The sequence below is a fragment of the Phocoena phocoena genome, chromosome 2 (genome assembly GCF_963924675.1).
Source record: "Phocoena phocoena chromosome 2, mPhoPho1.1, whole genome shotgun sequence".
Lineage (NCBI taxonomy): Eukaryota > Metazoa > Chordata > Mammalia > Artiodactyla > Phocoenidae > Phocoena > Phocoena phocoena.
This window is the reverse complement of record NC_089220.1, coordinates 51,257,951-51,402,129: the sequence shown is the minus strand read 5'-3', so window position 1 is coordinate 51,402,129 and position 144,179 is coordinate 51,257,951. Positions and strand designations below refer to the sequence as shown.

Sequence of the window (144,179 nt, the reverse complement as noted above, 5' to 3'; positions counted from 1 at the left end):
TCTTCTGTAAATGTTTGATAGAATTCGCCTGTGAAGCCATCTGGTCCTGATCTTTTGTTTGTTGTAATATTTTTAATCACAGTTTCAATTTCAGTGCTTGTGATAGGTCTTTTCATATTTTCTATTTCTTCCTGATTCAGTCTCGGCAGGTTGAGCATTTCTAAGAATTTGTCCATTTCTTCCAGGTTGTCCATTTTATTGGCATAGACTTGCTTGTAGTAATCTCTCATGATCCTTTGTATTTCTGCAATGTCATTTGTTAAATCTCCTTTTTCATTTCTCATTCTATTGATTTGAGTCTTCTCCCTTTTTTCCTTGATGAGTCTGGCTAATGGTTTATCAATTTTGTTTATCTTCTCAAAGAACCAGCTTTTAGTTTTATTGATCTTTGCTATCGTTCCCTTCATTTATTTCTGATCTGATCTTTATGATTTCTTTCCTTCTGCTAACTTTGGGGTTTTTTTGTTCTTTCTCTACTTCCTTTAGGTGTAAGGTTAGTTTGTTTATTCGTGATGTTTCCTGTTTCTTAAGGTAGGATTGTATTGCTATAAACTTCCCTCTTAGAACTGCTTTTGCTGCATCCCATACGTTTTGGGTCGTCATGTCTGCATTGTCATTCGTTTCTAGGTATTTTTTAATTTCCTCTTTGATTTCTTCAGTGATCTCTTCGTTATTAGGTAGTGTATTGTTTAGCCTCCATGTGTTTGTATATTTTACAGAACTTTTCCTGTAATTGATATCTAGTCTCATAGTGTTGTGGTCAGAAAAGATACTTGATAGAATTTCAATTTTCTTAAATTTACCAAGGCTTGATTTGTGACCCAAGATATGATCTATCCTGGAGAATGTTCCATGAGCACTTGAGAAAAATGTGTATTCTGTTGTTTTGGGATGGAATGTCCTATAACTATCAGTTAAGTCCATCTTGTTTAATGTATCATTTATAGCTTGTGTTTCCTTATTTATTTTCATTTTGGATGATCTGTCCATTGGTGAAAGTGGGTTGTTAAAGTCCCGTACTATGAATGTGTCACTGTCGATTTCCCCTTTTATGGCTGTCAGTATTTGCCTTATGTATTGAGGTGCTCCTATGTTGGGTGCATAAATATTTACAATTGTTACATCTTCTTCTTGCACAATCCCTTGATCATTATGTAGTGTCGTTCTTTGTCTCTTCTAATATTCTTTATTTTAAAGTCTATTTTTTCTGATATGAGAATTGCTACTCCAGCTTTCTTTTGGTTTCCATTTGCATGGAATATCTTTTTCCATCCCCTTACTTTCAGTCTGTATGTCTCTGTAGGTCTGAAGTGGGTCTCTTGTAGACAGCATATATATGGGTCCTGTTTTTGTATCCATTTAGCCAGTCCGTGTGTTTTGTTGGGAGCTTTTAATCCATTTACATTTAAGGTAATTATCGATATGTATATTCCTATTCCCACTTTCTTAATTGTGTTGGGTTTGTTATTACAGGTCTTTTCCTTCTCTTGTGTTTCTTCCCTAGAGAAGATCCTTTAGCAGTTGTTGTAAAGCTGGTTTGATGGTGCTGAACTCTCTCAGCTTTTGCTTGTCTGTAAAGTTTTTAATTTGTCCATCAAATCTGAATGAGATCCTTGCTGGGTAGAATAATCTTGGCTGTAGGTTTTTCTCCTTCATCACTTTAAATATGTCCTGCCAGTCCCTTCTTGCTTGAAGAGTTTCTGCTGAAAGATCAGCTGTTTACCTTATGGGCATTCCCTTGTGTGTTATTCATTGTTTTTCCCTTGCTGCTTTAAATATGTTTTCTTTGTATTTAATTTTTGACAGTTTGATTAATATGTGTGTTGGCATGTTTCTCCTTGGATTTATCCTGTATGGGACTCTCTGTGCTTTCTAGACTTGATTAACTATTTTCTTTCCCATATTAGAGAAGTTTTCAACTATAATCTCTTCAAATATTTTCTCAACCCCTTTCTTTTTCTCTTCTTCTTCTTGAGCCCCTATAATTCGAATGTTGGTGTGTTTCATATTTTCCCAGAGGTCTCTGAGACTGTCCTCAGTTCTTTCCATTCTTTTTTCTTTATTCTGCTCTGCAGTAGTTATTCCCACTATTTTATCTTCCAGGTCACTTATCCGTTCTTCTGCCTCACTTATTCTGCTATTGATCCCTTCTAGTGTATTTTTAATTTCATTTATTGTGTTGTTCATCATTGCTTGTTTCATCTTTAGTTCTTCTAGGTTCTTGTTAAATGTTTGTTGCATTTTGTCTATTCTATTTCCAATATTTTGGATCATCTTTACTGTCATTATCCTGAATTCTTTTTCAGGTAGACTGCCTATTTCCTCTTCATTTGTTAGGTCTGGTGGGTTTTTATCTTGCTCCTTCATCTGCTGTGTGTTTTTCTGTCTTTTCATTTTGCTTATCTTACTGTGTTTGGGGTCTCTTTTTTGCAGGCTGCAGGTTCGTATTTCCCGTTGTTTTCGGTGTCTGTCCACAGTGGCTAAAGTTGGTTCAGTGGGTTGTGTAGGTTTCCTGGTGGAGGGGACTAGTGCCTGTGTTCTGGTGGATGAGGCTAGATCTTGTCTTTCTGGTGGGCAGGTCCATGTCTGGTGGTGTGTTTTGGTGTGTCTGTGGACTTATTATGATTTTAGGCATCCTCTCTGCTACTGGGTGGTGTTGTGTTCCTGTCTTGCTAGTTGTTTGGCATAGGGTGTCCAGCACTGTAGCTTGCTGGTCATTGAATGAAGCTGGGTGTTGGTGTTGAGACGGAGATCTCTGGGAGATTTTTGCCGTTTGATATTACATGGAGCTGGGAGGTCTCTTGTGGACCAGTATCCTGAATTTGGCTCTCCCACCTCAGAGGCACAGCACTGACTCCTGGCTGCAGCACCAATAGCCTTTTGTTCACACAGCTCATAATAAAAGGGAGAAAAAGTAGAAAGAAAGAAAGAAAGAGAGAGAGACAGAGAGACAGAGAGAGAGAGGGAGAGAGAGAGAGAGGAAGAAAGAAAGAGCATAAAAGAAAATAAAATAAAGTAAGGTAAAATAAAATAAAATAATTATTAAGAAAAAAAAAATTTTTTAAGTAAAAAAACAAACGGACGGATAAAACCCTAGGACAAATGTTGGAAGCAAAGCTATACAGACAAAATCTCACACAGAAGCATACACATACACACTCACAAAAAGAGGAAAAGTGGAAAAAATCATAAATCTTGCTCTTAAAGTCCACCTCCTCAATTTGGGATGATTCGTTGTCTGTTCAGGTATTCCATGGATGCAGTGTTCATTGTGGAGATTTAATCCGTTGCTCCTGAGGTGCTGGGAGAGATTTCCCGTTTTCTTCTTTGTTCGCACAGTTCCTGGGGTTCAGCTTTGGATTTGGCCCCACCTCTGCATGTAGGTCGCCGCAGGAGATCTCCTCTTCGCTCAGACAGGACGGGGTTAAAGGAGCCACTGATTAGGGGGCTCTGGCTCACTCAGGCCGGGGGGAGGGAGGGGCATGGAGTGCGGGGTGAGCCTGCGGCGGCAGAGGCCAGCATGACGTTACACCAGCCTGAGGCGTGCCGTGCGTTCTCCTGGGGGAGTTGTCCCTGGATCCCAGGACCCTGGCAGTGGCGGGTTGCACAGGCTCCCCATAGGGGGGGTGTGGATAGTGACCTGTGCTCGCACACAGGCTTCTTGGTGGCGGCAGCAACAGCCTTAGCATCTCATGCCCGTCTCTGGGGTCCTCGCTGTTAGCCGCGGCTCGCGCCCGTCTCTGGAGCTCCTTTAAGCAGTGCTCTTAATCCCCTCTCCTCGAGCAAAGAGGGAAGAAAAAGTCTCTTGCCTCTTCAGCAGCTCCAGACATTTTCCCGGACTCCCTCCCGGCTAGCCGTGGTGCACTAACCCCCCTTAGCCTGTGTTTATGCCACCAACCCCAGTCCTCTCCCTGCGCTCCAACCAAAGCCCGAGCCTCTGCTCCCAGCTCCACCCACCCCAGCGGGGGAGCAGACAAGCCTCTCGGGCTGGTGAGTGCCGGTCGTCACCGATCCTCTGTGCGGGAATCTCTGCGCTTTGCCCTCCGCACCTCTGTTGCTGCGCTCTCCTCCACGGTTCTGAAGCTCCCCGGCTCTGCCACCCGCAGTCTCCGCCCACGAAGGGGCTTCTATTGTGTGGGAACCTTTCCTCCTTCACTGCTGGTGCAGGTCCCGTCCCTATTCTTTTGTCTCTGTTTTTTTATTTTTTCTTTTGCCCTACCCAGGTATGTGGGGAATTTCTTCCCTTTTGGGAGGTCTGAGGTCTTCTGCCAGCGTTCAGTAGGTGTTCTGTAGGAGCTGTTCCACATGTAGATGTATTTCTGATGTATCTGTGGGGAGGAAGGTGATCTCCGCGTCTTACTCTTCCGCCATCTTCCACCCCCCACATCTTCTTTATCCATTCCTCTGTTGATGCACATGTAGGTTTTTTAATAAGTACCAATGATTTTCTAACTTCTATTTTTAGTATAGATCTCGTTTTATTTCATAGCGTACAACTAATTACTGTAATTTTCAATTAGGTACGAAAACACTTTATGCCCTAATCTTTTTCCATTTCTTGTATTCCTTATCCTCAAACAGAAGTCTTGAAATATATTCTTGCATTTGTCTCTGTATCTCTGCCATCAACCTGTTATAATTCTTATGTTCTTTCTTCTAAATACATCCTGAAATTTTGTAATTCGCTCAATTTTTATGCCCATTACCACAGTTCATGCCAATGTTGTCTATCACCTGAATTATCTATAGAGCCTTCAGGTGAGTCTCCCTGCTTCAAATATGGCTTCCCTTCCAAGCTATGCTCTATAATGGAAGCAGAAGAATATTTTTAACACTCAAACGACCTTTTAGAATTCTCTTACTTAAAAGCTTTCATAGTTTCTTCTTAGTCTTAGATGGGACTAGCTTCATGGGCATGTGACATGAGCAATTCCACAGGGTCCTACTCTTAGAAGGTCCCCATCTTGATTTGGTGCTCACTCTACCGTGTTGAAATTCTTAATAATTTTTGAACACAAAGCCATACCATATAGTCTCATTTTTGCACTGTCCCCCACACATTATGGAGCCAGTCCTGCTCTTAGGTAAAATTTTCATATTTTACTATAGCTTTTAAGACTTTCAAAAGTAGGTCCATTTTCTCTGTCTTGTCAGCCACTCATATTGCTCTTTCTGTCTGAAGACACAGACACACACACACGCACACACATGCACGTGCACAACTCAAACATTTGCACTCCATCCCCAACCCTTTGTTAAAATTCCATTCAATCTGTAGATCTCTGTTTCAATATTATTTTCTCTGCCTTGCTACAATCTATTCCACAGCCAGTATTAATCACAGGGTATCTCTGCTGCTCCAGTATGTCACTCATCTCCCTCTATGGTAACTGTTATATGCTTTTCTGTATCTTTCAGAGATGCTAAGATCCATGCCACTGTTTACTATTTCATCCATCTTGTATTACATAGTTCCTATAGTATTATGGATATATGTACTTAATTGTGAATGGTTAACAAAGAGTAATTGTCTTTTTTACTTTTTTCAGAAGAAATAAACATGCAAATGCTAAAACTGTCTACTTGATATGAACCTGTGCCAGCAAATAAAACATAGTTATTATTTTTCTATTGATCAGATTTGTACATCTACCAAAATTCAGAGAGAGACTAGCATCGTGGGTTTTACCTCTTCAAGTATTGCAAGAAAAGGGAATATGTTTTCAAATCAGAGCACAAATCTTTAAAATTATAGCATCCATCATTGACTACTGTCTTTTTTGACTTTTACAGGAATGGTCTTTTATAGTTATACAAATACTGTTATTCTGAAAAAGCAATTCAGTTGCTAGCTAAACCCTATGATGAAGACCAAAAGTAGTGAAAAATTGGAGGTCAATTTTCCTGTCTTGCTATGATTGTCAAAACAACTCTTATTTGCTCCATGTAAATAAAAGACAATGGTGGAAATGGTATTAGCATAAAAGCCTAAGGGAAAGAGATATCCCATGGTCTATTTTTTGGTAAAAGAAATAGCCTGGTACACAATGCTAGAAAAACATTGAAAAATGAGCTTCTGCAAATGTCTAAAGTGGACCAGAGTGGGAAATAACTTTTCTACCACATAATTTTGTCCTAATATCTATTCTTATCAGGTTCTCATTGGGTAGTAGGATGGGCCTGAACAGGCTACAGCACTGCTTAATTATCTGGACTTTATTATCACCATTCACTGAATTATTATCATTATTCTCATGAAGCAAAATTTACACAGAATCTACTATCCTCAAGATGCTAAGGGAATTGCAATAGATAAGTATCTTAATTAGATTAATTTAAACATTTTAAAATTGTATTTTAAATTTTATTAAAGAAGAGCTCAGGACCCTCTTCCTTGTTATACAAATGAAAACATGATTTTGCTTTTCTAATAATCCTAACTTATCTTTCTGAAAAGTGGTTCTGCCCTATGTCCCTCTAGCTCCATTAACCTAAGAGCATTTCCCATATATTTAAAGAAGTGAACAGGAAGATTAAGTTAGATAAAAACTTACAGACACTTGAGCTTTAGGAAACATGCTAAATAATAAAACATAAAATCAATTGCAAAATAATGCAGTTGCAAGTCCAAGAAAATCATGTGATCACATGACTAGCACCCAGGAAAAAAGGATCTGTATGCTGGGCACAGATATGGCACCAGCACAAAAGACAGATGTTTTCCTAAGCACTATTGTATAACCTTATTTGGGTACAGCCGGGGGACATTGCCAGTCAGATCCAGGCCGTGTTCATTAGAGAAGCGGTGAAAAGTGTTAACAGAAACTGATTTTTCCCTTCCAAGAACTATCTGCTAAAGCAGAGTTGTCAGTCAGCCTTTGGGAATCTTTGCCCATGTGCAGATGTTGCTATTCTCTTGGTGCATAATCAGATCTGTCATTAACACCTCCACAGTCTTCTATATTTGGGCAGAGAAGAGAGTGTTTTTCTCTTATGCAGGAATCTAAGTGTTTTGCTATGCCCTAGTCAAAAATAAAATGGAAATTATTTCTGGGATCTCATTTATGCTTTATATGATCTTGCGTGAAAATTTAGGTTTCTTCTCAATGTTACGATAAGCTTTCCAAATTGACTGAATATTGTCCTGCCTTAGAAAATGGAAGGCTAGCTAGGCAGGCAGTAGACCTTTCCTCACCCTGTGCTCAATTTTACCACTTATTTTTAATGCTGTTTTATCCTTGACTATAAAAGCTCACTATTTGCTGAATGTTTTACCTCAAAGTTTCAAAAAAGAAAGGGAAAAAAACTCATCTTAAAGGCCTATTGATTTTTTAAGCATGTTTTGGTTTTGCAAGTTAGAGATGGAATGATTAACTTATGGTTAAATGTTGATTTCCTGTTCTCAAGAGCAAGGATAATGTGTTATACTTATTAATAATAAATAACTTATAAATTGTTAGCCATAAGAATAGGCACTCAGGATATACAGAATCTAACAGATTCTGGGCATGTCATGATAAATATGACACAATTTTTATTCCCTTGATGATATTAGCAATGATCACAAATGCTAGCCCTTCTTTTGGGCACCCTGTAGGAGAGCATTCCTAATCCCCCTGTTTGAGATAGGTATGTTCAGGTGACTTGCTTCAATTTATGAAAATTGGTACAGAGGTGTTGTTTCACCTTTTGAGTGGAAGCCTGAAGAATCAGTGCATGGTGTGCTGGTATTTCCTTCCCTGTTAATTGTCATAGCAATCCTGAAAAGATGAGATAGGGCCTCTGCTAGCCTTGAAGACCTGCAGTTAACAGAACCTCCTGCCAACCCACATCAAACATCTGGTATGAATGAAAAATAAACATTTAATATTTTTAGCCATGAGATATAGGGATTGTTTGCTACTGCAGTGTAACCTAGCTATCCTGACCTACATGAAATAAGATTAAAACAATCTAAAAGAATGCATAGGAGTTAATAATAAGAATGGAAGGGAGGAGTGTTCTAAACAAAGAGGGGTATCAAAAGCAAAGGAACAGAGAAATTTCAAAGTCCATTGCTGGGGGATAAAACACAAACTTAGTGACTCAGGTTTGATATAATCAGCAGAGAAATCTGCTCAAAGAATAGGTTTTTAACCACATATTGAAGACATGAGCAGAACTGGTGGAATTGTTGAGGGAATATGGACTGAAGGAAATGTCAAACATATGTTGGAAAGGGAATCAGATGCTACTTCTCCTAGAGAGCATATGCTCCTTGGAAATCTCTGCCTTACCCTTCTGACTCCTTTCCATAGCCTGTGGCAATTGTGGTCTGTGAGAATTCCTCAGATACAGCTTTTGACCTCTTAGAAAATCTGCAGAGTTTTGTCCTGGTGCCATTTATAGTCTACATGTATTTTAAAAAGTGGAGAGGGGCTTCCCTGGTGGCGCAGTGGTTGAGAATCTGCCTGCTAATGCAGGGGACGCAGGTTCGAGCCCTAGTCTGGGAAGATCCCACATGCCGTGGAGCGACTAGGCCCGTGAGCCACAACTACTGAGCCTGCGCGTCTGGAGCCTGTGCTCCGCAACAAGAGAGGCCGCGACAGTGAGAGGCCCGCGCACCGCGATGAAGAGTGACCCCCGCTTGCCACAACTAGAGAAAGCCCTCGCACAGAAACGAAGACCCAACACAGTCAAAAATAAAAATAAATAAATTAAAAAGAAGGCTCAACATTTAAAAAAAAAGAAAAAAGTGGAGAGGAAAATTAAGCCAGATAAAGTTTACAGATGTTAAGAGCTTTAGGGAAACTAATGGTCTAGTCCCAATTGCAAAGCAGTGTAAAGAAAGAATAAATTTGAAATTTAAGGGATTAAAAATTGTATCATATTACATTTATTTAATATAATCTATACGCTTTTGAATTGCAATATTTGACTAGTAAATATTGCATAGAGAAGTTGTTTTTTTTCAAGCTGAAGCTTTATTTAAAATGTAAAAGGAATGGTTCTTGAAAAATGCTGATGAATAAAGCAGAAGGATACAGTGCTCTCTTTCAGCTAGTCAATCCAAGTACAGGGTAACATACAATATTTAAGTGCTGGTAGGATTTTACAGTAGTTTAGTTAGAGGACTTGAGCCTAGATTATGTAGAAATTCTCAGGGTATAATCTGGGTTCTGAGTTTGCACCTTTACTGAGCGTGAACGAGGGCTTGTGCTCAAATCCTTTGGCTCAAAGTTCTTTGCATAGCATCTGTTGCAGTAGATTTCACCTTCCTTCCTAGTCAGGGTTGTTGATACAAGACTCTTCCCACACTTGGCACATAGAAACACATTTGTGCCTGGACTTTCCAGCTACAGTTAGCTTCTCTGCAGCATATATGAAATCCCCATATCTGGTACACTTCTCATCACCTCCCTATTTATGAGCATTTTTAGAAGTACTTGGATTTGTTGTAGCCCTGTAAGTTTGGATGCCTAGCCTCTCACCACCATCCATCTGGAACATGCCAGGGCCCCTGCTACACTTAAGCCTTTTGGCCCATTCTTCTTTCCATGGCAAGATTTACAGTGGGTCTTTTCATCAGGAAATGCTGCAGTCACGCTATCTAATTTTTTCCTGTCAATCATGAACAGAAAGCAACAGTGAAAGCTTCTCCCAACACACTGAAGCTCTTCCACAGGGTTCACGATGCTCCCACCAGCCCCAACTCATTTCCACTCCCCAGACCCCAGACCGGCTTTTGGAGATGGAGGTAGGACCGTGCAACTCCAGGCTGGGCAGAGAGGAGCAGTGCACTGGTGGAAGTCAGGGAGCCAGGAGAGTTTTTACAAGTTTGGTTGTATTTCCTTTAGAGCTGCTATGAAAACATTCTCTGACAGAGAATTTATATATTTTCTTAATATTTTTATATTATCTTAATAATGATGAATTTATATATTCAATGGCTAAGCACCTATTATTTTCAAATTCATTAATGTTATTTGAAATTGGTCTTCCTGAAGAACTGTATTTATTCTTAATACTGTGCATGTTCAATTCATTTTCTTTAGATTCTTAAAAAAAATAATAACGCTTGGGGAAAAAAACCAGTCCAAACAAAATGTACAAACTAATTTGGTTACCAGTCTTCAAAATAACAGTAAAATTTCATTGACTATTTTGTTGTTCTATAATTAGTATGGAAATAAATGGACTATAAATAATCAGGCTGGTGCTATAAATCTAAACTTGTCAGGCTTAGCTAGTTAGGAACTGATTTTGTGTGTGTGTGTGTTTTCATTAGTCATGAAATATATGCAGAATTGCTTCCATGTCAGTTTCAAGTAACTGAACACTTCTGTATATGCATATCCCCTGGGGATATTGGGAATAGGAATTCCCCCCAAAATTAAGTACCAGATTGTTTAGAAGCATAGATATAAGGCATAAAATTTTACCTATAGCTATGTTAATGCAAATCCAGTCACAGTCATGAATATATTATTTTTATTCTTCTGGATCTGAGATTGATATATCAGAAATGAATTTTAGCCCATTTATCCTGCTGATATAACACATTACATGTGTACCAGGTAGCTCATCTTTTTTTGCTTCTTTTTTCTGGTATTACAAAATATAACCAGTAGCTCATTTTCTTATAGAATCTGAGAACTCTCTCCAACTCTGAAATGGTTAGACTATCATATCAGTGTAAACCAGAGCAGCGCTTGATGCTACTGACCCTGGCAGGCTCCCTCTCCAGGGATTTCACAACAAACATGTTGATTGAATTGATCAGTGAACTCAGTGAATCACTGGCTGATTCCATGAAGCAACCCGATCTCCTATGATATTGTTGAGTAGTTTTTCAATCTTGATCAAATTGAAGAGTCATGTTGGTATTGTATAGGCAAAGTTCAAATTTACCAGACTTTACTCAGGGCCCTTTTTTATTTGGTCATATTTTCCATAAATATGTATTTGGATATGTGGTATTTGTGTGTGTCTGTGTGTGTGGAGGGGGGCAGGATTTTGTAGGCCTTAGTTATCATGTATTATATTGTACTACTCTATCCACTCAAAGTGAAAACTAAACATGATGTCAGGCACGAAAATGTAATGTTTTGGGGTTTCCATTTAATATATCACTTATATGTGGAATCTTAAAAAAAATGGGTACAAATGAACTTATTTACAAAGCAGAAATAGAGTCACGGATATAGAAAACACACTTATGGTTACCAGGGGATAAGAGGGGAAAGAGGGATAAAGTGGGAGATTGAAACTGACATATACACACTACTATATATCAAATAGATAACTAATAAGAACCTGCTGTATAGCACAGGGAACTCTACTCAATACTCTGTAATGGCCTAGATGGGAAAAGCATCTTAAAGAAAAAAAAGAGTGGATATATGTATATGTATAACCTGTAAGTTGTATTATAAATCAACTACACTGCAATAAAAATTTAAAAAAGGAATGACAAACTATGGTTATCTATAAGCAAAAAAAAACAAACTATGGAAACACATCAAAAGAATTTGAAAGTGTCTCCATTAATACTTTAGTTGATATTTACTTGGCTGATTTACCTATCAAAAGTATTATCTTTTCCTGTCATTTATTTTACCTGTTTTCATGGACTCCACAGCATAACTTCAGATGGGCCTCCTGGGATGGTGAGATGTCCCGTATATACACACTAGACAATCTATAAATGACAATGTACTTAACTTGTCTAGGAGTTGATCTTGAAGGAGAGAGATTATGAATCATAGTAATTGAAGTGTTGGGTCCCCATACATAAAGATAGCTAGTATTTACTGAGTAGTTACATAGGTCAGGCAGAATCCATGTTTTACATGAATTAATTTCATTCAATTGTCTCAGTAGCACTGTACACTGTTACTGCCCATTATTTGTACATGAGAAAAGTAAGTCTTAGAGAACTTAAGTCATTACTTTTAACTGTGTAACTTGGATTCTTTTTTCTCAGTTTTATTGAGAAATAACTGACATATATCTTTATGTAAGTTTATGGTGTACATCATGATAGTTTGATTTACATATATTGTGAAATGATCACCATAATAGGTTTAGTTAGCCTTTATTCATTTAAACACAATAAAAGAAAAAAATTCTCCTTGTGATGCCTAACTTGTGTTCTTAAACAACTTGCTATAACAATGTGGGATTTTTTTTTCAATGCATTATATGAGTTCCTTGAACTGCAAGACTATTGTTATGTAATTGCCCATGTAAAAATAAAAGCAAGCCTTTATTCTCTTTTTAACACTAACCACACATAAAAGTGAACACTGGACGTCTCAGAGTTATCAACTGTGCATTTTTGGTTGCAATACTCATGGAATGAATATAATGCCATGATCAAAAGGTAGAAGGGGAATGCTGTGGAGAGAGATTAAGAGGAATAGCAATATTTCCTATGACTGACTGCACTTGTAACATCAGATAATAGACTGTTAAAGAGTCAGAGCTAATGGACCAGTTCATTTTTTTACATAAGGTGTTCTTTATTTTTTTTGAATTTTATTTATTTTTTTATACAGCAGGTTCTTATTTGTTATCCATTTTATCCATAAGGTGTTCTTATTCTTTTCAGATATAAATTAGCCCAATCATATTAAATATCATGCACTATGTGTAAAGTTGGGTAATGATCTCCATCAAATAATGAGTGCAGAGGGTTCACTTCAAGCTGTCTCTCTGTTCCAGCTGTTTCTTCTTATCTTAATTTTCCTAATTGGGTTACAATTAGCCTGTGAATGAGACTTTAATGTGGGAATTGGAGCTTTTCAACGAAAAGGTTTACTTCTTTTATTGTTTTGTGGTTCTTAACTTCCAGAGGCCTATTTCTTGCTACACATTAACTAAAAAACATTACAAAGTATTTAAGACGAGCTTCTGGCATGCCAAGAATAACCTATTTACATCTCCACAGAGCTAACATTTTGGCTGTGAGAAAAACACTATTTGGGAAAATTTTTTCAATTTGTTTAGGGCATGAGATGTTTATTTAAAAACGATTATAATATCTCATATTTGTTTCTGACATTGTCTACAGGCCTGACTTCACTTACTAATTTGAAAGCTATCAGCTGGACAAGCTTTGAATAGGAATGGTAAAAGTCAAATCTAAGTCCTTGCTGTTCAGAGTATGATCCTTGGATCAACAGTATCAGCATCACCTGGGAGCTTGTTGCAAATGCAGAATCTCAGACCCAGTTTGGTTTTAATCCTATTGAAACATAATCTGCATTTTAACAATTCCCCAAGTAATTTATATGCATATCAATATTTGAGAAACCATTTTAGAGTCTGATTATAGTAACAAATCAAAGGCAATTCCAAATTTAAAAAAATTATTTGTCTCATCATCCATTCTGATCATATACAAGAAGATATGAAATCTCAACTGGGTCATCTAGTGACAATTAGATTTAACTTTTTAATAACATTGCTACTTTAGATTTTTAAAAACAGGTTAAACAACTTTGAAAACATTACATGAAAAAAGCACAGAGGCAGAGTTGAGTTGGAAAGTGTTGGTTCTTTAGGCTGTTGTTCTCTGAGGAATCTAGACAATCTAATTTTCTTCTCCCCTGTGGGTCAGTGGTGCTGAAGTTCGAAGACTGATATAAGGCTCTGGAATCAGTGGAAAGTATTTCATTACATTCATAAATTTCCCCACTATGTTTTCTTATTCATTTTAGTAATCGTAGACCTCTTATTTATTATTTAAGTTCACTTTATCCAATTAAATGTACTTTGCCACTTGAAACTTTAATTAATAATGCATTTTCAAAATTCCTGTTCTAGACGACCAGATTCCCGAGGAATGCTGTGCAACTATTTATTTATTGACAGAGTGTCATCTGTTGCCAGCCATTGATGTCAAGGTGACTTAGCGCTGAGATTTTTGTGGTTGTCCTATGACAAGCAGGACACCCTTGTGAAGTTTTTCATTCTGTCAGTGATCACTGTGTTATCTTTCTTCACCTATTTCTTTGGTGTCCTGAGATTTGAAAATGTTATCCACAAGTTTCATCTGTACTTTAATTATTGGACTACCCTTTTCCTGGTTGAGGAGGGGTTTTATCATTTCTGTAACTTGTTTGGTGGCCAGGACTGGTACTATTTGGAACAAGTCATTGGAGAGACAGTTTACCTAGGCTTAAATGATTATCTCTGCTGCAAGTTACCATGTACTTCATCTTATCCACATTATATATAATCAACATTCAGAATATCTGTATGTCCCTGGCCTCTCTTTTCTCTTCCTTCACTTTCATCATCAAGTATTAACCTCTTCAAAGAGCTTGAGAATGGTTCAAGCAGCTGGGCCCCTTTCTACTCCCATAATTACTATAATACCTGAATGTATCTCCTGATCTGTGGCTGTATTCTGAGATAATGAAGGGATGACTATCTTTTGCATTCTGCTCACCTACTACATGCTAATTAAGGCAGCAAACACTGGTTCCATGTATTGCTGGCCAAGTATGTCCTTCTTTACTCTACATGGTCTCTTTGTTGGAAGAAGTTTATATATTCTTGATCAGCTCAGTTGCTTTCCATGTACTCATGTAGGTGCTCACAGGACATTTCTCCCAGTGAATCTCTGCAGCCTTCTGTACTGTTTACTACCTGAGCACCATTTTTTGGATGAGGTTCTCCTTTGTGTGTTTGCGTCTCATTCTGCATCAGAGAACACAGCAAACTTTGTAGTCTTTGCTCCTTGCTAGATCTGTGCCTTTGTGGATTACCTGTGTAGCAAGTTGAATACCTAGCAATTCAAAACTCTTTTCCAGAGTACCCCCTCCCTGGTGGCTTTGTCCTTTTCACCGTGGAAACTCTCTTCTACTGACCCTGGAGTGGGTGTTTCTACTCAGTGATGGATCTTTTCTGTGCTAAGATCCACATTCTCATTCTTGGTGCTAGCGTCAGCCAACAGTCGGGTCATACTATCTTCTGTTACTTGCAACAATAAACCTTAAATAACACAGGTACACACATGTCTTCATTTTCTATCTGATGCTTAACTTCCTCAAAAGAATTTTGGAAAAAAAAATGGCAAAATGTAAGATTTTAAACCTAGGTGGTTAGTTTATGAATATTTGGCTTATTCTATTTATTTTAAGATTTGAATTGCTTCACAGTGATAATAGTTTTAAAATATAATTTTGTTTTTTTCCAAATAGTTTTAAAAGATTAAAAATTGAGAAAAATACAGAACTCCTATGAACAACTTTTCAAGCTTTTATATAGCTATGCTATTGCTGACTTAAGCAAAGCAACAATGCCAAGAAACTTTAAGCTTTGAGACAAGCCAAGTTGTCTTGGTGCTCCCTCTGTATGAATGTTCTTCTCGCCCCAAAACACAAACCTTGGTCCTCATGGACCAGATACTTTATTAATCGTGGTCTTCTCCAAAAGCCTTTCCTGTTCAATAACTAATAATCCTCCAACTTAATTCTTTCTAATTCTCTACTTTACTTTTCTCTACAATTATTCACACTATTTTTTTATTGGGGTATAGTTGCTTTTCCCCACCAGAATATAAGCTCCATGAGGACACAGTATATATCCAGTACCTAATAGTGACTGCCACATAGTGGGCACTAAATAAATATATGTTGAATGGATAGATGAACAAGAGAATTGATATCAGGTAATATGATCTTACACCCTTCAGATGTCTTGATGTGTGAGAGTTGGGCCCTTGGAGGGTCTCTTTTCTTAACATCTTTTGCTTCTGATGCTCTGAAGCTTCTTGACATCTGGATTTATACAGATGAGCCCGTGGTTAGCTGAAATACACAGGAGCGTCTATTTTAAGATTTACTACTAACAAGAATAGAAATTGTGAATTATCACAGTGATCCAAGATAATCTAATCTGTATATAGCAGACCCTGCGTCAATGTAAGTGAGCATTCTTAGGATTCTTCTTCTTCTTATTCCTAATAATAATAATGTTAATCTTATAATCTTACTAATAAAAAGATAATAAGATTAATAATATTAATCTTAATATTAATAGCCACGCTACTGTGAGTTAACCAGAAGAAACTGGGATTTCCTCAAGATCTATAATACCCAGGAGAAGAGTCAATAAGTTTGATGTTCTTTACCCTCCTCAGTGGTGAGAACTAATAAGAGAAGGGAAGGGAAAGAAATGATAAGCACTCAAAACACTCACAGAAGTAGTAAACTGGCCTTCAGATAGACAAAGAAAGAAGACTAGCATTGTGATAAGTATCCGCTTCAGAATGCCACATTTCTGATTCCTTTTCATACTTTGAATGTATCTTTTAAATAAGGATTTAAGGAAGATGTCTTTACTGAATAAATGATGGGAAAGCTACCTCTTCTCTGTAATGAGGTTCTTTTAATTAAGAGTGATACTTCACATGAGTTATTCCAACTCATTTTAAAATTACAAGATGGGAAGCATGTCAGGCCAGGCCATTTCCCAGAACAAATGTAAATGTTTACACCACTGCAATACCATCACGTGATGATGTATATATCTTAAAATGATAAGAAGGATATTTTAATCCAACTAACAGAACAACAAGTGGAAAAGTAAAAGACAACTTTGTATATTACCAGTTACATTTTTCTCAATCTTAGAGTAAAAATATATTTTCTTTTCAGTTTTTGCTCAAGGAATACTGTAGACCCTCAGTGACCCAGAAACCTGCCACAGAGAGTGCATTTCTTTGTCTGTAAAGTTGAGATCAAGAACAAAGAAGGCCTCCAATGTTTAAAAGCAAGGAACAAATGGCTTTATGGTGGAAGCACAATGTGTTATTTGGATAAGACAATGGAAAATGGAAAAGTAGAAGCTGTGGACAGGGTCTGGAAAGATATTTTCTCTACCTGGCTTACATAATTGCTATAGGGATTATTCATTTACCATTAGCAGATATTTTGTTTCCTTGATACCATGATTTGACCTGTTTTTTTTTTTTTTTTCCTTTGGTAAAATTTTTCCTTTGGTAAAATTAAGAATCCAGTTTTATGCCAGTGAGTTCAAGTTGTGCAGACTCCCCCTTCCCCCCGCCCCCCCAAACACAAGAACTGTCTGTTTGCTAAGTATCTATATGGACACTATACCCTCTTACCCTCTTAAAGTATAAGCTCCACACAGGCAAAGTTAAGTGCAATTGTAAATTGAGATTCCTACTATTGATTTAGCCCCAATGAAAACTATTGTGTTTTTTTTTTTATGATTCATATTCAACCTTTAGTAAATCATTCCTGGAATTTATGAGATTGTTTCCCATTTTGACATAAATGCACCTGGGGAGATTGCCAAAGGACAAACATTTTTATTGGACATTTACAATTTTGCATAAATTAGGTTCTTCTTCCTCTTCCCCTTCCTCTCCTCCTCTCTCTCTCTTCCTCATTCTGTTCTTCACTCTCTTTTTCTCCTCTGTTTCTTTCTTGTGTCTGTTTCTTTGCCTGTGTAGTGCTCTCAGAACGGAAAAAACACAAAGGGCCTCAACTTTTGCAAATATTTATTACTCTGGCCAAAAGAATGCTGAATCTAAAGGCTGTTTACTTTTAGCCAAATGTAAAATATAACACTTTGTTTTCCTAAGAGATTCTGTGTTCCCTTAGGAGATTCAGGTCTAGGTGTCAATTGATGGGTCCCAATTCTCTCAACAATAAACTTGATTGTTGGTTCTACCTCTTTGTTTTCTCTTTAATGAAATGAAGATACTACCAGTTGTGTGTAAGATATGGTTATCTTTCAGCTGCAGTTGGTCAGCTCTGTGCTTATCTCCAGGAATGTCTGGAAGTCTGGTGCTGACATCTGATAAGAATGAAGATGTGTTAGTTATTGATAAAGGGCAGTTTACAGTTTGAATCTCTCATACAGGTGCCCAGTGCCAAATTGTCTATATTGTTTGGAGATGGATTGATGGTTTATACTTGTTTCAACCTACAGAGGTATGTAACAAGTAAGGTGTAAAAAAAAACACTGCTGTAAACTTTTGAGTAACCCTGAAAACAAGATGCTTACACGTCTTGTTGGTTTATAATCTGAAGACAGAGAACATTTGCAATTGAAAGACAAATTGCAGATGTTCTGCAATGGGCTGCATCTGGAAATGTTAAACCCTCTATGATGGTACGTTCTTTCTCCTGCTGTACCGTACTCTACTTTCTTAAAAAGCTTTTTGTCAGTGCCTCCTGTGGAGGCTTTCAAGTTCTCTCAATTATTAGGACCTTTGTAATGGGTGTAATGACCTTTTTTTCAGATATAGTTGAGAGATCAATTTAGATAAGGTGTTATTACTTTAATTTTCTTCTTCCCTGTGCTAACTCTGACTAGAGTAAACATATTTGAAAAGTGGAACACAGAGAATAGTAATAAAAGATTTGTTCCTATCTCGAAAGTCTTTCAGGACGTGAACCATTTTAAAGAAATGTCAGACTATAACATATGCGGGTACATAATTTCCCAACGAATATTTTGGGAAAAAATTGCTGTGAAGTGGTGTTTGACATCTGTTTTGACTGAGCATAACAGATTTTTTTGGCCGTAATACATTGGGCATGTTGATGCTTACTTAGTGTCATATTATTGTCTTTCTTAAAAATCTGCAAATAAGACCTTTTCAAATGAATTATCCAGTAGATGTTTCCAAATTACAGACAATAATTCAAGTTCATATTTTAGGGATAGTGAATTTAAGAGTTTGTAAGTGCCTCCTTGGCATTGTTTCACTAAAATTTTACAATGAATTTAAGAAAAACATACCACTCAAGGAAGGCTTACTTAGTTTATAGTTATTTTATAATCATTGTTATTAAGGCATTTCAAAATAATGCTTTATTTTATTGTTTATTCTCCATGGTGTCCAAAATAATTATTGTTAGATGTCCCTACCACTTTTTAATAAAAGACATAATAATCCCTGAAGGATGCATCTGATAGCCTCAATAATATTCATAAAGATGAATATTAAACTATACTCTTTGAATTGGTGATTACCCTGAATAAAAGGGAACATTATGACTTTCATGTTAATTGTCAAATTTCACTTTAATAAAAAAACTATATATAATTATCCTAACACACACACACACACACACACACACACACACACACACACACACAACCACACTAGATTTTTAGTGCTGTATTTTCACACAGGACAACAAATAGAGAAATTCTAATTAGGTTATTTGCTACTTTACATTCTTCTCTATGTTTTAAATTATTATCATGGATGTCTTTTAAAAACTTATATACGCCCACATTAAAGCCAAATCAATATCATTTTGTTTAGGAGACAGATATCTTAGCCCCCAGCTTTTAGGACACAAAGATTTTAACAGATCTTTTTTCAGTTTACACTGCCTTCTCCCTCTCCTTCCCATTTTCTATTCCTAAGATTGCCAGAATAGAAATATTTGTATTTTTCTTTTGAAAGAACATTGTCATACCCTATTTTCTGAGATAATACTTGAGAATTTTCAAAGTGATATTCATCTATGCTTTCTTGATCTCTCCAGCTAAACTATATTTAAGGAGAGTTGATTTTTTTGTTTGTTTGTTTTGCCTTTGAAATCAACTTTACTTTTAAAAAATATCCCAAAGGAATTCAGGAACAGAGAAATTCAGCTGTGACAGCTCAGTTTCTGATAACAAACAGATTTTACTCCTTCTATAAATGAGCAACTCAGTTGTAGTTTGACTAGTTTTATCAGTAGAAAGAAAACAGAAAATTTTCTTTTTCTCATTTTCATTAGATCATTGTTTTTATTAGGCTTGGATGTCGAATGTCAAATGCATTCAGTGAGGACAAGATTGATTTATCATATTCATTGTAAAGTGGTGATATCTAATGAGAATACAAGCACATGTTTTGCCTTTAAAATAAATCAAGGATATTATAGTCAATATATTGTTTAGAAACTTGGAGTAAACTTAAAGACTGTGATGGGAAAGACCAGATGTTGGACACTGTAACATAAGGAACAAAGAATAAAAGTATTCCTCTTATCTAATTAAAAAAGGAACAGAGAAAGGCAAGCTTTAAAATATTCTTCAAGCCCATGACATTTTATTTGAAAAACGAAACAAGCCAACCTAGTATTTTTCACTTCAACCATAAATAGACAAACTAAAAGGGCTTATGTCATAGCACAAATATATGAGATCTCTAATATCCTGAACATGAAAAGTAATATAAATTTTACCAGTTTGTTCAATATATCGTCAAATTTTAGCTGAGTGTGTATGGATTTGATGACTTTCAAAATCCTTCCAGCTCCATGAGTTGCTGAGTCTCTCAAAGTATCACCTTTCACTGTTTGACATGCTTATAACTGCAAAACATCCTTCCATCATATACAATAAAAACAGGTTTCAAAAAACGAGATGAAGCTAGGAATGTTTAATCTAATTTCATTTTACAGAAGTAGAAAAAAAAACACTAAGATTTTGCAGTGCTTGGGTTTCTTTTTTTTCCTCTGTAAAATAGTAATTTCATTTTTAAAATAAAGCTGTCATTAGATAACTTTTTACATCTCAGTGGTTTTGTGTAGCTTTGAGCAGTGTACAATATGTTCTCCTTTCCTTGAGGTTGTCTGACATAAGTGAATTTGTGTTGGCATAAATACATTAAGGGGAACGATGTTTCACTGGTAAAAAAAAAAATTGCTAACATCAACGCTTCCATATAAGGAGAGGATAAATAAAAGAGAAGTTTATCTTATGTGGTACATTGTCCTCTTTACACAAACCATTGCATGAAAAAATAAGCAGTTTATTTTTCCCAATAGCCCTATTTAATACAAATATAACACAAATAAAGCAAACATTTGGTAAATTTTAAGTGTTCAGTACATGCAGACATATAGAAATATATAAAATCATTATATATTTGCAGAGAAAGAACAAGATCCTTGAGATGAGCTAATTTACCTGTAAAATGCTCACCACTAAACAGTTTAAAAATTATCGTTTCCCATATTTATTTCCGATATACAAAATTCATGCTGAAGATACTTATGTTAGTAAGTCAGACCATATAGGATGTCTGGGATAGTTCATGCTTCACCTATGATAATGAGACTGTTACAACTATCCCTGTTACAGCTGTTACAAACTATCCCTTTAAAAACCTCCCTCTAGAGCTTCTCTGGTGGCGCAGTGGTTGAGAGTCCGCCTGCCAATGCAGGGGAAACGGGTTCGTGCCCCGGTACGGGAAGATCCCACATACCGCAGAGCGGCTGGGCCCGTGAACCATGGCCGCTGAGCCTGCGCGTCCGGAGCCTGTGCTCCGCAACACGAGAGGCCACAACAGTGAGAGGCCCACGTACAGCACACACAAAAAAATCTCCCTCTATAGATCTATATAAATAATCAAGGGCTAAAACTTTATATCATTTTTTTGAGGTATAATACTGAATCCAAAATAATTATGATTATATAAGGTATAATACAAAAACTAAACTGTATGCTTCAGTGCTGTATCTCAGAATAATAATAATAGCACAAATAGCAAATAATAAATATAGTAAAAGTAATAGGAAAGATACATAGGGTTTACTCTGTGCTAGGTACTACTGATTATAATATCAGATGTATTTATTTAGTCTAATTTTTTTTTTTTTTTTTTTTACGGTATGTGGGCCTCTCACTGTTGTGACCTCTCCCGTTCGGAGCACAGGCTCCGGACGCGCAGGCTCAGTGGCCATGGCTCACGGGCCCAGCCACTCCGCGGCATGTGGGATCTTCCGGACCGGGGCACGAACCCGCGTCCCCTGCATCGGCAGGCGGGCTCTCAACCATTGCACCACCAGGGAAGCCCTAGTCTAATTTTTGAGGTAAAATTATTACTTCATCCACCATAAAGATGAGAAAATGGAGTCACAGATATTAAGCGACTGGCTAGGGTTACCAGCCTAGAACGTGATAGAGTTAGGATCTAAAATGAAGTAGGTTACTTTTAGAAACGGTCTGAACTACTTTACTGTACTGTGTCTCTATAGAAATAATGTTTTTGAAGTCATAAGCATAATTTCTGATTTTTTTTTTTTTTGGTATTTGCCCTTAGTAATACATTTCTAATCTTGAATATTTTACTTTATTGTATTAGTTTCCTATTTGGCTATAACTATATATATATATATTCTTACTTCTGGAGCCCAGAAGTCTGAAATACCCTCACCTGGCTAAAATCAAACTGGCCAGGCTGCGCTCCTTTCTGGAGGCTCTAGGAGAGAATTCACTTTCTTGCCTTTTCCAGGTTCTAGAGGCTGCCCTTTGTCCTTGGCTGGCTATAGCTTCTTTTCATCTTCAAAGCCAGCAGTGGCCAGTTGAGTCTTTCTCATGATGCTGTCTCTCAAATTCTAATTCTCCTATCTCCCTCTTCCCCATTTATGGACCCTTGTGATTACACTGGGACCACCAGATAATCCAGGGTAATCTCTTTATCTTAAGGTCAGTTGGTCAGCCACCTCAATTTCATCTGCAACCTATATTCCCCCTTGCTGTGTAACATAACATATTCACAGGTGCAGGGATTAGAACATACACATCTTTGGGAGACCATTATTCTGCCTACCACCGTCCTTATGTATTTATATTGGGTATTTTATACCTGCATGTGTGTAAGTATATGTGTGTGCAAAATAACATCACAATATAATGAGAAATGTAATTATCCATTTAATTGACTGTACCTTAGACATTTTTGTTTGTTAGTCTAAAATTTAGAAAATGTTACCTAACTAACCATTGATGAGTTAGTTTTTGTTGGAAATTGCCATTTGGTCAGTAAACTGAAGTGAGACAGTATGGGGACTGCAATTAAGGCTCCCTGCAGAATTGGGAAAGTGACAGTTGGCATGGATCATATTATTTAGTATCTGCAGGTTGCGGTTTGCAGCCAGTAGAGGCTTATCCACTCTCCCACACTCTTTGGAACCACACTGGTAATAATTTTCTAAGCCTTTGTGAAAAGTGATTAGCTTTTGATAACAAGTCTGTTATTATCCTGGGTCACTTGCTCACATTTACTTTGCTTTTTTGCTTTTTGATTTGTTTCCTGATAAGCAAAGGGAAATTAAAAGAAAAAAATTTTTGTGTTAAAATTATTTAAACAAGCATATATGCTTATTTTCTCTCCAAAATGTTGGATTTAAACATGAGAAAGAGCACTCATTGAACTGGTGTACTTTGTATATAATATTTAAAAATGGAAGAAACTACTCCTAAATATTTATTTATAGAGTAACTTGAATCATGCTCAACTTTTTGCTCTATTTTAAAATCATGCCTTATAATTCAGAGCTAACAGAGTCCAATAATTCTCAGCATAAAGAGAATATTTATTATGAGGCTAGAAATTTTTCTCTTCACTGTATAAACTTTTTCCTGAGGGGAATTTTCTTTAGGGTTCAAGTCCTTTCTTGGAAATAATAACTTACAAATATAGGCCTGAAAGATTGAAAGATACAAGCAATGTCTACATGCAAACAAACATCGGACAGAAAATAATCACTATGAACACCTGTGTTTATGACCCACATAATGATTCTATGGTATCAATGGAAAAGGACTAAAAGGAGTTGTAATAATGATTTAGGCTGAGCCCATGAATTGAGAAGTACATAAATACCAGAAGCAATGTTTCTCAACTCTTTTTTTCTTTAACTATTACCTCTTAAGGAACCTTTCTAGACATACTCTTCTTGATCACTCCTTTCCTTCCATGTAAACCATAGATTTACTGTGTGTCTGTTTACAAATGGTGGCCCCTTGGAGAACCACAAACTATTATAATATCTAAGATGCCAACTCCCAAAGACACAATTTTCACATCTTGTAGATTAAAATCATCTCCAGTGAGAATACATGATATAGAGTGACGGCAGTGGAAGGAATCTCAACAAACTGTTATTAAAAACACTTCACTTTACAGACAGTAAGCTGGGACACAGAAGGAACCTGATTTGTCTAAAAGGATGCATACTTAATCGGTGTTGTGGATAAAATAAAAGAAGTATAAGGCATAGAATTTGTCAATTTGCTTTTATATACACCTAATATTGACCAAACAAGAAACACCACTGGAAAGAAAAGAAAAAAAAAAAAAAATAGTACCCACAAGATGACTAAATGATGATGTAACAGTCTGGGCACTGGAGGTGTTACATCTTAGTCTGATACTTTGATATAAACAGAATGTAACATTATTTGAAAGTTCAAAAGCTAAGTATTACTTGTATGAAAATCTATAATAGAAAAAAATCCTTTGAGAAGAGCTCAGCAACAGAGACTTAAACATTCCAATACAAGGCAAGGCTTGTTTAAATGTCAGTCACTGGTATTCTCTTGGTATTTTCCCTGGGTTAGAGCTTGTTCAACAAAGTAAGGAGTTCACAACTGTCAGATGCTGGCATTTCAAAGGGTAAAAGACATCTTTATTAAACAATCAAGACAAAAATCTCTTCATGTACAATAATGTATTAAATATCACCTAGAAAATAGTATTAAAATTTCTCTTTCTATATATGAAAAAGTATCTGTTCTTAGAGATATAGAAATATAAATAATAGTCACAATCAGAAAATAAAACTGCCATTTGAAGTTAATATCTTCATATTCCTGATCTAAATGACTACAGAATAATTAGCAGAAGGTTATTGTTAAGATCAGAGCAATAAACAATGTACTATGATTAAATTCCAACATTTAGAGAGAGAAAAAACAAGCCAACTTTCTTGCTCATAGAGAGAGATGGTTTCTGGCAGGTAACTGCATACATTCTTAGTTGGAAGCACTAGACCTCTAATTAAAACTATCAGGATTCTCTTAGTCCAATAAAGTATTCTAAATTGCTTCACTCTACATGCTTTACTTTTAGTACATTCCTAGAAGTCTTAGGAATACCTATTGTAAAGTAATACAAATAGTGTGCAACTCATAGGGAAAATAAAATATAGTAGGCGGTTTTATGTAACTAATATAACTAACATAATTCAAAGCAGGTATTTAAATTTTGAAGAAAAGAATAGATAGTTGTGTCCTTGTCTTGGTCCATGTGTTTGATCATGTTAACATTTATTCCCCTTGAAACCACACTTTATCCAACTCAGCTATCCTATGTGTCTCAAGGCCAGTAAACTCAAGCAAACCTCCTTCAATTTCATTCATACAGATTTCCTAGGACCTTGTCATGTTTTTTATTAGCCTTACTCCTAAATCAATTTTGAGTTTTACCTGGTCCCTGACTCCTGGTTTATATTCCATTGTGATTCTTCTCCTCGTTTCACTGGCTGTACCCTTAAACCTAGTAGATTTTTGGCTTAATATTTTATTCCTATATATCAACTAGAATATAACACCCAAATCTCAGATCCAGGCACCATATCTCCCAAACAGACATCATTGGCTGGTGCCCAAGCTGACATTGTTCTACAGAAATCAGACAATTAATTTATTCCTTCATTTTTTCTTTTACTCATCACAAAATTATTTATTGAACATTTCAATAGTCAGGGAACTCTGCTAGGCTTGGAAACACAATGGTGAATTGGAATGAGTGCTTTTTAATTCATGGATCTTACATTCTATTTCAGGAGACAGATATGAAATAAATAATAACATAATTACACAATTAATTATTCCATTATAATTTTGATAAATACTACAAATAAGCTCATAGAGAATTTATATCATGTAACTAGAAACTTGTCCTATGCTGGTAAGTCAGAGAAAATTTCACTGTATAAATGACATTTAATCAGAGGCTCAAATAATATAGTTTACTTTTCAAAGAATAAGGAGAAAAATAAAAGAAAGTGAAAAGCACAAAAGACCTAAAATAGGGAGGAGCCTGGCTCATTAGATGAACTATGAGAAAACCAGTGGCAGAAAGTAAGTGGTGAATAGAGGTGTATAAATATATTGGTGATGTAGATAGATGTCAGATTATATAGGACAATTTTAAGCATTTTGAATTCATCCTGAAAGCTTTGGGAAGACATGAATGACTATAAAGTTGCAAAATAACATGATCATATTTAGGCTTTATAACTATTTTTCAAGAAAGACTATGGATAATGAATTGGGGGTTGTAAAGCAGCTACTAAAAATCAGTTAGATCAAAGGACACAGTCAACAGTGAAAAGGCAATCTAAGGGATAGGAGAAAATATTTGCAACTCTATATCTATAAGCATTAATATCTGGAACTTCTATAACTCAACAACAAAAAAGTGAAATAACCCTATTAAGAAGTGAACAAACAAATAGACATTTCTCCGAAGGTGATACACAAATGGCTAAGAAGTGTGTGAAATTGTGGTTACCATCACAAATTATCAGAGAAATATAAATCAACACCACTATGAGATATCACCTCGCATCCGTTCAGATGGTTACTATTAAAAGGAAATGAAAACAAGTCCTGGTGAGGATGTGGAGAAATTGAAACACTTGGCACTGTTGGTGGGAATGCAAAATGGTGCAACTGCTATGGAAAACAGTTTGGAGGTTCTTAAAATATAAAAAAGAACTACAGTGTGTCACAGCAATCCTACTGCTAGGTATAAATATAAAATAACCTAAAACAGGTCTTGAGGAGATATTTGTATACCCATGTTTGTAGCAACACCATTCATAATAACTAAGATGTAGAAGCAACACAAATGTCCATCAAGGGATGGATGAATTAACAAAATGCAGTATACACATACAATTATTCAGTCTTAGAAAGGAAGGAAATTCTGTCATGTGCTTCAACATAGATGAACCTTGAGGATATTAGGCTAAGTGAAATAGGCTAACCATAAAAGACAAATACTGTATGATTCCACTTATATGAGGTATCTAAAGTAGTCAAATTCATAGAAACAGAAAGTAGAATGGTAGCTTCTAGGGTCTCAGGGGAAGGACGGATAGGGGATCTGTGGTTTAAAGGGTATACAGTTTCAGATTTGCAAGATGAAAAAGTTCTGGAGATCTGTTTCACATCAATGTGTATATACTTAACACTACTGCACTGTACACTTAAAAATGGTTAAGATGATAAACTTTGTTATGTGTTTTTTAACCGTTATAAAAAAGTTATTTAGGAGCTATTGCTACAGTTCAAGAAAAAAGTTGAATGGTAGTTTGGGTTAGAATTATAGCAGTGGAGATCAAGAAAAAAGGACAAATGTAAGAGAGATTTTGAAAGTAGAATTAACAGCCGTATTAGGTTAAATATGTGGAAAAAGGAAGAGGAAGTAGACAAAGAATTACTGAGATTTTTTGAATTATAAAACTGTATTTGTGCACTATTATGCCTGAGATACTGACAGTAAGGAAAGTCATGGAAATAGATGAGATCATAAACCGCTTAAGAGGCCGAGAGTCGAGAAAGAAGAAAGTGAGATATAAAGAGAATCTAATGCTCAATCTGACCATCTCCAGAATTTACAGCTCAAGTCAAGGAAAATGAGTTAACAAAAAACTGAGAAGAGGAATATCAATAGGTGTACTCTAAATCAGTTAATCATTCAAACTCACATTTACCAACTCTTTGTTACTTACCTATTAATATTAACAAAAAGAGATTACTTACAGTAATCTTACAGGAAAGAATTCCCCAAATATTCTAATCTTACACTCTATGATGATCAAATAAGAAACTGCATGGTTTCATTTAATTCTTTCTTTGCTTTGATTTATATAAAATATGTCGATGTACAGATTGGGATGAAGTTCTAAAATAAGCAACTGATTTTCAACTTTACAATCATATGCAAATCCATATATATTTAAAATCCCTCTGTGCATTTTTAATAATTTGAAGAAACAAAAATTAACCCCTTTTCTACACTAGAATTAGAAACTTCAGCCATTATGTATGTAAAAACAAAAGATAACAACAAAATGTCCTTATTTATAGCGGCATGAAAAGAAACTTTGTTATCTAACCAAAAGTGCTTATTCTTCTTTCAACAACTGAGCAAAATTGGATCTTTTATTTGTGTTTATGTTAGCATATTAAATATACTTGGGTTTCAAATTTTTGTAGTTTAATTTAGGGCAGAAAGAGTAAGATTATGTAAAGGTTATTAAAGGTGGATTAATACATAATACCTTTAAAAGATGGGTTAAGTGAACTAATTGTGTATATTCAACATAAATCAACTTATGTGTAGATTCACCACTGAGTTCAGAATATTTTTTTACACTATAACAAATTGAGTGCCTGGGAATACTAACTCTTATGTGCACAGTTCATGGACAACTTTCAAAATGTGATCATTTTTTACCGTCTGAACACACTGAAAATTGCCCCTAATTATTAAAATTAATAATTATTAAATTATAAGTACATTGATGAATTAATGTCCAACTCACTCTCTTATAAGGAAATTAGAATGAGATGTAGCCAAATATATTTCCACTCTACTGTTAATCACATTATAGATAACATGTTATTGAACAGAGATAGATACCTTATTAATAAAGACATTTTAGGTCTATCCTTGAATTTCTGCCTTATGAAATGTTGAGTGTTTTAGGTGCTGTAAATCACTTAAATGTTTATTACTTGGTGCTCCTCTGATAAGATGATCTAATATTAGTTTCTCTGAATTTCAATTTACAAACCCAAAGTATTATAAACCACAGAATAAGAAATTTGTGGTATAGAATAAATACTTACTTGAGTAATTTTTTTTAAATTTTAAGATACTACTTGAGTAAAGTATTTCTGAAGATTTGTTTCTGTCTATATTTCATACTTTTTTTGGGGGGGAATTAAAATCTGGACTTCAAAATTTGCAATAAAATTAATTGCAAAAACATTTAAAAAATACTCTTTTAGAAACTAATTAGAATAACTTTTCTTGTTCTAATCATCTTGCTATTTTGAAGTGTAACTTTCAGTATGTTAGTCATTCAAATGTTGATGTTTACTCTGGCATGAATCTTGCTTTTGCAGATCTTTTTAACCCTGGAGTAATTTATAAACATTTGAATTAACTTTTTCTTTTTCTTTTTCTAAAAAGATTCTATCAGGTATTCTGATACAATTACAAATATATTCAGAGCTAACAGTGACATATTATTTCCATTTTATTCCAAAAAAATTAATTTTCCATTGGGAAGAATTGCAAATATATAAGTAATGACCTTAATATTTTTATGGACTATAAATGTAGCACTGTAGAATAGCAAATATCTGAAAATAAAGCTCAATTAAAAGAATAAGACAAAAGATCATGAAGGCATTTAAAAAATAATCTACCTTTTATTTCAGCATGCAAAGTAAATTGCAGAGAATTATTATGCAATTTCAGTGGATTCTGAGGGAACACATTACTATGATAAAGTAACTTTTTATTAAAAAAGTTATAAAACCACTGGTGGGCTCATATACACATAAATATATGCATGCATATGTATATACGTATAATTTATAACTATAAAAATATAATCAGTAATAGTTTAACTCTTTATATGAATATACAATAATTATATTGAAATGATAAAGAATAAACAAATGCTCATTACATATATTTCATAGGCTATAATGTTTAAAGTATTATTTTAAAATCCTTCATTGAAAATTAAGATGAATGGTGAAATATATCACATATATATGTATGTGTATACATTTATATATACTTTTAACATATATTGCTTAAATTCAGAATTTGTGTTAACATCTAGATCTTCACACTGTGGCACATACTATTATATATAAAATCCTGATATTTTCTGTTTAAAAAACTTATTTCCACAATTTGAAAATTGTATAGAGGCTTGAAATAGTTCTTATTCCTATTAAACTGGGGCATCATTCCTTTCTTGGAACAAGTCAATATAATATTTAATTAAAGTCAGCACTTCAGTAAATGTACCCTTGCCCTTGAAAAGATAAATCGCTTAACTCAGGAGAGAAAAACAAAGTGTACACAAACTTCACCTTCTATTTAGAGAAATGCTGGAGTGAGCAGGTTGTGGCATACATCTCTATCAGCTGACCCTTGGAAGGCACTGGTAGGAGAGTTAACAAAGGAAAAAAATCAAACTAAACTGTTGTATGTGTTGAATAAAGAAAGCAAGTAGAAGCAAAAATAAGGTATTGTAACCTAACCCAAATATTGAAAAAAGATTAGTAAAACTTAATCTTTACTCTATTGTTTCTAAACTTGTTTAAATGAATGTATTTTCCATAAATTTTTGCTCACATCATTGAAGAAGTGAGTTGCCATAATTATTTTACATCATAAAGATTCACTGGACGTTTAAATGAGTTTTTTATTTTCCCGCCATGGTTCCATATCCCAACCAAATTTTAAAGAGATGTTATCATTCAGCCATGTGTTAAGTAGGTATTAACACAAGGGATGCTGCTAGCATCTTAATGAAGAATCGCTATCAAATAATTATTTACTTTTACTTCTGATTCTTTCTGTGATTAGTTACTATACTAACCTTAACATTTTCACCTTTAAGATTTCCATTCCTTAAATATCTTTCTTTTGGAAGCTATTCTTATTTTAAGGAAAAAAAAAACATAAAATTATGCTCCAGCTGGGTTGGAACCAACCCTGTACTATAATATGCCTATATTGAAGCCCATTTTCTTTTTTTTTGTAAACAGGTCTTTGTATTCCTATATTAGGAAAGATATCTGGGTATTTTAATCACCATACAGAAGCTGAACTTTACTTAACATTATTAATGAAGTAGTTTAATATTAACTAGAATTTGGAGGATGCAGAACAAAACGTTATTTTACGTATTTGAAAAAGCAAGTTAGATAATCGGTTCTCATCAAAGTCACTAATTTTCACAGTACTATCAAAGCATTTATTAAACTATTTTGATTACATTTTATATACTTGCTTATTTAAATGATTTCTAATTACAAAATGATGGGAAAATTACTCCAGTCATATTTTTTTTCCTCTCTAGCACTTGGTTGATTAAATTCCCTCACCACCTAAAGACTATAATTACTATTAGCACATTTTTAATTCTAAAGGGTATTTGACCATTTTTCCCTTATTTTTATGATTAATATATGTATATACATATATATTTGTATGAAAGAAATTTTCATTAAAAGTTATTACAAATGCAAACTTAATTGTGTTTTTAATTTAGCTTAGTATTTACTTGTGGGCCTAGCTAAAGCTATAGCTACTGAGAATACCTTCATAACTTAAACAGGACAGGAAACAGTACAAATTTAGATCAAACTGTTTCTTACTGAGAGTAGAAAATATGGAAGGATATCTAACAGGTGCCTAGTTCTCTAAGCAAATAGAACTAATGAGGCAAATTTTCCATTTTGCAGAGAATAAAAGGAAAGAGTAAGACATGTAGCAACAATTGAGGAATATATGATAAGCCATCTGGCTTAATGATGTAAATAGATGATAATTTCCATATGCAGTTCTCAATATTGGTACAAATGCAAGACTACTAAATGAGTACCTAACCCACTTAAACATCTGCCAGAACTCTCATGCAGCTACAGTAAGCTTACCTAGCTGATACTTGATTAATTTTTTTGACCAGTTACTCTCTATATACAAGGTAAATGTCAAGGGAATCTGATAAATTGAACCATACTCTGACCAAAACAGCTATTAGGCCAAATGCAACTGATGGGGTGAGTCCCTAGGAGTAAGTGACCTTGACACTGAAAAGGACAAAACTATGCAGAAAGAAATACACCCAGGTATAGAAAAGTGTTCTGCTTTATTTAAAGAAGAAATGTGCCCTTCATTCATAAAATATTACATGTATAAATATGTATCAAAGCTTTCATGCATAAAAGTTTTCAGATATAAATATCTAAAAGGGAAAATAGAATCAAAGAATCTGGAGATCTACAAATATGTAATTTTGAATTGTCAATCATATATTGTACTGATTTGTTATTTATTTAACAAATACATGTTTTCTGAGGGGAAAGTTTAAAAAATGCTTAACGAAATCAGTTTAGTTTTACAAAAAATTCTCCAATCAGTTTAAATTTTTAACTAATAAATACAAACAATAGGAAAAAAAAGTTAAGTAAATGAGAAAATGTATGAAGTCACAAGAAAAATGTTGAGAACTTAATTGCTCACTTTTTATATTTAAAGCAAAAAAAATATATCAGGACAATGATCACTTCCATTTAACCTAATAAAAAACAATCCTAGAGAAAAATGTGATAAATTGTGTCTTTATAACAGCAGTTACCCAATTTGATGTACTCACCAGTGTACAACTAAGATTTTTTAAATTAAGAGATAAGGAAATATTTGAATTCATAACTATAACTACCAATTATCTGATGATATTTCCAGTTTTTTTTTTTTTTTCGGTACTCGGGCCTCTCACTGTTGTGGCCTCTCCCGTTGCAGAGCACAGGCTCCGGATGCGCAGGCTCAGCGGCCATGGCTCACGGGCCCAGCTGCTCTGCGGCATGTGGGATCTTCCCGGACCGGGGCACGAACCTGTGTCCCGTGCATCGGCAGGCAAACTCTCAACCACTGCGCCACCAGGGAAGCCCTATTTCCAGTATTTTTTATCAAACGATAAAATGGTAGTTAATATGACTATATTATTTTTATTTCTTATAGTCAAAATAAGTTATTGCATAATTGACATTTCTCTTGATTTTACATACACTTGCTTATTACATATGTGAACTGAGTAGTGTACATGGATAATAACATCTTTATTTTCATCCCTATATTCATTCATTCAACAAATATTATTGAGCAACTACTATTTCCAGACACTGGTACAGCACTTGTGAAGTGTCAGAGAATGAAGAGTCATTGGCTTGTGGATATATTTTGAAGGTAGAGCCATCAGAATTCTCTGACAGATGGAACGTAGGTTGTGAGAGAAAAAAGAATCAGAAATGACTCTAACATGTTTTTCCTGAGCAAAATTCTCCTATGGATTCTTAAGAAAAAATTTAGAAAAAAAATTGATTTGAGCGGGAACAAGGTACTATAAATCAAATTTTATGAGAATCCTAAAACAGAACCATCCTCCATAGGACATAAGAATTAAAATTGTGGACAACCTCAGATGATTTTCACAGCAACAAAAACAAGTAAATAAAAACATTAAACTGAGGAACAAAAATTATATTTAAAAACTATAAAAAGTAAGAGGAAGGTGAGAGTAGAAATAGAGGAGTAAGTAAGCTAAGAGAAAAACCTCACAAGTTGGAAAAGATAAGGTAAGATAAAATAACCCCTCCAGTCAATGGAAAGGAGAAGTTAAATTGCGGTCTTATATATACAACAGCCCACATGTATTAATGATGTCAGATTTGAAGCAAAAATTGTTCTACAATCAGGTGCTTCAGCTGTATCTGCAGCTAGAGGAATAGGAACAATGAGAATGATAGCTAGAGGAGTCCCATTTAAAGGTGAGCCTTAAGAATGAAGAGTCCCTGAAATGGAAGAAAGGAGTACAGAAAAAAGAGAAGGACACTGTAACACGTGATAAAAGACAGGAGCTAATGCACAGTAATATTCAGAAGAAATATGCTGTGTGTGCTAAAGGGAGAAGTATATCAATGAGGAAATCGCTTTGATTTCCTACTTCCTTCCGAGAATATTTTAAAGACCATTTATTTTCTTATTAATACAGAAGACTGGACTTGAAAAACTAACAGATATACAAGACAGCAATATTTTTGAAACATTAGTTGATGTTTTACTCCTGAAATTGCCCTTCTTTTTCTACTCGCCTCCACTGTTTCATTCAATTAAGCAGATTTGGAATAATTATCTTGGGATAAAGGATATGAGTTAGATGGAAAATAGAAAACACTCTGTAAGTTGTTACTTTTGTTTCCAAAACACTAAGCCCCTTTAAAAAATTCACTGGGCCTATGGTATATTTAATGTTTAGGAGAGTGAGATTTGAGGACTGTGTCTTTCCTCTGTAGCAGTGTTTCTCATCCTGGAGCAATTTTGTGCCCCTGGGTAACATTTGGCAAGATCTGGAAGCATTTTTGAATGTCAACACGAAGTAGGATGGGTGGTGCTGCTGGCATCTAGTGGGTAGAAACAAAGGATGATTGTAAACATCCTACAATGTGCAAGACAGCCCTTCCACCCCAGAAAAGAATTATCCAGCCCCAAATGTCAAGAGTGCCAAGGTTGAGAAAACTTGCTCTAGGGAGGCTGGAGAATATTCCCTTTCTTTCATAGGAAGACAGGAAACTATGAACAAGAAAAGAGAGTAGAGGGGGTGGCTGATTATGAAGGAAAGCATCCATTTCCCTAGTAGAGTCCTGGATGTTGTGAGGACATCTTGTCTCACAAGCTGATACCTAGAGGCATGGCATGAGCACAGTAAAGAAGGACTGTGCCTTGTGTTCAGGACAGTCTGGTTTGAACCTGGCATCATGGTGATTCTGTATGTCAGGGAAGTTATAGAATGATCCCATGTCTCAGGGCACAGAAAGGTAGGGAGAGGTGACTGGAAGTGAAAATGCTAAGCAAAGGACAGTGAGGGAGCATCTCAGGGAAGAACTTAATGAAGAACTGGAGACAGGCTGGGGGATGCCCCTAGGCTGGCCAATTTTACAACAAGGTTGTGGCTTGAGGTGGATACAGAAAGTCAAGCCCTGGAAGAGAATACACTCTCTGTTTAGTCTAAAGAGTGTTCTGTCCAGCAACACAGGAAAATGTTTCCCAGGAAGACAGTTAAGTTTAGGAAAGCGTTTTGCATAAGGAAAAGTTTTCATAGAAATAAGCTTAAAATAATCCAATTTCAGATGATTACACTTGAGCAAGAAACTTTGCTGTGCATGCCAAACATTAAAATTTCTAAAGCTAAATTTAAATACATCAGATTTGAAGATGGAGAAATTCTTCACTTTTCCTAAGTACAAGGTTTTTAATATAGGGCTCTATATTGTTGCTGTTGTTTGCTTTGTTTTTGTTTTGTTTTTGTTGTTGTTGTTGTTTTTTAACTTAGACATTCTAAATCACATGGCCGGGATTGAAAACACTGAAGGAATGCCATTTTGCACACGTGTAGCCATTTATTATCCTTCTGCCCTCAAGACTTCTAACAGAGATTGGAAGGAGGACAGTGGAATAGAAGTTTTGTTTTGTTTGGTTTTGGGTTTGGGTTTTTTGTTTGTTTTCTTTGTCTGAATAACCTGACCTCTTTGTATCATGGTTCTGTAAGGATATTAATGTTACAACTCTTATAAAGTCTGAACTATTTAAACATCTAAAAATATATCAAATTCATCAAAAGTGAGAAATCATGCCTTTATAGTATAGTAACTAAATTTACTAAGTACTAGGTATGTGCCAGCCATTATACTAGGACTCTGCATGTGTTATTTGTAACAATACTGTGAGGAAGTTCATGCTAATATCCCCATTTTAAACTCGAAGAAACTAATATATAAAGATGTTAAGGAACAAAAAAGATCACAAATTTGGGAGTGGGGAAATCATTGTTTAAATCTAAGCAGTCTGGTTTTAGATTGTGTGTCAGTAGGTTAGAACCACCTCTATTCCAGGATGGAAGTTTCCCAGAAGCTTTCAAGTAACACGTCTATTTTACACCATTGAGTAGGACTTAATATGAGCTGTAAAGAGACTGGAAGAGGAAATCTTTTTCTCTGGGAAGCCATGTAGACAGCTAAATATCTAATGCTATGGAAGAAGAGAAATCAGATTTAGGAGACAGTTAGAAGTCTGTGCCTCTGGCTAATTAGAATACATATTTATTGTATCTCCTGTATATAACATGATCTCCATCTTGCCCTCATAGTACAAGCATCAGTATTGATGAACTTGTCTAGATGGTTTAAGCTATGCCAGATTCTCTATACGTTCCTTGATTGATATTAAAATACTTTGTCTATTAAAGTTATTTTAGAATGAAAAAAATAAGTTTTATTATCAAAAATGCTTTACATCTGTTCTTAAGAGATGCTGCCTCTACGGGAATTCCTGAGTCATAATTCCTAGATAGCATGTAAGTCACACCAACTTTTAGGTAAAATAACAGCATTAGTGAAATTAACAACTAAATTACTGTGTACAGTCTGTGCAATTACTTTCTTTGTCACATGAAACCTAAAATGTTTTGATTTTCAAAGAATGCATGAGCTGTCTCTTGTTGTGTCTATTGGTTCAAACTCAAACTCTTTGATACTAAACCTTTAGGGTCTTCATTACTGGTCATTGTTGTTATGTGGGAAAGCCTTTAAGTATCTTACAATAGGCTGCTTTTACAAACTTCCAAATCTTTCCTAATAATTTTTCAGAAGTTGTACTTATTTTCTTTTCTTTTTAGGTAGACAGCCAAGTTGTAATACTGAAGACTGAGGCCCTCTTTTCCAATAGATATGAAATTTAATCCCTTTTACTTTTCTCACTGAATTTTTTAAAAGAACATTTAAATTAACGTGAAATTAGAGAGGTACTAACTGATATTCGTGCCTTTCTGTAATTTTAGTGAGTTAAGAATTTAACTATTAAGTTTAAAATTGACCATGAACAATATATCTCTGAAATCATGTTTGAAATCTGAAGATTTGGAAACAGAGCACTGGAGCTTTCTGGAGTTAATATATTGGCATTAATATCAGGAAGCAGCTGTCCAAGATCAAGAAGCAGAAAGTTTGTCACAGGCAGGTGCAAGATTCACTAAGTCAGTGTAGAGGAGAAGAGGCTAGAGTCCCCACTAGAGAAGGACCAGACAAACACACATTCCTAGGCCAGCTTAGACATGATGGGTTACCCTTAAATTATGGTCAATAATTAACTCTAAGACTACACACTAGTTAAAATAGATTATACTTTGTCCTTTTTTTCCCAGTGTGCTTATATTTAAACAATAAATAACAATATAATTCTTTGTCTCTATCCTGTATTGTTATATTATAAATAATCAAATTTAATAATAAATAAATATATTTTTAAGAGGGAAGTCTTAGATCAACACACCAGTATGACATGGTAATTACCATTGTGGTGAATTTATTTAGAAAGCAAACTAGTAAGACTTTATAGGATTGTTTCCATGAAAAGTCCTGTTATGATTAGTGTAATAAATAGGCCTACAAAATACACCAGGATATAGAGTCTATTTTCTTGTAGCCCTTGGTGAAAATTTTACCACATCATCTTATTATGTTTGCTTGTGAAATATTTATAATGTCATGCTCATGGGAACACTGAATATTGTGTTCTTTAAAACTAACATGATTTGCAAGCAATGTAAGTATTGTTGATCCTTTGACCACAAACATAATTTCCACATTTAGAAGAAATTCACTGCGTGCAGTTTTGTATTTTCATTTTTACAGATAATCATGGATAGTTAGAATAAACAGGTTTTTCCCTTCTCAATGCCTACATTGTTGACATATTTGAAAGACTATTTTCCAATGCACTATTTTCCTCAACATAGACTTTCAACAAATGTATCAACCTGAAATTTCTGTTTCAGTTCTTAGTACTATTTTAATTCTCCTCTATTTGTATCAAAAAGTGACTTGGATTTCTGTGTAACTCTGAGTAAATGTCTGTCTTAGATAACAGACTGGACTGTGATCATGTATTTTTTATAGCTTTTCCTAGAGATGTACTCACAGCTTTCTGGGAAATCCATATCACGGCTCCACATGGACATTATAAGGAAGTTGATGCTTCCATAACTTTTACTAGTTTGCTCACTCGTTGACCTTCTTTCCTGTGGAACTAGTCCTGTGTCGTATTTTCTTTTTGACAATCCTCCTCAAGTTTATGCAAGGTATTTCGTATTTAGCTTTCACTTTTATATATTCTTGTGTCTATTTTAATATTACTCTACTTTTATGGCTGCCTATATATACTCTTTTTTTTTAATAGTTTTTTTTTTTTTTTTTAGATGTTGGGGGTAGGAGTTTATTAATTAATTAATTTATTTTTGCTGTGTTGGGTCTTGTTTCTGTGTGAACGCTTTCTCTAGTTGTGTCAAGCGGGGGCCACTCTTCATCGCGGTGCACGGGCCTCTCACTGTCGCGGCCTCTTTTGTTGCAGAGCACAGGCTCCAGACGCGCAGGCTCAATAATTGTGGCTGATGGGCCTAGTTGCTCCACGGCATGTGGGATCCTCCCAGACCAGGGCTCGAACCCGTGTCCTCTGCATTAGCAGGCAGATTCTCAACCACTGCACCACCAGGGAAGCCCTACATACTCTTTTGAATTAATTAATAATAATTATTATTATTATTATTTTTGCAGTACGCGGGCCTCTCACTGTTGTGGCGTCTCCCGTTGCGGAGCACAGGCTCCGGACGCACAGGCTCAGCGGCCATGGCTCACGGGCCCAGCCGCTCCGCGGCATGTGGGATCTTCCCGGACCGGGGCACGAACCCGTGTCCCCTGCATCGGCAGGCGGACTCTCAACCACTGCGCCACCAGGGAAGCCCTGAATTATTTATTTTTAAAGTGTAGAATAGAAAGCATCCTAAACAAATCATTTATTCAAATAGAACTGGAGGGGCAAGTGAAATATGAGTCTGCCCCAGGACTTAACTTTCTCATATCAAATCCACAATGGCTTTGAATAGCACACAATTCCACAGTGGCTTTCATGGTGTTCCTTTTTATTCTCTGTTGCTACAATGGATGTTTTAGAATAACTATATTTCCCTTTAGGTGTCTGATAGGATTTAACCTCACTAATTTACAAACAGGAAAAAAATGAAATTATCTAGCACTTTTAGTGCAAATTTCAAACATATTTGTGGAATTAGACAATGAAAAGTATTTGAATTGCCCTAGATAAGATGGATTCAGGAATTGCTTTATTTACCTTTCTTATGAGTTATCACGTTAATGACCATTGCTGACAAATGGGAGGGAATAAACATTCATTATAATATAGCAGCATAAAAGTGCCTGTCAGGTTTTCCTCTTCCACTGTGCCTTTGATATATTAAGCATATGTTCTCTTAGATTCTGACTTAAGATCAATAAAAAGTGACCTTTCTGTCCTGGGTTCATAAAACACTTAGATGTCCTTCATGTGAACTTCCTCAGCAATTGTACTTGCACCAACCTGATGCTAACTCCAAACATTTATTGATCTTGCTTTCCATTTATTCCCAACACTTAGACTGAGGTAATTCCATAATAAATTCTTGCTTCAAAAATAGTTAAGAAAATATACATATGGGAAACAAGCATATGAAATGATTATCAATATCGCATGTCATCAGGGGAATTGCAAATTAAAATAATGAGACACTACTAATTCAATTGGCTAAAATCCCAAACACTGATGATGCCAAATGCTGGTGAGAATGTGGATCATACTCTTATCATACGATCCAGCAATCATACTAGCTGGTATTCACCCAAAGGAGCTGAAAACATGTCCATACAAAAACATGCACATGGATGTTTATAGCAGCTTAATTCATAATTGCCAAAACTTGGAAGCAACAAAGTTGTCCTTCTGTAGGTGAATAGATAGATAGACTGTAGTGCATCCATACAAAGAGATATACAGCGCTAAAAAGAAATGAGCTGTCAAGCCATGAAAAGATGTGGAGAAAAATGCATATTACTAAGCAAAAGAAGCCATCTGAAAAGGCTGTACTGCATACTGTAGGATTCTACTATATAATATTCTGGAAAAGGAAAAATTGGAGACAGTAAAATGATCAGTGTTTGCCAAGAGTTTGGGAGAGGGAGGAATGAATAGGTGGAGCACAGGGGACTTTTAGGGCAGTGAAGTTATTCTGTCTGATACCATAATGATGGATATATATTATTATACTTTTTTCAAAAGCCATACAATGTACAGCACCAAGAGTGAATCCTAATGTAAACTGTAGATTTTAGTTAATATATCAGTATTGGCTCATCAATGGCAACAAATGCACCACACTACTTATAAGATACTAATAGAGAACCTGTGTGTGTATTTGTGTGTGTATGTGAAAAGTTGGTGGTAGTGAGGGGTACATCAGAACTTTTTGCACTTTCCATTCAATTTTTATGCAAACCTGAAAGTTCTTGGAGAAATAAAGTCTAATACTTTGTTTTAAAGTTATTGAACATGTTTTGCAAAACCTGGTTATGTCTTTGGTTTTCCAAAGGTATTTTAAAATTTTTTAAATTCAAAATTAATTTTGGTTAAATTTAATTTAACATTTAATGCTTTCACCTAGAACATCTGGTTGGAAAATCTGATTGCTTGACAGTTCCCAGCTTCAGGCTTAATTGAAGAACAAACTTTCTCCAAACTGCTGAAAAAAGGGCCTGAGATCCTTTCATGTTAAAACACAGTCTCCTTGGGCTTCATAGATAACATGGGAAATTATACTATTTCTGTGAGGTCCAGACAATACCGGGAGCAGTGCCCACTGCACTGTAGCTGATTCATAGTGACTTATGATAGTAGACTTAGTGCTTTTCTTTCTAATTCAGTGATACCATATTTTTTGCTTGAATTTGGTCATGGTGGAGTATTTACATCATGAACATCAGCAAATGCTGCAAATCAGTTCATTTCTTTTTTTGGTTTGTTTTAGAGAGTGGGCTTACCAGCACACCATTGATTAATACAATATCTCAAATTTATATCTATAGGAAATAACTTGCCCAAGTTTAAATGGATTATACAAAACACTTCTTCCCAGAAATACCAAAAATATGACAATTCTGATATCAATATTTTCCAGAAAAAAATCATTTTTCTACATTTTTTAATTGAAGTACAGTTGGTTTACAATGTGTTAATTTCTGCTGTACAGAAAAGTGATTCAGTTGTACCTTCTTTTTCATATTATTTTCCATTGTGGTTTGTCACAGGATATTGAATATAGTTCCCTGTGCTATACAGTAGGACCTTGTTGTTTATCCATTCTATATATAGTAGTTTGCATCTGCTAACACCAAACACCTAATCCATCCTTCCCCTACTCCCTCTCCCCCTTGGCAACCACAAGTCTGTTCACTATGTCTGTGAGTCTGTTATTGCTTTGTAGATAGGTTCATTTATGTCATATTTTAGATTCTACCTATAAGTGACATCATAAGTTATTTGTCTTTCTCTTTCTGACTTACTTCACTCTGTATGACAGTCTCTAGGTCCATCCATATTACTGCAAATGGCATTTTTCTACATATTTTTATTCTCTTGATTTTCTAGAACCTTAATAGTAGTTTGTTTTTGAAGTTTCTAAATTGCATTTTTATAACAGAAATGAATCTAAGGGATCATAAAAGACTGTAAGCAATACAGATTAGGGATTAGTGAAGATGTTAACAAATGATTAATTGGAATAATGGAAGGAATTGAAGGAGAGTCTATATGAAGATGAATGATTCTGCCTTAAGGTAATTGTCAAAGCCTAGTGATGAAAAGGCAATGAGGAGAATACTAAAGTTTGTATGTGGTTTTTTTTTTTTTTTTTTGGATGCCTAGTGTACTCCATGTTCTTTTATACTAAGCCTATGTAATAATAATGCATGTTGAAAGAATTATAGCATTAGGTTGTGGAATTCCATGTAGCAAGATGAAGGTTAATGGTGGTAAATTGAGAGAAAGTAGTATATAGAGACTGAGTGCAAAACCAGTAGCAAATATGTAACTTTGATTATTGAAAGCAATTAATACATTAATTTAAAACAAAAAATAATTGTGCCAGGCCCTGCACTAGGCATAAGGAATACAAAAATGTTTCCTGAAAAAATTAACTCAGGGTTAATTTTCGTAAGGGTTCTTAACTGAGGCAATTTGGTAATAAAAAGACTACAAAGTCCTCTGGGAACAGTAACAATGTGTGTCAGTGACAGTTTTTCACTCTGCTTGTTTTTCAAGATCTTGATACTTTTGAAGACTATTTGCCAGATATTTTTTTAAATAAATTTATTTATTAATTTATTGGCTGCATTTGGTCTTCGTTGCTGTGGGGCGCTTTCTCTAGTTTCGAGCAGGGGCTGCTCTTTGTTGCGGTGTGCGGGCTTCTCATTGCTGAGGCTTCTCTTGTTGAGGAGCATGGGCTCTAGGCACGTGGGCTTCAGTAGTTGTTATTTGCCAGATATTTTGTAGAATGTCCTTTTATTTGGGTTTGAGTGATGTTTTCTCATGTTAGAACTGGAGTTATGGATTTTGAAGAATACCACAGAGGGGAGGTTGCCTTCTTATACTATCACTTGATATTGACATGACTATTGCTAGTAATGGTTTCCTTGATCACTTGCTTAAGGTGAGGTTTCCAGACTTCATGTAAAGTTACTCTGTTTTCCTTTCTGTACTCTGTTCTTTGGACATTAGTAAATCCAGCCCACACAGGGAGGAGAAGTAAATTGTACCTTCTGTAGGAGGGAGTATCCGCATACATTATTTGGAATTCTTTAAAGATTTGTCCTTTCTGTGCCATTTATTTATTTATGCAATTATTTATGTATGTCCATATGGATTCATTGATATTTATTTAATGATTTATGTTATATTCTAATACTATGTTATATAAATAACTCAATTTATGATGCTCAATTGTTCCAGCTTTGGCCATTGGGAGCTCTTTCACAGTGCCCTCTGTGATTCATTCATTCTTTCTTTCTTTCTTGACATGTATCTATCTCTCTTTTGTCTCTGTTTCAGCACATAAAAACTTTTAGGACTGTAAAGTGTTCCAGCTAATAGTGTATTTTATTTTTACCTGCTTCAAGCCTGGTATTAGTAATTTTTTCAGGAATATCTGATTTCTTTTCCTGGAGAATTGGTATTTTAAACTAAAACCTAAGTGCTGGTTGTGCTTATTTCTACTAAGATGTCACTGCTTCTAGATCCTCTCTAACACACACCATATTTGTAACAGTTTGTAATCCATTCTGAGATTCTCCAATATTCTGGTTGATTTAAAATATTTTTTCCTTAAATTTCACACTTTGTGATATAAAGTTATACATATGTTGACAAATGCAAAATGTCATTCATCCACCAACCCATTGTCATACGGAAGAGTTATATAACCCTCAACATTTCCCTGCATATTTCTTTTGTAGTAAACCCTTTACTCTCTCTAAAATCGAAAAAAAAAAACATTGAACTACTTTCCTTCCCAATATTTTCACTTTTTCCAGGATGTCATGTACATGCAATCATATAAAAAGTAGACTTTGGGGTATAGCTTTTTCCTTTTAGCAAAAAATCTTTAAGATTCATCCATATTGCTACCTGCATCAATAGTTCATTCTCTTTTATCCCTGAATAGTTTGCGATACTATTCCACAAAACATTCACATGTTGAAGCAATTCTTAGTTAGAGATTCCAGTTTTTAGAGTTTATAAATTAGACTGCTATAATAATCCATGTATAGGTTTTTGTGTGAACATAAGTTTTAAATTTACATATGTAAATACCTAGGAGTGTGACTGCTAAGACTGTAGATTACAACTTCAAGTGGAATGCAGATATATCATCACCATTTTCATTCCTTTACCCTCTTTCCTTTATGATATGGTTATCTGAAATATTACCTCTTCACTACACTGAGAACCAGATTAAACCATTTTATAATTATCTTTGCTTTTAACTCTCAAACGTAATTTTAAAATATCAAGAAGAGAATAGTCTATTATATATTTATCCTTACCATTACTCTTTCTTAATGTTTTATATTTCCTTATAATTTATTTTCTGCCTGCCCCTACCCAGCAGATCCTATGAAAGGTATTCTGACTTCCACCCCTCTTAGTACTGAGATGGCAGTCCATCCACATTTGAACCATAACACACAGAAGTGGGCCAGGAAAACCATTCTGAACCTAAGCATGTTAGCTACCAACTGAAACAGAATATTTACAAAGGAATAGTCTTATAACACATAATATGTTCAGGGTACAATGCAAAATTACTTGTCATTCTAAGAATCAGGTATATCAGGAAAGATTTAACCAAACAAGAACCTGTAGGAGATTTATATTAAAAGGTTTATTGCTAGGAATTGACTTACCTGATTGGAGGCTGGCTATTCAAGTCTAAAATTCATAGGACAGGCTATCAGGAAGAAGAGACTGGAGGTATTGAGCATGGGCTGAAGCTGCTATTCTCAAGAGAAATTTTTTTCTGTAAGGATGTCTCATCTAGGTTTTTAAGACCTTTCAACTGATTGACACAGACTGACTTAGATTATCTACAATATGCCTTATTTAAAATAAACTGTTTGTGAACTTTAATTACACTTACAAAATATATTCACAGAAAAAGTAGATTAGTGTTTGATTGAATAACTGGGGATTACCCTCCAGTCAAATTAACATCTAAATGATCAACATACTAAACAAATCTCAATTTGAATGAGAAAAGGCAATAAATGAACACTAACACTAAGATAACACAGGTGTTGGAATTCTCTGGCATGGATTTCAAAGCAGCTGATGTTAAAAATACTGTAACGAGAAATTGCAAATGTTCTTGAAACATTTAAACTGTCAAAAATCTCAGCAAAGAAATAAAAGACATAAAGAAAAAGCAAATGAAAATTTCTGAATTAAAAAGTACAATAGCCAAATTAAAAATAATAATAATTGGATAGGCTTAATGTAAGAATGGAAGCAACAGAAGAAACAATCAATGAACTTGAAGATAGAGCAATAGAAATTATACAGTCTGAACAACAAGGAGAAAATATATTGAAAAAAAAAAGAAATTAATCCTGAGTTGTGAGACAATAACAAAAGATCTAATAAAATAATTGTTCATCAGAGTCAGAAAAAGAAGAACTTATGGAACTGAAAAATATTTGAAGAAACCAATGGCTAAAAACTCCCCAAATTTGGTGAAGAACAAAACATAAACCTACAGATTAAACAAGTTGAACAAATGAAAACAGGATAACATCAAATAAATCTATGCCTAGACATTTCTTGATCAAATTTCTGAAAATTAAAGACAAAGAAAAATCTTGAAAGCAGACAGAGAGAAACTATGCATTAACCATGAGGAACAACAAAGGCATCAGATTTCTCATCAGAAATCTTAGAGACCATAAGAAAAGTGGCACATTTTTTTAAGTACTGAAAAAAAATAACTGTCTGCCCAGTGTTCTATATCCAGTGAAAATATACTTCAGGAATAAATGTTAGATAAAATCATTCCCAGAGGAAAGGAAGCTAAAAGCAGATGTGCTCTAAAGAACATCTTTAAACTCCAAAATTTACCAGTTACTATTTACAGGAATTAGAAGAGCAAGAGAAAGAATTAAAGCACATATATTGCCTAGCAATTTTTTAAATGCATGTATCATTCTATGATTAACACGTTAATGATAAGGTAAATATCACATTTTGAAAGTTCAAAGTATTAATTTTGAAAGGATCCAAACCAAGAGTAAGATTACAGTCTTAATATAATATCTTCAGGTAAAGCAATGCTTCATGTCATAAATTGATAACCGAAAGAGAGAGACTACAATTAAAAAAACAAGGGTAAAGATATGAATAAATGATTCACAGAAAAGTAAATCCATATGATAGTAAATATATGAAAAGTTATCAATTTCCCAAGCAGTCAAAAAATATAAAATGATAATTAGTAATCATTTTATACCCATCAGATTAAAAATTTTAGAAGGAATGATTCCAAATGCTTCTGCCAATGATGATAGGGGATATGTACTCTTATTTTAGTGGTGGATATATGATAGGCTTTTATTAAATATACTTTATATATTAAGATGGATATGCCTTTTTGGAAAGCCATATTCAAATAACAATTAAAATGCCCATATCTTTTGACTTTAAAATCCAGTCGTAGGAATGCATTTCATTTGAATAAAATTACCCACACATAAAGATATTTATTGAATCCTGTTTTATAGAGTTAAATACTAGAAACAAAAGGAATCTCATTGATAGATGGAGGGTTGAATAAGCCATAATTTATCCAAACACAGAACACTGTACTGATACTAAAAGCTATATGTTAGATATAACAACTGACTTAGATTTTCATAACATACCAAAAAATGACAAAGTAAAATGCAGAAAAGTGTTCATAATATTGAACTATTTTTGAAATGGAAAATAAATATATATATAGATGTGTAACTGAATATAAACGTGTATGTTTATATGTGAATGCTTTTGTATATAGTTATGACCATGGCATTCAATATGCAAGAATATACATCAATGAGTTAATATTTATTACCTGTGGTAGTGGGGGCAGCCATGAGACAGCACTGGAAAGGAGTGTATGTGAAATAAAATGACTCAATATATCTTGACAAATGCTTAAATAAAAACAAAACCAAACCAACCCCTATGAATTCAGTAATAAAGAAACAATCTAAACACAAAATAGGAGGAAAAAATATCCAGTGTCGACACATTATAAAAATTTCAAGCTGTCCTCATACTGAATATCTTAATTAGATTATATGGTACCTTTAACCACGCTGGTTCAAGGTTAACAGTTCCCTAGAGATGAACATTTTGAAATTAATTTCAGAGTATATTTTATATTATGCATATTAGTTTGTATGGAAATATGTGTAGTACATTATATGGCATTTTCATTGAAAATAAAACAAAGCCACAGAGAAGCTTAATTGTTTTGTGTACTTACCAAACTAATACCTTTGAGCACTATGCATTTGGAGTGCTGGACAGGGAGTGCAACAAAACAATGTGACCTGTGAAAGTGTCTAATTACTTCACTTCTGAAATTGTCAGTCTTCCCAACTTGCCAGATTCACATTTAGTTTAAATTGTTTTACATGGTTTTATGCTTTGGAGAGGACAAATCAACTTTTGAATAAAAGTTGTATGGAGGGCTTCCCTGGTGGCGCAGTGGTTGAGAGTCCGCCTGCCGATGCAGGGGACACGGGTTCGTGCCCCGGTCCAGGAAGATCCCACATGCCGCGGAGCAGCTGGGCCCGTGAGCCATGGCCGCTGAGCCTGTGCATCCGGAGCCTGCGCATCCGGAGCCTGTGCTCCACAACGTGAGAGGCCACAACAGTGAGAGGCCTGCGTACCGCAAAAAAAAAAAAAAAAAAAAAAAAAGTTGTATGGAGAAACCCGTGTAACCAAATATGAATCTGTATCAAAGCTATTGATAATTACCCCACTAAATGTCTTGAGTGAGCTGGAACTCCAATCAGCTCTTAGCTGATAGATTTACAACATCTGTAGTGATTTTTCTGCCAATATACATTGATTTGAAATTGAACTAAATCTGATTTAGACTTGTCCTCTGCCAATTCCATAAATAAATAAGTAGGTAGGAAGATGGATAAACATACATATATACATACATACATAAATATATACATACATGCATGCATACATACGTGATACATACATACATGAATACATAAATAAAATAATGAGCTTCTCATTGCTCAAAATGAAAATTCCTACTATTCCTACTCTTAATAGCATAAAGTAAAGGCAACTGATATTATTAAATAGGAAATGTGAAAGGTTTCCATTATCATTATTGACCTTGAAAATTAGTAACAAACCTAGTTTGGAGATAAGTGAAAATATTTATCCAATATGGTATCAGCTTTGAACAAACCTTTTTAAAAATAAGGATATAAGATGATGGCTTAAAATCTGAATCTTTCCTGAGATATAAAGTTTTTAAAATCCTCTATTAAAAAAGAAATTCCTATTTAGGTATTCCTATACCTAAAATAAAAGTACTCATATGTTAAATGTGTATTTTCTCCATCTGGGATTCTTTGTCTAAACATAATATAAATTAAATGGGACACAATGCATTTAAAGAAGTTTCTCAGTTAAATGACAATTGTGATACTGAGTCTACAGTATGAAGATTCACATAGACTATTAGGGTCAATAGTAATGAACAGTGTTTATTTGACAAATATAAATATAGCTCACGTTGTTAAAATGTTTGACAACTTGCACCCCAACTTTAACTGGGTAAGTTATATACTGAAAACATTACTTGAAAATAAGAGTAGAAATTTCTACCTGAGCTTTTATGCACACACTCTAAATCTTTTGGACTTATAAACTTAATTACTGTGCAAACTATTTGAAAAAATAAATCATCTAACAAACAGAAGCTTACTGCATTCAATAGTTTCCAACTGATTCCTCCTCTGAGAGAAAGACTAGATTGATCTATGAGGAGTACCCATCCCATGGAGCTGGACTTGGCCTTGAAAACATTGTATACACAGAACTAGTCCAGTTTGTATAAAAAACTGAGTAGCTCATGGATCAAGGTAGGGTTAGAAGATGACAAAAAAAATTGACCAAACTATGGTCATAGCCACAAGGAATACACAAGAACTGGCATAAAATCAATCCAGGAAGACAAGATAAAACCAGAGTGGCAGGCTACATGAAAGTGTGATGGGGGAAACAATGAGAGGGCTGTTGCCCATAACCTTCTTCCCTGTGGATAAATTATTTAGTGGGTATATTACTGAAAATTAACTCTAATGAGTTTCATTAAAATATCTCCTATCTTGGGCTTCCCTGGTGGCGCAGTGGTTGAGAGTCCGCCTGCCGATGCAGGGGACGCGGGTTCGTGCCCTGGTCCGGGAAGATCCCACATGCCGTGGAGCGGCTGGGCCCATGAGCCATGGCCGCTGAGCCATGGCCGCTGAGCCTGCGCGTCCGGAGCCTGTGCTCCGCAACGGGAGAGGCCACAGCAGTGAGAGGCCCGCGTACCACAAAAAAAAAAAAAAAAAAAAAAAAAAAAAAAATCTCCTATCTTAATTTCAATCAGAGACAACATCCAATAAAGATTGTTTTAAAAATGGTGACATTTCAAGTCATGTAAAGAGTGAAGAATCAGTTATCTCTGTTTTGTACATGAAGGATAGACTGCCAGGAGAGCAAAACATAATGAATGGGAGAAGCAAACATAATATGGGTTTTTGATGTTTCAATTATAAATTGAAACATCAAATTCTATTTGTTCATGAATTAAATATTTGCTGAATATTTATTATGTGAATCACATGCTGTCTGGCACTGTGCAAGACCAATTAGATGGCAGTAATGACAAATGATCTCTAAATATTTGTTAGTTTTGTGATAAGTCACACATCACAATTCCACTGCCAGTGATATGTCGTTTTTTTAAAATGTAAGAATTTTGTATTGGGAATGGGGTAAGTCCTGCTTTTTTATTACCATATGGCAGAATATTTTTCCATAACAAGCTAGAAAAAATTTTATATATGATAGAGACAATCTTTATACTTATTTCATTTTTTTCATTTCTAGTTCCAAAATATGAATTTTGCTAAAAATGTTATAAGCGGTTAAAAATGCCTGTTATCACCATCTAACTCTAAATATGAATTTTTTTCTTCATTAGAATAAAAAATACCAAACAACAAGCACTCAATAAGAATATGATTCACCTATTTTATGCTACCACATTTTTATAAGAGAAATCAGGTTGGCTTTATAAAACATGTGGCAGTGGACACAAAACTCACTTGATAGCAGGTGATGGATTTTAAAAAACTGTAGAATTTAAATGCACAAAGTTATGTTTTGTTTAGAAGAATAATATTCAAATCAAGTAATTATTCATACTGAGGAAAACAGCAAAACAAATACAATAAAGATGTTAAAAGAAAAGAGCTTTGGGAGAAAATTTTTATACGACTATCATGATAAAAGTAAAGTAGAAATCACAAAGCAGAATAATAAAACAACTGGATATTACAGCAGAAGTAGATGTATACTGCTTTCAAGAATTGGTATATGTGGAAAACTTCTATCACATATTTACCTCAGTATGAAATTGAAGCTATCACAGAAATTCCTGAAAAATCATTAAGAAGATATTTCGTGCTTATATAAAATTTAACATATAGCTAACATTCTATCATTTATATACAAATATAACTACCAATTCCTTATGGGTAGTATTTGACCTTTCATTTTGTTGTCACAATAATGATTTCAGTGATTCCTCCTTGCAGCCAATTCAACTGGGACTCAATAGCTTACTCAGATTAGGGCTATGGTCTGTGGAGTAAAACGTAGCATATTTCATGTAAAAAACTAAAAGAACAATAGACAAATTAAAATAATAAGATAAAGCTCCAATAATATCATGTCTCTTTTATCATGTATTTGAATTTATAACATACTGGAAATTTAACCTAAAGTTATATAACCTAGAGTTACTTTATTAGTTATACCCAAAGGCGGCACCTGACATTATTTTATTCTTATTATCGACTATATTGTTTTAAGTTAAGTGAAACTAAAATTAGTTCTCAGATACTCCATGATTACAAACTAGAATGTTCATGGGGAAGTGGCAAATAGCAAATACATGAATTGGAGTAGGTATAAGACAAATGGACAGTGATCCCAACTCTTTTTAACATGTGGCACACAAAGAAAACCACTTTGGAGAAACAACTGACCTGTCCAAAGCTGGATGCAAGAGCCCTCTCCAAAGTTCACCCTCCCATTGCTTCCCAGCTGTTTGGTGCCTGGGTGGATCAGTATTTCAGCATAACTCTAATTTAGTTGGAATATACATAGGGAGTGCTTGGATTGTGCCACCTGAAAATGTATGCCCAGGCTAACTATTTAGAAAAGTTTTAATAATTTTCAAAAGTAATCAATGTCCCATCATTTTTATTTTGATAGGGTTATCTTACCACGTTTTTGGTAACAAGATTAGATTAGCTTTATAAATTGAACTGGGAAACTTCTCATAATCTGAAATACCTTGAATAAGATAGAGGGTATCTCTTACTTGAAAGTTTGGTTAATTTATAAATCTAGGCCTAATGAATTTTGGGAGGATATTTTGAAACTTAATTCAGTTTCTTTAAAGGCTACAGTTTGATTCTTGTGTTTTCTTAAGTCGATTTTGGTGTTTTACATATTTTTTAGAATATTTTGCTCCAATTTATCTCAAAATATTTGGTATAAAATGTCTTATAGTATCCCTTTGTGATTTGTTCATCCTCTGTTCCATGTGCAAATTGGTCGGTTTTTAAATTTTACTGTTCTTAATTTGCATCTGATTTACTTTTTCCTTGAAAAATCTTGCTTAAGATTTATCTATTTTATTAATCTTTTCAATGACCTTTTTTCTGTTTCTAATTTCTTAAGTTCAGTGGTGCCTGTACAAGATAGCGTAGTCTAGATTATGCCTATAAACTCTAAAATCTTGGTGAAATATACACAAAAAATTATTTCTTACTCATGTTACTCATGCTGCATGTTCAGTGTTGATTTACAGGGTGTTTACTTATGCTTCTTTGGATTCAGGCTGACAAAGGCCTTATCTTGACATCAATTTCTACAATCACTGAAATAGAAGAAAGGGGATATGGTGTCTCAGATATGGTGCTTAAAATTTCCACCCAATTATGACACACTGAATTGTGACTCTCAAAATCCCCTGGCCACAAAATGTCAAATGGTTATACTAAATTCTAGGGGAAAGGAAGTAAAATCCTGTCATATGCCTAGAAAGAAATAAAAACTGGAAATATTTGAAAAGCTGTGCTAATGACCTTAGTTTAATTAATATTTCTTAGTGATTCTTATTTTGAAATGTGCATTATAAGTTAATTTATAGATACCATTCTAGATACTTTCCCACAGGTTTTGATTTATAATGGCACTGTTGCCATTTAGTTCCAAACATTACCATAATAATTTCTTCTTTGAACTTGTTAAGAAGCTCTTTATGTTTTATTATTTATTTTTGTCTTGCTTTAATTTTCAAACAAGTAGGAATTTCTTGTCTGTCTTTTTGTAATTGATTTCTAATTTTATCACATTTTGGCCATAGAATGTATTTCATTGAATATTTATTTTATGTAGATATTTGCTTTGTGACCTAGTACATGATCTAATGTTATATATGTCCTACATGTACCAGGAAAAAGAAAATGCATCTACTTTCACAGTACAGAGTTTGAAGTATGTGGATTAATTGTGTTCTTAGCATACATTATCCTTACTAATATGTGTTATCTATCTTACTCACTAAATTGAATTAAAATTGACCACATGATTTTGAATGCATCAATTTCTATCAATTTTATATTTCTATTCCTTATTAATATGAAATATAGAGTAATGATTTTTATAGTTTCTTAAATTTTCACTTCAGCAGTAAGCAATTTTTGCTTAATTTTGATTTTTGTCTTAAAATATACTTCTCTGATGTTAATATTGCTGTGTTTTTATTTCATGGTCATTTTCCTGGCATGTCATTTTCTATCTTTTTCAACTATACATGTTATTCAACACAATTATTTTAACTACACTGAAGAAAAATATTCTAGAAAAACATAAATTATCAAAAGGTGTAGCTTTTTTGAAGAGCACGTGAAAACATATTTTTAACCCAACTGAAAAGTATCTATTTTCAGGGAAGTTTAATCTGTTTAACATATTTTGTGAGTATTTATAAACGTTGATGTATATTTACTATTTTATCTGGTATTTCCTATTGACCATGTACTTTGCATCTTCTTTTTAAATCATTTATTGTGTTTATTGTGTTTTCTTTTCCCCTCCTTTTTTACACACTTGCTTCTTTGGAAGTTATATATTCTACTTTTATTATTTTAGAAAATTTAGATGCACACTTAGCTTTCCTATGTCTAAAGTAAATCAGTATGTACAGGCTTCTTTTATAATTTTTAAAACTCTCAGAATTTACCAAATATTTATAACTTCTTTCTAACCTTACTATGTAATCAGTTGTTTTATTTACCTAAATGTTTACAGATTCCTGTGGTCATTCTTTATCCTGCCATCTCACTCCTTCCTTCTTACTGAGAAGTTTGTTTTTTGGTAGAGGCTAGATTTTAGTGAAAGTATATGAGTGGGAAATTGTTTCACCTTTTTTTTAACGTTTTGTTTTATAGTATTTGTATTTTGCAATAAATTTTGAATGATAGCTTAGTTGAGTATAGAGTTATTCTTGGATGGACAGATATACTGATTAGTGCTTCTGTGATATTAATCTGTTGTCTAAAGGCATTCATTATTATTGATGAGATGTTTGTTTTCAGACTATTTTTTGTTCATTTCATGCTTTCTTCTTTGTATCTCTTAAGATTGTTCTGCACATTTTATGATCTATAGTTTCAGAAGGGTGTATGTGGGCCCAGATTTGTTTTGCTCTTGTTCAGGAACTTTTCCGTTGCTTTTATCTAAGGACTCAGGATTTCTTTTTAAGGTCTGAAAAATTGACCACAATTTTTTTTTTTCAAATATAACTTCCTTTTTCTCCATTCTATAATGCCAAAAGTACAATTAGTTTCTATCCTTCTCATGTTATCCTCAATGGTTCTTAATGGCTGTTTAATATTTTACATATCTTCATTCCTCCTGATTTCTTGGTGATTTGCTCAGATTTGTCAATAATGCTATCAATTATTTTTTCAGATATGCCCACTCTTTTATTTAAAATGTTTATTTAAATTTTAATGATTATATATCTAAAAAATCTACTGCTATTTATTTATTATTTGTTTATTTATCCATCTTTTATTATTTTCTTCCCAACACATATTTTCCTTATTGATTACCCAGACTGGTGGGTAGAATGTTTTCAGTTTCCTGTTTCAGTGATAAGAGGGCCCTTCATAGTACCCTAGGTTGTGTAGCAAGCTTTATTCTACTTCTCTGTCTGCTTTGGCATAGACATTAAACTCTAGCCATCAACCTCTTTGGTCTGATTCCCCTGGTGACACCACTAAAGATTCATATCCCTCTTACCATTCTCAGATTTGCTTATCCTTGTCATTTATTGCACCTAGGGGTCTGTTTTCTTTCTTTGTTGGTCATATATATATTTTTTAATATTCCAAATTTCTTTGTTTGATGGGAGATGCATCTGCTCTCAATATCCATTTAAATTTACCTTATTATTTAAAGTTCAACATATATAGTACAAATGCATATTACCTTGTTTTGTTATTCTAATCTCTGTTGTTCCTAGAGTTTCTATAATGTTTTAATAATATATAATTCTGTCTAAACATGTAGAATATTGTATCGAATTGAAGGTATAGGCCAGAAAGTTCAAAACAAAGCATTTTTGCTTGCAAGAAATAAGGGTATCCAATTTGTATATTAAATCTTTGCTTTTATAATTTGCCAGAAATATGTTTCTTATCCTTTATGCCTAAAAACTTCTAATAAGCCTAGCTAAATAAGATTTTGGACAACCAAAATTATGCCAACAGTATCCACAATTTTATGACTCATTCTTGTTTTGTACAAGAAATGACAAACATTTCCTGATGGGAAACCACTAATCAAGCACTAAACTCTCTCACTGAATCTGGATGCAGCTTTGAATGCTTTTCAATATAGTACTCCTGGAAGCCACAACAAATCAGTCAGCGTGAGCATGTGAATTGAAACATACTAGTCATCTTGATCTCATATATCAGACCTAAATTGGTAATAATTTTAGTTAAATGATATCAGGTCTGAACTCAGACCATCAACCTTGCTGTTAAATTGATGCTAGCAGTTTTATACAGGGGAATTATATTTTACAATACTCCTGCTATACCCTATGCTCTTTGCAGTCCTCTCATTTTGTCCTCACAACAAACCTGTGAAATTAAAATTACATTCATTAAGGAAAAAAGACACATGCTAATTTCCTCAGAGACACAGAGCAAAAAATTAGCAAATCTAGAATTTAAACCTAGGTTTTGGTCTCCTAAGCCTATGTTTCTGTGATATTCATGCCAAAGCCAAAATAAATTACTGAGAAATATCTATAATCACATTACTATTTCCTATTAGAATAACACAGGCAGTTTGAATAATTTATATATTTAATAATATAAACAATTTGAAAACTGATGAATGTGCTTATAAACCCTAAAGATGAAATATATACAGAATATATATAATAAGGAGATAAACAAAAATTTGGCAAACTGCTTCAACTGTTTGATGTTGTTTATTGTCTAACTTTTCCTTCATTTGACATGTAAGTTTGCTCACTGCCTTATTTGAAAAACACATTATGTAATCAGTAGATTTCAAGATTTAAATATGCATTCATAATATGTCATATTCCAGTTCTCATTTAAAGGATCTAAGATGAAGGAAATAATTAATATATAATTGGCCAATAAAATGGTTTACCTGAGCATCACATACATCTCTATGCAATGCCATTGCTAATATTATTTCTTTAAAAAGAAAACATTTCAAGTCCTCATTTTTTAAAATAAATTTATTTATTTATTTTTGCTGTGTTGGGTCTTTGTTGCTGTGCATGGGCTTTCTCTAGTTGCAGCGAGCAGGGGATACTCTTCATTGCAGTGTGCAGGCTTCTCATTATGGTGGCTTTTCTTTTGAGGGGCACAGTCTCTAGGCACATAGGCTTCAGTAGTTGTGGCTCATGGACACTAGAGCTCAGGCTCAGTAGTTGTGGCTCAGGGGCTTAGTTGCTCTATGGCATGTGGATTCTTCCCGGACCAGGGATTGAAACCATGTCCCCCGCACTGGCAGGTGGATTCTTAACCACTGCACCACCAGGGAATTCCGCTAATATTATTTCAATTATATTTCCATTCAAAGTGTGTTTTAGCAAAATATGACATCAAAATTAATGCTATGTTTCTCTATGAGCCAAAATCAAATAACAAATACCATATTTACTTTCCTACTTGAAATATCTAAGCATCCACACTAAATATATGAATAATGATATTTTCTAGTCTTGCAGGGCACTGGGTAAAATAATCAGAAATATTTTGCCTATATAGTTTGAAAGAATCATCCTTAAACTAAATGCTTCTCTGCTCCTTCCAGATAAATATTAAAAGCAACTGTGAGAGGATTAAACTATGTTTAAGCAGCATGTCTTAAAACAAGCTTAAGAAAAATTATAGGAATATAAAAATGTCCAATACACAACAAGGTGAAATGAAAAAGGTCTGGTATTCAATAAAATTTTATCAGCATGCAAAGAAATACAACACCTAGAGAGATTAAAATCCTGTCAATCAAAACTGACAAAGAAATATAACCAATGTTAGAACTGGTAGAGAAAAACAAATGTTTTTCTAGCTATATTTTATGTATTGGAAAAGCTAGATAGAAATGAGAGATAGAGATAAGGAGACAAATTAAACTTTACAAAATAAAAATTATAATTTGTGATATGCAAAATTCACTGTTTGACATTAATGGCACATTAAATACTGCAGAAGAAAATATTAGTGAATTTGAACATATCTCAATAGAAATGACCCAAATCAAAAATGAAGGGAAGAATTTAAAAAATTAGCAAATAATTTACAAATAGTTTGATAACTTCAAGATATTCAATTAATCTTAGTTCTCAAAGATGAGAAAGAGGACAAAAGAAAAAATGTTTGAAGAAATTGTAGACAATAGTTTCCCAAAGTTGATTAAACTATAAACCCACATATTGCAAAAAAACTCATCAAACTAAAAATACAAAAAAACACAAAAGAAACCAACTTGAAGGAAAATAGATCAATCACTTGGAGTCAATTATAAAGAGAAAATCTTAAAGAAGTCAGAAAAAAGAAGACAAAGATGCAGTAAATGAACAACTATAAAAATGCCATCAGATTGGAAACAACGCCAGCAAGAACAACAGGGTAAAGTACTGAAAGAAAAAAAAAAAAAAAAACCCCTGTCAATTTACAGTCCTATAGCCAAAATACCTTTCAAACAAAGAAGGGAAGACAAAGAATTTTGAAGACTTATGAAAGTGGAAAGAGGTCATCTCCAGAAGATACAAACTATGAAATAAAAGGAAATCCTTTAGACAGAGGAAAGTTGTTTCAGATGAAAATATGAATCTTCAAAAAGGAAAGAAGAACACTGAAAATGGTAACCATGTGAGTAAATTGATTATTTTTTCTTATTGCTTAAATACATAAATTGTTTAAATAGATAATTGACATTTAAACAAGCATGGTAACAGCATAGGGTTAGGTTGATAACATGTGTAGAAGTAAAATGTATGACAATTACAGAACCAAGGCCATGGTATAGTATACCACTGTAAGGTTCTTACACTGTTGTTGAAGTGCTATAATATCTCTAAAGGGTGTATCTGGTGTGTAAGATACATACTATAAACCATAAGTCAACCACTAAAATTTTAAAAATAATTCAAAATTTATAACTAATACATTAACAAAGGGGATAAATGGAGCATTAAGAAATTTCAAGAAAAAGAAAAATGGACCAAAGAATTGATAGAGCAAATAGAAAACAAATAGAAAGATAGTAGATTGAACCAAATCATAATGCAATCACATAAAACATACATGGTCTAAACATCCTAATTAAAAATCAGATATTTTATTATATGCTATCTACAAATAAAAAACAAATAAGCAGAAACAATATAAAAACAGGACTAAGTTAAAGGTAAAAGAATAGGAAAAGATAAATCATACAATACTCAAAGTAAAGCAGGAGTGTCTATATAAATATCACAGAGAATAGATTTCAGAAAAAAAGTGTACTATCCCAGTTATATAAGTTAATTTCATAATAATAAAGGATTAAGGGAGATATAACAATCTTAAGTGTTTATATACCTAAGAGTTTGAAAAGATATGAATCAAAAACTGAGATCGCTTCAAAAAGAAACAGACAAGTCCACATTCATAGAACTTTTTTCTTAACAACTTTATTGGTGTTTAATTGCTTTACAATGGTGTGTTAATTTCTGGTTTATAACAAAGCGAATCAGCTATACATATACATATATCCCCATATCTCCTCCCTCTTGTGTCTCCTTCCCACCCTCCCTATCCCGCCCCTCTAGGTGGTCACTGAGCACCAAGCTGATCTCCCTGTGCTATGTGGCTGCTTCCCACTAGCTATCTATTTTACATTTTGTAGTATATATAAGTCCATGCCACTCTCTCACTTAATCCCAGCTTACCCTTCCCACTCCCCGTGTCCTCAAGTCCAGTCTCTACATCTGTGTCTTTATTCCTGTTCTGCCCCTAGGTTTTTCATAACCATTTTCTTTAGATTCCATATATATGTGTTAGCACACAGTATGTGTTTTTCTCTTTCTGACTTACTTCACTCTGTATGATAGACTGTAGGTCCATCCACCTCACTACAAATAACTCAATTTTGTTTCTTTTTTTGGCTGAGTAATATTCCATTGTATATATGTGCCACATATTCTTTATGCATTCTTCTGTTGATGGACACTTACGTTGCTTCCATATCCTGGCTATTGTAAATAGAGCTGCAATGAACATTGTGGTACATGACTCTTTTTGAATTATGGTTTTCTCAGGGTATATGCCCAGTAGTGGGATTGCTGAGTCATATGGTAGTTCTATTTGTAGTTTCTTAAGGAACCTCCATACTGTTCTCCATAGTGGCTGTATCAATTTACATTCCCACCAACAGTGCAAGAAGTTTCCCTTTTCTCCACACCCTCTCCAGCATTTATTGTTTGTAGATTTTTTCATGATGGCCATTCTGACTGGTGTGAGGTGATACCTCTTTGTAGTTTTGATTTGCATTTCTCTAATGATTAGTGATGTTGAGCATTCTTTCATGTGTTTGTTGGCAATCTATATATCTTCTTTGGAGAAATGTCTATTTAGGTCTTCTGCCCATTTTTGGATTGTGTTGTTTGTTTTTTTGATATTGAGCATGTGAGCTGCTTGTATATTTTGGAGATTAATCCTTTGTCAGTTGCTTCATTTTCAAATATTTTCTCCCTGAGGGTGGTCTTTTTGTCTTGTTTATGTGTTCCTTTGCTGTTCAAAAGCTTTTAAGTTTCATTAGGTCCCATTTATTTATTTTTGTTCTTATTTTCCTTTCTCTAGGAGGGGGATCAAAAAGGATCTTGCAAAAAAAAAAAAAAAAGGATCTTGCTGTGATATATGTCATACAGTGTTCTGCCTATGTTTTCCTCTAAGAGTTTTATAGTGTCTGGCCTTACATTTAGGTCTTTAATCCATTCTGAGTTTATTTTTGTGTATGGTGTTAGGGAGTGTTCTAATTTCATTCTTTTACATGTAGCTGTCCAATTTTCCCAGTACCACTTATTGAAGAAGCTGTTTTCTCTCCATTGTATATTCTTGCCTCCTTTATCACAAATAAGGTGACCATATGTGTGTGGGTTTATTTCTGGGCTTTCTATCCTGTTCCATTGATCTATATTTCTGTTTTTGTGCCAGTCCCATACTGTCTTGATTAGTGTAGCTTTGTAGTATAGTCTGAAGTCTTGGAGACTGATTTATTTGAGTTTTAAAGTTTCCTCTATAGTCTTATATTTCTGGAATTGTTTTTACCAGGTATGTTTTTAGTTTTATCTATTTTCACATTTTATTGTTTTTTAGAGTGACAGAAAATATTGTTTTGTAGAAAAAATTTTATATATAATAAACATGGAGGCTGAAATGCACCAGAGTTCAGTAAACATGCTCTGAGTGAACACTAGCTTTGAAGCTTGTGAGCTTGCCTGTGTTACAATTTCACTCTGTTTTCATCCTCTTGGGATGCCTTTCCTATCTGCTTAGTGATATAGCTAGGAGATTATTTTTAGACTTTATTATCCTGTATTTTACTTGTTTTTAGTAGTGCTGTTCAGGAGGCTTAATTCACCATACTGCCTGCAATGAAGATCCTCAAAGTTCCTCCTTAGGTTTTGTTAAATTCTACTTTTGGTTATTTTTTTTTTCTATTTCATTAATTTCTCCTCCTTTTAAGTTATTACTTTGTTCTTTTTATTTTCTTTCATCCCAGACTTTTGAATTAAATACTAATCTCCTTTATTACCTTGTTTTTTTAAATAAATGTAGTTAAGTCTGAAATTTTTCTCTAAATACCAGTTTACTGTAACTCTCAATTTTAATGTATAATATTTCATCTGTACTTTATTTAAAGATATTCAAAATACTTGTTTCACCCATAATTCTAAATTGTTTGCTTCCCAATATAAGTGAATTGTGTCTAGAAATTATATCCTACATATTAATTTTTTAGAATTTTTTAATTTGTGCTAATAAGCAATTAATTAATGCAAATTATCATTTGTTATAATTTGGGGAAAAATAATTCTGTGTTTTAACTGTGTGTTATTTCCAGGGTACTGTTTCATCACAGTAACTCACTGTTAAATAAGATAATGACTAAGCCTATAAGAAGACTATATTCCAGTGAGGGGGAGCAGACTATAAGTAAGTAAACAAATAACTAAAATCAGAGTGATACATGCTTTGAAAGAAATGGAGTTTGATAAAGAAGATAGCTTTAGAGTCTATTTATATGTTCAAGGAAAAATTTTTGGTTAAATTAGAAAAATCTTTCATTTTTGAAGATTTGACAAATTTTCCCTTGAGTTTTTCTGATCATCATCTATCTGTTCTTATTTTGGCTTTTGAAATTTAATTGGGTAAACTCTCCCTTTAAGTAAGTTTAATTCCTCTTTATTTATTGGGGCAATTAATTCTGAAATCTTATTTTACAATTTATAACCTTTACCTGAGTGTCTATTTTTTCTCCCATTTTCCTTTGGGTTTATAGTTTTCTTTTTCTTTATCTCCTTGCTCCTGCAATTGTGATTAAAATAATATATATATATTTTTATATTATCTTAATGGTTGCCCTTATATTTTAATAAAATCTAAATTTAATTAATATCTTTATTTTTCTCGTAAGTTAGGATGGTTTATAAATTGCCTACCTTTTCATCTTGTTATTTTTGTCTAGTATACTAGGCTTAAATTATTTTTAACACATCCTCAAATTTGGATTTATGAAAATGACAAGTGATTTGCCAAAATATATTTCTGTTACTTTGCTCTATGTGGCTTTTTCTAGTACTACTTTTGTATTCAGTTTTCTTCTCCCTGAAGTTTATCTTTCCATGTTTTTTTCGGTGAGCTTTTATAAATACTAAACTTGCAGTCTTTTAAATGTCTTCACATATATTGCATTCAATCTGGGGAATGGCTTACTTTGATCTGGACTTCTTCAGTAACAGTTATTTCCCATCAGAAATTTGAAGCTATAAGCACATTTTTTTCTGGCCGCTTTTTTGCTATTTGGAAGTTTGCTATGGAAAATGGCAAATTAATGTGGGATTTTGGATTCTTTCCTCAGCCATAAAAACTAAGATCATTATTTGAGGTAAAAGAAGGTTGCTGGTTCTGTTTATGTCCGTATGGCTGTGTGTAGGGATGGAAGTAGATGCTGCAGATAAAGTGAAAAACTGTAATGTATCATGAATGTGGGACAGGTAACCTACATTTTCATCAGCAAATAATTTCTTGCTCCACTCTATGCTAAACAGGAGACTTAGCCTAACATCATCTACAAGCGTTAGTGATGGTGATGATAGGGGAAAAGGGTGGTGGTTAGATCCTTGCCTTCCAGTTGAATCCAGGAGCTAGGCAACCCCTGGAAGAATGTATTACTCTCATTGGTGACAAGGCAATGTTCACTGAAAGGCAGATACTAGGCAGAAAAGAAGTCTTAGCTCCAGATTGCCACACAAGGACTTTTTACCATGAGGTGTGATCCTCTGTTCCCTAAACTTACCTTGATAAATACAAACTGCACTTTCCTGTACTTGACTGTTTTCCCTCCAGTACACAGTGAAAGACAAGTTAGCAGATAAGTCCATTTTCTTTTAATTCATTAAAAAAAATACTTATTGATTTATTTTTTAGTGAAGTATAGTTGAATTACAATATTATATTAATTTCAGATGTATTTTTACAGGTTATACTACATTAAAAGTCATTAAAGACAATGGTTATAATTCCCTCTGCTATACAACGTATCCTTGTTGCTTACCTATTTCATAAATAGTAATTTGTCTCTCTTAATCCCATACCCCTAACTTGCCCCTCCCACTTCTCTCTTCCCTCTAGTAACCACTAGTTTGTTTTCTATATCTGTTTATCTGTATACATTTACTTGTATTATTTTTTTTAATTCCACATATAAGTGATATCATACAATATTTGTCTTCCTCAGTTTGGCTTATTTCACTAAGCATAATATTCTCTAGGTCCATCCATGTTGATAGAAATGGCAGAATTTCATTATTTTTTATGGAATAATAGTCCTTTGCTCTTTTTTTCTCAAAATTGGCAATTTAGGGTCTTTTGTGATTCCATGTAAATGTTAGGATTATTTGTTCTACTTCTGTGAAAAATGTCTTTGGTATTATCTAGGGATTGCATTAAAATCTGTAGATTACTTTGGGTAATATGGACATTTTAACAATATTAATTTTTTCCTATCTAAAAGCACAATATATCTTTCCATTTCTTTGTATCACCTTCAGTTTTCTTCATCAGTATTTTATAGGTTTCAGGGCATAGGTATTTCACCTCTTTGATTAAGTTTATTTCTAGGTGTTTTATTCTTTTTGATGTGATTTTAAATGGAATTTTTTGGTTTTACTTTCTCTTTCTGATAGAAAGAGAACATTTGTTAGTGTATAGAAAAGCCACAGATTACTATCTATTAATCTTGTACCCTGCAACTCTGATGAATTCATTTATCAGTTGTAATAGTTTTTGTGTGGAGTATTTAGGGTTTCCTATATAGAGTATCATGTCATCTGCATATAATGATAATTTTACCTTATCTCTTCTGATTTGTATACCTTTTATTTTTTCTTGTCTGATTGTTGTGGCTAGAACTTCTAATACAATGTTGAATAGAAGTGGTGAGAGTGAGCATCCTTGTCTTGCTCCAGAATTTAGCAGGAAGACTTTCAGCTTTTTACTGTTTATGTCGGCTGTGGGTTTGTCATAAATGGCTTTTATTATGTTGAGATATGTTCCCTCTATACCCAAGAGTTTTTATCATGAATAGATATTGAATTTTCTCAAATGCTTTTTCTTCATCTGTTGAGAGGATCATGTGGGTTTTGTCTTTTGTTTATGTGGTGTATCACATTGATTGATTTGTGTATGTTGAAACATCTTTGTGACCCTGGGATGACTCCAACTTGATCATGGTGTATGTTTTTTATGTGTTGTTGGATTTGGTTTGCTAATATTTTGTTGAGTATTTTTACATCTATATTCATCAAAGATATTAGCCTGTAATTTTCTTTTTTTGGTAGTGTCTTTGTCTAGTTTTAATATCAAGGTAATGTTGGCTTAGAATTAAGTTGGGTGTGTTCCCTCCTCTTCAATATTTTGGAATATTTTGAGAAAGATAGGTGTTCTTCTCTATATGTTTGGGGTTCCTCTGTGAAGCCATACAGTCCTAGACTTCTGTTTGCTGGGAAGTTTTTGTTTTCTTGATTCAGTCTTAGCAGGTTGTATGTTTCTAGAAAGTTGTCCATTTCTTTTAGGTTGTCCAATTTGTTGGCATATAACTGGTGGTAGTGTTCTTTTATGACTTTTCTTTATCTCTGTGGTATTAGTTGTTATTCATCCTCTTTCATTTCTTATCTCATTTATTTGGGTCCTCTCTCTTTATTTCCTCATGAACCTGGCTAAAGTTTTATCAATTTTATTTATCTTTTAAAAAAAATGGCTCTTGGTTTCATTGATCATTTCTATTGTTTTTTAATCTCTATTTTATTTATTCCCTCTCTGATGTTTATTATTTCCTTCCTTCTGCTGACTTTAGGCTTCCTTTGTTCTTTCTCTAATTCCTTTAGGTGGTAGTTCAGGTTGTTTATTTGAGATTTTTCTTGTTTCTTGAGGAAGGTCTGTATTGTCGTAAACTTCCCTCTTAGAACTGCTTTCGTTGCATCCCATAGATTTGGAGTGTTGTGTTTCCATTTTCATTTATCTTGTATTTTCTGATTTCTTCATTGACCCAATGAAGCATATTGATTAGGCTCCATGTGTTTGTGCTTTTCCCATTTTTCTTTCTGTAATTGATTTCTAGTTTCATAACTTTGTGGTCAGAAAAAATGCTTGATAAAATGTCTGTCCTCTTAAATTTGTTATGACTTGTTTTGTGACCTAATATGTGATCTATCTGAGAGAATGCTCCATGTACACTTGAAAAGAATGTGTATTCTACTGGTTTTGGATGTAATGTCCTCTATCTATTAAGTCCAATTGGTCTGTTGTGTCATTTAAGACCACTGTTACATTATTTATTTTCTGTCTGGATGATTTGTTCATTGATGTAAGTGAGATATTAAAGTCACCTATTATTATTGTCAAATTTTCCCTTTATGTCTGTTAGTATGCTTTATTTATTTAGGTGCTTCTGTATTGGGTGCATATATATTAACAAATATAATAGCCTCTTTTAGCCTGGGGCATACAGAGAGGTAGTTGTGGGAAACCCAGCAGCTGCTAGAGCAGACCGCTCTCTGTCATGCCTCAGGGGCTAGCCAGTACATACGCTCCTCATGAGGGGGGCTTAGGCTTCCCACAGTACTTCTGTTTGTCCCAGCCATCCTCCAACTAGCCAAGAAGGCTTGTCTCCTTCATGTAGGACCCCATGACTAGGGCACCCAATCTGTGGCTTGAATTGCTCACTCCCCAGGGAAAGTGTTACCTGTGTAATCCCTTTTCCTCTGAGTCCCCTCACAGGGACACAAGTTCTGACCTGAACACTTTTTTTTCCTTCCTACCTTCCTACCACGATGCTGATCTCAGCTTCACCTGATTTTGAATCACTATGTTGTACACCTGAAACTAGTATAATACTGTAAGTCATGTATACCTAAAAAATTAAAAAAGCAAGGATAGCAAAAGAAATTATTGAAAACATACTGTCAGTTGGACACTCTTCTCAGGTGCATGGAACACATTAGTGAATAGAGCATTAAAAGTATGTGCCCTCTTCCCTGGTGGCGCAGTGGTTGGGAGTCCGCCTGCCAATGCAGGGGACACGGGTTCGTGCCCTGGTCCGGGAGGATCCCACATGCCGCGGAGCGGCTGGGCCCGTGAGCCGTGGCCGCTGAGCCTGCACGTCCGGAGTCTGTGCTCCGTAACGGGAGAGGCCACAGGAGGGAGAGGCCCGTGTACCACAAAAAAAAAAAAAAAGTATGTGCCCTATTCCAGTTTCTACATTAGAAGGTAGAAATAAAGTAAGCAATAGATACAATAGCACAGTAAATTATATAATATGCTAGAAGATTACAGAAGAAAAAATACAACAGAGTAGGAGGATAGAAAATATGAGGTATGGAGTAGGAAGAAAAAAGAGTGAAACAGATGATAACAAGTGCAAGAAGACCATGGAATAAAATTGTTAAGTCTATTAAAATTTAGAATTGTTCATCAAGGTAAAATTTCATGTAAACATACGGGTAAAATAAAATTTTAACACTTACTGAACTAACTTTACCTAAATATCTCTTGGGAGATGTACTTCAGCAAGAAGGGAAAATGTTATGGACTGAATTGTTTTCTCCTCCACAAAGTTCATGTGTTGAAGCACTAATTCCCAAAGTAACAATGTGGAAATTGGACCTTCAGGGAGATAATTAAGGTTAAACAATATCAGTTAAACAAGGTCCTAGGACCAGACCCTAACCCAAGAGGATTGGTGTCTTTATAAGAAGAGGAAGAGACACAAGAGATTGTGTGCACATACACAGAAAGCAAGTCATGTGAGGACAGAGAAACAGAAGCCATTTACTGGCCAGGAAGAGAAGCCACACCAGAAATCAACTCTGATGGCACCTTCGTCTTGGACTTACAGCTACCAGAACTGCGAGAAAGTAAATTTCTGTTACTTAAGCCACTGTCTGTTGTATTTTGTTATGGCAGCCCTAGCAGACTAACACAGAAATGAACCCAGGAGGAAGTACATATGGAAGATAATTGTGAGTTAATACTCTTGTTAAATTTATTGTTATTTTAAATACACAGTGATCAAAACATTAAAAATATATCAGCCAACAAGAATGGCTAAAATAAAACAGATGGAAACCACCAAAGTTTGGCACTAATTTGGAGTAATTGAAATTCTTATACACAGCTGAAAGATTATTATTAGTAGCACATTGGAAAACTGTCAGTATCTACTGAAGCTAAATATACACATATGTTCAGATCCAGCAATTCATACCTAGTTATATTCCCAGATAAATAGGTGTATATTCACCAAAGACATGTATAAAAATGTCCATAAAGGATTTGTTCATAATAGCCACAAACTAGGAAAAAATAAAACAAATGTCCATTAATAATAGAATTGATAAATAAATATCATATATTACTACAGTAGAATTTTATGCATCAGTGAGAATGAGTTGTTGACAGCTACATGAAGTAAAATGGGTGTATCTCACAAGTATAATTTTGAACCAAAGAAATCAACAGAAGAGTATATGTCCTATTATAATATTCATATTAAAAAAAACAAAAACAGGCTAAACTAATATAAATTTTTACAAGTTAGGAAAGAGTTGCAGACAGTTGCAGTCACTGCATGCGAACCTGAGATGTGGCTTTTGGCAGCTGGTAGTGCTCAGTTTCTTGATGAGAACTTTTTACCTAAGGTATTATGAAAATTCCTCCAGCACTTATGAAATATAAACCCTTCTGTATGTACATTATACTACAGTAAAATGTTTAAAAAATATCAGTATAATCTAAAGCAAAATATCTACATAGACAGAGGGTAAACAGATCAGATGAGAACAAAGAAAGGTACTTGTCTTGTTAGAGAGGAATGCATGGATATTAATAAACTGAAGACCCTGATAGGTAAAAGGAAACATAAATAAATGTCTTATAAACTCAGGGTAACAAATACATGAATAAAAATAGAATGTTTGTCTTTTTAAAATACCATAAGAAAACTCTAAATATATAATAAGAATTAGGAAAAAGGAAGTTCTTTATATATTGGCCTGTATCCTCTAATCTTCTTAAATTCACATCTTATAGTTAAATTTTTTTGATTGATTTGTTAGGAATTGTTTTATAAAGACAAATGTGTAGACTTCAGATAAACACAGCTGAACAGTCTTTTTCCTTTTTATATTTGTCATTTTTGTTTTATTTTATTTTACTTCATAAGCTGGAATCTGCAGAACATGGTGATTGACTTAGTAAAAGTGTAAATTTTTTGCTTGTCCCCAATCTTAGGGAAGAATCATTCAATTGTTAGCTATATGTTTTTTTATAGATATACTTTATTAGTTGAGAAAATTTCCTTTCATTCTTAATTTGGTGAGGGTTTTTTAAATTGTAAGTGGGTATTACTTATCTTTTATTCTATTACTGTGTTGCATTGCACTGATTATTTTCAAATGCTAAACTAAACTTGTATTCATAGGCTAAACCCCACTTGGTCATGATGGATTTCTGTTTTTTATATATTACTGGATTGTTATTGTTTTGTTGAAGATATTTCCATCTATGTTGTGAAGGATATTTGTTTATAATTTTCTTTCAATGTCTGTGAGATTTGTGGTATCAGGGTCATACTACTCTCTAAAATTAAATGGCACTCATGTCACATTTAATTTCTTAAAGAGTAAGTATAAGAATAGTATATTCCTGCCTTAAATATTTGATAGAATTTACCAGTGAAACTATCTAGACCTCGAGTTTTCTTCATTAAACAAATTCTTTTTGATCTCTTGAGTTAGTTTTGTCAATTATGTTTTTCGAGGAACATGTCCACTTAATCTCAGTTATCATACTTCATGGAGTAAAGTTCTTCAAAATATTCCAGTTTTAGTCTTTAAAATTTGTAATGATATCCCCTTTTTCATTCCCAGTATTTGTGTGTTTTTCTTTATTAATTTTGTTGCAATTTTAGCCATATTCTGATTTCCAGAGAATGAACATTTGACTTCGTAAGACTTATCTATTATTTTTTTTCTTACATTGATTTCTACTCTAATCTTTACTGCATCCATTCTTCTCATTATTTGGGGTTTAATTTGTTGTTCTTTTTTCTAGCATCTCAATGTGGGAAATGAGATCATTGATTTTAGCCAGTTCTTTTAAAATGTAGTCCTTTAAACTTTGTATTTCAATTTAAACACTGTATTTGCTGTGTGCCACAAATGTCGGTAAGCTGTGTTTCCACTATCTTTTAGTTTAAGTATTTTATTTCCCCTGTGATTTTATTTTTGATTCATGAGTTATTTAGTAGTATAGTTAATTTATAAATACTTAAGGGCTTTCTAAGTATCTTCTTTGCATTTCTTTCTAATTTATTTTAATGGCAGACAGAGAACTGAGATGTTTGTGGCGACTATAGTCTATCTTGGTGAATCTTCCATATACATCTGATAGAATATGCATTTTCAATCATTGGCTTGAGTATAATATTGTCTAGATATCATTGAGTTCAGATAGTACTGTTCAGATTTTTATTACACTCGATGATTTTTTTTGTCCATTTTTTTTTTCTGAGAGAAGGCAGTTAAAATTACTGTGAAATGAGGTTCACAATTTTAACTATGTTTTTAAATTGTCTATTTCTTCCTTTAGATATGTCAGTTTGTGCTTTATGAATTTTGAGGCTCTGTTATTAGGGGTATACATATTAAGTTTGTAATGCCTTTATGATAAATTACTCCATTTAGTGTTGCTTTTGTAATGCTTCTTGTCTTGAAATCTACTTTTTCTAATAGTAATATAGTCTCACCAGCCCTTTTATATCTGGTCTGTCTAGTATATTTTTCCATTTTTAAATTTTCAACCTATTTGTGTTTTTATTTTTAAATTTTGCTTTTCAAAGGTAGCATGAAATTAGCTAATGTTTTTTTAACCAGAGTGATTACCTCTGAATATTAATTTATACCAATTAAGTATACTTCATTGTATTATTTTTATTTTTAGTGGTAGCTCTCTATATAATAATAGACATCCCTAATATATTATTGTTTTTTAGAGTCAGTAGTGTGCCATTTCACACTTTACATCTTACATTTCTCACCTCCTACTCCACATATCCAACTTCTCACTTCACATTTGACAATTCACATATCTTACATCCCACTTTGTAAATATAATAACTTTATAACAGCATTGTCATTTATTCCCTTCTACTCATTCTTTGTGATAATCTATCTTTTTCTTCTCTGTATAGTCAATTGAATTTTATAGTGTTATTTTTTATTTAAGTTTTTAAAGCAAATTATGAGAAAAAAAGATTAATAAAGTCCTTTATATTTAAAATTACTATTTTTAAAAATTTCTTCTTGAAGATTCTGGTTTCCACCTTGTAACAATTTGTTTTAATCTGAAGAATCTCCTTTAGTGTTATTGTGGAGTAGGCTCATTGTTGATAAATTGTTTCAACTTTCATTAACTGAAAATATCTCTATTTCAGTCACATTTTGAATGATATTTTTGTTGGATATAGGAGTTTTAAGTTTCATACAATTAAATGTATCCTTTTACTACCTTCTGGTTTCATTGTTTCTGATAATAAATCAAGTTATTTAAATTTTTATTCCCATGTATTTATTCTCTGAGTTATTTCAAGATTTCTTTTAAAAATCTTTGTTTTTTGCTCTTTATGATATAACAAATCTTTTTTTTTTTCTTTTTCCTTCACATTTTCTTTAGGAGTATGGGGCTTCTAGAATCTCTATGTTGTTTTCATTCAATACGGAAAAATTTCAGCCATTATTTCTTGAAATATTTTTCTGCCCTATTCTCACTCTCTTTTTCTTCTGGATCTTAAATTTTATACTTGCTAGACTATTTGATATTGTTCTTCAGGCCCCTGTGGTTCTGTTCATTTTTTTTCAATCTGTGTTCTTTCTGTTCTTCAGATTGGAAAGTTTATATTTATCTGTTTTCAAGTTCATTATCTTTCTACTGCTCTGTGCAGTTGGATGTGAAGGTTATCTAAGATTTTTAAAATTTCATTATTTTAGTTCTCAGTTCTAGAAATTCCATTTTTATAGTTTTCATTAATCTTGTAAAAGTCCCCTTTTGTTCAACCATTACACTCATATTTTCCTTTTATCACTGAAAGAATTGTCTTTTAATTCTTTATCATGTTTATAATACTGTTTTAATGCATGTGTTTGTAAAATCCAGCATCCGCATCATCAGAGCCAGGATGGATCTGATTATTTGGCTGTGGTTTCTTTTTATTGCATTTGTGTGACTCCAAGGACTTTCTGACCATGTTGGACTTTCTGACCATGTCAGTCTTTCTGGAATATGCTATATCCACAGCTCCTAGAACAGTATTGTATACACAATAGCCCCTCAATAAATATTTGTTGAAATGAACAAGTGGATAAGTATGCAGATACTTTTGAACATATAATATTTTCATTCTAGGGTGGAATCTAGTTCTTGCTTACTACCTACCATAAAGTTTTTAGAAGGGGGAACCTATAGAAATCCATGCAAATCTCATAACAATTTGCTAGACAAACAGGAGGAATAAATCCACACTTTATATGCAGATGTCTGACCACTCCATCTATTTTGTTTGTAGTCTACTCAGATTCCTACCAACAATTCAGAAAAAGGCAGAGAATCGTCACATGTCCCTCTTTGCCTGAATAAAACACTAGATTGTGTTTGATGGTAGTTTGTGTGTTTGCATGTAGTATACTAACAAAGCTAAATAGAGACCATAATTTTTATTTAATTTTAAGTATAAAAGCTTTATTGAATTATGTCTAACTCTGACAGCCAAACAGATGGCCAAGGCACTCCTTATTCCAGCTTGTTTTTTGTGTTTTTTCACTCAGTGTCCCAGAACATTACCTCCTATGAACAACCAAGCAGCTACTCTTTTCTTGCTCAGTCTTTATCAGCAAACTCCTTCCTCATTTTATCTCATATCCTCTTTAGAAGAAAAGCAAATGTTGACAATTTGGCTTTTGCATCTGTTTCTATGTAGCTCTACCACTTGTTTGAGGGAAAATCATGTAGCAAAAGTGAGCTTCTTTCTGTTCAGAAGGCATGATATACCATAACGTAGCTTTAACATCTATTAATCAAAAACAACCTGTCATTATTATAAATATACAGTAAACATATCTACTTATATTTTATTGTATGTACCATTCAGCAATTTTCAGAGTGTCAATTAGTTAATCCTTTGAAATTGTGCTAAAGGAAATGTCCAGCATGCACTACTGAGAACTGAATATTTTTATCGTTGTTGCCAAGTAAAAGAGTAAAAGTTTACATTAAAAGTAGACGTTTCGGGCTTCCCTGGTGGCGCAGTGGTTGAGAGTCCGCCTGCCGATGCAGGGGACACGGGTTCGTGCCTCGGTCCGGGAAGATCCCGCATGCCGTGGAGAGGCTAGGCCCGTGAGCCATGGCTGCTGAGCCTGCACATCCGGAGCCTGTGCTCCGTAACGAGAGAGGCCACAACAGTGAGAGGCCTGCGTACCGCAAAAAAAAAAAAAAAAAAAAAAAAGGAGAAGTTTCTTTATTAGGTGTGTTTTGTGTTTTTTTTTTTGGCCATGGCTCACGGGCCTAGCTGCTCCACGGCATATGGGATGTGGAATCTTTCCGGACCAGGGCACGAACCCACATCCCCTACATTGGCAGATGGACTTTCAACCACTGCGCCACCAGGGAAGCCCTCATTCTCAGTTTTTAGTGGAAGGAAAATATCGGAATCTACAACCACTTGAAATTGCATCAACTAGTTTACATGATACTCTTTAGTTTTTAGTTTACTGACAATTTTCCTATAGTTTTCCTTTTAGTAGTCTCTATTTAATATAGTACAAATATTAAGAATATGCTTTGACTTATGAAAATTATATGATGGGTACATTTTTAGTCAAAACTGATAATGAACTTTATGTTCAGTGATGATGAATAACTGTTTATGATAAGCCACCAACAATGTCTTATGAATACAATTTTTAGAAGACTTAAGTTAAAGGCATGCTTAGTAAAAATTTGCAGTATAGGATGAAAATTGGTCTATTCAGAGATTAAATGTCACCCTTTAGCAACCTGTTCTAAACTAATAGTAGGAATATTAGGCTAAATATCTATTTAAAGGAAGCTTGCTTAAGTGGCAAATAGAAAAACCTCTGTCTACAAGCCTTGTTAATTAAATATTATGTATTAATGTGGGAACCATTGAAGCAGTATGCTGATAAATGGCTTTGTGATTCTCAGGTATACAATAAATAAATTCTAAGCATAAGAGATAGTAATTAAATTGACCCATTAGAAAATTGCTGACTTAAATATGTATGGCTTTTATTCTAAAAATGTATATGCACAGTCTGGAGTGATCCTCAGTGAGTGCATTGTTGTGAATTATTGTTGCTGTGATTGACTATACACTCAGTAGGGCTTACCCCATCCTCAGTCCATAATTCATGCCATAAAATAGCCCTATGAGGGAGTCATCTGAGTACCCTCAGTTTTTCATTTTTCTATCATACTCAACTATTTCTAGCCTTAGGTCATCTCCTTGTCAAGAAATGCAGGATGTTTTTTTTTATTAGTCTATTCTGGTGCATACAGGTGTTATTTTATCTTTTATGCCTCTGTGCATTCCCTTTAGGATATATGATGTAATTTGGTAGAGGAAATACTGGAAAATAATTTATTTTTAAACTACTTTTGAAAGGTGAAGGAAATAAATATGAATCATCCTTTTCTCTTTTATAGCATTATTATACTCTCTGGAAATTAGAAAATATAGTAAAATATTTTTCAGCTCTAGTCATGGTAACACAGTTGTTTAGAAAGTATGTTTGTATGTTTCAGAGAATTACCTTGTCTGCAAATCTCAGAATTAAGACTTTTTGAGTAGCAGCCTGAACCCCTGGTTTCAACTCCTAGCTATGGACATGAAGTTATTCCAGAATGCATATGGATGCCCAGGGATAGCCTGATATGTTCCCAAATTCTCTATTTCCACTGCTTTCAAAACAGCTCATTACTCTGTGTCATTTTCGGTCTTGCTAATCCCTTTCATTCACAGAGAAAAGGCATTCTTGATCGCTACTGTCACTAGCTCAACAAAAGTCCATTATTTGTAAGATGTCCCTAACATGAATTCAAGCATGTAAGTTTATAATTTTCTCAGAATAAATTTAGTTAAATATTTGTTACACTAGAAGGCTAATAAATCTTCAGTTTCAATCATGTGTTAATTATGTAGGCTAGAGATGATAAATACCACTTTAATGCATATACACACACACTCATACCCACGCACTCTTAAATGTACTCATGTTTGCTATTTTTATCAAATTCTAAGGGTAGTCAGTTTACATAATATTTCCTGATAGTTAATTCCTTAATCCAAGAAGTCTCATAAATAGCTAGAACATAGTATAAGAAGCTTATATTGAGATTAAGTTTCTATTAAATTATAATGAGAAATTTGATATGTTTATGAATGATAGATTAAAAATTTCCATGAAAATCTGAAGCTCCCCCCTCCTCCGAATGCTTATTCACTTCACCCCTCTAACACTCCTTGTGATGTGAGATGTTTCTGGCTCTGCAGTTCAGTCATCAAAGTTCTCAACTATCCTAGAGCTTGTCTGAATGCTTGGGCTTTAACCCTCTCTGTACCCAAAATAGAGACATTTCCATGAAGATTGGGTCCTCACTTCTTCTCCTCACATATTATGCACTGCTTTTTGGAGGGGTTAGAAAACACACTTAATTCCCAAACTTTTCTCTGCCATGATATCAGAGCCTCCCGGAGGCATGTGCATAACCTGCTGACATTTCTTCCTCCAGAGACTGTGGACCATGTAGGCACTGACGGCTGTTTATCCAGCTCTCACTGCATGGCCCCCAAAATGATAAAACAATACAGAGTTTGGGATTGTTTTCCTTCTTTGTCTGATTCTGAAAGTAAAAAAATCAGCTATGTTCCTCTTTGGAGTCTTGTATCTGATAATTCTCAAGGTCTAGTACTATCTACTTAGTCTTTCGATTTTACAAGCCTCTGGTTTGTCTTGACATTCTTTCTTTCCCATAACCATCAATTTTATTATAGTGTTTAATGAGAATTTGGAGGTTACCCAATCCATATTTGGAAATTTAGTCTCACAGATATCAATGTGACTTTGTGAACGCAATGTATATCTTAAAGGCAGAATTAGAATTATAATTTTTACCTTCTGACTCCCAGCCTAGTGTTTCTTCTCATATATTTCTTTTATTATTTTATAGCAGGTGGACTCAATAATCCCTTGGCTGACTCTAAAGGTATTTTTAATATAATAATATGACAAGGCATTATAACATGATGTGGTAGGTAGAATACTGGACCCCCTCCAATGATGCCCATGTCCTAATCCTTAAAATCTCTGAATATGTTCAGTTACATGGCAAGGGGAATTAAGGTTGTAGATGGAATTAGTGTTGTGAATTAGCACACTTTAAGGTAAAGAGATTATTCTGGATCTTACAGGTAAACCTGATATCATCCCAAGGGTCTTTTAAATGTGGAAGAGAGAGGCAGGACATTACAGCCAAAGAGATTTAGAGATGCTGCTGGCTTTGAAGATGGAGGAAGGGACCACAAGCAAAGGAATGTGGGAGGCCTCTGGAAGCTGAAAAAGACCAGAAAATAGATTATCCCTTAGAGTCTTCAGAAAGGAGCACAACCATGCTCCTTTTTTTAGCCATTTCAGACTTCTGACCTCCACCACTGTAGGATAATAAATGTGTTGTTTTAAGCTACTAAGTCTTTGCTAATATGTTATAACAACAATAGAAAATTAATACAATTAACTTAGTGGGGGAGAGGGTAAATAGTTAATTTTCAGACCTTTCATGCTTACATACATCATTTGCTCTGGAGAATGGTAGCAGTGTCATCCTTTTATAGGTATAACAAGCATAACTATAGAGTCCATAAGGTAACACACACTGTCCAGATATTACCTCACTATCCTGGGTCAGAATGGTGTCAAGGACTTGAAAAGGACAAAAGTCCTTATACAGTTAGCTATATCTATACTACACATGAAGAGGTGAATAAGAATATTTGTAGTTATGATACACACAGCTGTATTTTTCCCTGATAATACATATACATTCAAAACACATTCCAAATTTGCAGGAAGAGCAAGTTCTTCTGTCATCAAGTCCAATCCAATAAGTACCATTAAGGGTTTGTCTTTCTATCTACTGTTTTTTATTTCTTTCTTCAAAGCTGATTTATTGTTTTTCTGCTATTCATGTGATCTGGTAATCTATTCATATATTTTCCTATATTTTTCATTTTCCAGAATTATAGGTATAAGTGTATTTGCAAAGACTTCAGAACCATTGTTTTAATACTAAGATTATTGCTTTAACACTAAGAACACCAAGGGATCATTCATTGTGCCCATTTACCCTACAATTTCCAATAATGGAGAAAGGAACATATTTCTACTCCCAAGATGAATAAAAATAACTTATGTTTATGATGTAACTGATAGGGTTTTCCATATGAATACTAATATAATGCTTACTTGGAGAACTGGACTCTGAACTTCCAGCAAGCCATTAAATTAAGTTTCTGACATGAATTAGATTCTGAGAAAGCCTACAAGCAAAAAAAGATGAAAATAACAAACATGAAAAAAATAGAAAAGACAATGTGAATAATCTGTTTCACAGCAGAATTTTCTTGGAAATGACCTTATAATTCCCCTTGTATTTGAAAATAATAAATCTTTAAATTAACAATGTAATACGTATATAAAATTAAGTTCTACAAGTAATGCAAGTGTAAACATTTTCTATAACAGGTTAATGCATTCTGTAGGATACAATCTTAAAAATGAATGTTTTATTTTCATGCTGGCTTTCCTATATACATTTATTGTAAATTATATATTGAATTGTTTTTTTATTAGCTCATGAGTGGATTTAAAGAGCAAAACATGCAAATTTACTTTTGTTTTATGTAGTAATATTTTCTTCAGGGAAGGCTACATAAATTCCCATGTCACATAATTTGCTTCAGTGCTAATATTTTATAGGCATTTGCATAGCCATATAAATTAGAATATATATTCCTTAAATTATAATGAACAGACAAAACAATGAAAATATTAAAGAAGGTTGAAAAAGTTAATTAAGTGAACATACCTCAGTATGATATTACATCTAATTTTATACTACTTTGAGAAAAAAGTCCTCAATTACCACAAATTATTTTAGGCAAATCTATGATACTGTGAATAATGAGTCTATTGATAACATCTGGTAATTAAGTACTTTCACCAAAATACATCTTTTATTCACATATATTTGTTAATATCTCTAAAATAATATTCTATCTATTAATTTGAATGATTTAAAAATTAACCAGTTTTCTGTATTTTACTCTGCTACTTTTAGATGAGGATATTAAACTGTAATCAGGATTTATAATACTGTTTCCCAGTTTTCTTTTGCAATGTAGCAAATGTTTTCTTACAAGTTTTTATATCTTGAGAAACTGTATCATTATTCTGAAGGTTTTTCTCCCACTATAAAATACCTTCTCACATTAGATTGAAAATTTTATATATTTTGAAATAATATTTTATATTAGAAATATAATCAATAGTCCTAGACTGAAAGGACTTTCAAAATGTACCTAGTCATATATATGAGGAAATAAACCCATAACAACTGAGTGGCTTGCTTGATAGCTGCAGAGTCAATAACAGAAGTCACCCAGTTACCCTTACAGTGTTACTCCCACAAAATGTTAAGAGCCTACCAGAATTGAACAACTGATTGCTTGAAAGAATGAGATTTGAAATGCAGTTCTGACATAATCTACAAATGTGTAAATTTCCAGCAAGTCACTAAGATTATCTGAACTCAGTTGTATACCCTGATAAAATGTTGATAAAAGACTCAGAAGGATGTATTTTGTGATAATGGCTACCATGAAATACTCTGAATGGTAGAGTAAAAAAGTGTATATAACAAGACATAATCAAGAGTAACTGAAGTAGACTAGACAATTAACTTATAGGAACATTTTTAAATATTTAAGAATTAATATCAAAAATAAAAAGGTTACCAGGTCTAGACTCTGACTTCTGAGAGCTACAAAGTTATCAAAAGCAAACAATATCTATACTTGATAAACTGTGCAGAACATCGAAAATGATGGATTATTTCCTAAATCATTTATGAGGTTAGGATAACTCTCATACCAAAACCAAGCAATGATGAAATTTAAAATGTAAATATAGACAAATTTTATTTACAGATATGTGTGGATTTGCGGTTCTTAAATGTTAAATGTGTATTTAAAGAGTAACTCATTGCCAACCTCAGCTTGTTCCAGAAATCCAAAGATGGTTCAACATTAGAAAAATGTTAGTTCAATCTAGCATGTTAGCTGGTTGAAGAAATTGAATAGAAACAGTAATCTTGCTTAAAAAGCATTAGATAAAATTAAATTCCTCAAATTAATAAAATCTGTTACTTAGGAAAGGTGAAACAGAAGAAATTGTATTTATTAATAAGACATATTTCCTCGAAACACGAAACACCAATCATCCTTATTGGTGAAATACTAGAAAGAGTACCATTTAAAATAACCATGATATAATTTCCTTCAATCAAATAAAGGGCAATGTGGTATTGGCAGTTCTATCCAATGCAATAAGAGAAAAAAAGAGCTATAAATGTCAACAATGAGGGAAACAAAACTTACATTGAGATAATAACAATAATTTTTAGAAAGGAAAATAAAATTTTAAATTATTAGAATCAAAATGGTTTAGAAAGGTAACCATATATGTCTTTGAAATTCAGTATTTCTCTTAATAATCTTTAATAAGCAAAGAAAGTAACATCATTCACTAAAACAATTATATTATAAATTGTCTGGGAAGATAGAGAGAGAGAGAGAAAGAGAGAAATATTTGTATAAAGAAAACCATAAAACTTTAACTGTAAAAACTTCTAAAATGTTACTTCTTTTCAATTTATACTCAAAGGCAAATTAATTTCTCTAAATTTTTTGGAGAAATTTAATGTTCATTACGAAGAGAAAATATTTACTAAAACCATAAAATTTTGTAAAAAGTTAATCAGATTTCAAAATATACTATGAAACCATATATATTAAATCATCCTTATGATTAACAGAATACAGAATTCCAAAAGGTAAGATAGATGACAGCCAAACAAAGATTTGTTCAATCTATAAATTTCAAAAGTCATTGAAGAGACTGAGGGCAGCTTTCCCCATAAAAAGTCACAATCTCTGGTCTAATCTCTGAATCTAAGTCTGTCTTCGGACCTGCATTCCAATGGCTGAAGGGAGAGGCTGTTTCAAAGGAAGAGGAACTCTGCAACTACACTACAAGGTCAGACAGTAATTCCTCTCTTCAGGGATCTATAGAAGTTTACTCAGGTCATTGTGTACTGGGGAAAGGATAATACCCAGATGTTTCAAGGACTATGGGACCCTTGGTCTGAGTTGACACAGATACCTGACAACTCAAAGCATCAGTATGCTCCCATCTCTTATTCTTTCTAAGGTGAGGTGGTATGGAGGCCACTAATAAATGGAGTCCTGGCTCAGATATGACTCCCTTTGGGTCCTCGAAGTCCACAGAATACCCCCAAGTGGTCACTTCACCTAGTCTTTGAAGTGGACTTAGTTGATATTTAGCAGAACCCTCACATCGGAAGAGTCTTCTCCATTCCTATGGGGTAAGAGTTACAGTGGGGAGAGCCAAATAGAGGACCTGAAATTTCCCCAGCCAAATTAGTGTACAAAAAAAATACCTCAGGGTAATACAGAGATGAGTGTCACCCTCAAACTGCAAAGGATGTGGTGTGGTGATTCTCATCTTTTCCAATTTAACTCACCAAAATCCAGCTTATACAAAAACTAGATGAATCCTTGAGTATGAGTGTAGTGTACTACCACAAATTTAACCAAGTAATAACCTCAACTATAGTTGTTTGCCAGTTGTATCTTTTCTTAGCATGTAAAATGACCTCAGGTCCATGGTAGACAGCCACTCATCTAGTAAATACCTTATTTATCTCTAATAGGAAGCAAGATCAGAGCAGAAGCACTTTGTATTCACAAGAAATAAACAACCATCTGTCCTAGAGTTAACTTTTCTATCATATTTGACAAATAAGTGTGGACCAGTTAGGCATCACATTGGTCTAATATATCAATGGCATCCTGTAAATCAGAACATATGAGCAAGAGCTGACAAGTACATTAGAGTCCTTGGTAAGATACAAGTGTTCCAGATGACAGAAGATAACCTTATAATAGGCTTGCAACACCACAGAAGTTTTTAGGAGTCCAGTAGTCTGGGGCATGCTAGAATATCAATTTCAAACTAGAAGACAAATTGTTACATCTTGTACCTCCCAGAACCTGAAAGGCCTCTTTGAGTTCTGGGGGAAGCATATTCTCCATTTGAGATTACTGCTCCAATCCTTTCAGTGAATGAGATGGAAGAGTACTGATATCCAGTGAGTCAGAGGAGTGAAGGACCCTTCAGGAGTTCTGGGCTATTGTGTAATCTATTCTGTAGCTTGAGCCATACAAATTAAGAACCTAGAGGTTCTTAATTGGGAAAAGACATGATGTGGGGCCTATGACAAGGTCCAATAGGAGAACTACAATGTAGACTCTTAACTTGTGGAATACAGCCCGAGTCATTTGCAGCAGAGAACTGTATCAGTATATCATTTGAGAAACAGCTGTGGCATGCTACTGTACCCTGAAATGTATGAGATGTCACATAACCATGTAACCAGAACCTCTGATCATGAGCTGTATTTTCTCAGACACATCACAAGTTAAGGAGGAGCCAGCAGCAATCCATGGTTAGATGGACATAATATCTGTGTTGTCATGATCAGGGCAGAAGGGTACTAGTAAGATGTACAAAAACCAGCTCAGATGCCCTGTCACCTACCATTATTACGCTAGCACCACTTCCTCAATTCATACCTATGGGTGGGCAGTATGGGGGTATATCCAGCTAACGATGGAGAAACAAGTCCCAATTTTGTCACAGGACATCTCAGTATGTGGGTGTAAACTGAAATGACCACTGCCACACTGCAGTCCCATTTGCTGGTGGCTCTGAATGACTTTAATTGGTGGCTGCAGTGTGGTAACTTCAGGCTTATTGTGCCAAGAGACTGATAGGCAAGGCAAGACACCATCATCCTGGCAAGGTTAATTGACCCTATCAGAGGGAAAGAGCAGCCACTCTTATACAAGAAAGGCAGGAAAGAATAAGTTTGCTATCTAGGAGGTACTACCCTGCCCCAAATCAACAGTAAATGGACAAGCGTGCAGCCATGATCTGAAACGGACACCATGACCAGGGAATCAGACTCTTTAGAGAGGAGGAGCTAGGTCACCCTACCAGGTAAGGCACCTAGATTAGCAGAAATGCTAAATTCAGTTTGTCTTAGCAATCTTCTTCTTGTAAGTTTTCTCAAGAAAAGAGGCCAACCAGAATTCTGGAGAAGCTGATGCTAAGTGTAGTGTATTTATTATGTAAATAAGTGGGTCTGAGAGGTACAAAGGGTAAATTGTAGTGTATGCTGTCATGCATCACCCAGATGCTACCTTCCAGGACCAAAGCACTCAATACCCAACTGTCAGGAGTGGTGTCAGATGAGAGTTCACATCTGACTCATTTCCCAGAAACTGCCTTTAGCCAAGATGGCTGCTTTACCCAAAGTTATGTCCCTACCTAAGGGCACCTTGTTTCCAGTGACTAGTAAACATGAGGATTACAAAAGCCTAGTTCTTTTGAAACAATTGGAGACATCTCATGAATGGCCAATCCAGATTCAGAATTCCCTGTGGGATCGTCTAAAGTGTTTGTTGCAAAAGCATATGTATTCAAATTCTTCCTCTGCCCAATCCTGCTTCCATCACCCTCTTATAGGATTTGTTCCTAAGAGTGTCACCGAGTGACCCATCTGCAAACAACCTCTGTCAGAATCTTTTTCCTATGAAAACAAGGAAACTAATGTACAAAAGATTATAAATTGGTAGAATCTATTTTTGGAGGGCAATTTAATAGTATCAAAATATAAGTGCATTCTTCATGATCTGGCAAATCACTTCTACGAATGTAACCTACACAAATACTCTTATATGTTCACAAAGCTATGAAAGTGAATATATTTATTAAATATTGCATTTAATACTTTAAAATAGAAATCCTTAATGACTGGCAATAAGGGAAGATATAAATAATGGTATACACGTTACAGAATGCTAGTAAACATTACAAAATGAAGTTCACCTATATTTACAGACATATTTATAAAACATATTCTTTACTGAAAAATAAAATTTTAGAGCAATTCATGTAATATAAATTAGATATATTCCTTATTGATTATTCTGAGCCTTTTTATTTTCAATCAAATCTTAGTAAGTAAGACATACCCCAATTCCCAGAAAATCTTATATGTAGGAAATGATTCCTTCTTAAGGAGAAATCATTATATAATAAGCAGAACAGCTCATACTTTGATTTTTAAAAATTGTTTCATTATCAAATCTTTCATAAGTTTAATTCTAACTGGGATAGTAGTCCCACAGTTGTAGGGGCTGGACAAGTATGAATAAGAAAAGATTGTGCCAACAGTTCTTTGGCCAGGAAAAATTAATTGTATGACTGTGGGTCAGACTATCTGATTCTAAATAGATTTATTTGTTACATATGTAAGTTAAACATATTATCATATTTCTAATACCAATGTGTTGATAATTTCAAATATATAATTTAAAAGTACATTTTTAAAAAATCATTTTCAAAAAAGTATCGATGGGCTTTAGGTTACATTAATAATGTGGTGTTGAATACAGTAATAATTATCTGCTTTTGTACTTGAAATTTCATGATTATGGTTTATTAGATAGTGTTAATGAACAAATATTAATTACTTTAAAAAGTCCAAAATCAACTTCCAAGTGTGGCAGCTTATTAAATATTTTTTGTTTTTGTTGATTGTTAGACTAAATGTCATTGTAGTTACTATTTCTTCTGACTGATTTAAGTGACATTTGACAAGTCTTACCTTTTCAAGTTATTTACAAGTAGATGGTTTCATTGATTAAAATTTTGTCCATACTAGCTAAAAGATATATGATAGTATAATTGAAATATGGATATTAATTCATTCTGTTATATGTAGTATTAACCATTGTTTATAACTTCACAATAATATTTAAATTATTTTTATCACCCAGAAAAAAATCACTGTGTGTTTCTTAAAAACTCTATTTGCTGCTTTACTGTTTTCAAAAGTAAATGTCATAAGATTGGAATGATTTGATTGATAAATGAATATAATTTCTATTAAGCATCATCATAAGCAATGCATTATTATACTTTCAAGTTATTTAAAAATTTTTATTTCTACACAGTACCAGAGCTTGATTAATGTAAACTAGACAAGATCTAGTTAAAATTATTCAACAATAACAGAATAATGCAATAAACATTTAAAAATTACACAACTGAAATAAAGGAATGTCAAATAACCATAACTCAATGATTTAATCAATAGTGGCTACATGTAAGTTACCACAGGAAGATTTCTGGTTGTGATTAAAATAGAATAAAGGTATAGATGGCAGAAAATATGTTTTTCCTACAGTGGGATTAATTTACCCATAGCCTTTGCTTTATTAAAGCATGTAGGTACATTTACTGCTTAAGAAAAATTTTTATCAAACATGTTCAAATGCATATTCTGCTTTATCACAAATTTTTTTATAAAATAACAAACACAAAAAGACTATTTCTTAGCAATGCTCAATAAACAATAACTTTATTTAAAATAATTAATTTTTGAAATGCCCAAGAGCAATTACATTGTAGGAAGTTCAACACAAATAACTGCTAATTTTTCCATCTAATTTTCAAAAGCTGCAGCCAGTCACTAGAAGGCAATAAAAGTGAAAGAAAAACAATATAGTCTAAGGCATCAGCATTATAATGACCTTTTGTTCCTCAAAATGACCAAAACCTAGTATGTTAGACTTCTGATCTAAATGTGAGAATGTTATTCACAATAAACAAATACCTAATAAATAAATTGCAAAGTTATATTGGATGATTAAAAAATATTATTCTTAATGGAGTTGAATTTAAATATGGGAACTACAGATGATCTAGACTTGGAAGGATGTAAATAATGCCATCTAATCATAGTCGGTTTATGTCTAGGTGAGGAATTTGAGTTCTTTTTTAAGTAAGGAAAACAAGGAAAATTTTAAATAAGGAAAACAAGGAAAGTTTAAGGAAAAAATTGCCTTTGGAATTAGTTTTACCTGGATTTGAATCCAACCTGTGTGTCATTGGATAAATTAGTAACTTTTTGAGCTTCCTTTTCTTCTTCTGTAAAATAAGAATCTGCCAGAATATTGTTTTGCTGACTGAGTTGTGTAGGAGAAAATTAAACTTTACCTAAGTGCTGTGCTCCTAGAAAACAGTAGCGGGCTAAGAAAGATTGTCTGCACCTGCTTGTCTTCCCTCTCGTCTCATTTACACATCTATCCACTGTAGAATAACACCTTTTCTATCACTCTCTTGAAAGCACTCTCAGCGAGAAAATAATGGCATCCTTATTAACTATAATGGATTCTTTCTTCTCATTATCCTATGTGATCTCTTAGCAGCATTTGACTATGTTAACATTTTGAAACGTTCACTGAAATCCTTTACCTGTACTCTACCAGTTTTTAATCTGTTACTCTGTTTTGTTTAGTATTTTAAGGATGTTTCTTTTCCTTTTCTCTTTTAAATATCAGTATTTCTTATGTTATTTTTCCCCTTTTCCATCTACTTTTATTTTCCCTGGATCTAAAGACTCATCAAGTCAGTTTCAAGGGGAATATTTTAGTGCCCCAAAGGGTTCATACCTACTTAAGGGAAAAATAACCAAAAAATATTCTAAAAGCACAAAGATGCAAAGGTGAAAAAATATATTACTTATGTATATGCTTCTTAAAAATGCAAGTGGCTGATGTATTTTAGCAAAGATACACACACACACACACACAGAGGAAGTTTGGCAGAAGAGTTTTATGCTAGACAATTATAATTGATTGTATTTATTCATGATTATCATTCCCTCTCTGCCTGTGCCATGCTTTCCTGTAGAAGGAGTATATTTTTCCATTACCCTTTAGTTTGGCCACGTGACTGCTGCTGGCCAATGAAAAATGACTTGACCTTATGCACCATCATCCAAGCAGAAGTTTTACATGCACGTGCATAGTTTGACTCTGTCTTTTTACTATTATTCTTCACCATGTGAAAGTATGTACCTGATGGTGCCTACTCCTTTAGCCTGGGTCCCAGTTGAGAAGACACATGGGAATGAGCCTTAATAAGTACAGGCAAGCCATGACAACTCAGCACAGCCACAGCCAAACAATAACCCTCACGTGACATGAGCAAGAAATAAATGTCCACTGTTGTAAGAAACTGAGTGTCTTAGTTAGTTCAGGCTGGTATAACAAGTTACCAGAGATTGTTAGAAACATTTCTCACAGTTCTGGAAGCTGGGGAGTCCAAGTTCAAGAAGCCAGTAGATATGGCTTCTGGTGAGATTCCTCTTTCCAGTTTCCAGTTTCATTGTATCCTCACATGGTTGGGGGCAGAAGAGATTGCAAGAGAGTGAGAGAGAGACAGAGAGAGAAGAAGCGGGGAGGGGAAGGGTACAAATGGAGAGGGAAAGGGAGAGGGGAAGCTCTCTCATGTCTCTTTTTATAAGGACAGTAATCCCATTTAAGAGGGCCCCACCCTCATGTCTTGATTACCTCCCAAAGACAGCACCTCCTAATTCCTTCACATTGGGGGTTAGAATTTCGACATATGAATTTGGGGATGCAAACATTCAATCCATAACACTGAGATATTGGAAATATTTGCTATTACTGTGAAGGCAGACTAATAAAATATTAAAACAGTTAAACATGTAGTTAAATGTGAATGATTGTGTTGCTCAAACAAAATGCATATGTAAAAAAATATTATTCATGGAAAAGAATGTATGTATAATTCAATGTTGATTGTATAAACCATAATAGGTTTAAAATTCTCTTGTATTAACAAAGGGAAGGATGTAAGTTAATAATTGGCAAAAGCATGTTAAGTGCTTAATTTTACTTAAAGTGAAGTGAAAAGACATTATTAATATCTAAAATTGGAAAAATGCTGGTTAAAATATTAGCAATGAAATATAACAAATTTTTTTATGCAATATAAAATATATATAAGCAAGAAAACTAAATTATAAATCATTGGAAGATGTAAACGAAAAGAAAGTATAGGTCATATGACCAATCACAGAAACAAAAGTAACAGTAAGAATGAATAAAATATGTTGATAATGATCATAATAATTTTTAATAATGTACATAAGATAGTTCTTTTGCATGCATGCCATGCACTGCATGTGCATTAAAAAGTTAATATACATTTTCTCAATCTTTATAAGATTATGAGGTAGGCACTATTATTAAACCAGTTCACGATTTTGGTTTGCAAGACATAAATCTAAAACAAAGTGACAATGATTGTTTAAACAAGAAAAACATAAACAAGTATATAAAATACTAGGGATAGAAGAATTAATATTTAAAAGCAATGCAAAAATTATAAAGACAAGAAAATACTATCATCATTCTATATTAATAAACTCTGTGGTTCATAATGAATATTATTAATTTTGAATATCTGTTAGTGTAATATGGAATGTATAAAACTGAAACAACTGAAAATATCAAAGGAACATGATAGAAATGCATTATTGGTGGAACACTATAAAGCAGTCTTAATCTATAACACAGAGAAAAAATAAGCAGTAATAGTATGTTTATTAAGTATGATTAGTATATATGTTATAATTATACTATACAGAATATAGACTAATTTTAAAGAGCCTTGAGGGTCAAAAAAAGAACAAAAAATAGATTTAAAAAATAAATTCTGAAGTACACTATTATATAGACCACATTCTTTTACCATAATCTTTTTTTTAAAATTTATTTTATTTATTTATTTTTGTCTGCATTGGGTCTTCGTTGCTGCGCGCCGGCTTTCTCTAGTTGTGGCGAGCAGGGGCTACTCTTTGTTGCAGTGTGCGGGCTTCTCATTGTGGTGGCTTCTTTTGTTGCGGAGCATGGGCTCTAGGCATGCAGGCTTCAGTAGTTGTGCCACATGGGCTCAGTAGTTGCGACTCGCGGGCTCTAGAGCACAGGCTCAGTAGTTGTGGCGCACGGGCTTAGTTGTTTGGCAGCATGTGGGATCTTCCTAGATCAGGGCTAGAATCCATGTCTCCTGCACTGGCAGGTGGATTCCTAACCACTGTACCACCAGGGAAGCCCTACCATAATCTTTTAACACTAGAAATGAATAACCAAGTGTCAGTATTTAAACTTTAGCCCCTTGGAATCTGTAAAACACAAGTTTAATAAGAAATACAAAATCTGATTATAGACAATTTTAAAATAACATATAGAATATGTCCTATATGCTAATTTAGATGCATAACATTAATATAACAAACATATGCATAATAGAACATATAAGCATATATAGGGTATATGTGTATGTGTATATGTATCATGAATATATACACATATAAATTTATAAATATATGTATAGTATGTGTGTGTGTGTGTGTGTGTATATATATATATATATATAAAATTCACATATATATGTAAAATTGGTCCAGTTCTTTTTGTCCAGTCTAGGGATTGTCTCACATCGGTCCAATGGTTACTCCTTGGAACATTAACTGTGCATAGCAGGGAATACAGTTACTTAGAAGGCAGGCCAACTTCCCTTTGAAGATAAATAGGCAAACACTATAGCAAATATCTATTTCTAAATCCTAGGGACTAAAAATTATAGGCTATACCCGCAAAATATCTATAAGTTAAAATCCTAGAATTAAATATGTTATCATTAAGTTAGAAAAAATTAAATATATTGATCTAAGCATTCAGTTTAGACAGCTGAAAAAATAAAACCAACACAAGGAAGAGATAAAAGCAAATATCAGTGAACTAAAACCAGGAAAGCTTAAGAACTGATCAAAAGTTTAAAGATAGTTCTTTGAGAAATATAATAAATAAATATCATTTGTCCTAGAAATTTTAATTTAAAAAAGAACTAAAAACAGGAAATGAACATAGTTGGATTTTTAAGTGCTAAGTAGTTAAAAATACAAGGAATATAGCTATAATCATACAACAAATCTGGTTATCCACTTGAAGTAGATTATTATAAAATATATGAATGAACACAGTTGACTCATTACATAATAAAATCCTGAGCAGACCAACAACCTTGGTGAATATTTTTAAATTAGCAAGGGAATATATCCATACAGTTTCTGGAACCAAATAATTTCATAGATGAGTTATTTACAACTTTTATGAAATAGCTAATTATCATTTCATATAAGCTATTCTGAAGCATAAAAGATGTAATCAACTCACTTTGTGAAGGTGGCATATCTTTTATACTTAAATATTAGAACACAAAAGGGAAATCATTAAAAGACAAATCACAGTTAAGAACAAGAATGAAAGACAAATAATAGGAATTCACAGACTAAGCCATCTAATAATGAATTTCAATAGACTAGGTTTTATCTCTACAATAAAGGACAATTAATTGAATCTAATAAATTTGATACTCATTAGATCCCATTTAAAAAGAGTATATTTTATAATGCACTAAAAGTGATAGAACTGAAGAAACATTGCTGTTATGAATACACTGAAAAAGTAAGAACTCAAAAAATATTTTTAGATGTATTTTAAAAGGCACTTATCAAAAATAGCAGAATCCATATTCTTCTAAGTGCACATGGAACACTCACTAACATATATGATGTTCTTAAAAATGTATTATTTGGGAAGTTTACTCAGGATGAAAATAAGCATACAAAATCTTAATTTCTTTAAATAAAATTCAGTTGTACATAAAACAATTTTTTTTAATTGTGTGAGATATTACCAATCAGAAATGAGTGGTTTTAATTGCATTACTGTACAGTTTTGGCCTGGTGGAAACTAGGGTGTAACGTCAGGCCAAAGAGAATTCTATCTATTGAAGCAATGGAATCGCTTTGGGTTACAGGGACATTTTTTCCCCAGAACCTAACTTTTTTGAGATACAGACTGAAAACTGGCATAGATAAAAAACATGCAGCTGAGTCAATAATTGGTGCAACTTAGGATGTTTTTTAGGGCTTACATATGTTTCTACCAAAAACTTTCAAGAATATAAAAGATCCTAAATAATATTTTGAATATTTCTTGGTGTTGATGTGGGAAGAAGTACCAAAAGTAAGGAGAAAGAGGCAAGGAGAGGGCATGGAGAGATCACTGACTAAACTCACTTATGGAAATCACTGATGGGAAAAGATAGGCAGTTACTTTGGCAGATAATTCGTTTGTATACCACTATCTCAAATTAATAAATAAACAGTCCCTTTACTCTCTAACAGTTTCTTCTTTCCATCTTCGTTTTTCTTGATATTTTTCTGCTCTTGGCACTTTTAATCATAAATAAGAGAAGGGGAAAATATGGAAATCTTCCAATGGCAAGGAAACTAACATTGTATATAATCATTAATAGCATACATAAGAAAAATAATATCACCTTTTGAGTTCTCAAAATATGCCAAGCACTAAACTGGATGTTTGTTACATGTGTTATCATAGTCAATCTTCACAAACAATTCTTTGAACTAGTATTAGCATTCACATTTTATCAAGGAAGTTATTTTCAGAGTCTCACAAGTAGTAATTGGAGGGATCAGAATCCTACTACAGTATTCCTTCCTTTTCACTCTGTCTAAAATCCTTGTCTCATAGGTTCTACTTTGGATGTCTGGGAGAGATGACTAAAGAATTCCATGTAATGATCATTATTTGTTTGGTTTTTTTTTTTTTTTTGGCTGTACCACACGGCATGCAGGATCCTAGTTCCCCAACCAGGGATAGAACCAGTGCCCCCTGCAGTGGAAGCTCAGAGTCCCTGATCATTATTTCTTGATCTGGGTTTTAAGAACTTTGAAATGACAACTCCTAGGGTGAATTGCCCCAGTATGGATGTGAAAGAATCCCCTGTGTCAAAGTGGTGGACATCATTTTTGCTTGTCTGTGGTTTAGGCTTTTCCAAACAGTTAGGCTAAATAACTCTCTATGCACTTCACACTACCTTATTTGCTCTCTGAACTCAAGACTTCATTGGGAAAGATGGAAGGACACAAGCATCTTTGTCTCTGACTTAGACATTTCATTCAGCCTTTTTCATACTTTACCTCATATATTTCACTATACAAAGAGCACTGAATCTGCAAATAATCCATTTCTGGGTTTATTTACCAACTTTTGTTTTATTCTCATTTTTATATTTTAAGGCATAATACACAGATAATAGGTCATATGACCAACAGTAATGTAGAATTTGTCTCCTAGTAGGACAGTATCTCTTACACCAGGGATGTATGTTTAACATATTTAACAAATATATGGAAAAAAACACAAACCACTCAGAACAGATACGAGATCAGGATCCTGGATACCTTTTGTTGTGCCAGAAATTCCCCCTGGATTTAGGCAAGGTCCTCAGAATCTCTAGGAAGGAGTCACAGTGAGCATATTGCATAAGTGGCCCTCAGGGACTGGAGGCAAGAGCTTTTCACCAACCGGTAGAAAATCATTTCAGTAGTTAACAGCTGACATAGGAGGCGATCAGCCCTGCCTTAGAACTACAAATTCCCCATGCCTTTATGTGGCTGATTCCCTCTAAATATCCCATATAATATCCCATATAAATGTTACCTGTAAATACAGGTGTGGAAAACAAATGGTTGACATAAAATAAAGAGAAATACATGTGAATAGAATTTCAGGTGTGGGCTGCATAGAAAGACTCTAGTTTGTGTTACTCTGAGGACACTGGGAGTAATTCCTTCAAGTTTAGAAACCTCAACTAACAGTCATGTCACTGCACAGTTGTGTCAGGAAATTCTACTTTTCTGTATGTGTGTGTTTGCTTTATCTACTTTACTGAAATTATTCAGATTTTTCTATATATATTTGGTAAAGATCTAAGATATGTTTACTATTAAATGAGTCAGAACAAAAGTATTCTGGTTGAGGATAACTATAGGATAACTGCCTATAATTAAATTTAAATGTATGTTATGCAAGAGATTTAAGATAATTTTGGTTACTCTGTTCATTTTACATGGTTTCATTCTCAACATTGTGAATTAAACAGCTGTATAGTATTCTCTTAAGGAGAATTAACTATAATAGTTCTGTGGCTCTGATGAAGTGTAAAATGTGGAGACAATAACACTTCAAATGAGAAAAATAGAATACATAAAAAGTAAAAGAAACCAAAATCTAACTTAATTACTTAAACAAAAACAAATGAAGTTTCTAGGGAAGGGATAAAACTATATATGATCATTTATTAAGCCTCAAAAGTGATATGTGCAGAAAAGCTCCAGTTCTACTCTGAAATAGCAAAGGATGAATGTCAGTAGGTATAAAATTACCATTTAAAACAAAATCTAATATTACTTTGTGTTCCTGAAACTTCAAATTAATATGATTTGGATGCTGCAGTTAAACAGTTACAGTACTGACCCTACAAGTTTTCCAATAATTTACTGCATCTTAAAAATGCTGAAAAGCTATTTCCTATAATCATTTTTTAATTTATGCCTTTGGAAACTATGAAATTATTTATGAGGTGGCTGCAATAGAATGAAATTATTTAATTAAGCCTTTTTAACTGCTTAGAGTTGATCCTATAGTTAGAAAGTAGTAGGGTACAATTAATAATTAAATCAACTCTATTTTTCCTGTTTGTGGGTCGCTAAACTATGAAAACTTTTGAAGATATAATGTAATTAAAGCTTTACACACCAACATTTTCTGGGGAAATCAAGGAAACATACATCAAGCACTTAGGGGATTTCATTTAGTTGACTATTTTCAGACTCCTGCTATATGAATTCCAGGTTGGTTTTATATCAGCAGTACTGATTATATCAATGGCATCAAGTTATCCTTGACATGATGAAATATCAATGTATTAACAAGTTTAAGACAGAAAATTTTAAATGAGCCTTAGGTTGAAAAAATATAAAGGATAGTACATCCTATGATGTGTTCTATGAATTACCAGTTAATAAAATTTTTCAGAAAGATGTTTTTTGTAACTTTAATGATTAAATTTCCTCAGTAATTAAAATGTTGAACATTGATGATGGAAAGACCTTAGTAACATTATTTTAAGATATTTTTCTTATCGAAATAGAAACTAATTAATATTTCTAATTTTAATTATATTTGGCTTTAAAAATGTATCATTTGGGAAGTTCTCTAAGGATGTAGATAAGCATAAAAATATTAATTTCTATAAACACAATTCAATTGTACATAAATTTTTATTCATTCTATGAGATCTCTAAATTGTATAACTTTATTTCTCACCACTATATACCCAGGACTTAAAACACTTCCTCATTCATGTGTGTGCCCCAAAATACTTCTTGAATAAATTAATAAATAAAAAGACAATAAAATATTACTAATTTTCCTCATCTATGCACATATACCCTAAATTTGGAAGCATCTGAAAAAAGTTTATGACTCACAAAATGTTTACTTTTTTTTTTTTTTTTTCAAAATGTTTACTTTTACCCTTCTATTGTACAGCGCATTTTATCAATCCTCATAAAACAAAAATCAAAGGTTATCATGCAAGTTATGTAACTTTGAATATCCAAACATTGTTTCTATTATAATGTCTCTAACATGTTTCCTTCTTATATGCAGAATAAATGTTATTAAGTACTATGTTAAAAATTAGCTATACCTGTCAAAATGGGAAATAAAATGGAATAGAAAGACATTAATGTCCATTTCTAATATTATTGTAGAATAGATGTCCTGAAAACTAATTCAAACCTAGTAAATTTTTTCTAAATAATAAATACATATTTTTCAAAAAGGCCCAGGGTCAAAAGATGATAAGGAAAATTTACTAGGATCTGGGTAGAAAACTTAAAACATCTCCTTTGATAATCTGTAACCAAAGTTGGCCCTTGACTATAGGTTTGAACTCACATTACCTGCAGGTCCCAGGACATTCAAAGTTAGGAAATTAACACACATCCTTGGTTGATAGGACGAAAAAACACCTGGTGGGGCGAAGAGGAAGGGAAGCAAGAGTAAATATTCTAAGAAGGCAAATGTACAATGACTTTATCATTTACCCATCTATCAGTAGTTTCATCATTTAAATAAAGGATGTGGTCCATTTTTGTTGTTCAACTGATGACAGCGTTTAATTTTCACTCCTTCTTCTTTCCCTCTGCCCCACATCTGGACAGCCATGTAAGAAAGCCTGGGTGTTCTCTCCTTTAGCACTGGCAAGACATTCAAACCACATGCCAGATCCCTCACTCCAGTCCCACCTCCTGCCCACAAGAAACCCTAAGCCAATAACATTTTCTTTCCCTTTCTAGCCATTTTCAGAACTGCTTAGGAGCCATGCCATTCTCCCCAGAAAGCCTCATTATGTGAGTAATAAACCTTTTCATAACCTTTTGGGGTGTGTGCGTGTGTGTATGTGTGTGCGTGCACGCGTGCACGCGTGCACGCACACACATTGATCTCAATATCAAAACCAAATATTGGGTAGGGGTTCACCCTGAAATTACAGACAATGAAAGAAAAAAAAACTAAATATGTTTTTCATTGATCCAGCCTTTCTTTTGGGGGAACAAATGACTAATTCAAAACTTACTCTAGTATTATTATTAATATCAGTTCACCAGTTTATAATTTGTAACATTCATCTATTTCCCTTTGAGAAAACTGAATATTTTACATTATCTAGACTTTAAGGACCTTCCTCTTCATGATAATTTAATGACCAAAATTCATTCACTAAATGCCACTGAAGATTTTCCTAGTGTGCTCATGGGAAAGAAGTTTGAGACATGAGGCTTACACTCACTGAGATCAGCTAGAACCTCTCCTATAATTTCTTACCTAGTAAGAGCATTTATCCTATCATAGATGCTCATGGGCTCTAAAACTCTAAAGGCTATATAGGTAGCCATTAAGAGCAATGGCTTTGAAGTACACCTGGCTCTTTAAGATGCTTTATCATAAGTTGTGTAAACTTGAACCTTTTCTTATCCTTTTGATCTTGAGTTTCATCATCTATAAAATTGAAGTTCAGTTCATATCTTATAAGAATAGTGTACATGTTACTTTTTAAAGTTTCTAAAAAATACTAAAGTTAACATAACAACAACAAAATCAAAACCCAAATTACTCCCTAATTATTTCAGAACAGTCCCCTACATTAATAGCCTGAGAAGAGATATGCCCATTATTGGGTATAAATTCTATTTAACTTTATCTCTCCTGTCCTACACAGACAGGATGCCTAACATTCAAGAAAAAGTTATAAGACATATAGAAAAGGTAAAAGAAAACAAAATAATTAGCAGAACCAAAGTCAGAGAAGACTCAGATGCAGGAGCCATCAAAGAGGTATTTAATAATGTCAATGATTAACATGGTAAGGAGCCCAGTGGAAAAGGTAAATAATATGTATGAACAGATGGGGAATTTCAGAAGAGAGAAACTCCAAGAAAGAATCAAAAGGAAATGCTAAAAAATACAATATCAGAGACATGAATAACTTTTTTGATATATTTATCAATGAACTTCCTACAGGAAAGAAAAAAATCAATAAACTTGAGAATAGATTAGTAGATACTACCCAAAGTGAAACACAAAGGAACAAAAAGTATGGACAAAAGGATGTCCTAAGAACTGTGAAACAACATCACATGGTCAATATACTGGAATTCCAGAAGGAGTAGAGCAAAAGAAATATTTGACTATAAAATAGCTGGGAGTTTCATGAAAGTAATGAAATAATAAAAGATTAAAAATCCATGGAACACAGAGAAACCGAAGCAGGATACACACACACACACACACACACACCCCAGACCCATCATATTCAAACTGCTGAAAAAAGAAATATAAAGGTAAAATTATTAAAGCAGCCAGAGAAAAAGACATATTCCAGACAGAGGAACAAAGATAAGAGACAAAGCAGACTTCTCTTCAGAAACAAATAAGTCAGAGACAATGAAACAATATCTCTAAAGTACTGAAGGTACCTGTGCTTGGGTTTGGGCTGGGTTGAAGAAGATTTAACTTAGGGATAAAACTCTATGCCCAGTTTTCAGCTGACCCTACCAGTTACTGCTTCAGAAGGAATCTTGTCTTTATTTAGAGTCAGAGTGATGTTGCTAACTATTCAGTTGTTCCTAAGCTTGTTGTGGGGCAAGGGGAGTTCTGTGTTTTCCTAGTCCAACCCCACTCTTATGCAGGACACATGGGCCTTGGTCTCAGTGTCAAGGATTTCTTAATGTTCCTGTTGCTATTTTTGGTAACCAAATTTCACAATTTATCTGTGGTCATTCTCGTGTGGGAGAGTTTCCTGCCTGTAGAAGAAGATCTCCGATTGTATTAGATTTGAAATCTGGGCTCAAGAGTGTTTCCAGCCCCACTTGTAGAAATAGTTTTTATAGTCTCTATTCTTCCCGCAGCAAAAATGAATCTTACTTGTATCTTGGGTGTGAGGGTATTTACTGTTCTCAGTAGGGGCTTAAGGCTTTTGAGAAGGGAGCCCAAGTAAGGCGTGGGGCTGTGCCTTTCTTAAAGCAGTAGGCATCTCCTCCTGTAACACTGACAGAGGGTGTTCTCTTCAGAATACTTCTTATAATATTTTTGTCTCATGAGTATCCAGTGGAGGCCCAAGGAAACAAGCCTGTGAATGTTTGCAAACTCCTCTTGTGTCTGCATATCCTAGAGATTCTGTACCAACCCCAAAGCCCACTGTTGCCTTTTAGCAATTCATGAACATTTTAGTTGATTTCTGCTTGCCCGTGTTTATGATAGTCATGCAATGGCAAGTAACCTGCACCCATTAGATGCCATTAACAGCCCCCCGCTCAGGTGTGATGATTAAAAATGCCTCCTGACATTGCCAAATGTCCCCTTAAGGAGAAAATCACTCCTGTTGAAGACCACTGCTCTAGATGAAAAAGTATGAATAAGATGACATTTCTCCTCTCCACTTGTTCGTGGCATATCTGCCCTATAAGTAAACATTCATCAATATGAACCAATGCTTGAACTATTTTGAGAGGAATCAAGAAGACTTCCTTAATCCAAATCTATGTCGAAAATTTTACTCTTGGTCAATTACTCTTCAAGACCTCATAGCCTATTCTATCTTCAGGAGATCCCTGATACCAAAATCCCTGACAATCACTCAGATATGTCATACCCTAGTTATACCATAACAGTATATGGGAACCAGGATAGAAAGTCATTCAAACAAAAACATACTTTTATTCACTATTTTGACAGGTACTGTTAAATGAGTAATATTTATCAGACACTGTATTGGGCACTAGGAATACAGTTTTGAAAGTGAAGCCATGGTACCTGCCCTCATTGAGTTTACCATCTATGAGGGAGAGAAGTATGGAAAATACAGTAGAAAGTAATTTCATAATGTTTGTAAATAGAGTTGAATCCTTTGCATACATTTAAATAGTTCAAGCAATTACATACTCTCTTGAATGCAGGGAGTAGAAAGTCTAGATTGAAGCTGAGGTGGGATGTGTGAAACTGATCTTGCCTTAGTTTCATTTTCTGAAGGCCTTTAGTAGCATGGCATTTTGTCATGTAGAGTGTAATTCTAGTGCCTAAAAATACATATTTTCATTTACATGGCACTGAAATACAAGACAATTTCTTCATAGAAGGTGTATTAGAAGAAACAGTAGTCTGTTCCAATCTTGAAGGAATCTTGGTTTGCTTGGGCTTATTAAGACATGAAATATTTACCTCCAATATCATACCTTTTGAAGGGATTTCAAAGCATAAGTCTCCTCTTAAAAGCTGATTCTGTAAACCCCACAGAATGTGTATCATTATTTTATCAGTAATATGAAGAAAAGTATAGTGTTTTACAAAATAATATAAGGAGACATAATACAATCAAGGGGTTGTTAAGTGTTATAAAAGATGAAGCTTTCCTAAAGAAATGATACTTAGGTGGAAACTTGCTTCATAAGTAGGACTAAGTCAGGCAGAATAAGGTGTGGTTAGATGTGGAGAAGGAAGCAGGAAATTGGGAGGACAAAACAGCATAGCACAAAGGAAGTTTCTGAGAGTGGAAAGGAAGGAACATGTATGTTGGAGAAGCAGAGAAAAATGCAGTTCTGTGTGGCAGAAATACAATGAGAAGAGGACAGTGACTGGAGATAGATGTTAGTGTCAATTATGTAGGGCTTTGAATACCTTATTAATAATTTTGAATTTCACTTTAGGAGCAGTTAGAAGCATTAAGAAATTTTATCAAGGCATTTCTCAGTTCAGAATTATATTTGCTGTTAATCTAATGAGAGGTGATGTTGACTTAGAGGAAGGTGGCATAAGAAGACATCAAGAGAAATTGTAAATTGACAGAATGTGAGTTTATGTTATGGACTACATGTTTGTGTACCGCCCACCCCCAAATTAATGTGTTAAAATCATAAACGCCATTTGGATGGTATTTGGAAATGGGGCCTTTGGGAGGTCATTTGGCCAGGAGGGTGGAGCCTCATGATAGGCTTAGCACGCTTATAAGAAGAGATATGAGAGAGAGCTTGCTTCTTCTCTCCTTTCTGCCATGTAAGCATATAAGGAGAAAATGTCCACCTGCAAACCAGGAAGAGAACTCTCACCAGACAAAAATGTCCTGGTGCCTTGACCTTGGCCTCCCAACCTCCATGACTGTGAGAAGGAGAAAAAATTGTTTTTTAAGCCATATCATATTATATAATAAGTAACACTGAAAAAAATATTCAGTTATTGGATAACAAGAGTTCAGTTTGGGGACATAAAAAAATTGAGATGCCAATGTGACATTCAAGTGAAAATGTCAAAAAGCAAATGTATATATAAATCTGGGGTTTAGAGGAGATGTCTGGCCTGGTGATAATAATTAGGGAATTGTCAAGTTACAGAACTTTTTAAAAGCTATGGAAAATGGATTTAATCATCTATAAAAACATATAACAAGAGAATAGAAGATGACCTGTGACTGAGCCCTGAGGAACACCAATGCCATTAGAGAAGACATCCGTACAAGTTTTTACCAGTTTACACAAGTTGGAGCTCCATGTGTGTATGACACATCCAAATTCCAACTGAATAAATACCTTGAATTTCATCTTATAAATGCCAGGCAATGCGTTGCAGCAGTCTATGAGTCATTATAAAAGAGACCAACTTAGATTTTCTAGTAGAGAAAGTAGGACCCTGCACTTTGAAGGGAAGAAGAGTCATTGCAAGGCTGGAAGGTAATACTAATGCCAAGTTTGAGACCTTACAGTATAGAGTGCTGACAATCAAATATTGAAAGTACAATACAATGTGCATATTACTTATGAGAGTGTCACATTCTCTTTTTTAAATTTAACTTCTGAAAATAGGAAAAATTAAGGCAGTTTAATTTTTTCATGTTGGCATATGTCTAAAACCTTAAATTCAAATTTTATATTTCCTATAGTCATCAATATTTCTATACACATAGTTGTGTTTCCACTAGTGTTCCCTACTCTCCAGGAATCTCCAAGAAATGCATAAATTATTTAAAAATTCTATGAATTCAGAAAAAGCTTTAAAGTCACTAGAAAAATGACAAATATAGTAAGGATATTTCTGCCAAGTGATTTGGCCTTGATTTCTATGAAAGCATATGCAAATACGCAGACTACAGATAGAGAAGAATATTTTAGGCCAAACCATTTCTGAACTAGAATCAATTCCATTATTCTAAAGCTTATTGTGCAATTTATGGATTATCTAACCCTGTTCCATTTATTTTTTCTTTATGATCCTTGGATTTTGCCAATTTTTCTGCTTCTTATAATTCTTCCAGAGGGTGATCCAGGGAAAAGAAAAAATAAAAGAGAAAGAAATCTGAATGAAAACATGGCTATTTGTGGAGCGCTATCTCACTTGGGAAAAAATGTTTAGGAGGGTAGAATGGTGACTATATTTGCCAAATTAAATTGTGAGATTATATGTGGATTTAAAGTGCATATGTCCCTAATTATTTTAGAAAAGATTTTTTAGCTGTTTGCTGAGCTCCTTTTACATTTTAATCTTTCTTTAACATTGTTTTCCTAAATACAAACTTATAAGAAGCTTAAAAATCAAAAGAAATGTAATTACAGTTCCCCTGAGTAAAGCAAGAGATGGATCCTGAAGCTACACTCCTTTGAATAACTTCCTACATACACACACAAAAACATACACAAATGCGTACACATTCACAGACGTACTCATTCACACACGTGCATACACACTCCTTCATACATGCATATACAATCATGTTACCCGAAAACTGGGTTCGCCTTTTGGTGGGTGTCAAGCCAAAAGACACAACCAAGCCAAAGATTGGAGAAGGAAGGATTTATTACTTGCAGCAAGTAAGGAGAACACCAGGGATCTTTCCCAAAGCAGAGTCTCCCTGAACAGCAAAATTGGGGAAATTTTAAGCTAAGGGTACATGCATATTCATGAAGGGGTTTGGGCAGTGTATGCATATTCATGAAGGGGCTTAGGTGGTCTACGGAGTCCAAGCTTTAGCTGATTGAAATCAGGAGGGTCAGGAAAGTCAATATCATCACCCCTTAGGTTCCAGTTGGTCTGGTGGTTGAGTGCTTCAGGCTAATCTTTACCATTGAAAGAGAACTTGGAGACTTTACAGCTGATGTATTATCTTTGCTATTGTTACTTCTCTTGCCTGATAACAGTCCGTTGTTCCTACATTCTTTTGTTCCCTTAAGATCATTGATTGCTGAGAATTGTTCAAGGGCAAGCATTGTGGCCAGGCTTAGATCACAAAATGACTTAGGCCAAAAATGGCTTCTCTTATGTCAAGAAAGCCATTCCTGGGTCTCTTTCTCCTGGGACCCCTTATCCTATCTGCTTACAATCATACATAGACATGTACACATACACACACCAGCCCCAAGAAAGCCCTTTGCCTATCTCTGCAGAACTCTAGGACTGGATGCAGTTTGAAAATAACTGCTGCAAATCACAAGAATAATGTCATGAAAGAAAAATTCTTTAATTTTTTAAGGATTGGAGCAAATTGCATCATATGAACATACACAAAAAGAATGAGTGTCATAATCACCTAAGGTAGAGGATAAAAGTAGAATGTAATGCTTACAGAAATGTTTATTTATATTTGTTACACAAATAAATGGACAGAAAGGGCAGTTACTGTTTACACAAATAACTAGTATTAGCATTTCATTATACAATTTGATTGCACTTATTTAGATATCTACAAGAAATTGAGAAATGGCCAAAGGCAGAAATGTTCCACTTTTCCAAAGAACCCAGGATCATTAACATATCCAGACTCAGACATTCCAAGTTATCAGTAGCAGATAGACTTGACAACAAGGTCATGAAGAAACACTCTTGCTACTTCTCACTCCTAAGTCTAAGAATACACTTTGGTGGAATAGCAGTGTGACTTAAATTAAGACTTGGCACTTTTATCAAATTTATCACTCTCTATGGGGACAGAGTACTTTATTTAACTATGCTGAGGCAGATTTTCAAGCACTAACTCAAACTTGGAATGGCTGATAAACTTTCTATATCAGTCAATATGGTTTGGCTGCAAGTAAGAAAATACCCAAGTCAAAGTAACTGTTAAAAAAATGATATAATGAAAAATCTAGGATGTGAGAGTTTTGATGTTTATCCTGAAGATAAGTATGTAACTCCACTCTTTTTAGTCTTTCAATTTACCTCCACCTTCAGCCCTAATTTTTGCTCAAATCAGAAGTGATATGGTTCCACATCCCTAGAAAGTAATCAGTCATTATGAAAAAAGGAATACAGGGGTCTAACACCTATAGTAGGAGTCTAACACTGTTCAAACTGTCCTCGTCTTGTGACCTCTGTACTCTGCCTTCAGAAGTAGGCATTAGATCCTTTCTTGATATAAATTTCCAGAATAAGCCTGGTTTTTGCTGCATTTTCACCCCACCCCAATTCCCCAGAGCTGTTTTAATTTATCTTTCTGTGGTTTGCTAAGCTATTGTAAATTTTCCATCCTCTTTGTAATTTCCAGAATGCTATTATTTCTCCTTTTGCAGGTCTCTTATTGGTTTAAACCCTTTCTTTATTTTGTATTACCATTTTTTGTGGGGGGGGGGTATGGGGTTTTGAGAAGGAGGAGGGAAAAAAATATATGGGATCAATATGTTAGATTTAATTGCAGGTAAAAGTTATTTTGTATTATATTGTTCAAAATGACACAGAAATTTATAGATATAATGCCTGTAACATTAAAAAAACAGCAAATAAATGCTAATATTATTCTAACTTGCTTAGACTATACTGCTATCAACTTTGACAGAGTGCTTCTGATATCCGTTGAAAACAAGCAGTGATTTATGTTATGCTACTGAGGTAAAATAAGTTATTGTTCATTAACTGGCAAAACTATAAGATAAGACAGGCTGACAAAACAGTTTTGTCCTGATAAATTGTTGTGTACTTATTTACAAGGCTGGGATAAATAATCCTATTTCTTCAAGGTGCAAACAACAGCTAGCAGGAGACCATTAGATGTTAAGCCAGCAAAGGACCACGGCAGCAGTACAGCAACCTCAGGGCTTATTGCTTGAGAATCATTAACTTATGTGTTCTAGTGTGGGGCTCATTTCTAAGAAGAGTCAAAAGTCTATTTCCAATAATTTTTAATGATAAAATAGTCATTGTTGAAAATAACAGGGCTAGTTGTCTTTGTGCTATTATTTCAGGGATAAAAGCCCTACATTCAATAAATTAACATATTTTTCTCTGAATTATAACATGAAGCAAGAGTGGCAATCATTTTGAGAAGATATTTGTTCAGTCATCACTATTTTTTATTGGTTGACCCTAATCTTATAACGGATTATTTTAGATGGTAAATGTGTCATTAGTTGTAAAGCTCAATTTTTTTTAGAATTTTTAGTTAAGTAACTCTTTCTGCCATATTCAGAAAGGAGTACTTGTATGTGATAAAACATTAAAATATTTAAATACAAGAATACTGTAATTGTGATTGAGTGTGCTTAGTGATCCCCATGTATGTTAATAAACTGTGACAGAGCAATATGGGAACTTGAACTTTACCATTAATTAGCAAATGAATATAGAATCTATTGCAGATTCAACTAAAAGGAAACTTTACTCAAAATTGGATGTAAAAAATGTCCTTAATTTAATTTCATTATGTAAAATAGTTCAATCATTCTGAACATGTTATTGATGAACACATTTTAGATAAAAATACAATTTCCATTTTATTTCTCAATCCTTTGATGCAAAAAAGAAACATCTGGGTGAATATGGAACACAGAGCATTGGATGTTGTACCCACTGAGTTTCATATTGAGATATATGGGCTGTGTCTTGGTTCTGTTGGAGGGCTGAACTCTATTCTAGTGTTCTCCTCTATGATTAATTCTTCACACTATGTTCTACATAGCCTACTTTTTCTCGACAATTTCCAAGTGTCCCCTGATAGGTCCCATTCTAGTTGTGTAGCCATTCTTTGTTCTTTTAGCAGTTGGTGTCTGCTTCTGTCCTAAACACAGTAAATTCAAGTTGTTTCAAAGTACAACCAATAACATGCCCTAAAATAATGATTGAAGATGTCCAACAGTGACTGCTTAATTTAGATACTTTTCATATAAAGTGAACTTGCTTTTTATATAAGGCAATATTATTTAATGCCTTGATGCTTTCAAAATCCCAACTGTAGATTAATGCTAAAAGAGACAAAACAATATTAGAAGCAAGCTGTTATTATGTAATTTAGATAATTTTGATAGACTAGAAATACTTACCTACTTCTGGCTCTATTAATAATCCATTTTGTGACCCTAGAAAATTACTTCATGAATCCGGATCTTGAATTATCCCCTCTAAAATCACCAAAAAAAAATTTTAAAAAGGAATCATATGAAGTTTTGTTAGTTTTTGCCTGATAAAATCACAGAGAAAAAAAAATAGTTGAGCTTTTATCAGGTTTATTAGATATCTAATCAGATTTTATTTACTTTGCCAGTTCTAGATAAATGTTATTTTAAATTATGAATTTATATTAATCCTACGGAATGTGCATAATTGGTTGTTAAAAAACATGAATACACAAGGAAAATAAGAAGGAAATTCTAGAGACACATAAAAGAGTGTACTCTCACAATCTAACAAATCCTTAGCTAAAATGGCTCAGACTCCTCACATTCATAAAATGTGAATGATTTGCTCTCTCATTCATTTCAAAACTTTTTCCTTTGAATAGACAACTAATTTTATTCTTCAATGTATATTCACCATTAAATCCTTCCATCAGTTTAAATATGTATATGAATATAACAAGGAGGTTTAGTGCTGAAAAATCATTTTGGGTGAGAGCAAGGTGAAATCTGTTCATTACTAACGATTTATCCAAATTGTTTATGTTTAATATTCCAAGAATAGATCAACTTTTCAGCATGACATAAATCTGCAGGAAGAATTATGGTACTTCACTTTGCTTACTGATTTTTACAAGGAAAAGAATCCTTATAAATCAAGTAGCTAGGTTATAAAAATTTTGGTAGAGCAAAGTGTGCTTTTAAATTCTGATTTGCTATACAAATTTAAAACACACCTCTCTCTCAAGCTCTGATTATTACGTTTCACATGCTCCTTTTCCAAAATATATTCCCCAGTCCTGTTGGTAGTGAAGTTGAAGAGACCCAGATATGCTCTATTAACTTAATGATTATGTATTGACCTGCTCAAAGTATTGGAATTGACTAAGGAACGGAGGTAGAGAGGAAACCAAATTTAGTACGACATTATCACTGGCCTCTATTTTCATATGGTGGAAGAAATAGGATTTTTTAAATTTATGATTTTATTAAATTTGGTATAAAAAGAAACATCTATAAGTGCTTTTTATGCATAAAAATACTCCTTTGCTAGTAAAAAAAAACCCCTCAATTTTGCACTTATGAGTTTATACACATGCAGATAATATTTCTGGAAAAATACACCCTAAACAGTTTACAATGTTTGCCAGTAAGCAGAAGAACGACCTACTTTTTATTAGCTTTAGACTTTGTTCTATTTGACTGTATTTTGTTTTGGAATGTATTACTTTCTTTTTTTAAAAAAATAAATTTATTTATTTTTTTACTTTTGGCTGCATTGGGTCTCTGCTGCTACACGCAGGCTTCCTCTAGTTGCGGTGAGTGGGGGCTACTGTTCGTTGCCGTGCGTTGGCTTCTCACTGTGGTGGCTTCTCTTGTTGTGGAGCATGGGCTCTAGACACACGGGCTTCAGCAGTTGTGGCACGTGGGCTCAGTAGTTGTGGCTCACAGGCTCTAGAGCACAGGCTCAGTAGTTGTGGCGCACAGGCTTAGTTGCTCCACGGCATGTGGGATCTTCCCGGACCAGGGATGGAATCTGTGTTCCCCGCATTGGCAGGCGGATTCTTAACCACTGTGCCACCAGGGAAGTCCCTGTATTACTTTCTAAATCCACTTTATTTGGGTATAATTTACTTACAGTAAAACGCAATCAAGTAAAATGTGTGGATAGAGCTGAATTTTGACAAATAACATGCAACCTTGTAAACACAACCTCATTCCTAAATCGAGCAGCTGCTGATTTTATTTCCATCACTATAGACTTTTTTGAGTATTTTAGAACTTCATATATATAGAATAATAGCATATGCACTTTATCATTATTGTCGTCATTCAGTCTGCATAATAGTTTCTGAGATTCATCCATTTGGTTATATGTATCAGTAGTGTATTCTTTTTTAATATTAAGTTGTATTCCATTGAATAAATCTACCACAATTGGTTCATTCATTTACCTGTTGATGAATAGTGTGGCTCTTATGAACAAATTTATATGAACACATACAAGTTATTGTGCAGTCATATGTTTTTATTTCTCTTGGTAAAATAACTGGAAGTATGATTGTATGATAAGTGTATTTTAATGTTATAAGGCATTGGAAAACTAGTTTTCAGAATGACCATACTATTTTGCATTTCTATCAGAAATGTATGAGATTTCCATTTACTCCATGTCTTCACCAACCCTTGGTATTATCACTCTTTTTTTTTTTTTTTTTTTTGCTGTTTATTTTATTTTTTTATTTTCTTTAATTTTTTTTAAAATTTATTTTGTATTTTTTTACATCTTTATTGGAGTATAATTGCTTTACAATGGTGTGTTAGTTTCTGCTTTATAACAAAGTGAATCTGTTATACATATACATATGTGCCCATATCTCTTCCCTCTTGCGTCTCCCTCCCTCCCACCCTCCCTAACCCACCCCTCTACGTGGTCACAAAGCACTGAGCTGATCTCCCTGTGCTATGCGGCTTCTTCCCACTAGCTATCTATTTTACGTTTGTTAGTGTACATATGTCCATGCCACTCTCTCGCTTTGTCACAGCTCACCCTTCCCCCTCCCCATATCCTCAAGTCCATTCTCTAGTAAGTCTGTGTCTTTATTCCTGTCTTACCCCTAGGTTATTCTTGACATTTTTTTCTCTTAAATTCCTTATATATGTTTTAGCATACGGTACTAGACTTTCTCTTTCTGACTTACTTCACTCTGTATGACAGACTCTAGGTCCATCCACCTCATTATAAATAGCTCAATTTCGTTTCTTTTTATGGCTGAGTAATATTCCATTGTATATATATGCCACATCTTCTTTTTTTTTAACATCTTTATTGGAGTATAATTGCTTTACAATGGTGTGTTAGTTTCTGCTTTACAACAAAATGAATCAGTTATATATATACATATGTTCCCATATCTCTTCCCTCTTGCGTCTCCCTCCCTCCCACCCTCCCTCTCCCACCCCTCCAGGTGGTCACAAAGCACCGAGCTGATCTCTCTGTTCTATGTGGCTGCTTCCCACTAGCTATCTACCTTACGTTTGGTAGTGTATATATGTCCATGCCTCTCTCTCGCTTTGTCACAGCTTACCCTTCCCCCTCCCCATATCCTCAAGTTCATTTTAATGTTAGCTTTTCAAGTGGGTGTGTGGTAATATATATTATGATGTTTTATTTTGTATTTTCCTGATGACTAAACATCTTAAACATTCTTTTTGGCCCATTTTTGACTTCTAATTATTCTATTATGAGAGGTTTTTATATGTTTTGATAATAAGCTCTTCACATTGTTAAGTAGTGTAGTTATATTATGCCATTATTTGGCTTGCTTTTTCATTTTTCAGTGTTGCTTTTCTTTCTTTTCTTTTTTTTTTCTCTTTTGCGGTATGTGGGCCTCTCTCTGTTGTGACCTCTCCCGTTGCGGAGCACAGGCTCCAGACGCGCAGGCTCAGTGGTCATGGCTCACGGGCCCAGCCGCTCCGTGGCATGTGGGATCTTCCTGGACCAGGGCATGAACCCATGTCCCCTGCATTGGCAGGCGGACTCTCAACCTTTGCGCCACCAGGGAAGCCCATCAGTGTTTCTTTTTGAAGAGGATTTTTTAATGAAGTCCAGTTTATTGCTTTTTTTTCTTCTTTAGAGTCTTTGCTGCTTTTTTTTTTGGTCCTAAGAAAACTTTGCTTACACCCACTTCATGGTGACCATGATTTCATTGTAAAACTATGTTTTCCTCTAGAATTTCATAGTTTTGGGGGTTTTTATTTAGGGCTGTGATCCATTCTAGGTTTATTTTACATATTTTATTTGGTAGTGACTGAAGTACATTCCTTTTTCTATAGACATACCCAGTTGTTCTAACAAAATATATGGAAAACACAGTCTTCCCAAATTATCATGGCACATTTGTTAAATTAATTGATCACTCACATGTGTGTCTTTTCTTAGATTCTGTTGTTATATTGATTTTTATGTCTAGGCTTATGCTGATAAGAGATGCTGTTTATTTCTGTATCATTACAGTGTGTCTTCAAATAAAATAGTATAAGCTCTCCAACTTAAATTGGACTCCTACTACACACCTACATAAAAATTGCTTCAAAATGGATCATAGATTTTGATTTACAAGCTAAAACTATAAAACTCTTAGAAGAAAACATAAATAAATCTTTATGAGCTTAAGAAAGGCAAATGATTTTTTTAGATATCATGCCAAAAACAAAAGAAAATTTTTAAAAGATTTTAAAAAGCTAAGTTGAACTTCATCAAAATTGAATACTTTTGTGCTTCAAAAGACACTGCAGCAATAAAATGAAATGAAACCTACAGATTAGAAGAAAATAGTTGCAAATAATATTTGTTAAAGAACTTGTATTTAGAATATAAAAAGAACTATTATAATGCAACAAAAAATAAGTAAATAAGAAATAGAGCCACACAAATATTGTCAACTAATAGTTGACAAAAGAGCAAAGGTAATCCAACGGAAAAAATGGTCCTAAAAAACTGGACACTCGTATAACCGAAAAATGTCTAGAACTGACATTATACCATTCATAAAAATGAATTCAATGAATTATAGAACCAAATGTAAACTATAAAATTATAAAGCTTCTAGAAGGTAATATAGAACAGACTATAGGTAATTGGAGTTTGACAGTGAGTTTTTAGACATAGCCCCAAAGCATAATCCATGAAAAAAAATTGATATGTTGGACTTCATTAAAATTAAAAATGTCTGCTCTTCAAAGGAACCTTTTACAACAATGAAAAGATAGGCCATGGACTGAAAAAAAAAATTTGCAAAATATAAATCTGATAAAGGACTTGTATCTAAAATATACAAAGAATTCTTAGAACTCAATGATAAGAAAATGACCAAGCCAGTTAAAAATAGGGCAGAAGATCTGAACAGATACCTCACCAAAGAAGATATACAGATACATGGCAAATAAACATATGAAAACATGCTCAATATTATATGTTATTAGGAAATTGCAAATTAAAGCAATGAGGTATCATTACACACCTATTAGAATGGCTAAAATCAAAACTACTTATAATGCCAAATGCTGGCATGGATATGAAGCAATAGGAACTCTCATTTATGCAGGTGGTAATACAAAATAATATAACCACTTTGGAGGACAGTTTGCCAGTTTATTACAAAGCTGAAAATAGTCTTACTGTGCAATCCAGCAATCATTCTCCTAAGTATTTAATCAAATGAATTTAAAAATTAGGCCTATACAAAAATCTGCACATGAATGTTTAGAGTAGCTGTACTTGTAAGTTCTAAAATTTGGAAGCAACCAAGGTGTCCTTCAATAGATGAATGGATAAACAAATGTGGTGCATCCATACAATGGAGTATTATTCATCAATAAAAAGATATGAGCTATCAAGACAGTAAAAGACATGGAGAAACCTTAAATACATATTGATAAGTGAAAGAAGCAAGTTAAAAATGCTACATACCATACAATTCCTACTATATACACAACTTAGGGGACGATTATTTTGTCTATGACTTCCTAAATGACATGCATGTGGGAAGAGAGGCATTGGACCAGGAGAGTCTCTGAGAGAAAGGCTTTGGTGTAGCAGGAGTACAGCAGTAAAACTGGAAAGAGAGGAGGGCACAGTGAACAGTGTCCTACCTTGGATGGAGAAAGTGCAGGTAGAAAGGAGAGATCCCTTCTCTGAGGCCTATTAATGGGCATTCAAGAAATTTGTCAGATAATCCTCAAAAGGAAGTATCCAAGGCTAACCATGTTTTCACTGGAAACATACATTAGAGATGCAGGTGGAGTCCTCTAAATATAACCCTTGAACTAGAACCTCCTTAATAGAAAGAGTAAGCTTTTGGGGGGAAGTTTATGAAGGCACATGTGTTTTAAGTTGTCCACCCCACCCCCACTGAAACACCTAGCATAATCTTACTTAACATCACTCCCTTGAGAGTTGCTTACAGAGACCTTTGAAAATGAAAAGTCAAAACTGGAAAATGCCTTAAAATGGATATAAAATGGCAAATGAAAATTTCACCCTAAAGATTAGAGAGTTTACCTAAAATTTGCAGCCTGTATTTCTAAACCTAAACGTTATAGAATTATCAAATCTCTAAAATTAAAATAATATTATAATTGTCAAATCTCTTCCCATTCAAAAGTGGATGTGAAAAGATGTTTTGTATACCTGTTTCTCATTTGTATAGATTTCAAATTCCATACCAATACAAAGCTCTCATAGATAGAATTTCTAGTTTTAATGGAATCATATCCTGTTCTAAAATCCTCAAACTCAATTCTGCAGCCAGTTACAAGCAAAATGTCTTACCAGTGTAAAACTTTTAAGTGCTTACAACTCCAGGTTTAAGCCTCCAGGCCTCTAGTTTTATGTCTGTAATTCATGCCAAATGTCAGAATCATTGTAGTAAGAAACAGTGAGACATAGTGCCACTGTTATATGTCATATCTGTAGAGTATCAAAAATATCTTCAATGTCAATGTTAAAGCTAAAATTATAGAGGCAGATGGTGACATGTTATAGTCAATACTTTAACCTGAAGAGGCCACCATCATTTAGACTTTACTCACTGGTTAAGAAAATTGCTCCATTTCATAGCTTAAAGTCAAAATGGATTTGCAATCATTTTGTAAGTTCTAAGCCTTTCTGTTCAAAATTGTTGACTAAGCCTTATTTTCATGATGATTTCAGCATGAAATCAGAAGCAAGAGTAATTTCATACTCTCAATGACTTTTAAAAAAATACTTTAACAGGAATTATTGCTTTTTAAAGCACCCTATACTTTTATATTAAAATTTATTAATCTCAAACATTAGTACTTAAGCTGTTTTTTAGTTTTCTAATATAATAAGGTCTAATTGCTTAATTTAATTAAGCAAACATAGCATTTATTTGGCATGCTGTATTTTCTCCAAAGGAACTACTGATTTTCAATCTTGTTCTGGATAAGGAAGATGTGGCACATATATACAATGGAATATTACTCAGCCATGAAAAGAAGCGAAATTGCGTGTTTGTAGTGAGGTGGATGGACCTAGAGTCTGTAATACAGAGTGAAGTAAGCCAAAAAGAGAAAAACAAATACTGTATGCTAACACATATATATATGGAATCTAAGAAAAAAAAAGGGTCATGAAGAACCTAGGGGTAAGATGGGAATAAAGACATAGACCTACTAGAGAATGGACTTGAGGATATGGGGAGGGAGAAGGGTAAGCTGTGACAAAGTGAGAGAGTGGCATGGACATATATACACTACCAAATGTAAAATAGATAGCTAGTGGGAAAGAGCTGCATAGTACAGGGAGATCAGCTCAGTGCTTTGTGACCACATAGACGGGTGGGATAGGAAGGGTGGGAGGGAGGGAGGGAGATGCAAGAGGGAAAAGATATGGAGACATATGTATATGTATACCTGTTTCACTTTGTTATAGAGCAGAAACTAACACACCATTGTAAAGCAATTATACTCCAATAAAGATGTTAAATAAAAAAAAAAAAACTAGTGAAAATTTGAAATGACCCCTCTGGAGATTTGAAAAGGGAGGTCAATTAGGAATTTTAAAAAATATTTAAAATTAGAGAATGGATTAGAAAAGGTAGAACTCCTGTATTTATTGTAGCAGAGCCAATAAGTAAGTCTATGGGATTTTTTTCCCTTCAAAGTGATGCTTAGTGTCACAATAACATGGTAAAAACAAGAGTATATTTACAAGGGATATTTATGAAGATGGATAAATAGCACTTGATCCATTAGAGTAAGCATCAGGGCTAAGATGGCTCCAGGGTTTCTGGCTTAGAAAATTAGTGAATAGTAATGCTCTTCCTTAGCATAGAAAGTTCAAGACAAGATGAAAATGTGGTAAGGTGGAGAAGATAATGAATTCACCTTCAGTCCCTTAAGGTCAAGTTACTTGACAGACATCCAGGTGGAAAGTCTATCAAATGCAGGCATTCAATATCAAACTAAAATTTATTCAGTTTTGACTTCTAATTGTTGAGTAAACTGGGCCTTGGCAAAGAACCTTGGTTTCCTTAGGAATCAAGTGCTTCATCCTAGACAAGGAAGAATAAAAGGAAATTGTTCTACAGTAGAGTTATGACACATCCTCAAGAGAATGATGTTGACAGTTCTATAATCATACAGTCTGAAGCAGTTCCCAGAAGACTATTAAGTATACAGAGCCTGGCAGAGAATCCTAATACTATGTTTCCTGTCTAATGCCCTTAAAAACGTGATATATGGAACTATCTCCTTCAACTGTGCTCAACTATGGAGATTATTAACACTTATTTTACATATTTTTATTTTTGTAATTGTAATGATGAACACACATTGAGGTATGTCTTCCTATTGGCCAACTCAGTAATTCCTCATTTCTTTTTAACATTTATCTTTTATATGAATATGTTGCCACCTATATAATCATGTAGAGAAAAGGTTTATAACGTTAACAAAAATTACACTAATATTTATTATAATACTGATAATGCAAATATATTCAAATTTATATATTTTAGGCTTTGGGGTTCTTAATTTTACTTAAAAGTATTAGAAAATAACACAACTATCTGTAATGCCACTCTTTCATAGAAAGATATAAAGTAAAAAGTGAAAATCTAGCTCTCCAGAAGTGACCACAACTAACAATTCTTGTAATTGTTTTAGTTCTCCCAAACATGTTCAATAGGGTGAAGGAAAATGATCTCGGGTAGAATAATGGAGGTATAAGAAATAAAAAGGAAATGCAAAAAGGGTAAATATGAAAGACTACCAACTGGTTAAAGCTACAGTGTTAACAAATCACTGTGGTGTTTATAATATATCTGGATGTAAAATATATAAAAATAGAGGAAAAGGAGCCAGAGGAGTTAAAAAGTGTTAAATATTTCTTCAAATTTTTTGCATTGTACTGGACCTGGTCTAATATAAGGTATATGATAATAAGTTATGGCTGTCTTTAAAAATATTTTTTTTTATTTATTTATTTTTATTTATTTTTTATTTTTTGCGGTATGCGGGCCTCTCACTGTTGTGGCCTCTCCCGCCGTGGAGCACAGGCTCCGGACGCGCAGGCTCAGTGGCCATGGCTCACGGGCCCAGCCGCTCCGCGGCATGTGGGATCTTCCCAGACCGGGGCACGAACCCGTGTCCCCTGCATCGGCAGGCGGACTCTCAACCACTGCACCACCAGGGAAGCCCTAAAAATATTTTTTAATTCAGTTTTATTGAATAGTAGTTGATTTACAATATTATATTAGTTTTAGGTGTACACCATAGTGATTCAATATTTTTATAGATTATACTCTATTTAACTTTATTATAAAACAATGACTATATTTCCCTGAGCTATACAATATATCCTTGCTGCTTATCTATTTTTTACATAGTAGTTTGTATCTCTTTTTTTTAATTTTTAAATTTTTTTTTACTGTTTCAATATAGTTTTATTAGCAGTTATTACATTGAAATTCACATTTACAGGATCCAAAGGACTGTCTTAGAAAGTTCTAAAGTATATGTAGTTAGGTTTTAACAGTAAGATAGAACATATTCTCATAGCACTCCCCTTAAAAAGTCAAGAATAATACTGAGAATTAAGTACAGTTCTATCAAGAACTAGAAATGAATTCTGTGTGCATAGCGTCACTTAAAACAAAGTTCCTTGTGAGTATAATACATCTATGGATGTGAATTTCAGTGGCAAACATTAACTTCCAAACAACTGACACCAAAGGAATTTCCAATCAAAACACAAGCATGGTGGCTTTCATTCAATGTAGAGCTGTGATAATTCTATAAAGAGACCCTGAGTCCCTAAGTCCTGTAATATGATTTTACCCTGTGACACTAATGCAAAACACATCAACTCTAATGCACAGATTCTGATGCATCATGATAAAAAGATAGCCTTTATCTATATCAGAAAATGCTGAGTTGTCCAGTGCAGTATAGGCTGGTCATTGCTGATCTACTGAAATTCTACATCCTCCAGACTGAGCAGTATTGTAGAACTCACAAATATTACATTTCATGCCTAATATATGGAACTGGACTGTAGATTTTCCATTGCAATCATTGCAGAGAATATCCATAGTCATGTTCTGATATTCTGATGGCATAGGAGTCTGTGCTACCTCATCATCCAGCTGTCTCCAGTACCTAGTCATATCTAAAGCAGAGTGCATATATAATGGACATCTGTAGCCTTCTTTCAACATTTCTTCATAACACGTTCTGTGTAAAAGATGTCCACATGGCAAGACATGAGCAACAATACAGATGTGTGAATGTCCTGCAAACATATTGGACAATTCTGCCAGGCAACATTTTCAATACACTTGTGCTTTCCTTGGAGATTTATTGTGAGGCATAAATTACATTTCAGACAGTGAAAAAAATCTTCCTTTGGACCAATCCTACAAATTCCACAGTTTTCACAGTGATACTGTTTCTTGTCTTTGTCAAACAGATGGCACATACTAAAATAATGTTCTCCAAACAATGCGCTACATTCTTCACAAGTCTGTTGTGCACGTTGGATTTTTTCACAGTTTATGCACTGCACTTCCTTTACTTTAAAGTGATCTAGCAGACGATCTTCATTGTTATCATGACACAACTGGCAAGAATAAAGCTTGTCACAGCATGGTGCCTTCAGGAGACATCCTCTGTCATAGTGCTCGCAGCCCCGCCGCCCTTGCGCTTGCCCACGGGTGCCGTCTTCCTGCGCCGAGGCCGCCATCTCCTCCACCTCTTCCACCTCCCCTCAAATTCCACGGACCCTTCCCCCAGGACGAAACCTACGCCCTGAGAAGCATCACAGCTCTACCCTACCCCCTCCTGGGTACAGCTCCCCAGTAGTTTGTATCTCTTAATCCCATAACTTTATATTGCCCCTCCTCCCTTCCCTCTCATCATTGGTAACCACTAGCTTGTTCTCTATACCTATGAGTCTTTTTCTGTTTTGTTATATATATTGATTTGTTTTATTTTTTAGATTCTACTTATAACATATGGTATTTGTCTTTTTTTTTTTTTTTTTTTTTTTTGCGGTACGTGGGCCTCTCACTGTTGCAGAGCACAGGCTCCAGATGCGCAGGCTCAGCGGCCATGGCTCACGGGCCCAGCCGCTCCGTGGCATGTGGGATCTTCCCGGACCAGGGCACGAACCCATGTCTCCTGCATCAGCAGACGGACTCTCAACCACTGTGCCACCAGGGAAGCCCTGTCTTTTTTTTAAATAGATCTTTATTGGAGTATAATTGCTTCACAATACTGTGTTTCTGTTGTACAACAAACTGAATCAGCCATACGCATACATATGTCCCCATGTCCTCTCCATCTTGAGCCTCCCTCCCATTCTCCCTATCTCACCCCTCTAGGTCATCTCAAAGCACTGAGCTGATCTCCCTGTTCTATGCTGCTGCTTCCCACTAGCTAACTATTTTACATTCAGTAGTGTATATATGTCGATTCTACTAACTTCGCCCCAGCTTCCCCTTCCCACCCCATGTCTTCAAGTCCATTTTCTATGTCTACATCTTTATTCCTGCCCTGCAACTAGGTTCATCAGCACCATTTTTTTTTTATTCCATGCATATGTGTTAGAATACGGTATTTGTTTTTCTCTTTCTGACTTACTTCACTCTGTATGACAGTCTCTAGGTCCATCCACCTCACTACAAATAACTCAATTTCGTTACTATTTATGGCTGAGTAATATTCCATTGTATATATGTGCCACATCTTCTTTATCCATTCATCTGTCGATGGACATTTAGGTTGGTTCCATGTCCTGGCTATTGTAAATAGTGCTGCAGTGGACATTGTGATACATGTTTGTCTGACTTATTTCACTAATCATAGCACTCTCTAGCTACATCCATATTGTTGCAAAAGGTAGAATTTCATTCTATTTTATGGCTGAATAATATTTCTTATATGTGTGTATATATATCTATAGATATATACATATCTGTACATCTCTCTCTCTATTTATATATATATATATATATATCACACATCCTCTTAAACCAATCATCTGTTGATAGATACTCAAGTTGTTTCCATGCCTTGGCTATTGTAATAGTGCTGCTATGAATGTTAAGGTGCATGTATCTTTTCAAATTAGAGTTTTCATCTTTTCCAGATATATTCCCAGGAGTGGAATTGCCAGATCATATAATAGCTCTACTTTTAATTTTTTAAGGAACCTCCATATTGTTTTCCATAGTAGCTGCACCAATTTACATTCCCATCAACAGTGTAGAAGGGTCTCTTTTTCTCCACACCATCTCCAGCATTTATTATTTGTAGCGTTTTTGATGATGGCCATTCTGATAGGTGACGGGTTTGATTGTGGTTTTGATTTGCATTTCTCTAATAATTAATGATGTTGAGCATATTTTCATGTGCCTGTTGGCCCTCTATGTATCTTTAAAGAAATGTCTATTTAGGTATTCTTCTCATTTTTCGATTGGGCTGTTAGGTTTTTTTAATACTGAGTTGTATGAGCTGTTTATATATTTTAGGTATTAATCCCTTACAGGTTTTATCATTTGCAAATATTTTCTTTCATTCAGTAGCTTGTCTTTTCATTTTCTTGATGTTTTTCTTTGCTGTGCAAAAAATTTAAGTTTAATTAGGTCCAATTTATTTATTTTTGCTTTCATTTCTTTTGCCTTAGGAGACAGATCTAGAAAAATATTTCTATAATTTATGTCAAAGGGTATTGTGCCTATGTTATCTTCTATGATTGTTTTGTGTAGTATGGAAATTTTAATAATATTTATTCTTCTGGTTCAAGAACATGGTATGTCTCTCCATTTCTTTGTATCATTTTCAGATTCCTTCATCAGTGTTTTATAGCTTTCAGAGTATAGGTCTTTCACTTACCTCCTTGGTTAAGTTTATTCCTAGGTATTTTTGGTGTCTTTTGTAATATCAAAATAACCAGTAAAAGAATGATAATAAAAGTCATAGCAAGTCAGATAATAGAAATTATATGTTGAAATAATAAAACATATGCAATTATTTTTTTAAAAGCCAGGAAAGGAGAAATAAAAGGGCAAATAAAAAAATGCCACAAATAGAACAAAAAGAGCAATATTTTATTCCCCAAATAGACAGACATACACGCTATGTAAGCATGCTATGCAAGCAAAACAAAGCTAGTGTAGCTGTATTAATATTATATATCATATTTTTAATTTATATTAACATATAATATTAATATAGCACAAAAGTAGTTAAAATTAAGAGTAACAGCTGAGGCAAAGAGAGACATTTCCTAATGATAGGTAATTTAGCAGGAATAAATAATATTAATAAATTTATATAAACTTAATTAAATAGCTTTAAAATATATAAACTAAAAAGTAACAGAACTAAAATGAGATATCAACAAATCCACAGTGTGTGTTGGAGATTTTATAACACTTCTCCCAGTAACTTACAGAAAAAGCAGAGTCATTGCACGATGAAACAACATGATTAACCAATTTGACCTAATAGAGATTACAGAACACTACATTCAACAAACGTAGAAAAATAATTTTTTTCAGTTGCACATAGAACATTTACCAAAATATTCTGGACCATGAATCGTGTCTCAACACATTTCAAAGATTTAAAATAGAGCAGTGTATGTTCTCTGAATACTGTAAGATTAAATTAGAGCTCACTAAGGAAAAAGTAAGTAGAAAATCTCCAAATTTGTGAAAAAAAATTTTAAGTCAATCACAGGGGAAATTAGAAAATATTGTGAATTTACTGGTAATGAAAATATAGCAGATCAAAATGTTGAGGATGCAGCAAAAGCAATACAAATTTGGAAACTCCCATTCCATAATACTAGAATACAGAGATGAACTTCAAGATAAGAATGTGACAGGAGGCATGCTTTCAGACACCTTTGTAAGAGAAGCTTAGAGGTCAAGCATCTTGAGAAAACATACCTCAGGTTCTCTCTGCAGGCAGAACTCTGTCACTCCCCATTTGCTCCATGGTGAAGACTACTTTCTGGTATTTGGATGAGTCTTCTAGGACCTCACCTTCCCATAAGAGTATTTACTTCATCTTTGGAAATTAAATAGTAAAATTTAGAACTTTGCCTATTAAGTGTTTCACAACATCAAATCAAATCAAAAATATCAACAGAATAGAAATCAACACTAAATTTCAGTTGCCTGCAGTTAGAAAACTGAAATTGATATGACTTCAAACTGAGACAAAAATATGTAAAGCTGACCTCCAATCATAGTGTTTAGATGGTTCTGTGAAGATTTCCAGTCCCTACTCTGGATAGATGCAGGGTGCCCTGGGGAATTAATCAGGAAAGGATCAAATGTATCAGTCATTTTTGCCAGGCTGCCACATAGATTTTGCTGGCATTTGAAGAAAAGAGTTAGCTGGCATGATTAACAAAATCACTCTGCTCCATTTTTATAAATTTAGCCAGAAAGGCTCATTGGAAGGTTAAGATACTTTAAGACATACAAAAAAACAAGTAAGGAACATGGAGAAAAATTCCCTATGTTTAACCAAGCATAATAAACATCACAATTAGTAGCAGCATGTTAAATTATCCTTTTTTAAAAAATTTATTTATTAAATTTAATTTATTTTTATGTAGCAGGTTCTTATTAGTTATCTATTTTATACATATTAGTGTGTATATATATATATATATATATATATATATATATATATATATATCAATCCCAATCTCCCAAATCATCCCACCACCTCCCCCCCGCACCCCCGCCCTCTGCTTTTCACCCCTGGTGTTCATACATTTGTTCTCTACATCTGTGTTTGTATTTCTGCCTTGCAAACCAGGTCATCTGTACCATTCTTCTAGATTCCACATATATGCATAAATTATCCTTAATCATTAAAATTCACTTATGCATTCTTTCCATTTTATATTTTTCAAACTACTTCAACTTTAATTAGCACTAGTCATTTTTTCTCTTAATCACATTCATATGAAAGTTATTGAAAGTTATCTCTAAAAGAGTACATTACATTGGGTTCTCTTAAATTACCAATATTTCATTTATTAGTCAAGTATAAACTTGATCAATAAACATGAGATAATCCTTATTTTCCTCTTTATTTTAGATGATTTTAGTGGGTTTCCTGATACTGGTGTTATTTTTTTCTTCATCTAAGTTTATATTTCAATAATTCACAATCTAAAGTGCTTATTTCTATGTCCACTTATGGAATAGTTGTCCCCACATATTCAGATAAATTGAATGTCTTTAGGTATGACAGTATTTTCTGAATGGGAAATGCTAGGTCACTTCCTCACACACAGAAGAAAAGCACTTAAACTAATGTTTTTCAAAATGTGGTTCTCAATCTAATTGCATCAGAGTGCTGGTTACAAATGCTGCCACTTTAAGGTCCTACTCCAGGCCTACTGATCAAAAAGGAAGGGCAGGAGCAGGTGCTTGTACTGTTAATAAACTCCTCATACAAATTCTTATGTACACTTCAGTGCACAAGAATGCTGTAGACAGATACCTGTAATACACCATTTTAATCTTATATAAATTATTAAAACTTCACTGAAATGCCAAATTTAGTGTGTGGAGTGAGAATTTTTCTAAAAAGTGGAATCTACTTATAAAAAGTTTGGAATAGCATCCAACTTCTCTCATAGAACTAGAATGGGTTAAGTTAGTAATTTCATTATAAACAGAGTAGGTCAGTCAGAATTGGGGAAGAGATAATTTAAAAGAGTAAATGGATAGAACTGCAGAATGGTTAGTATTCTCACCACTTCAAGAAAAACTAGCTTGTAGCTCATTATGAAAATTAAAGATTAAAGCTGTTTTGCATATATACCATTCCTGGAAATAGGACCTTCACCTTATCAAAATGACATCATAATGAAAAGCACATCTAAATAAAGTAAATAATAATGACAGAAGGAGACTTACTTATTCTGAGTAGACTGTTTGAGAAACATTGCTGACACCAAGCCAAAATGAGGGCATGGGAAAGCAGCCAGGTTACTTGGGGCCCAGCCCACCAACCAGTGGGACAGCAACATACTCAGGACTCCTTGCAACACAGCCAGCCATACTGGGACATTGCCCTGCCCACCAGTGGCCAGCAGTCTCCATGCAAGGAAGGGCCTGGCAGTCAACAAGGCCAGGAACCAGCCATGCATAAAAGCATGCCCACAATAGTAAGCCCTGCCACAACAGAAGGGCCCACATCACTCACATAGTGGGCACCCCTAGGACATATAGCTTTGGCAACCAGAGGGAAATGTGTGGCTGGGCCCCATAGGGTGTCTCCTACATAAGGCCACTTCAAGATCAGGAAACATAACCAACCTACCTAATACAAAGGAATAAAAACAGAGAATTCAGTAATATGAGGCAACAGAGGAATATTTTCTAAGAGAAGGAACAAGATAAAACCACAGAAGAAGAACTAAGAGAAGAAGAGATAAGCAATCTACTTGAACCCCTCATTCAAGGGGTATTTATCATTCAAGATAATGATCATAAACTTAGGAGAAGAGGGCTTCCCTGGTGACGCGGTGGTTGGGAGTCCACCTGCCAACGCAGGGGACGCGGGTTCGTGCCCCGGTCCAGGAGGATCCCACATGCCACAGAGCGGCCGGGCCTGTAAGCCATGGCCACTGAGCCTGCACATCCGGAGCCTGTGCTCTACAACGGGAGAGGCCTCAACAGTGAGAGGCCTGTGTACCACAAAAAAAAAAAAAAAAAAAAACTTAGGAGAAGAATGTATAAACACAGTGAGAAATAAAACAAAAAGTTAGAAAATATAAAGAAGAACCAAGTAGAGCTGAAGAATACAATAACTGAAATTTAAAAATACACTAGAAGGAACTAACAGAGTAACAGATGAGTGAACTGGAGCATAGAATAATGGAACAGAAAAGCTCAATATAGAAAAGAAAAAAAGAAGTTTCAAAAATGAGGATACATTAAGAGATCTATGGGAGAAAATCAGCCATACTATCGTTTGCATGATAAGGTCCCAGAAGGAGAAGAGAGGAAGGGATGGAGAATTTATTTGAAGAGATAATGGCAGAAACTTTCCTAACCTGAGAAAGGAAACAGAGGTTCAGTAAGCACAGAGTCCCAAATAAGACGAACCCAAAGAGATCCACACCAAGACTCACTGTAATTAAAATGGCAAAAATTAAAGATAAAGAGAGAATATCAAAAGCAGCAAGAGAAAAGCACCTGGCTATATACAGCAGAACTCCCTTAAGGCTATCAGCTGAGTTTTCAGTAGAAACTTTGCAGGCCTAATGGGAGTGGCACAATATATTCAAAGTGATGAAAGAAAAAAAAATACAACCAAGAATATTCTACCTGGCAAGACTATCATTCATATTTAAAGGTGAGATAAAGAGTTTTACATAAAAGCAAAACTAAGAGTTCAGCACCACTAAACTGGATTTACAAAAAATGTTAAAGGGACTTCTCTAAGCAGAAAAGACCACAACTAGAAATATGAAAAATACTACAACTAGAAATAGGAAAAAACTGATTGGTAAAGACAAATATAGAGTAAAGGTAGGAGATCAAACACTTATAAAGCTAGTAGGAAGGTTGAAAGATGAAAGCAATAAAAACATTTATATCCACAATCATTAGATAAGGGATACACAGACCAAAAGATGTAAAATATGATTTAAAAAAAAAATTAAATGTGGAGGAGGGGGAGTAAAAAAGTGGGGTTGTTAATATGAACTTGAGATCATCAATTTATAATAATCATATATATGTGTATATTTATATATGTTATATCTAAATCTCATGATAACCAGAAACCAAAAATCTATAATAGATACACACACAAAAAAGAGAAAGGAATCCAAACATAACACTAAAGATAGTCATTAAGTCACAAGGTGGGTGATCAAACAGAAGAAAGGAGCAAAAAAGAACTACAAAAACTACCCAGGGCTTCCCTGGTGGCGCAGTGGTTGAGAGTCCGCCTGCCGATGCAGGGGACACAGGTTCGTGCCCCGGCCTGGGAAGATCCCACATGCTGCGGAGCAGCTGGGCCAGTGAGCCATGGCCGCTGAGCCTGTGCATCCGGAGCCTGTGCTCCACAAAGGGAGAGGCCACAACAGTGAGAGGCCCACGTACCACAAAAACAAAAAAACAAAAAAACAAAAAAACAACTATCCAAAAACAGTTAACAAAATGGCAATAAGTACATACCTATCAATAATTTCATAAGTGTAAATGGAATAAATGCTCCAATCAAAAGACATAGAGTAGATGAATGGATTAAAAAAAAAACAAACCCATATAGAAGTGGCCTAAAAAGACTCACTTCAGATCCAAAGATACACAGAGACTGAAAGTGAGAGGATGGAAAAAAGTATTCAATGCAAAAGGAAATAAAAAGAAAGGTGGGGGCTTCCCTGGTGGCGCAGTGGTTGAGAGTCCGCCTGCCAATGCAGGGGACACGAGTTCGTGCCCCGGTCTGGGAAGATCCCACATGCCGCGGAGCAGCTGGGCCAGTGAGCCATGCCACTGAGCCTGTGCGTCCGGAGCCTGTGCTCTGCAACGGGAGAGGCCACAACAGTGAGATGCCTGCGTACCGCAAAAAAAAAAAAAGAAAAGAAAGGTGTGGGGGGGGGGGCTGCAATACCTATATCAGACTAAATAGACTTTAAAACAGAGACTGTAATAGGAGAGAAAGAAGGACATTACATAATGACAAATGATCAATCCAACAAGAAGATATAATAATTGTAAATATATATGCACCAAACATAGGAGCACCTAAATACGTACAGCAAATATTAACAAACCTAAAGGGAGAAATTGACAGCAATGCAATAATAGTAGGGGATGTTAACACCCCATTTACATCAATGAACAGATCATCCAGACATAAAATCAATACAAAAACACTGGCCTTAAAAAATACATTAGATCAGATGGAGATTTCTCTCTCTCTCTCTCTCTTTGTATTATATATATATGTATGTATATAAAATATTCTATCCAAAAGCAACAGAAAACACATTCTTTTCAAGTACACTTGGACCATTATCCAGGATAGATTACATACTAGGCTACGAACAAGTCTCAATAAATTTAGGAAGATTGAAATTATATCAAACATCTTTTCCAACCACAAAAAAATACAAGACTAGAAATCAACTGTATGAAAAAAACTAAAAAAAATTGGAAGCTAACCAACATTCTACTAAACAACCAGTGGGTTACTAAAGAAATCAAAGAGAAAATTAAAAAGTACCTGGAGACAAATGAAAATGGAAGCACAACAGTCTATATGGGACACAGTAAAAGGAGTTCTAAGAGACCAGTTTATAGCAATATAAGCCTACCTCAGGGAACAAGAAAAATTTCAAATGAACACCTAACTTTACACCTAAAGGAACAAGAAAAAGAACAAAAAATCCCACAGTTAGTAGATGGAAAGAAATAATAAAGATCAGTGCAGATATAAATGAAATAGAGACTAGAAAAAATAATAGAAAATATTAATAAAACTAAGACCTGATTCTTTGAAAAGATAAAAAAAATTGATAAACCTTTTAGCCAGACTCATCGAAAAACACAAAGAGGGCCCAAATAAATAAAAACAGAAATAGAAAAGAAGTTACAACTGACACCACAGAAATACAAAGCCTCATAAGAGATTAGTACAGACAATTATATGACAATAAAATAGACAACTAGAAGGAATGTATAAATTTCTAGGAATGTACAATTTCCCAAGACAAAAGAAAAAAAAATTTCCCAAGAGAAAGAAGAAAGCTGGAGGTATCACTCTTCCTGATTTCAAACTATATTATTCAAACAGTATATATATATATTCAAATAGTAATTGTAACAGTGTAGAACTGGCACAAAAACAGACACACAGATCAATGAAACAGAAAAGAGAGCCCAGAAATGAACATAAACTTATATGGACAATTAATCTATGACAAAGGAGGCAAAAATATATAACGGGGAAAAGACAGCCTCTTCATTAAATGGTGTTTGGAAAACTGTACAGATATATGCAAAAGAATCAATCTGTACTACCTTCTCACACCAATTACCAAAATAAATTCAAAATGGATTAAAAACTTAAACGTTAAGACCAGAAACCATAAAACTTCTAGAAGAAAACATAGGCAGTATGCTATTTGACATAAGTCTTAGCAATATTTTTTGGATATGTCCTTTCAGGCAAGGGAAATAAAAACAAAAATAAACAAATGGAACTGCAATCAAACTAAAAAGCTTTTGTACAGTGAAGGAAACTTCAAAAAATTAAAAATAGAACTATCCAGCAATTCCAGTTCTGTGTGTTTTTCTGAAGAAAACAAAAACACTACTTCAAAAAGATATATGCACCCCTATGTTAATCACAACTTTATTTACAATAGCCAATATTTACACTTATCAAAGCAACCTAAGCGTCCATCAACAGATGAATGGATAAAGAAGATGTGGTATATGTATACAATGGAATATTACTCAGGCATGCGAAAAAATGAAATCTTGCCATTTGTGGCAACATGAATGGACCTAGAGGGTTCTATGCTGAGTGAAATAAGTCAGACAAAGAAAGACACTTACTGTCTGATTTCACTTATGTGTATAATCTAAAAAGCAAAAGAACAAACATAACAAAACAGAGCAAAGTTATAGATACATAGAAAAAGACAGTTGCTTTCCAGAGGGGAAGATGAGTGACATGAATAGATGAGGGAGATTAAGAGGTACAAACTTCCAGTTACAGAATAAATGAGTCACAGGGATGAAATGTACAGCATAGGGAATATAGTCAATAACATTATAACTTTGTATGATAACAGATGGTAATTAGACTTATTGTGAGGATCATTTTGTAATGCATAGAAATATCTAATCACTATGTTATGCACCTGAACTAACATAGCATTGTAGGTCAATTATGCTTCAAACAACAACAACAACAAATAAATGAACAAAATGAGGGTATGAGGGAATGTATATGAGAGATTTAGAAAAGGGTTAGCTGGAGTCTGCATACCTAAGAAAGTGAGACCTTCTTTCCAAATATTGCTGGGCTGTTATTTAGTGACTATTCAGTAAGTTTGGGCATTAAATAACCCATATGTCCCTACATATTCATGTTGCCTTACCTGCTTTAATGTATTGGTTTGTCTACTTGGAAAAAACATAAGAAATATGTGGAGCCAGACTTGCAAAAGATAAGTTCATCAGCCAAGGTCCTTCTGCTTAATTGCCCTCCTCATTACCCTTAGGACCCAGGAATAAGAAACTGTCCAAAATAATATAAAGTTTGGTCCTTTCATTCAAGTAGGTAGCCTTTATTACCATGTTTTATTTTCCAGACACATTTTTTGGATCAAAGTAAATATATACATTTTAAAAGTCTAACTATAAGGAAAAACAACTGACCCCTTCTTTATTTCTCACTAACTCTGAATCCCTCTCCCCTAAATTTTGTAACTGTTTTCTTCTGGCAACTTCCTGTTATACTTGGCTATAAATAATAGGGTTATACTTCTATTTGCTGAGTTATTGATTTAAGACATTAACATTTCCCTTGTATTATTATGTAAGAAGAGGTTTTAGACTTTCCCTTATTAGCTTTTTTAATGCCAGACTCTGTCCTTCTTCTACTGTGCCTTGGGTGTCCTTGGGTATAGAGCATCTAGTTCAATTTTTCCATCAAATAAAACTCTATTCTTTTGCAAGGAGTGAAAGAGGCAGATGCTTGGCTATACAGGACTGGGAAGGGGCCCTGTGGTTAAGATGCTTGCAAACACTTTCAGTTCATTCTCCTCATTTTAGTCCATGTTTCATCCTACCTCTATCATACCTGGTCTTCAAATGTGAGAGCCCTTCAAGCAAGAATTATCGTGCTTGCCTTTGACATTCCCTTTCCATCTTGTATCCACTTCAAACTTCTAAAAGCCATGCTGTCATCTCCTATATGATTTTTTTTTGTTTGTTTATACCATAATCACTTCTTTACTCTGACTTTACCCAGATTTCAGAAAAAAAGCACAGATAAATGTGTATATACAGTGCACAATGTTTAACCTCAAATCTCATGAATAGATAGTATAATCCATTTATTGCTTCATTGGAATACTTCTGTATAAACAAGTAAGAGTCACCAGTTTTTGTTTTTATAGACAATATTCCTATTGTTTTGATTCTGATAGCATAATATGAGTGGAGTAAAACAGGCACTCTCATACATTGATTGTGACCATATAAATTGGTACAACCATTTTGGAAAACGATTTAGCAGTATGCATTTAAAAGCCATTACATTTTTAACACTCTTGGGCTCAGTAAAATTCTACTTCTAAATGTCTGTTCTTAGGAAACAATCTTAAATCCAAGAATGAGAAAATTATGCACAAAGATACTTTTATGTGCTTACTATAAGAGGATAAAATAGGCAATAATCTCATACTATCAGTAAGAAAATGGCTAAGGAAAGGCACAAACACCCAGTAGAATGGTATACAGATATTTAAATGTTGTTTACAAAGACTGTGTGGAAACAGTTGGAAGTTGGAACCTGAGCTGAAAGCTTACTCAAAATAGTGTTGTTTCAGTGAGAAAGGATTTTTTCAAAGAGAGAATAAAACCTGGGAAATATGTTTATGGAGGATATATTTATACATCATTAGTATGTTAGAGTTGAAAAGCAGTTATCTGGTCTTGAACAAGACTTATTAATTATTTAAAATATATTCTAAGAATTAATTATTATTACAGAAAACTGTAAGCTGTGTTTTACAAAACAATTCAAGTACTTGAAAAACACAAGGCAATTTGGTTCAAAAGTACTTGGGATGTATTGAAGTCAACATAGCTTATTTTTATAGCAGTGCTAAATAGCTTCTGAATGTCTAGTTTGATAATGATGCATGAATATTCTTACTCCAGGGGACAGTGAAACTAATTACTTTGGAACGTTGGTGTTTTGAATTTGTGCCAGGATTTCTTGAGAAGAGTGCAAACCACTTCATAAAATTTAATCCATTTATTCTTATCATTTCTTGCTGATACAGGTATGAATCAGATAGTTTCCCAGATTTATAATATGTAAGCCACAAAGAATATTTAGCATCTTGTTGAAATCTATATTTCATAGAATCCAAATCCCCTGTACGCTAAGTCAATTGTTCTTTGCACTGGCCTTCACTGTCATTTCATTGGATTGAGAAAGTATTCCTCAAGTGTGATCAACTAAAATGCAGAGGAGATTAGCCTCTCACTTCCTGGTAATGATGTTAGAGTATTAAAAATAAAAAAAGAAACCTACAGTGAGCCTGAAGCAGATAAGAATATTAACTATCAATTATGTTGTTTGAACAAAGTTTATGATTGAAATTCAATGACTAAAGCATTTGTGACATTACTTTAAGTGAATCAGGATGGCTTAATGGCCTATGTCAAGTATCATTATATATCATTTATATCATCATATAAGCACTGAGAAAATAAGTAACTTGAGATATATTTTATGCTGATTGTCTGGGAAAGAGTATTTATTTAAAACATTTTCAAAAGGAATTCATCCTTCTTGATTACTACTGACTACCTTAGTCAAACTAATAACACATACTTCATTGTCTAAGATGAAAATTTGACCCATAATTAGTATTGTACCTTGAGTGATTCACCAATGTAGACAGAATTCTATTTTAATGATTACTATCATAACATTTCAGATTATGCTGTAACTATCTCCACTTTCCCCAAAAAGGTTCTATTAACACTACTTTGGTGCTATGAATATAATACAATATATTAAAAGAAAGTCCTATAAAATATCCGTATGCTTGTAAATCCCTATCTATAAATCTGTTTGAAATAGTATTCTTTTGGTTCAGTGTTAAAATGTATATGTGCAATGACTTTGTATGAATGCGTATTTAAGGTTAAATGATCAAAGTGCATTATGATACTTTTCATTTCAAGAGGTGCTGGTACAATGAGGAGTGCAGATGGAATTATAATAGGAACTTGAAGCATGAATAAATTCCCTTCTTTAGTGATGTATACTAGTAGCAATAATATAATCATCTTCCTTAGATCCAGTCATGTGGTGATTAGGGACAAGAAGCAAAGAAATACATAACCTTGGACAACCTAAGGGATTAGCAAAAATGGGGCATGTTCCTTAATGAAACATCAAGTCCTGTGATAAGGTGGAAAATGAAATAAAATTGCGTTGAGAATAAGATGTAAGTCAGTAATTCTATTGTGCTACCAGCTGTCAAATTTACATAGGAAAAGCTTTTTTAACAAGAAAAATAAAAGCATCTGTATTCAAAAATGATCGATACATCATTTTTCAAAATATGCCAAGTTTTATTGGAAATGTATTCAAACACATTTACTCTCTTCCTTCAAGACTCTAATCCAATAATAAATTCTTGTTAAGAATTTTTCTTTTTCTTTTTTTGCTCTCCTTTTTTTCTTAACATCTTTATTGGAATATAATTGTTTTACAATGGTGTGCTAGTTTCTGCTTTATAACAAACTGAACCAACTATACATATACATATATCCCCATATCTCTTCCCTCTCCCTCCCACCCTCCCTATCTCACCCCTCTAGGTGGTCACAAAGCACAGAGCTGATCTCCCTGTGCTATGCGGCTGCTTCCCACTAGCTATCTATTTTACATTTGGTAGTATATATAAGTCCATGCCACTCTCTCACTTCGTCCCAGCTTACCCTTCCCCCGTCCCATGTCCTCAAGTCCATTCTCTATGTCTGCGTCTTTATTCCTGTCCTGCCCCTACGTTCTTCAGAACCTTTTTTTTTTTTTTTTTACATTCTGTGTATATGAGTTAGCATACAGTATTTGTTTTTCTCTTTCTAACTTACTTCACTCTGTGTGACAGACTCTAAGTCCATCCACCTCACTACAAATAACTCAATTTTGTTTCTTCTTACGGCTGAGTAATATTCCATTGTATATATGGGCCACATTTTCTTTATCCATTCATCTGTTGATGGACACTTAGGTTGTTTCCATGTCCTGGCTACTGTAAAAAGAGCTGCACTGAACATTTTGATACATGACGCTTTTTGAATTAGGGTTTTCTCAAGGTATATGCCCAGGAGTGGGATTGCTGGGTTGTATTGCTGTAGTTCTGTGTTTAGTTTTTTAAGGAACTTCCATACTGTTCTCCATAGTGGCTGTATCATTTTACATTCCAAGCAACACTGCAACAGGGTTGCCTTTTCTCCACACCCTCTCAAGCATTGATTATTTGTAGATATTTTGATGATGGCCATTTTGACTGGTGTGAGGTGACATCTCATTGTAGTTTTGCTTCGTACTGCTCTAATGATTAATGATGTTGAGCATTCTTTCATGTTTTTGTTGGTAATCTGTATATCTTCTTTGGAGAAATGTCTATTTAGGTCTTCTACCCATTTTTAGATTGGGTTTTTTGTTTTCTTGATATTGGGCTGTAAGAGCTACTTGTATATTTTGGAGATTAATCCTTTGTCAATTGCTTCATTTGCAATTATTTTCTCCCATTCTGAGGGTTCTCTTTTCATCTTGTTTATGGTTTCCTTTGCTGTGCAAAAGCTTTTAAGTTTCATTAGGTCCCATTTGTTTATTTTTGTTTTTATTTCCATTTCTCTAGGAGGTGCATCAAAAAAGATCTTGCTGCGATTTACATCATGGAGTGTTCTGCCTATGTTTTCCTCTAAGAGTTTTATAGTGTCTGGCCTTACATTTAGGTCTTTAATTCATTTTGAGTTTATTTTTGTGTATGGTGTTAGGGAGTGTTCTAATTTCATTCTTTTACATGTAGCTGTCAAGTTTTCCCGGCACCACTTATTGAAGAGGTTGTCTTTTCTCCACTGTATATTCTTGCCTCCTTTATCAAAGATAAGGTAACCATATGTGCGTGGGTTTATCTCTGGGTTTTCTATCCTGTTCCATTGATCTATATTTCTGTTTTGGGACTGGTACCATACTGTCTTGATGACTGTAGCTTTGTAGTGTAGTCTGAAGTCAGGGAGCCTGATTCCTCCAGCTCTGTTTTTCTTTCTCAAGATTGCTCTGACTATTCGGGGTCTTTGTTTTGTTTTGTTCTGTTTTGTTTTGTGGTACGTGGGCCTCTCACTGTTGTGGTCTCTCCCATTGTGGAGCACAGGCTCTGGACACACAGGCTCAGCGGCCATGGCTCACGGTCCTAGCCACTCCACGGCATGTGGGATCTTCCCGGACTGGGGCACGAACCCATGTCCCCTGCATTGGCAGGCCAACTCTCATCCACTGCGCCACCAGGGAGCCCCTATACAGGGTCTTTTGTTTCAATACAAGCTGCATTTTTTTGCTTTAGTTCTGTGAAAAATGCCATTGGTAGTTTGATAGAGATTGCCTTGAATCTGTAGATTGCTTTGGGTAGTAGAGTCATTTTCACAATATTGATTCTTCCAATCCAAGAACATGGTATATCTCCCCATCTGTTTGTATCATCTTTAATTTCTTTCATCAGTGTCTTATAGTTTTCTGCATACAGATCTTTTGTCTCTTTAGGTAGGTTGCTTCCTAGGTATCTTATTCCTTTTGTTGCAGTGGTAAATGGGGGTGTTTCCTTAATTTCTCTTTCAGATTTTTCATAATTAGTGTATAGGAATGCAAAAGATTTTTGTGCATTAAGTTTTTATCCTGCTACTTTACCAAATTCATTGATTAGTTTTCTGGTAGCATCTTTAGGATTCTCTATGTATAGTATCATGTAATCTGCAAACAGTGACAGCTTTACTTCTTTTTCATTTTGGATTCCTTTTATTTCTTTTTCTTCTCTGATTGCTCTGGTTAAAACTTCCAAAACTATGTTGAATAATAGTGGTGAGTGGACAACGTTGTCTTGTTCCTGATCTTAGTTGAAATGGTTTCAGTTTTTCATCATTGAGAATGATGTTGGCTGTGGGTTTGTCATAAATGGCCTTTATTATGTTGAGGTGAGTTCCCTCTATGCCTACATTCTGGAGGGTTTTCATAATAAATGGGTAATAAATTATGTCAAAAGCTTTTTCTGCATCTACTGAGATGATTATACAGTTTTTCTCCTTCAAGTTGTTAATATGGTGTATCACATTGATGGATTTGCATATATTGAATAATCCTTGCATTCCTGGGATAAACCCCACTGGATTATGGTGTATGATCCTTTTAATGTGCTATTGGGTTCTGTTTGCTAGTATTTTGTCGAGGATATTAGCATCTATGTTCATCAGTGATATTGGCCTGTAGTTTTCTTTCTTTGTGACATCTTTATCTGGTTTTGGTACTAGGGTCTGGTGGCCTCGCAGAATGAGTTTGGGAGTGTTCCTCCCTCTGCTATATTTTGGAAGAGATTGAGAAGGATAGGTGTTAGCTGTTCTCTAAATGTTTGATAGATTTCGCCTGTGAAGACATCTGGTCCTGGGCTTTTGTTTGTTGGAAGATTTTTAATCACACTCTCAATTTCAGTGCCTCTGATGGGTCAGTTTATATTTTCTCCTTCTTCCTGGTTCAGTCTCGGATGGTTTTGCTTTTGTAAGAATTTGTCGATTTCTTCCAGGTTGTCTATTTTATTGGCATATAGTTTCTTGTAGTAATCTCTCATGATCCTATGTATTTCTGCATTGTCAGTTGTTACTTCTCCTTCTTCATTTCTAATTCTATTGATTTGAGTGTTCTCCCTTTTTTTTCTTGATGAGTCTGGCTAATAGTATATCATTTTTTTTATCTTCTCAAAGAATCAGCTTTTAGTTTTATTGATCTTCACTATTGTTTCCTTCATTTCTTTTTCATTTATTTCTGATCTGATCTTTATGATAACTTTCCTTCTGCTAACTTTGTGGGGTTTTTTGTTCTTCTTTATCTAATTGCTTTAGGTGTGAGGTTAGGTTGTTTATTTGAGATGTTTCTTGTTTCTTGAGGTAGGATTGTTTTGCTATAAACTTCCTGCTTAGAACTGCTTTTGCTGCACCCTATAGGTTTTGAGTCATCATGTTTTTATTGTCATTTGTTTTAGGTATTTTCTTATAACCTCTTTGATGTCCTCTATGATGTCTTGGTTATTAAGTAGTGTATTGTTAAGCCTCCATGTGTTTGTATTTTTACAGATTTTTTCCTGTAATTGATATCTAGTCTCATAGAGTTGTGTTCGGGACAGACACTTGATACAGTTTCAATTTTCTTATATTTGCCAAGGCTTGATTTGTGACCCAAGATAAGGTCTATCCTGGAGAATGTTCCATGAGTACTTGAGAAGAAAGTGTATTCTGTGTTTTTGGATGAAATGTCCTATAAATATCAGTTAAGTCCATCTTGTTTAATGTATCATTTAAAGCTTGTGTTTCCTTATTTATTTTCATTTTGGATGATCTGTCCACTGGTGAAAGTGACGTGTTAAAGTCCCCTATTATGACTGCATTACTGTTGATTTCCCCTTTTATGGCTAATAGCATTTGCCTTATGTATTGAGGTGCTCCTATGTTGGGTGCATAAATATTTACAATTGTTATATCTTCTTTTTGGATTGATCCCTTGATCATTATGTAGTTTCCTTCTTTGTCTCTTATAATAGTCTTTATTTTAAAGTTATTTTGGCTGATATGAGAATTGCTTCTCCAGCTTTCTAATTTTTTTTTTTTTTCAGTACATGGGCCTCTCACTGTTGTGGCCTCTCCTGTTGCAGAGTGCAGGCTCCGGACGCACAGGCTCAGCGGCCATGGCTCACAGGCCCAGCCACTCCATGGCATGTGGGATATTCCTGGACATGGGCATGAACCCGTGTCCCCTGCATCGGCAGGCAGACTCTCAACCACTGCGCCACCAGGGAAGCCCTCCAGCTTTCTTTTGATTTCTATTTACATGAAATATATTTTTCCATTCCCTCACTTTCAGTCTGTATGTGTCCCTAGGTCTGAAGTGGGTCTCTTGTAGACAGCATATATATGAGGCTTTTTTTTGTATTCATTCAGCCAGTCTGTGTCTTTTGGTTGGGGCATTTAATCCATTTATATTTAAGGTAATTATCAATAGGTATATTCCTGTTACCACTTTCTTAATTGTTTTGGGTTTGTTATTGTAGGTCTTTTCCTTCTCCTGTGTTTCCTGCCTAGAGAAGTTCCTTTAGCATTTGTTGTAAATCTGGTTTGGTGGTGCTGAAATCTCTTAGCTTTTGCTTGTCTGTAAAGGTTTTAATTTCTCCATCAAATCTGAATGAGATCCTTTCTGGGTGGAGTAATCTTGGTTGTAGCTTTTTCTCTTTCATCACTTTAAATATGTCCTGCCACTCCCTTCTTGTTTGCAGAGTTTCTGCTGAAAAATCAGCTGTTAACCTTTTGGGGATACCCTTGTATGTTATTTGTTGTTTATCCCTTTCTGATTTTAATTTTTTTCTTTGTATTTAAGTTTTGATAGTTTTATTAATATGTGTGTTGGTGTGTTTCTCCTTGGATTTATCCTTATGGGACTCTCTGTGCTTCCTGGACTTGATTAACTATTTCCTTTCCCATATTTGGGAAGTTTTCAACTATAATCTCTTCAAATATCTTCTCAGTCCCTTTCTTTTTCTCTTTTTCTTCTGAGACCCCTATAATTTGAATGTTAGTGCATTTAATGTTGTCTCAGAGGTTTCTAAGACTGTCCTCAATTCTTTTCATTCTTTATTCTTTATTCTGCTCTGCAGTAGTTATTTCCACTATTTTATCTTCCAGGTCGCTTATCCGTTCTTCTGCTTCAGTTATTCTGGTATTGATTCCTTCTAGAGAATTTAAAATTTCATTTATTGTGTACATCACTGTTTGTTTGCTCTTTAGTTCTTCGAGGTCCTTGTTAAACTTTTCTTGTATATTCTCCATTCTATTTCCAAGATTTTGGATATCTTTACTATCATTACTCTGAATTTTTTTTTCAGGTAGACTGACTATTTCCTCTTCATTTATTTGGTCTGGTGGGTTTTTACCTTGCTCCTTCATCTGTTGTGTGTTTCTCTGTCTTCTCATTTTTCTTAACTTACTAAGTTTGGGGTCTCCTTTTCCCAGGCTGCAGGTTCATATTTCCCATTGTTTTTGGTGTTTGCCCCCAGTGGCTAAGGTTGGTTCGGTGGGTTGTGTAGGCTTTCTGTTTGAGGGGCCTGCTGCCTGTATTCTGTAGATGAGGCTGGATCTTGTCTTTCTGGTGGGGAGTACCACATTTGGTGGTGTGTTTTGGGGTGTCTGTGACCTTATTATGATTTTAGGCAGCCTCTCTGCTAATGGGTGGTGTTGTGTTCCTGTCTTTCTAGTTGTTTTGCATAGGATCTCCAGCACTGTATCTTGCTGGTTGTTGAGTGGAGCTGGTTCTTAGCATTGAGATGGGGATCTCTGGGAGAGCTTTCACCACGTGATATTTTGTGGAGCTGGGAGGTTTCTGCTGGACCAATGTCCTGAACTTGGCTCTCCCACCTCAGATGCACAGGCCTGACATTGGCTGGAGCACCAAGAATCTGTCAGCCACATGGCTCAGAAGAAAAGGGAGAAAAAAATGAAAGAAAGAAAGAAAGAAAAAGAAAGAAAGAAAGAGAGAAAGAGAGAAAGAAAGAAAGAAAGAAAGAGAAAGAGAAAAAAATAAAATAATCCTTATAAAAATAAAAAATAATTATTAAAAATAAAGAAAATTAAATAGTAATGAAAAAGAGAAAAGAAAAAAAAAGAAGAAAGCAACCAAACCAAAAAACAAGTCCATCAATGATAGCAAGCACTAAAAACTATACCAGAAAAAAAAAAAAATGAGTAAACTCTTAGAATAAACTTTAAAGATCACATATAATTCTCTCTAGCAGATTAATCATTTCAAAGATAGTGTCAGTTATCTACAAATGATTGAGGGGGCTTTATAAGGACTGTGGAAAGGCTTCCAGGAATGTTTTTAAAGTTTCAAGAATCTTTTAACCACAACAAATTACTAAAATAAGCTTGTATTTTTCTTCTTAGGCTTATGCAGTTTTCAAAAGTTAAAACTTCCATCAGCAGGGTACAGAATAGACTACTATGATATCTCCTAAGTATGAGCCCTCTACTGCAACATCAGTTTTTTAACCTTCTGGTTCAGAGCTAGTTTGGAAAATTTCCCATTCACTTTGCATAGTAGTCCTTTTGGAAGCCAACTATGAAGATTAAGAAACATAATATATTTGTCCTTATGTATATGACCAATCCAGAGTTATTTCAATGTTAAAATTTGGCCTGGAATTACTGTTTCCAAAAATGGAAAAGAGAAGGAGGGTCTAAATTATAGTGTTATTTATTATTGTCATCCTTTCTTTGCTTTTGACCCAGGAATTCCTCCTCCTCTCCTTCCTCCTCCTCTTTTATTTATTTATTTACAATTCTAGGTTCCCATTAGTATTGCTTTGTAAAGTTATACCTAAAAACCCAAAAGAAGAAGGAATAACACATTTGAGGTAAAATATAACTTTTATTCTCTTTTCTATCTTTCCTGGAGGGAATGTTAGTAGTATCATTAAAATAATTATGAACACATTTTTCAGATCTTTATGAGATGTTAGACTTTCTGTGTTGAGAAAAATGTTGAGAAATGTTGAGAAAATGTCTCAAATGTTGAGAAAAAAAATTTAAAGACAACTTTAATTTATATTATTGTCAGAAAACTTAAAACAGATATATTACATTACATTAATATAAAGCGTTACTTTTGTCAAACCACAATTACATATCAATCCTTTTTACCTAACAATAATCCTATATAAGAAGTCATAAGAAACATATTATCATTTTTCAAATGAAGTAACATAAGCAAAGAACAATTTTGAAAACGTAGTTACCAAATGTGGACTAAAAATGCCACCTGCCCTATCAGTAAACAAATGATGTTGCAGCCATCAAGACATCAGCCACTACAGCCACCTGTGAGGGTACACCCTGAGGAAACTCAGGATGAGAAAACACAGGATACTGGCCTCAGATAGCTAAGGTGCATATCAAAGGAATGATTTCAGTGAGCCCAGATTCTTGCATCTTCCATGTCATAGAAAAGCGCTAAATCCCTTAACTTGAGATATATGGTTTTCTTTTATTAACAGTAATCTTTTGATGTTCTGACTACCTGGTCTTTTATTGCAAAATCTCCTATATATTCTGGCTCTGCTGGCCTACCCCATCTTTCCTCTTTGGAGCAGTTTCTCAGTGTTATCTGAGATGCCGTGTCCTGAGCTTGAAGTCCTCAGAATGTCCACTGAATAAAACATAACTCTCAACTTTTAAGTTGTGAATTTTTTTCAGTCAACACAAAGATAATTTCCAGTTTTCTGTTTTCTTTCCATAACAAGAGAAATCATATAACTAAGTGCAAAGAGTTTCAAATTACCTCAATCCTTGATTGCATTAATATGAACTACTTCTCCCTTAACTGCCTGAAAAAAGCAAAAGGAAATTCCGCCTTGAAAAGCATAAATATCTAGATACTCAAATTATCTCTACATTTTTATATATAACAATCAACCTTATAAAATGCAGACAAAAGGACATCAATTGACAATAAAAGGAGGAAAGGAGAGGAAATCAGAAGAGAAACTAAAAGGAGAAGCAAATAATACAGGTAACAGACAGATATAAAAACAATGGTAATTATTTTGCCATAAAATTATAGGACAAAATGGAGAATTTTCAGGCAGGAAGCAGAAACTATGTCAGGAATAAAATGGGTATTCTCATACTGAAAAACATAATAACTGAAACTAAATAGTTAGGCTTAATAATCACATTATATACACTGAAGATAACTAGAGAATTGGAAGGTAGACCAAAGGAAAATATCCATAATCAATAACAGAAAGACAAAATGATGGAAAATAATAGAAAATGTTCTGAGAGACAGTCACTTTGTGAAGTGGTAGAAAGGTTTACACATGTTTAATTAGAGTCCAAGAGGAAAAAGAAGAGAGGAGTAATGTTTGGAAAGATCTTTGCTGAGAAGTTTTCAAAACTAATGAAAGACATCAAGTCAGAACCTCAAGAAATGCTTCAAATTCCAAGCATGATAAATACAAATAAAATGATACATAGAAAGATGATAATAAATCTGATGGAAATCAAAGACTGAGAAAATGTTAAAAGCAATCAGAGAAAAGGCATGTTACTTTCAAAGGTGTGACATAGCTAATGTACCAATAAAAATAATGGAAACCAGAAAATGATAAAATTATATCTTCAAATGGCAAAAGTAAATGACTGTCAAACTAGAATTCTAGTTTGACTAGAATGACAATCAAAAGTATTGTTCAAAAATGAAGGTGAAATTAAGATATTTTTAGATAAGCAAAAACTCAGATAATTCAGCATCACCTGATTAACACCAAAATAAATATTGTAGAATGTTTTTAAAGCAAAGGACACGATACCAAGTTGTAGTAAGAAATGCAGGAAAGAAGAAAAGTACGTAGAATTGGAAGAGGCATATCTGTGAGAAAATATAAATTCAAATTGACTATACTTTTAAAAGACTGGTGAGTAAAATAGACAGCTAGTGAGAAGCAGCTGCATAGCACAGGGAGATCAGCTTGGTGCTTTGTGACCACCTAGAGGGATGGGATAGGGAGGGTGGGAGGGAGGCACAAGAAGGAGGGGATATGAGGATATATGTATACATATAGCTGATTCACTTTGTTATACAGCAGAAACTAATACAACATTGTAAAGCAATTATACTCCAATAAAGATGTTAAAAAAAAAAAAAGACTGGTAGGAGTTAAAATATATATAAAATAAAAATACATTACACAAAAGTTAGGAAGGGAATAAGAGTTAAAGTTTTGTAAAGATCTTGCTTTGTCTGGGATGTGGGACTGTCAGTGTCTCGTGGAACAGTGATAAAGTATCAACAATATGATAGAGGAGAAAACTGGAATAATTCTTCAGTTATTGAAATTGGACTGATTCCAATTGGACTGATTCAATTGAAGGAAAGAAAGTAAAAGGGTAATAGAAGTAGGACAAATAAACACCAAACAACATACATATGTGGAACCAAGAGAAATGGTTCAAATGAACCGGTTTGCAGGGCAGAAATTGAGACACAGATGTAGAGAACAATGTATGGACACCAAGGGGGGAAAGCAGCGGCAGGTGGGGGTGGGGGTGGGATGAACTGGGAGATTGGGACTGACATGTGTACACTGAACTGTATAAAATGGATGACTAATAAGAACCTGCTGTATAAAAAATAAAAATAAAATTCAAAAAAAAGACAGTATACATCAGTAACTACATTAAATGGAATAAATAATCTAAATTAAAGGAGAGCAAAATTGTTAAAAAGGAAATAGATAAAATCGATTCCAACTATATGCTGCTTACAAGAAGCACAACTTAAATATAAGTACACTAAAAAGTTAAAAATAAAAAGATGGAAAAGCTATACCATTCAAATGTTAACTAAAAAAACTGATAAAAGCCATCTTATTAGAAGAAAAATTGTAATTGAAAGAAAGAAGTATTCATAGGTATAGAGAGCTTTCATAATTACAAAAGAGTCAGTCTATCAGGATGATATGAGAATTCTAAGTTGTCATATTGTATCAAGTACATATCAAGTTGGTATGTACCAAATAATACAGTCTCACGTTAGTTATATAAAGGAAAAAAAATAATAGAAAATCAAGGACAAATAAAAATTCACAATTATACTGAAAGATTTTTAATATATATCTTTCAGTAACTAATAAATCAGTCAATTAAGGATTATTGTTTGTTATATCTTTAATTATATCCATAATTAAGGATATAAAATTTGAATAGGATTTACAAAGTAAACTAATTACATACATAGAACAGTATAATCAACATTTCCAAATTACACAATTTTAATAGACTTTAATGTTTAGAGCAGATTTAGGTTCACAACAAAATTGATCAGGAGGTACAGAGATTTCCTATACACCCCCTGCCCACATATATATAGCCTCCCCCATTATCAACATCCCCCACCAAAGTGATACATTTGTTACAATTAAACCTACATTGACTTATTATTATCACACGAAATCCATAGTTTACATTGTGGTAAACTCTTAATGTTGTACATTTTGTGGGCTTGGAGACATGTATAGTGATATGTATCCACCAGTATAGTATCATATAAAGTAATTTCACTGCCCTAAAAATCCACTGCGCTCTACCTATTCATCCCATCCTCCCCCAGTCCCTGGCAACCTGATCTTTTTAATGTCTCAATAGTTTTGACTTTTTTCAGAATGTAACATAGTTACAATCCTAAAATATGTAGCCTTTTCAGCTTGGTTTCTTTCGCTTAATAATATGCATTTAAGTTTCCTCCATGTCTCTTCATGGCTTGGTAACTCAGTTATTTTTAGTACTGAAGAATATTCCATTGCCTTGATGTACCACAGTTTATGTATTCATGTACCAAAGGACATCTTAGCTGCCTCCAAGTTTGGGCAGTTATGAATAAAGCTACTATAAATATCTGTGTGCAGGTTTTTGTGTGGCCATAGAGTTTTACTCCTTTGGGTAAATTTCAAGGAGCACTGTTGCTGGAGTATATGGTAAGATTATGTTTAGTTTCATAAGAAACCACCAAGCTATCTTCCAAAGTAGCCGTACCATTTTGCATTCTCACCAGGAATGAATGAGAGTTCCTGTTGCTCCACATCCTTACCAGCGTTTGGTATTCTCAGTGTTCTGGAATTTGGCCATTCTAATAGATGTTTAGTGGTGGTGTCTCATGTTTGTTTTAATTTACATTGCTGATGACATATGATGTGGAGCATCTTTTCATATGCTTATTTGCCATCTGTGTATCTTGGGGATGTGTCTATTAAAGTCTTTGGCCCATTTTTTAAATGGGTTGTTTTCCTATTGTTGAGTTCTAAGTGTTCTTTGTAACTTTTGTATAACAGTCCTTTATCAGATATGTCTGTTGCAAATATTTTCTCATAGTCTGTGGCTTACCTTTTCATTCTCTTGACAGTGTCTTTAGCCAAGCAGAAATTTTAAACAAAATTTTGACCATAGAACAAAAATAGTCTTCTCAACAGATGGTGCTGAAACAGCTGGACATCCACATGCAAAATATGAATCTACATACAGGTCTTATACCCTTCACAAAAATTAGCTCAATTAACTTAGCTCATAGACCTAAGTGTAAAATGCAAAATGATAAAACTTTTAGAAGGTAACAGAAAAAAATCTGGATGACTTTGTTTTCATGATGACTTTTTTGGCCTCTCCCATTGCGGAGCACAGGCTCCAGACACGCAGGCTCAGTGGCCATGGCTCATGGGCCCAGTCGCTCCGCGGCATGTGGGATCTTCCCGGACCGGGGCACGAACCCCTGTCCCCTACATCGGCAGGCGGACTCTCAACCACTGCGCCACCAGGGAAGCCCTCATGAAGACTTTTTAAACACAATACCAAAGGCATGATCCACGAAAGAAAAGAATTAATAAGCTGAAAATTAAAATCTTCATCTCTTTTCACTTTACAGATTTTCTTTAGACAATATTATCCACACTTGTGGTTTCACGTCTCACTTTTATGTTTGAACTAAAAAATATATCTTTAATAGAGACTTCACTCTGGAGGGTATTCTCAGCCAAAGCCTTTTTTAAAAAAAAAAAAAAAAAAAAAAAACACCATTTTTTTGTTGACCTGACACCTTCCTCAGGTTGATGAAAATTGGACTTTTTATTTTATTGGAAAATATTCTTAAATGTTTATGCAAAACGTACAATTCTACAATGAATGGGACTTGTTTTATTGAAAACATTTAATTACTCTGCCTCCTTGGGTACTTTTTCATTTATGTTTCTCCTAAACGTCTAAACATGTCCTGTTTTTCAGGGATGTTTTTCTATAAACTTGACAAATGGCTGTGGGTGTTCTTCTCTATAGTCTCTCTTCTCTAGAACATGAAGTTAAAAGTTAATCACAGATCAGAGTTCCAGAGTTTTCATGGTCACAGCACAAAGCAACATCACAAATACATATAAAACTCTTAACTCTGACTTAAAAATGAATTGTCTAAAATTTACTTTCTGTTGAGAGGATAAAGGTAATGTTATTTGTGTTTTCTAGGCCAGGGAATGACAAAATGCCCTGGGATACATGAATATTCTCAGGACAAAAACTTTTGCTTCCGACTCAGAAAGAAGCTCAGCTTTTAAGCCTTTGTAGCAAGACAAAGACATTAAAAATGCAAGGGGTTTCAGAAGTCTTAACTTTGAAGCTTGTAGCAAACTTGGAAAAAAAAATTAATACCTTCCGTAGACTATATCACTCCGAAATCAAACTAGGTGTTCGAAGCTCCTTTTTCCAAGTAAATAGTTTTAGATGAGATTATAAAATCTACTCAAATATCAGTTTAACATTAAATGAATTACACTATTTAGATTTGGAAAACCTGGATTCAAGTTAAGGTCAGTCACTGAACTTCCTGGCTGATGAATTTCCAGCAGATTTATAGTCTCTCAGAGACTTTATTACCTAATCTCTAAACGGGTGATTGCAAATAATACACGTGTCACATGATTACTGTGAGCATGTGAAAAAAATTGCATTGAAGAGCTGGGTATGCTGTAAAATATTCTGAGTATACTAGTATTATATTATTTTATTATTATTATATTATTTTATTATAATCTTTCCCTCCTCAAATTCCCAGATTATAAATTATATGATCTAAGCATTTTATCTGCTTTTAACAGAAATATTTAGACTTTTTTCACTAAAAGATGATAAGTAAGCTTGTTTTTGTTTGGAGGATCTTAAATGTTAGAATAAGGTTGTTGATGTCATCATCTGAAATTATGTATGGTCCCTTAAAAAGTAAATCATGGAGCCCCTGATCTTCATTAATTATTTTTTGGCCTAACTTCTGAATTATTGCTTTTCATTTATCCATCCTGTTTATTATTCATACAACAAATTTTTATCAAAGCTTATGTCATTTTCTAGGCATGTATTATATAAGACAAAATCCCTAACCTCAAAGGGGTCACAATTTATTGGAGAGAAAGACAAGCAAATGGCTCCTAAAATGCAATATGACATGCACTGGGATATATGGATGCAGAGGATACATACTGTGAGAAGGTGGCTTCCTGAGGGAGATGACTCCAGAGCTGAGTTCTTAAAAGTGAGTGCTAGAGGCAGTTGGCTAAGTGAAACAGTAGGATGAGGGGTAGGGAGTGGTGGTGGTGAAGAGTATTCTCAAGGCAGGGAAGGGCATGTGTTTGCCAGAGGGAGGAGCATGTATAAGCATAGAAATGGCAAGAAACATAGTCTGTTTCAGCAAAAATCACTGTAATACTCACCTGCAAGTTTCTCTTCCCTCTTATGGGGAGAGAGAAGAACACATTCAGGAACTCTAAGAGGTTCAGTGTGGTTGGAGTACTAGATGAAAATCACAACATGGCTTGAGGGAGATGGGAAAGAAAAGCAGAGGACAGACCACAGAGTTCAGTATGTGTTGTGCTGAGGAGTGTGAATTTTAGTACTGAAGGCTATGAAGAGCTATGGAGGAATTTTAAGCAGCGTTGTGACTTAATTGGGTTTGGATTTCATGAGTATAAAAATCTAATGATGTAATATGGAAGAATAAATCTGACTCTATTGGATCTGTTTATTTTACTTTAACCTTTGTATTCTATTGCTTTTGCTACAAGAATGTTACCTATAGTCTGAAATATACAGGATAGCCCATTCTCAAGGCTCTGACCTTTAAAGGTATAACACTTTTTCATTCATATAGAGATAAAAAGTTGCAGAACAGAGAATAACATTTGTCTTGGAGCATTGTGACTGGACCTCTGTGGACAGCTGCAAGGATAAAAGATTCTGGCACCAAGAAATTTGCAGCAACTAAGCACACACCCTCCCCTTTTAGTACAAAAGAAGCCTGAATTCTAACTCAGGGAAGATGGTTCTTTGGGACACTTTCACCATCTCCTTGGTCTGCTAACTTTCCAATAGTGACTTCCAAATGAAGTCACTATTCCTTGCCCCACCACCTCATCTCTCGACTTATTGGCCTGTTGTGCAGCAAACAGTATGAGCTTGGACTTTGTAACAATGGTGATATGTAATGTGTATTGACCAAGACTGAAGGTGGAGGCTGATGCAATGACCTGGAGAAGCCAAGAAAATGATATGAACTTGTCCATGGAGACAAACTTCAGAGGACTTCAGGGTGTAAGCATTGTCTCCCTTCTTAAGAAACTTTAGTGTGTTTTCAATTCCAGTGAAATTAAAATCCCTGCTCCTTACCATACCCTTACAGTCCCTGCACAACCTGGCTCCTATGTGACAATATTGACAAAGGAATGAGCTTGCCTATATTTAAATCTCAGCTCTCCACTCAGTACCTGTGTGACTTGATGTAAATTCCTTAACCTTCTTGTGACTCAGTTTCTGAATTTCCAAAATGAAGATGAAAATAATAAGGTAACTATGAATGTAAAATATGATAACATACTTAAACTTCCAGCACAATAATTTGGCCATGGAAAACACTCAGTAAATGCCAGCCAATAAATACATGTCATGCCATTCTCTCCATTTATTCTACTTCAGCCACACTGGCCTTCTGGTAGACCACAGAATGAACTCTCCATTGTTGTCCTTTAGCCTGAAGCACTCTTTCTCCAATGGCTTGGTTCCTTTATATCTCAGCTCATGGCTTGAAGATCACCTCCTCAGAAACCTTCCTTGAACAATCTGTGTAAAATATATACCCTACCATCAATTCCCTGTCATGGCAACCTAGTTATAGTTTTCATTGTATGTAGCAGAAACTCTAAATATTTATCAATAGTTTATTTATTTGCTCATTTATTAATTGTATGTCTCCCCAACTAGACTATAAACTCTATGAGAATTCCCTGTTCTCTTGTGTAACTTCGTATCCATTGATCCTAACTCAGCATCTGGTGCACAGAAGGTTTCAATAAGTTTATATTAAATAAAAACAAAGAAAGGACAATGTATAGATTTGGAGAGCCATCCAATGTGGAAAGTATGGACTAATGGTGAGGAGGAGGTTATCAAACATGATGAATATCAAACATGAACAATTCAGGTGGTGAAGAAAGATGAACATTTCAAATTTAGGCACATTTGTGGATACAATGAAGCCATGGAGAAGTCAGTTGGATACTGGGACTGGTGTCTAAGGAGATCTTTGAATTCAAGATAGAATCAATATACAGTAGTAGTTGTAACAATGGACATAGATGCATTCACCTGGAAAGGGCTTACTCAGTGAACAGAGACAGGAGCTTGGGAAGGAACTGCAGGAAGCACCGTTCTTCAAGATGCAGATGGAGGAAGACTGAAAGGGAAGCAGACTGATAGTGGAACTTGGGGAAAAAAACCCCACAAAACAAAGCAGGTTATTCAAATAACCCATGAGAGAAGTTATTCAAATCCTTTAAGATAGACTGATATTCCAGGTTTTTAGCTCTTTATGTAACGTCAGGGACTCAGGCGCTCTTTATAAGGCATCACTACTTTTTTTGATGCCACCCTGTCCTTAAGCAGGCACCTTCTTCTGGGATTTTGTCTGCTTTGGTCCCTGGGCATACCTGGTCCCCCGACTTCCATTATTTGTTCCCTAGGCTTCATTAGGCAAATGAAGATTTTTGCCTAGTGTTATGCAAAACATATTCTCCTATCCTTAATGTTATGAAGATTTTAGTTATGTGGTCCAGAGAACACGCTTTTAACTCTAAAGTATCGTTCACTCTGAATTCCGTACAGAGGTCTCTAGATCACATGATTAAAAGTGCCTGAGAGGAGGCCTTCAAGAGGGTGGAAGAATAAGATGTGGAGATCACCTTCCTTCCCACAGATACATAAGAAATACATCCACATGTGGAACAACTCCTACAGAACACCTACTGAACGCTGGCAGAAGACCTCAGACCTCCCAAAAGGCAAGAAACTTCCCAGGTACCTGGGTAGGGCAAAAGAAAAAAGAAAAAACAGAGACAAAAAAATAGGGATGGGACCTCTGGGATGGAGCTGTGAAGGAGGAAAAGTTTCCACACACTAGGAAGCCTCTTCACTGGCGGAGACGGGGGATGATGGGGGGTGGGGGGAAGCTTTGGAGCCGCGGAGGAGAGCGCAGCAACAGGGGTACAGAGGGCAAAGTAGAGAGATTCCCACACAGAGGAGCAGTGCCGACCAGCACTCACCAGCCTGAGAGGCTTGTCTGCTCACCTTCTGGGACGGGCGGGGGCTGGAAGCTGAGGCTCGGGCTTAGGAGGTCAGATCCCAGGGAGAGGACTGGTGGCGTGAACACAGCCTGAAGGCGGCTAGCGCACTACGGCTAGCCGGGAGATGTCTGGGAAAAGGTCTGGACCTGCCGAAGAGGCAAGAGACTTTTTCTTGCCCCTTTGTTTCCTGGTGCGCGAGGAGAGGGGATTAAGAGCGCCGCTTAAGGGAGCTCGAGAGACAGGCGCGAGCCGCGGCTAAAAGCACGGACCCCAGAGACGGGCATGAGATGCTAAGGCTGCTGCTGCTGCCACCAAGAAGCCTGTGTGCAAGCACGGGTCACTATCCACACCTCTCCTCCCAGGAGCCTGTGCAGCCCACCACTGCCAGGGCCCCGTGATCCAGGAACAACTTCCACGGGAGAACACACAACGCGCCTCAGGCTGGTGCAATGTCATGCCGGCCTCTGCCGCCGCAGGCTCGCCCTGCATCCCCCGCCTGAGTGAGCTAGAGCCCCCTGAATCAGCTGCTGCTTTAACACCATACTGTCTGGGTGGGGAACAGATGCCCTCAGGCGACCTACATGCACAGGCGGGACCAATCGAAAGCTGAAACCCAGGAGCTGTGCAAACAAATTGAAAGGGAAATCTCACCCATCAGCCTCAGGAGCAGCAGATTAAATCTCCACAATCAATTTGATGTACCCTGCATTTGTGGAATACCTGAATAGACAACAACTCATCCCAAAATTGAGGCAGTGGACTTTGGGAGCAACGATATATATATATATATATATATATATATATATATATATATATATATATATATATATATATATATATATATATATATATATATATATATATATATATATATTTTTTTTTTTTTTTCCTT

General features: G+C 34.4%; 1 pseudogene; it reads right to left on the bottom strand.

The window, feature by feature from the left end:
• Nucleotides 1–111,974: 111,974 nt before the first annotated feature.
• Nucleotides 111,975–112,759, bottom strand: LOC136118653 (RING finger and CHY zinc finger domain-containing protein 1 pseudogene; annotated as a pseudogene).
• Between the last annotated feature and the right edge of the window lie 31,420 nt (nt 112,760–144,179).